This window comes from Vulpes lagopus, chromosome 4, assembly GCF_018345385.1.
Source record: "Vulpes lagopus strain Blue_001 chromosome 4, ASM1834538v1, whole genome shotgun sequence".
NCBI classification, from domain to species: domain Eukaryota; kingdom Metazoa; phylum Chordata; class Mammalia; order Carnivora; family Canidae; genus Vulpes; species Vulpes lagopus.
This window is the reverse complement of record NC_054827.1, coordinates 120,392,546-120,533,991: the sequence shown is the minus strand read 5'-3', so window position 1 is coordinate 120,533,991 and position 141,446 is coordinate 120,392,546. Positions and strand designations below refer to the sequence as shown.

General features: G+C 53.0%; 3 protein-coding genes across 11 annotated transcripts; 1 reads left to right on the top strand and 2 right to left on the bottom strand.

Annotated features, from left to right (window-relative positions):
* Window positions 1-39,693: 39,693 nt before the first annotated feature.
* On the bottom strand, window positions 39,694-64,006 carry TRMT44 (tRNA methyltransferase 44 homolog). The gene is made up of 11 exons (XM_041753106.1): window positions 63,372-64,006; window positions 61,604-61,718; window positions 58,831-59,050; window positions 57,049-57,117; window positions 56,194-56,301; window positions 54,859-54,930; window positions 52,094-52,200; window positions 51,041-51,224; window positions 48,508-48,919; window positions 46,150-46,266; window positions 39,694-40,668 (listed from the first exon to the last, which is right to left on the bottom strand). Exons 1-11 carry the CDS (start codon window positions 63,979-63,981, stop codon window positions 40,436-40,438), a joined length of 2,247 nt encoding a protein of 748 aa, XP_041609040.1. The 5' UTR covers window positions 63,982-64,006; the 3' UTR covers window positions 39,694-40,435.
* Window positions 64,007-65,118: 1,112 nt separating this feature from the next.
* ACOX3 (acyl-CoA oxidase 3, pristanoyl) lies at window positions 65,119-121,584 on the top strand. 9 transcript variants are annotated; one of them, XM_041751687.1, is made up of 18 exons: window positions 65,119-65,258; window positions 83,731-83,888; window positions 84,202-84,435; window positions 85,317-85,391; window positions 85,750-85,839; window positions 88,693-88,836; window positions 92,877-92,965; window positions 96,407-96,503; window positions 98,229-98,411; window positions 100,263-100,385; window positions 101,924-102,044; window positions 104,328-104,450; window positions 104,608-104,721; window positions 110,212-110,327; window positions 114,589-114,763; window positions 116,430-116,497; window positions 118,438-118,524; window positions 121,314-121,584. In XM_041751687.1, exons 2-18 carry the CDS (start codon window positions 83,745-83,747, stop codon window positions 121,431-121,433), a joined length of 2,103 nt encoding a protein of 700 aa, XP_041607621.1. In that variant the 5' UTR covers window positions 65,119-65,258; window positions 83,731-83,744; the 3' UTR covers window positions 121,434-121,584. The 9 variants fall into 9 exon arrangements, with proteins under 9 accessions (XP_041607621.1, XP_041607613.1, XP_041607620.1 ...); XM_041751679.1 differs by lacking the exon at window positions 65,119-65,258 and adding an exon at window positions 70,183-70,528; XM_041751686.1 differs by lacking the exon at window positions 65,119-65,258 and adding an exon at window positions 70,183-70,528 and having other exon boundaries at window positions 83,713-83,888.
* LOC121489133 (probable ATP-dependent RNA helicase DDX6) lies at window positions 79,998-82,343 on the bottom strand. The gene is given in 1 exon segment (XM_041751688.1): window positions 79,998-82,343. A coding segment is annotated over 1 exon segment (1,452 nt). The 5' UTR covers window positions 81,712-82,343; the 3' UTR covers window positions 79,998-80,259.
* Window positions 121,585-141,446: the final 19,862 nt, after the last annotated feature.

Here is a 141,446-nt window from a genome sequence, read left to right as displayed (position 1 = left end):
GCTGAGGTGGCAGCCTGGCCTGGCTCCGGGAGCTGGGGCTCAGCCCTGGCCCTGCAGCCCGGGACCTGGGCTGGGACCTGGGCCGGGCCCCGGCTCTGCAATCCTGGGATGCCACAGCGTGCCCTGGGCCACGATGGAGCCTGCCCCTCCTTCTCCGGAGAAGAGCCTGGGGCCCTGAGGGTTCTAACCTTCCTGTGCATTTCTCACATGGTCCTCACGTTCACCCTGGCAGAGAAGGGGTGTCATCCACTTTCAAGCATGAAGAAGCCGAGCCTCCACTAGAGGAGCAAGCTGCCGAGGTCACAGGCAAGTTAGGACGATGTACTCATTCAGCAAGTGTGTGCTGGGCACTGGCTCTGGGCTGGCTGTAGCTGGGCCTGGGAGCGGGGATGCATATGCACCACAGTCCCTGACCCTGGCTGCCCACGCAGCGATGCAGGCACAGCAGAGAGAGGCTGGGGGGACGGGGGAGCCTCTCAACCAGCTGCGGCTATGCCTAGAGGTCGGAATTTGCTGGCCACTGGGGAATCTTTCCACACACCAGGCAGGAGGTGAGGAGGCCCCTCAGCCACACAGATCTTACCCCCGCAGGCCACACAGAGACCAGGCCTTGGGAACCTCCTGGGACCCCCAGGGATCCCCCTCTTCTCACACCCCAGCTGGCATGGACCTGCCAGGTGTCTCTTTGGTTCGGGGCTTGAGTCTGACCGGTTGCACTGCCCAGTCGCTGGATGGGCTTCTGTTTTCCAGATTGACAGTGGCATGGGATGAAATCGGGTTGTAGTAGAAAGAAATCGGGGGAGCAGGCAATGAATGGACAGCTAAAGTCTCTGCCAGCCCGGCTCAAGACCAAACCCGTGCTGGGGAGACAATGACCCCAGTGCCATCCCCCTGAAGCCCCCATTCCAATTCACTCTCTTACTAGAACGGAAGGCTGCACCTGTGCACTAAGTTTGCTCAATTTATGGCTGAACCTAAAACCTGCAATTTCCCTACCATCCCCATCTCATGTATTCTGGGCCCTCACAGAATGTCAGGTTACTGCCCCTCACCATGAAAAGTGAGACTAGAAAAAGAAACGCTTTTCCCATGCTAATCAGCAGAGACAGTGGTTCGGGCTTGGGAACATTGTCCCTGGAGTGAGCTGACCAAGAATAGAGGGGTTAATATCTTCGTCATGTCACCCTCCACCTTCAAAAAATGCCAGCTCTCGGTAATCATGCTCTGGCTTACAAATAGATTTTGAATGTGTCATAAGAAAACTCTACTTTCCTAGAAGATCTCCGATTGCCTGCAGACCCTTGGAAACTCAGTGGCCATCCCAGCTCGATGGGGAACTGCATTATTGCTTGGATGCTCCCAGGAGTAACCCCTGCCCTCCCATCTGTCAGGCTGCACCAAAGCTCTCCGTCTCATTGCCCATCGAGGGACGGGCCTCCGGCCTTGGTAAGCATACTTCTAGGTTCTCCTCCCACCTCCAGGGGCCAAAAACCAGCCACTCGGTCACTGAATCCACAACATGTTGGACTCAGATGGCACCCTGCTGGACCCGAGGGAGACTTGGGACACAGTTGACTGGGGCCCCCGTCCCAATAGGACAAACATTCCCTTGGGTAAGTGTGACCTAGCAGACAAGCAAGGATCAGGGTGCAGAATGAGCAGGCCACCAGTCACACCTGCAGCCCGCATGACCTGGAACCTCTGTGTCTACACTTCCTCATCCGTGAAGCGGGTGTGATGGCAGCGGCACCTGCAAGCACAGCCAGCATGCTGCTCCCAGGAGAGCACGGCTTGGCGGCCGCTGCGACCTCCCAAGCTTAACCACAGTGGACTTGCTAATGCTGAAGGTGTCTCCGAGACAGCTCAGGCCCGAAGCTGAAACCGCCGACCAGGGTCTGCAGTGGAGGCAGCTGGCAGAGAGACTGTGCAGGAGTGTGGGCGGGGTGCCGGCCAGACTCAGCCCCAGGAGAGGGCACACAGAGCCCAGCCAAGACCGAGTCCTCCCCTCCTGGCTCTCACTCCCTGCAGGGCACCTCATCGTGGTCTCCTGTTGGGACAGGTCCTGCCCAGGCGGGTTCCCAGGTTCTCTGGCTACGTGGGCCCCTCGAGGAATCTGGGACATTTTGTGGTTTGGAAAAGCCTTCTGGAGAGGGTAGGAGCCTGGCTGCTGAGGACACAATAGGGCTGCGTGTCACAGAGCTGGGATAGTCTGAACAAATGCTGGGGTGGGTCTGCGGGTCCAGGGCCTTCATCTCCTGAAGAGCAGACTGCTAAGGACTCAGGAACACGGAGAGCAGCTGTTAAATGGTCCATGGCTCGGAATCCGCCACGATAGGCATGTTTGCACCTTGGAAACTGGCAAGTGCTGCAGAGTAGGGCTCTTCATTCTTGCCCTTCCTGGGAGCAGGTTTGCCAGCACACCACACAGGGAGGGGAGTCCGGTGTCTCCCCATGCCCCAGGACCTGTCTTCCAGCCAGGCCTCATACCACACCCTGCCCCTGGCTTCCACCTCAGACCACCTGCAGGGCCACCTACTCATCTCAGACTTGGCTCCATCCTGCAGGCGTGATGAGCACAGCTGACATGCAAGCCCAGGCGGTCAGCACACCCCTCAGGAATGTGCCCTCAGAACTGGGAGCGCTCTGTCCTCAAGTGCCAGGAAGAGAAGCTGGGGACCTTTTCTGGAAGGTACCCATCAGCTCTTTACCCTGCCACTCAACACCCTTTGCTGGTCCCCGGCGGGGAGGCAGGGTACAGAAAGGGCATGGACTTGGTGGTCCCCTGTCCAGTGATGGAACTCGGGCACTTTGCCTTAAGTTATTTATCCAGAGAAGGTCCTATTATTTCTAAATGAGGAACCCTCCTTCCTCAGGAATAGAGGGCTTTGTCATTCTGTCCATAAATGAACCCCTCGATGGCCCTGCAGGACAGGTGCCCGAGCTCCGTCACTGGACAGGGGACCACCAAGTCCGTGCCCTTTCTGCACCCTGCCTCCCCTCTGGGGACCAGCACAGGGTGTTGAGTGGCAGGGTAAATAGCTGATGGGTACCTTCCAGAAAGGGTCCCCAGCTGCTCTTCCTGGCACTTGAGGACAGAGCGCTCCCAGTTCTGAAGGCAGCATGACCCCAAACCCATTGTTGGCAAGCAATTCTGCAAGTGGCATGCTGCGCCTCCGGAAGCAGGAGGCCAGGGCCACACCACAGGTGAGGTGCAGACCCGGGGTGTGGGCAGACACCTGGAATTTTCAGATTCAGCTCTCATGAGCAGCCATTCCCTAATTCTCCAGCAATTCCCTCCTACTTGGCCTCTCTGTCTTCCTGTCCCACCTAGCAGGAGGAGGTGGCACGGTGATCATGATGAGGTGCCTGGCTACTGCTGGATCCCCTTTCAGGCCTCACTTCTGGGCCCCCAAATCCATGGGAGCCCTGTCACAGCCGACCCCATGGTGCACTTCTTCCTCCCTCCGGCCTCTGCCCACGTGCTTGAGCTAGTGGCTGGACTATTTGCAAGGGCAGGTTTACTGCAGTCTTCACTGTAAGTGGTGTTTCAGGGGGGCAGGGCCATGTCTGCTTCCCTAGCACCAGGAACGGGGACACATTGCCCTAGGGCTGCAGTCACTGACTTCAAACCATGGGAACTGCCTACTGCTTCTGTGCAGAAAGGGACAGAAGGTCACCTTGAAGCATTTCTATTTGGTCTATCAAGAGTCACCTGAACAGTTTTCCTACGCTTTTTTAATTCCAACATAATTAGTGAAGAGTGTTATGTTCATTTCGGGTGGACAATATGGTGACTCGAGTCTATACATCACCCCATGCTCATCACAAGTGTGCTACCTCATCCCCATCACCTCTTTCAGCTACCACCCTACCCACCACCCTCTGGTGACCGTCTGTTTGTTCTCTTTAGTCAAGAGTCTGTTTCTTGGTTTGTCTCATTGTTTCTTGTCTGTTTTGTTTCTTAAATTTCACATATGAGTGAAATAATATGGTATTTGTCTTCCTCTGACTGACTTTCCTTAGCATAAAACCCTCTGGTTCCATCCATGTAGTTGCAAATGGCAAGATTTCATTCTTTTTGTTGGCTGAGTAATATTCCATTGTATATATATACCACATCTTCTTTAGCCATTCATTTGTCGAGGGACACTTGGGCTGCTTTCATACCTTGGCTATTGTAGATAATGCTGCCATAAACATAGGGGTGCACGTGTCTTTTCAAATTAGTATTTTTATGTTCTTTGCCTAAATACCCAGTAGTAGAATTGCTGGATCAGAGGATAGTTGTATTTTTAACTTCTTGAGGAACCTTCACACTGTTTCCCAGAGTGGCTGCACCAGCTTGCATTCCCACCAACAGTGCACGAAGGTTCCCCTTTCTCCACATCCTCTCCAACATCTGTTGTTTCCTGTGTTGTTGATTTTAGCCATTCTGACTGGTGTGAAGTAGTATCTCATTGTGTTTTTCATTTGAATTTCCAATGATGAGTGATATTGAGCATCTTTATGTGTCTGTTGGCCATCTGGATAACTTCTTTAGAGAAATGTTTGTTCATGTCTTTGGCCCCCCTTTTTTTACTTTGTTAAAAAATGATTATTTGTTTTGGGGATGTTTTGAGTTGTATCAATTCTTTATATATTTCAGATATTATTTTCTTCCGGATATGTCTTTTGCAAATATCTTCTCCCATTCAGTAGGTTGCCTTTTGGTTTTGTTAACTGTTTCCTTCCCTGTGAAGTGGCTTTTATTTTGATGTAATCTCAATAGTGTAATGAATAGAGACAAAGGTCATGTACCTTGTCAATGGACTCACACCACAAGCAGTACCACAGTGGGGTTGGAACCATCCATATGGCGAGAGCACATAGCCACTCTGTGGAGCCAGTCCTCTTGTCTGGCCCTCCTCCTCTTTCCCCTCCTCCTCCTCCTCCTCCTCGTATCCACCTGAAACAGTCCCCAAACATCTGGTTTGCATCAAGCATTGTCCTTGATTCCTCCAATAGCCCATTGGGACAGGAATGCTCTGAGCCATCTCTTGAGCTGGTTCTTGGTGCTACCTGGCCACAAGCTCCCTGTGTCCCTGAGTGAGTCGCTCACCTCTGGGTGGGGATGCAAGCTGGGCTGGATGCCCCTGTCCTGCTTGCCCAGCATCTGGCCCACAGTTTGGGCCATATTTCACCCTGGGGACTCATCCTCACCATTGGCCACTACCTGGGTGAGATATGGGTCAGGGACCTCTCCTTCCCTGCCTGGCAGAAGGCGCACACAAGACCCAAGCCAGGTTACCCACTGTTCTCTCTCAGGACGGTACTCCTGGGTCTACTGAGCACAATACACTCATGGGGAAACTGCCCTAGAAGTCTCACTGTGTCACTCTCCCCCCCTTGGGCCCTACTCCAGCCCCACCCACCCTCTTCAAAGTCTGGATCCTTAGCCTTTCCCTGGATTCTGTTAATGGCTTGGTTTGCTTCTAGCACATTCTTCTTTGGCTTAAGTTATTTATCCAGAGCAGGTCTTAGTATTTCTAAATGAGGAAACCTGATGGATCCATGGGGACAAGAGTCCTCTTTAGATCTCAATTCCAGGTAATTTTCCTGCTCAAGAATGTCCAAGGGCTCCCCCTTGCCTACAGATAAGACCCCATCCCTCAACTCCTCAGCCTGGAATTCCAGGCCCCCACCTGACTGTTCAAGCCTTATCTCCCATGATGCATCTCCACACACCTGACTGCACAGACTCGCCTCCTTCCTGTTCTCAGCTCAACAACTTCTTATTCAGGACCTTCTAAATTCAGTCCACCTCCAGAGATGGTGCTGCCTCAACCAGCACCCAGGGAGGGTAAGACCAGGGGTAAGTGGCTGGTGAGACTGAACAAATCAGAAGAGCTAGGACTTGGTCCCAGGCAGTCAGGTTCTAAAACCTGTGCCTTAACCACTAACTTTAACTGACTTTTGTGGATAAAAATGCTGTGGGAACCAGGAAGCAGCAGAGCCAGTCCAGGAGGGGAACAAAGGGAGCTGCAGAAACTTGCAGTGCAGTGGACCTGAGGGGCAACCTAGCCAGGCTGGAGCTGTAAGTGGAAGGCCCCAGCAAAGAGGCTTAAGAAAGGACCCACCTGATGTACTTGGCCACAATGAAGGGAGTTTGGGGATAAGTTAATGATAAGTACATGAAAATCCAAGTAAATGAAAACACAAGGCAAGTACCAACTCAGGCAAGCAAGAAGGCTGGTGAAAATGATATAATCATGGTCCATTGTGTGTCTGTCAGTCAGGGGCACTTACTGGGTCATCACAACAACAACACTGAATACTGACTAAATGAAAACTGTGCTGCAACTTCTCGGAGAGGATGTAGAGGATCCCCCTCTTCCATAGGAGGGAGTCAGGAGTAGCATCTACAATTAGGAAACTGAGAAATAGCAGCACTTTTCAAGTAAGGAGGGAAGATGACAGAGCAGACACACAGAGCCAATTTTGCCAATACCCAGCAAGGCTGAGCATTTTGTGAGATTTTTACCTAGCAAAGTATTGATATTTTCCATAAACATGGTGTTTGGTCTTCCCTGTTTGGATTCCATGGAGCCCCAGGAGAGAAGATGTGTCCTGAGGTTTTCCAGACTAAAGACAATAAAGAACTGGACAGTCTGAGCCATGAGAATGCCTTTTCTGGGGCCTCTGGAACATCCTTCCTAGCATCCAGAGAGCCATGGCCAAGGGTGTAGGCACCTGGTAACCATGGCAGGGCATGGCCCTGGGAAGTTGGGTCTGGACCTGCTCCCTGATGACCCCAGTTTCAGGAGCAGACCTGAGAACTGGCCCCTCCCACAACCAAGACCCTGCCTCATCCCACTTGTCCAGGTTGCCCCTAGTGGTAGAAGACAGGTGGCAAGCTTATAAGAGGTTCCGAGCTCCTGGACCCCACTCTGGGCAGAGAACATGGGTGATACAGCGGAAGAGTTTTGCAGGTGAGTAGATCTGGGTCCATCCCTGGCCTTGCTGGGTTCTACACTTGGACCTCAGGCAGCATCACTTCCTTTTGAGCATCTGCTTTCCTTTCTGTATAAGGGGTAACCCCCCAGGAAGCCACAGAGAACTGAAGCGGCTCACATGAGTAAAGCCCAAGCCCATCACATGATGAGCACACAACCTTCACATCTCTGCATCTTGGGTCCATCATGTCTCTGAGGTTGGCACCAAAGGAATTTGGCAAATGTCTGATACGTGAATGAATTAATGAATAGACATGTGAGTGAATGAATGCAGGGCTGGAACCAGACAGCCAGGTTTCTGGTCCAGAAGTCTCAGTGGTGTCTTGGCTATTGACCTCCCAAAGACCCTCTAAGTGGCTTTCACTTCTTTGACTATGAGTCAGCCTATAATTGAAACATGCGCCACCCTTCAGAAATCATTGGAAGGAAGACGGTGCTCCCTGGCCCTCAGCATTTCCCCTTGTCCTATACAGCCAATTGTGCCTCGCACAGCTGACCCCAGTCTGAGCAAGTGTGGGAAGACAGTGAATTGTCAATGTTCTGGATGCTCCATCCTGCCTCTCAGGGTGGGGAAGAGTGGAGGCAGATACACCTGCAAACCAGGGCTCCAGGCCCACACCCATGTCCCACTGGCCCATAGGACTTCCCTCCAAGGCACAGATTCAAAGGTAATGTTGCTAATAATTTCAGGACCCCAACTGCGGAGCATTAAACCCCAAGAGTGGGGTCCTTTTGGGCACCACGTCATGTCCTGCTGTGGTGGTCCCCACCCTCCTCTCTGCTCAAGGCCAGGAGCTGGCTGAGGACGTAACCCTGTGCTGTGGGTTTCCCAACCAGCTGTGAGGACAGAGCGAGCTTCTGCTGCCAGCTTCTGCTTCCCCGGACCCTGCACCACCCGCCTCTGTGGAGGGGTCTCCACTTGGTGCTGGTGCCTACAGTCTCACTCTGCTTGGCCACCAAACTCCCTGCTTCTCTTCGGTGTCTGTATTTTCTATAACTAGATCTTTCGCTGAACTCTTCAGCAAATATAGAGCTTTGGGGGCTGGCTGGGTGCTTGTTCTTTCTCCTTCGGGCCCATGACCATGCTGTCCACATGGAACTCACTGTGGATTTTCACACTTGCTGTGTTCTTGCTCTTGCTCTTTTAACCTTCTTACAACCTACCAGTTTTAACACTTATCCAATTTCTTTTCAAACTCATGTTGTCACATTGCAGTAGTTTAATGACTGCACAGAGAATCTTTCATCCTGGTACATTGGTGTCAGTCCATTGTTGAGAAATTCCTTGAGAGGTTAACTAAGGCTTATTTTACCTTCCCTTCTTTCCTTTTTACAATTTATTTTTTCTTTAGAAGCTGCTTTTACAGTGCTTGGCCTCTGGAAGGCCAATGACTTGGCCTATGACTGGAAGTGCCCTCCAGTGACTTTCTAAGAGTAGCATTAACAATCAAACCCCTGAACTTTGTCTCATCAGAGCACACATTGGGTCTCACTTTCCTGGGAACCTGGCTGAGGGACTGGGCAGGGGGAGGGGTCTGCCCCACACAGTCACTTGGGGCCCTGGGCTTGGGAACATGCCTGTCAACATCCAGCTGGAGGAGGGAGAGAGAGAGGGGGGGATAAAGCACACCTCTTCTTGGCTGCCCAAGCTCTCTGGTGCAAAGAGCAAGGAAGGCAAAGTCTGGCGAGTGTGGCTTGTAGATCCAGCTCTGCCATTGTGAATCACTCCCTTAGCTCCTCTGAGCCTTGGGTCTCTGAGTGTTCTTCAGTGAAGACTGCAGACTCTAAGGAGTGATGGGTGCAGGGTGTGAGGTGTAGTTAGATGTGGGCATGGAGGGAGGAGGGAGGTGGGAGAAGTGGAGAGGAGAGGCTGGAGAGGAGGAGGGGAAGGAGGAGTCTTGAAGGGTGGGGACAGCAGGGACTTTCTATCTCCCTCTGGAAACAGCCAGAAGCTCGGCCTGTCTCAGAAGCCACCGCAGGCTGTCTGGGGAAGGAGAGGGAGCTGACAGGCAGGGAGTTTTCAGTAAGGAAGCAACTCCTGGGGTTGGGTGGTGAAGAGAGAAGGGGCACTGCACAGGGATGAGCGCTGGGCCTCCATCTGTCCTGGCTGGGTGGACTGTTTCCCTCTGTCTCCCAGGTGACAGCAGCTATAGCACTAACAGCTGGGCAGCGAGAGCCCACAGGTGCCCAAACCTCCCTCCCCAGTGAAGGAGCCTAAGTCCCCCAGAGCAAGGGACAAAGCCAATTGCTTTGTGTCCTATCCTCCCACAGCCTGGCCTTGGACTCAGCATAGCACCAGGAGATGTGCAGCAAGTCAGGCTAACCAAGACTGAAGAAGGGACCCCTGAGAACCGGAAAGCTCCCAGAGACGTCCTAATGAGGAAGCAGCTTGGAATCTGACACCAGCCTGACATCATAGGCTGTTCCTGAACCCCCAGGCTCACTCCCGAGCTGCACATGCATGGATCTGATGTAAATAGCGTGCTAGGACTGATAATTCAGCTACGTGGAGACCACCTCTCCAGACCCAGACTGGCCACTGGGTGGTGCACACAGGACAAATCACCACCAAGACTGGAAATGGGGCTGATGGAGGCTGGCAGAAACTGTGGGCTGGACCCAGCTGGATCCAACCCCTGTTACCACAAAAATATGGACATTCTCCACAGTATTTAAACAAGACCCAGAGCCATATAACATAATATTCTAAATGTCCAGGATACAATCCAGAAGTACTTGGCATACAAAGAACCAGGAAAACTTCAACTTGCGTGGGAAAAGACCACCAACAGAGAGGAATGCCAAGATGATTCAGACATCAGACCTGTCTGATGAAGACCTGAAAGCAAGGATCATAAAAGTAACCCAGCAAGAAAGTGTGCAGACTACTGAAATTAAAGAAAATATTAAAAAAAAAAAACCTCTCAGCAAAGAAACACAAGATGTAAAGAAGAACCAAATGAAAAACATAAGGCTGAAAAAACACAGGAATCAAAATTTAAAACTCATTGTAGGGGTTCCTTGGCCAGATATACACGACAGAAGAAGAGGCCAGTGAATCTGAAGATAGAGCAACAGAAACTATCTAGCATGAACAAAAGAGAACAAATGAGGTTAGAACATGATCACAAACTCCAACACCCAACCAACTGGGAATAGGAGGGAAATTCTTCCACCTGATAAAGGATGTGCACAGAACACCTATGGCTTCCAACATGCTCAGTGGTACAAGGCTGGGTGCTTCCCCGAAGATCAGGAGCAAGGCCACTTCTGTTCAATGTTGTACAGGGGCTCTAGCCAGAGCAATCAGGAGAGGAAAGGAAATTACAGGCTCCAGATTGCAAAGGAAGAAATAAAAGTCTCACTTAACATATGACATGAATTTATATAGAGAAAACCCCAAGAAAGAAATTAAAGCAGAACTAAATAAATAGGAATACATTGTGTGTGCATGGGCTGGAAAGCATGCTATTTTGTTGGGATGGCAATACTTCCCAGACTGAGCTACCGCTTCTGTGCAATTCCTATAAAAATTCCAATGGCCTGTCTTGCAGAAATGGATACTCTGGTTCTAAAATTCATCTGGAATTTAAAGGGAGCCCAGATAGCCAAACAAAACCTTGGGAAAAAGAGAACAAAGCTGGAGGATGCACACCCCTGATTTCAAAACCTACTATGGAGCTGGGGTCCTCAGGACAGTGTAGTGCTGGCATTAGGATAAACACAGATGTGGCCCTGGAATTGAGAGTCTGGAAATATGCCCATACAGCTATGGCTGACTGATCTTCTACAGGGCTGGCGAGACCACTCAATGGGGAGCGAACAATCTTTTTAATAAATGGTGGCAGTACAATTGGATATCTACATGAAAAAAATCACAAACTTGGACCCCTACCTCACTCCATATATAAAAACTAACTCTTGGACCTCTACCTCACTCCATATATAAAAACTAACTCAAAATTAATTCAAAGACTGTAATGTAAAAGCTAAAACCATAAAACCCTTAGGAGGAAACACAGGTGTAAGAGTTTGTGACCTCAGATTTGACAAGTTTTTTAGATATGGAACTAAAAGTACAAGCAATTAAAGAAAGAATAGATCAATTGGGCTTCATCAAAATTAAAGACTTCTGCTGCCAAAGGACATTCCCAAGAAAGTGGAAAAAAACACACAGAATGGGACAAACTATTTGCAAATCATATATCCAGTAAGAGTTCTGGTGCCTAGATTATAACAATAAAAAGGCCAATAATCCAATTTTAACACAAGCAAAGGATCTGAATGGATGCTTCTCCAAAGAAGACATATGATGGCCAGTAGGCACATGAGAGGGTGTCCCACACCCCTTGTCAGTGGGGACATGTGGATCCAAACCACAGTGACCCACCACCTGACAACCACCAGCACGGCTCCCACTGGAAGCAGAAAGCAGCAACTGCTGGTGAGGACATGGGGAAATTGGAAGCCCCGTCTGTTGCAGGTGGGCATGTAAAATGGTGCAACTGCTGCAGGAAACAGTTCGCTGTCCCTCAAAACGTCACAAATAGAGTCCCCAGGTGACCAACAAATGACACGGCTACATATATGATTTAGTTCAAACAGACTTGAAAACACGGGTTCGCACAGACATTTGCACACAGATGCTTATCACAGCATTGGTCACAGGAGCCGGGCAGGGGAAGCAGCATGAGTGTTCACCAACCCACAAATGGAGTTTTGAAGAATGATGAGTCCATATGATGGAATGCTCCTCAGCCACTGGGAGGACACGGACCACAGCCTTGAGGACGTGGTGCTCCTCAGAAGAAGCCAGCCACTATCGGCCACATGTCCCCGGTTTTGTCCATATGCTATGTCCACACCAGGCGGGTCTGCAGAGACAGAAGGCAGACAAGGGGGCTAGAGGTGACGGCTCATGGGTATGGGGTGGTAGGAATGTTCTGGAAGCAGACTGGTGATGGCTGCCCAACATTGGGAATATACCAAAAACCATTACACAGCACAGTTTAAAATGGTTTAAATGGTAACTTACATTATAAATTAAAAGTACACTTAAAAAAAGAAAGAAGCAGGGGCGCCTGGGTAGCTCAGTGGATTAAGCATCTGACTCTTGATTTTGGCTCAGGTCATGATCTCAGAGTCATGAGATCAAGCTCCACACCCAGCTCCACACTAGGTGGAGAATCTGCTTAAGATTCTCTCTCTCCCTTTTCGCCCGCCCCTCTCTCACTCGCCTGTGCTTGCACTCTCTCTTTCTCTCTAAAATAAATAAACGAATCTTTAAGAAAATAGACAAAGAAAGAAGTGAACAAAGCTTTGGAGACCTGGGGAGTAGCAGGAGGTCTACGGTTTGTGTCACCAGTGTCCTGAGAGAGGGGATGGCGGCTGTGTGGAGGAACAGTGGCTGATGACTGGCCACATTTGGCAAAGGACACCCACGTGAAACAATGCACGTGTCCTCCACTGGGTGAATGGCAAACAAACGAGGCCACATCCCACGACCACACCACCCAGTGATGAATGGGAACAGTCCCCAAAGCCTCACGCTGCAGAAGGAAGCCATCCTCTTTCTTCTTGGGCGACCTTTATTCAAGCTGCTCTGAAGTCTTTGTCACATCTTATTGTTCTCAAGGGGCACCCCGGAGAGGACAGAACCATGGTCCAGGAGAGCACCCCCGGTGGCGGGCATTAGGGCCCGGGACAGGGGCCCTGTGTGGCCCGAGGGGTTCCTGGAGGGCTGGCTGGCGCGCTCATACAGATCTGCACACGTGTTAAAACCCACAACACCATACGCCCCAAAAGGCAAGTGGCCTGTGTGAGAATTTAAAAAATAAAATGTATGAACTTAAAAACAAAACTTTTGTAACAACCTGAACCCAGAGGAAAGGTTTTCTGGGGACCCTGGGTTAAGAAAAGGTGGAGGATCATCCCTGTTAATATGTTGTTCTAGTTAAAATCACTTGCACATGCACAGGACTGCACGGATCAGTAAGCCCGGCCTCTGCACCTCCTGGGTCAGGTGGGTGCACATCGGCTCCCAGAGCTCGGAGTCCCTGACCTGTGACCACAGGTGCACACACGTGCATGCACACGTGCACACACGCATACACTCACACATAGCCATCACCACAGGCCTGGTTTCCTGCCTCCCAAGCTCACGTTTGCCTGCACGGTCTCATTTACAGGGACGAGTGGTACATTGGTTGCTGAGGGCTTTGCCCGGGCACAGGGGGCGAGGGGGTGCTGCACAGGAGCACTCAGGCCCCCCATCCCAAGAGAGTGGGGGAAGTGGCATCCGGTCCCTCTCGTGTGAAGCCAGCCCTGACCCCCATGACCACAGGCTCCCCAGGTGCCCGTTTCCTCAGCTCCCAAACTGGGAACAGAAAGAGGAGGTGTCCAGACTGCAGCACCCAGAGGATGAGCACCACCAGGCCTGTGCCTGTCCCCACCCAGCCCACCCCATCACGCTCCCAGAGGCAGCTGGACACGCTTGCAGCAGAGCCGGGTCACTGCCCCTTAGCGTGCGTGTCTGCAGAAAGCTGTGCTTCCGGCGGACGTGAGAGCTGCATCTGGTCCCCCCGCAGTGGATTCTCTCCTAGCAGTGAGCACATCAGGAAGCATCTTGCAGAAGACCGTGGCTAAGAGTCAGTGGGCTGTGGGGCCTCCTGGATGCCTCCCACTGCGCCCCCTGGGAGTCCCTGAGAAATGAAGTCACTCCTTAGGGCAGCAATGCAGGCAGAGCAGGAGCAGGGGTGAGTGGCAGGCAGGTGGAGGCCGCCCTGAACGTTTTCCACACTGAGGGCTGAGGCTGGTGCAGCCCTGGCCCCCGGCGTGCACTGCCCCCAGCACGCCTTCCCCAGCACTGATGCAGCCCCTCCCCGGAGCCCTTGGCCTCACCCGGGAAAGGAGAGCTGAGACAGGCCGCCATCCCGGGAACAGAAACCTTCCTTCCTCTTCAACTTGGAATATTTGAGATTCCACAAGACGCCCCATTGAACTTTTCCAGAAATATTTCCTGAGCAGCAAATTCTTGACCCTCTTTTGAAATGCATCTTCCTTCTGCCCTGCTTTTCTGCTGCCCTTTGCCAATTCCATGGCCCAGAAACCTCTCTGGTTCACAGGGAGGCCTGTGTGCTTTGAAGCTGGGTTCCCTGGAGGGCCTTCGATGAAAGGCTGTGAGTTTTCAACCTCTGTCTGTCCCAAGGCCTCTAGATGGATTCTAGATGGATCCTCTTCAGATGGATTCTGAAGGTGTCACTCGAGGAAACACCTCCCCCCAGAAGCCCTCATGACTACCACCCAACCACCCAAACCTGGGGCAGGGATCTGGCTAGAGACCTGAATTGCCCTCTCTCAGCTCCTCCTCTTGGCCAACTCCTATTCATTCCTCAATACCCAGCTGTGTTCTCACTGCTCCCAGGCTGACTTCTCTGCTGCCAGGCCTGTCTTTGGTGTCTGCTCTGGCCTCCCACAGCCCCTCTGCTCCCCTCTGTAGCAGCAGAAAACACATGGAAACACAATCCAACAAACTGCAGTCAACACTGTTCAAGACCCAGCGCTCCGGAGGGCAGGAACCAAGTCTGATCTCGGGGGTGGGTGCTGCATTTGCTGAACAGACTGCAGCCCCGCAGCCCCGGGAAGCTGGATGCTGGGACACCGCTTTGGCCTCAGGACGGGGAGGATCACTGGAAGGAAGAGAAGCCTGGGCTTGGCTGGGAGACGGGGCTCCAGTCCACGTGGCCACTCTATTCCTTCTAGAGCATTTCTTTTCACAGTGGAAAATCAGCCCTGGCAATCTCCCGCTGCCGCAGGCGGAGGCAGAAATACTGGCGGGCTCTGGAGAGGACTCCTCCAGATGGCCCGGGAGCATCTCAGCTGCGTTCCGGCCAGTGTGCTCTGCAGCCTGCTGTGGCCGCCCTGACCCCTGGCCCCCGAGGGTGAGACTGCTCATCAGGGACACAGCAGTGCAGGCTCCAGCTAGGGACCCAGGCCGTACACTTTCTCTCCTGAAAGTCAAAACGAGAAGGTTGAAATGTTGAAAACTCACCAATTGTTTTAACAAGACTTCCTGGGCCCTCTGTGTATCCAGCCCTCGATAAGAGGGGAGGTAGGAAAGGCCGGAGAGGCTGTCGACCTGGCTCCTGCCCTCCAGCTGGGACACCACCCATGTCTTGCCTGCCATCCCATCGCTAAGAGAGGGGCTGACGGATGCTGGGGACCGTGTCCAGCCAGTCACAGTGATGGGGGCACAGGGTGGCCCTGAGAGGGTCCTTCCTCCTCACGCCACATGCCAGGGGCTGGCCCACCCACCTCCTGCTGCCAACCTGGCCCTCATGTCAAGGACTGGGTAGTCCGTGGCAAGGAGCCCACATCTTGGCAGCACATCGTCCTTCCGTCCACTCATCTCTCTGGACCTCAATTTCCTCATCTGTGAAATGAGGACAGTAACAGTCCCCACCTGGCAGGGATGGGATGTGGATTATCTCTGGGAGCGAAGAAGTCTTAATCACACGCTTTTGCCCCATCCGAGATTTGTTGGAGCCAACTGGGAAATAAAGCCATCAGGCAGGCAGGAGTAGAAATACAATATTAGCTGTAAAAACAGAGCTCAAATGTGCGGCAACAATTGCTTCCTAACGGCAGGCTCTGGGCTGGGGCCGCCGCCTGGCCACCAGCAGCGGGGACCCCACAAGCCTCTCTAAGGGGCTGCCCCCAAACCCTGAGGCTGGAAGGAGCCACCCCACTGTGCTCCTGGAGTGGCCAGAGGATGCAGAAGCTGTGCGTGGATGCCTGGCATGCTGCAGCAGGAAGGATGCTCCTCCAGGAAGGGGCCAAGCGAGGCTGGAGACCAGAGCCCAGGAGGGTTCCGTAAAGTCCCTTCTTAGGACACTAGGTGTGGGAAGGTGCGTTCTACTATCCCTGTCCCATCCAAACGGGGTTGATACATGTATTCATACACACATGCAGCGTGTAGACAGAGCCGGGCATGGATCGAGTGCTCAGGGACTACGGCTACCACCACTCTCACCACTGGTAACAGTGCACGACATGCCAGGCCTGGTGCTGGGAGCTGAAGACGCCGTGGTCCGCGGAGTGGGCGCCGTCCTGCATCTGAGCCTCTGGGCCCGGGCTCCCAGTATCGGGTGAGCCAGCAGCTTCCTATACCCCAGTGTCCCCATGGGGTCGGTGAAAGGATGCCAGGAGATAATGTGCGCCGTGCCACCTGCCTATGTCAGACGGTGCGCTAATACCGCAGCTTTGTTCTATTTCCCATACCTCATCCGTCCCTGCTCCCGGGACGCACAGTCTGCTCGCCACGTAGGACACAAATGCTGGGTGTCTGCAGGTGTCTTCGATCCCGAGGAAGTTCCCTTCCACTCCTAGTCTGCTGAGAGTTTTTACCAAAAATAGGTGTTGGATTTTGTAAAAAGGCTTTTTAGCTTCTATTGAGATGATCCTGTGATTTTTTTCACGTTTTGCTTGTTGATGGGGTAAATTACTCTGTTGCTCTTTAAATGTTGAGCCAGCCTTGCATTCCTGGCACACATCTGCCTCGGCTGTGACATATTATCCTGTTTACATATTATTGGATTCACAGAATTTTTGTTTAAAAACTTTACACTTACATTCATAACAGAGATTAGCTTATAGCCATTTTTCCTTATGACATATTTGGTCTGGGTGTCAGGGTGATGCTGGCCCCTTGGAAGGAGTTGAAAATACGACTTCCTCTTCTAGTCTCCAGGAGAATTTGGGTGGAATTTAGGTTATTTCTCCCTTAGATTTTTGGTAGAATTTTCCAGTGAAACCACTGGGGCTGAGTTTTCTTTTCGGGGGGAAGATTTTAACTACTAATTCAATTTTTCTTATGGAGATGTGGGGCTATTCATGTTACCTTTTTCTTTTTGAACAAGCTTTGGCATTTTGTGTCTTTCAAGGAACTTGCCTGCAGCTACCTTGTTGAGTTTATTGGTGTGAAGTTGTTCATTCTGTTCTGTATCTCCCATCCCCGATATTGGCAGCGTTGCCAGGCTTTGCCCAGACGGGATCCCCTAGAGTGTAGTCACAAGCTCTCACCCAGTCACGCTGACTCGGCTCTTCCAGTAGCTACTTCACACTCTTCCTGGCATCCCCTGACATTTCCCACCTCCTTCCCCGCCCCAGCAGCATCAGGCCTGCTGCTAGTCAGGTGCTTGGGATGGCAGAGCGAGGTGAGGTCAGGCGTGACTGCATATGACAGGAAACAGAATAAAGGGGTTTACGTAGATCGGCCATTTACTCTGTCAGGTGAAAAATGTCAGGAGGTGGGCAGCCAGGAAGTGTGAGGTTGGCAGAGACCCCAGATCCTCCTGTTTCTACTTCAACAGACTCCATGGGTGGTGTCTTCAGAGTCACAATGTGGCTGCTGCAGCTCCAACTAGCGGATCTGCATTCCAGCCAGAGGAAGGGAAGAGTGAGAGTTAAAAGAGGTGAGCACCTCCTGTCTGTTCCCCCTTTAAAGGACATTCCTAGAGAACCACTCGGGCATTTCCCCTCAAACCTCACTGGCCTGTGCCTACAGCTCCAACTGCATCTGCTCTGCCCTTCAGCCTGACTGCCAGGGTCTCACCAAGCCCACCCCTTCCTCAGCTCAGCTCCACACCTGACCTCTGCATCCTTGGCTCTTTCCCTAACTGGGGCTCATTCCCCATCCCTCTACAGATGGGGACACCAAGGCCCACAAAGACCGGGGCCCAGCCAGGGGCACTCACAAAGTCAGTAGACCAGCAGGGCGACCAGGCGGGCCAGAGCCCTTCCTTGCAGGCACACTCTGTCTGGCTCTCTGAAGATGACAGTGGAGGGGATGATGGATGGATCCAGGGCCACCCAGTGAGCTGCCTCACGGCCGGTGTGCCAGGTGCCCCGAGCCCTCCGGAAATGTGGCTGGTGTCCTACTTATTGCGAACACTCTCTCATTCCCTCCCCACTCATTCCTCTGCCCTGACACAGACCAGATGTGGTGCTGAGCTGGGGCTTCAGGGAAGGTTCCTTTTGTCTTCCTGGAAAGCACTGCCCCCCCCCCCGCCATCTCCCAGGGAGAGGGCACTGCTGGGCCCTGGGAGGGCAGCTGGGCCACCCATCTCCTCCTCGGCTGGGGGACACCAGGACAGAAAACGGGGCCTCAGGGCAAATGACACGAGCACATGGGCAGGACCCAACCATGCCCCTTGTCAGGGTTGCAAAGAACTGAAGAAAGTCTTCGATGAATCTAGAGCCGCCCTGTCTCCTGCCACCTCCTGCCCATCTGACAGGTGGGCGGCCTGGGGTTCCCAGCACTGCCTCGTCCAGGCTGCCTTGGCCACAGGGGTCAGGGCCTGGCTATGACGCCGGCTGTGAGGAGAGCAACCCTGCCCTGCAAGGGCCCTTTCCTGGGTCTGGCTGTGCGCCCCGGGGCCCCTGCTCCCCATCCTTGTTTCCCCTCCTGGGTCAGCCCTTCCCGCCCTACAGACCCCCTGGACCCTGCTGCCCTTACGGGCAACTGAAGCTTTTTGCAAGCGCCAGCCGGCACAGAGAAAGGGTCCTTTCAAGGCATTCAAGGTTTCTGAATGCGACTCAGTTCTTGGAAGTCACTTTTTCCTTCTCTGTCTGAGGAGAGGAAAGCAGCTCCCTGGGCACCTGGCCTCCCCCGCATCCTGCCAGAAGCCTGTGCTTCGTGGAAACCCAGAGAACACGGGCCGCGTCCCAGGCCAGGCCTGCTGCTGACGTGGCCTTGAGCCTGGGCCACCACGGAGAACGCGGGTTCTTCCGAAGAGCCCAGCCCTTCCCGGCCTCCAAAGGGCTTCCTGGGCTCTCTCTCTCTTATTGGGCCTTCAGCCCTCAGACCCTGCAGGGTCTCCACCCCAGGGTCCCCAACAGCACTGCCACCCCCTCCTTCCTTCCCTGCAAAGCCCGGAGGTGTTGCCTCGGGCACCCGCTTTATGCAGGTCAGGGTGGAAGAGTCTGACCCGGTTACCCAGGAGCACATGGCTCACCCCACAGCCTGTGCTCCCATGAGGGCCGCTCCTTCCTGGCCATGGCCTCCTGCAGCTGAAGACAGGTTCAGCCAAGGGGCACGGCCACAGCAGACCGTCCGTGTCGGGGCCTCGGGGCACCTGAGCCAGAAGGACCCGAGAGCCACCCAGCCCATGCACCGCTCTCAGAGGAGGAAGACTCGGAGGCCCAAGCTCTACACAGCAGGTGGGTGACAAGGCTGGCACATGCTTCCCACTGCCTCCTAAACCCAGGAGACCTTGCACTTCCCTTCCACATGAGCTGGTGCTGGAGGAGGGAGAAAGCCTCACCAGGGTCTGGTTCCAACACTTAATGATCACCACTGGATAGAAATGAGTTTTGAAAGAAATTTCTGGATGAATCACTGCACCAGGAAACCTCTGAAACTGCCTGTGTCTGCTGGAAGCTTCTGTCCTGTCTCACCTGTCAGAGGGCTTCCTGCTATCTCCATCCTGAAAACTTGTAAATAACTCAGTGGCTGAAGATTTGGCACCAAGGCTGTGCCTGCTGCGACGGTGGCCCCCAGGCCCCTTGGCACCCCACTGAAGGCTGCCTGGCAGTCATGACCCATGGCTGAGGATGCGGCACTTTGTGCGGTTGCTTCTCCTTTCAACTTTGTTCTCTTCCCAGACAGTGGTGATGTGAAAGCAGCACCACCATCACGAAGGGGCTCCATCTGCACACCAACCCCGGCTCCGTGTTTAAAATCAGCCAGGGGAGAAGCAGGCGTTTCAAGAAATGGTGCCGGTGGTGCAGGCTACATTGTTACAAGGTCACATCAGGACTCCCAGGCAGGATCACACAGTACCTGGTACCTTGCACAGGGGACGTCCATGGTTCAACAAACCTCTTGTAGGAAGAAAGGATGGATAGATGGGCGGGTGGAGGGATGGGTAGTTGGATGGAAGGAGGGAGAAATGAGGGAAGAAGGAAGGATGAGCGAGTCAATGATGGATGGGTGGATGGGATCTTTCCAGAGCTCACAGCCTGGGGCTGGGAGGGAAACCAAGCCCAGGCTCCACTGCATGGCAGGAATGCAGAAGTCACTTGGCCCACTTGCATGAGCTGGTGCAATCCAACCCTGCTGAACATGTGAGCATCTGCACCATGGACTCCGTTGTGATAAAAGCAGGTGGTACATTAGAGGAAGCCTGTGCTCTGGAGTCTGAGGGACCAGGTTCAAGTAACGTTTTGTGATCACGTGCTGTGTAACTGGCAGGTCAGCTGCCTCCCGTGGTCTCAGTATCTTCATTTGTCCAATGGAAAGAAATGTCCTGGTTGCAGTGCTATCCTGAGCGTTGAGTGAGAGAATGAGTGGGAGCGGCTATGAATATGCCTCAGGTGTCAGCTTTATTCTCCCTCTTGAGAATTTTGAAGACGGAGGAAGTTTGCATTGGCTCTGTCCTCCCCTTGAACCTCTGCTTTCCTCTGGAGGTGTCTGTCTCCCGGCCCCCCATGCCCCTGTGCATCTCTCCAGGCAACCCATAGACATTCCATTCCAGGCACCCCCAAGTGGCCACCCAACCCCCCTCTCATCCTGCTGGTGGTGCCAGGCTGTCCTGGGCCTGCAAAGAGGCAAGGAGCAAACCCCACTCCCCTTCCTCTCCACCTCCATTTCTCTCTCTGACCCTCTTACCAAAGTAGAAAGAATCATAAAAGCTCCCCTGGAAGGTTAAGAAACAAAAGACGCTACGGTGTAAATAGGAAGGAATTTAAAACTGTGGGTCTGATTTTCCCCACGGGCCTTCTTAACTCAGGGTCCTTAACTCAGAAACCACCCCCCAATTCCCACCACATTCCTTGTCTTCAGAGGCAGCATGTCCACTTGCAAGCGTCTGCCCATTACCCCCATCATCTCTCAGGGGGCACACTGGCGTCCCTGATGACTACCCAGCATGCACCATCTGAGTGGCTGGAGCTGGACCCTCGGTCCCCGGGGCCCTCAGGCTCTCTAAGCTCCAGGAAATCACCTTCCTCAGCCAAGGACAAACCACCTTCCTGAGGCTGACCCCACCAGGCCAGCGTGACCCCAAGGGTGCCATGACCCAGAGCCGTTTGCAAACCATTGTTACTGGTCAAGGAAAAACAGATGCAGAGCACACGGAAACCTGTAGTGCATTTTGATGAAGTGATTTTATGTCTGTTGCTAAACCTGATGACAATAATAATTTTTAAGTGAGCCTTGTCTTTTGAATACCTACCTTTTTATTTGGTTTTCTAGCAGCTTATTTTTATCATATTTCACAAAAGCATGGGCCTGAGGCAGAGTGGAACCTCTAAAAAAGAGTCCTTCCCCCTGGATCGTTGGAGCCGGGCTGCTCTGGATGAAGGGGGAAGAGGGCCGTTAGTCCTGAGGGTCTCATTATCACAGGTCTCCCCCACATGGGGGCTCGGGGTCTCTCATTCTCAAATAGAACAAGGTTCTTTTCACTCAGCCCTCCCCTCCTTTCCCCTCCCCTCCCCTCCCAGCTCAGGGACCTACTGGGAAGAAAACCAAGCTCATTCAAGAGTCCCTCTTAGCACTGCTCCCCCAGCCTGGGCCCCCCCAGCAAACCTCCCTGCAAGCAACCCCCGCCCCCCAGTCAGGGCAGAGGCCAGGAGGAGGGGTCTGTCCGTCCACAGGGAGCAGAGTGCACTGAACACCACCAAGAAAGTTTCTCTCTGGTCTCCTGCCAGCAGAGGAAGAGCAGACTGTTTACAGATAGGAGACAATGTTGGTACAGCTGGTGGCCTCCTGTGGAGCAAGGGGGCGGGTTCCTGGTCACACGCGGGTCACACGCCTTGCACAACCCCACGCCCTTTGCTGTACCTCCTGAGCACCTCTTCCGTGCCGTTTTCTGATTACAGCAGGGCTATCTCCCCTGATACGTGAGGGGGGCTGGGGATCCGAGACAGACGTGTTGTGAGCAAGGTCACAGGGTGTGCCGAGACGGGGACCGAGGAAGGCCAGGCTAAATCTCGGGTGAGTGTAGCTGAAAAGCTGATCTCTCGTGGTGTGGGGGTCCCGGGCGCCGTGCCAGCTAGCTGCTCGAAGGTCGCAGGACAACTATTTCTTGAGCTGCCAGGGTGAACCAGGCTCTGGGCTGGACTCCAGGGCTCCTGTCAGACAGAACACAAGCCTCTGCTCCCAGAAGCAATAGTGAGCATGGCCCACGTCATCCCACACTGGGGAGAGGTATTTGAGGCTGAGGGAGCAGGGAGCATGATTTGGGGAAATAATATTGCAGGAAGAGTGATACCCTGCTCCCCGAGCTGCAGGCCTCCTACCTGGCCTGCAGGCTCTTCCCAAAGGCCACCTCCCCCTGGAAGCCTCCCTGATTCACTCCTCTCTGGGGTTGAGTCTGGCACTCCCCTGGGGCTCCCATACCCCGGCTCTGTGACCCCAGCAGTCCAGGCTGTGTCTGCAGCACCCCCACCCGGAGCAGGCACCGGAAATGCTGTGTGTGCCCATCACACCCACCATTTTAGAGGTCTGGGGCCAAGTGAGAAGCCAGGACATGAGTTACCGGCCGCCCTTCATAGGTGGCGAGCTCCCAGCACCCACTTGGCTCCACGTGCATTGTTCCCCATCACACCCTCCGGGCCAAGGGCAGGACCTGCCCACACGAGGTGTTCTGTGAGTACCTGTGACACGAAGGAGCTGAGAGTCACCAGTGCCCGTGGACGGGGCATCATGCTGAGTTTCTATCTCATCTCACACCCCTGTCCCCACAAACCTGCCCCCTGGGGCTGCTTTGTCTTCTTTGTTTCCTTGCTGTGCAGGCCCGAGAGTGGGGACATTTTCTGGGACATCTGTTCAGTATAACATACAGAGGGAAAGCACCAAACTCGAACAGCTGGATTTTCATGATTTTCATGAAGTGGACACGTCCATGCGGCCCCCACCTACGCCTTGCCCTCCTGAAAGTTCAAGCCTTCATCCTTTGACCCCATGGATGATCTTGCCCGCTCAGAGCTCTACGTAAAGTGGGCACGCAGGACCGAGATGCTGGCCTCTCCCGTCCTGTCCAAGCCCACGACATCCACGCGACCCCTGTGCAGTGCAGGTCACCCACGCCATCACAGGATTCTCCTGCATGTCCTTGACCACGCGGTGTCCACCCACTAGCTGCTGATGGGTTCCCCCTGGGGTTGGTTCTGTACTTGGGTGCACACCCAGGAGGGTGTCCCTGGTAGGTGCCCCCTGGGGACAGAACTACTGAGTCACAGGGGAGCACAGGCTGCCTGACCCCATGCTTCCTGCCAGCACCGCCCTCTGGGGGTCTGGGGGCCATAGGCACTCTGGCCCAGGGCAGTGAGGTCACCTGCAGGTGAATCCTGCATCCTGGAGTGTGTGTGGGGAGAAGCTCTTCCCACCCACCCCGGCCCCCCATGGAGCTCTGCTGTTTCAAGATGCTCTACTTTCTGTGTTGCGTTTCCACCTGCGTCAGAGACCAGACTGCCAGTTTTCCCCAAGAAAGAACCACGGGGTGGGGATGGGGGTGGGGTCCCCAGTAGCCGTCTTCCCTTTTCTCCTGGTCTCCGTCGCACCTGTCACTTGGGGACGCTGCCTTCACCTGCCTTCACGGGGTCACCCACAGGTTGTGCTGCTCAGACGCCGTGGAACCAACTCACACCCAGCAGCAAGGTGGGGGGCCCCCATGTGCAAGCTCTTGCTTCCCCGCCAGGCAGGCCCCCACCCCCCAGGAGAGAGCTCAAGGCCTGGGCATCACCCCCAGGTGCACAGACGGCCAGCATCTCCCCTGTAGGGAAGCCAGGCTGCATGACAGCCGGTCACACCCTTAACCCAGCACCACTGTGCACGGCTGACCCCAGTAACCTGTCCCTGTAGAAACAGACACGTAGGTACATGTGTGTGACAATGTAGATAGTCCTGCACTCAAGTGTGTGTGTGTGTGTGTGTGTGTGTGTGTACATACGTTCATCTATAAAGGAGTGTAGAAATATATACATATTTGCGATACTAGACATAAGCCTGTGTATAAATGTATAAACGTAAATATGTGTATACATATATTTATGTAAACGTATTAATTTAATAAAATTATCTTTAATTTTATAATAATATAAATTGTACTTAAAATATAAATATATTCATTACTGTGTATAAAGGAATATAACACAAGCTTTTATATAAATCTATAAATTTACAGATGGACATATATGTATGTCTATACACACACGCAGGAGATGCAGCAATCCTGCCTCTGATTGAACCCTGACAATGGGCCACTGTATCAATAAGTGTTTTTCAATTCCTTATCTATAAAGTAAAAAAATGAAAGTCAATGGACTCCAGAGCCCCCTAGAATTCCAGCGATGCGTAGCACAAAATGGAGTTAAAAATGGCTTCATTCATCTCATTGTTTCCAATAAAACATAAGTTTATGTGTAATAATTGTCATCAGAATTAATTTCCCATGTACTTCCATTATTTTGATCAATTGTGTTTTATTTTTTTTTCAATAGTGTTTTAATAACGACTGTAGGAATAACTAAATCTAGAAGAAAACCTTAAGTCTTGGAATATAAATGAGGATCACACAAATTTTCTTTTTTAATCTGTTTCAATTTAAATAATCGTGTTCGTGACAGAGTGGCTTTGAAGACTGAGGCGGTACGGGGTCGGACACCACAGGATCCCGTGGAAACCATCCTAGGATGCAGAGGTTCCTGCTTTTGTTTAAGTGCCAACATTACAAAATAAACCTATATTATCATTTGTCACTGTTTAACCTTGGGGTAGCATTTAGGGGCACAGTTGTTCAACACTCCCTTAGGGGACAGGCAAGAAGAAATGGGGGAGCCTTGCCCCGGCTGCCCCTGCAGGGGCTCCCACCTCGCTGCGGGGGTCCAGTGCAGGGCGGCCTTATTCAGGGAGGGTTTGTGGAGCTGGAAAGGGGAGTCAGGCCCCATCTGGTCTGGGGGGACCCACCCTCCGCCCTAGGGGACATGCAGACACCTACCCGCTAGCTCCAGGCATATGGGGAGGCATTCTGCATTCCGAGGATTTGGGGCATCTCAAGCTCTAAGGCTCTACTTTCGGAGTTGAAAGAGCCCAGATTCCCATCTACTTTCGCCTCTGCCTGGAGATGACCTTCTGAGTGTTGGGAGGTCCCCGGCCACAGGACACACAGGGGTCAGTTAACCGTGGGCTCTTGGGTGGCCCACCCACATGCCAGCAGGCCCCCAGCCTGAGGCACAGTCACTGTTAACTACTCTCCTCACCACCCTGAGCCCCAGGCCGTTTTCCTGGAGCTTCTGTCCCACTAAGAGGGTCCCTTCTTCTGTCTAATCATTGATGGTTTGGTCTTCTCCCTTACAGGGGCCACCCCAGGCCTGCAGGAGTAGAGGCAGGTACCCCTATATGTGTTTGCACATGTGCTCACGTGTGCATGTACCTACCTACCTGGGCCCAGCTCCAAGCATTCCAGGCATTCTGAGAGGGGCCTTAGCTTCAGAGCCTCCTGACGGGCCCGTGAGGCAGTCACTCATCCCCAAATGCAAAAATGCTTCTAGGGACAGTTTCCTCCGTGTTCGCCGATGTTGACTCCTGACCACAAAGTATTCAGTCCACTCAAGTTAATTGTGATCCCTCCAGAGGCAGACAGACAGTCTGCTGAGCAGACTCCTCCGAGTACCAGGGCTGCACCTGCACCCATCCCCACCCTAAGGAGACAGCCTGAGACTGGCCGCCCACCTGGATGCACTCACTGGCCCACGCTTTCCGTAAGCACACATCCCAGGAAGGACTCACACACGCGCACGCACACACGCACACGCACACGCATGCAGCAGAGGCAGCAGGGCGGGGTCCATTCCTACTGCCCTGGCCAGGTCCTCCTTACCCTTGTCCAAGACTAGATCTCCACGCCGTGAGCCTAAGCTGTGGCCCACACCCCAGTGCCTTTGTATAGTCAACTGCTAGTTGCTCTTCTACATGATGGTCAACCCTGACCTGCCCAGGCCTCTTCAAAAGGAAGCGTTGCTCCCTGTCCCCTGCCCACCCCAGGAATACCTTGGCATTCCACTAATGCATCTTTCCAACAGAGTTAGCCACATCCATGGAAAATGTCGGATGGACTTAGCCGGTGCCAGGTACATGACCTCAGCAAACATGAATTCCATCATTGTTATTGGTCCCTTCCTGCTCGAACATGTGAGATTCTTAAGAACAAAGAACCATATTTTGCCACATTCCTTTGTATTTCTTCCTCATCTGATATGACATGAGGGTCAGAGTGGATGTTCAGCAAATGCTGGGCGGACAGTTAAATGGAGGGTCGGATGAATACATGGATGGGTGAGTGGGCAGATGTAGGGTACATGGGTAGATGGGTGGGTGGGTAGATGCAGGGTACATGGGTAGATGCATGGGTGCAGGAATGGAGGGAAGAAAAGATGGAGGGTTGGACAGGTAGCAGCTGAACCAGCCAGCTGTAGGGTTGAGCGCACCGTGGGTAAGATAAAGGAGAAGCAAGAGCAGGAGGATGAATGCAGGAGTGCACGCATCCTCTTCACAAGAAATAAATCAATTTCATTTATAATTGATGGGAGATAACAGTAGATTTAGCGTGGACTCCTTGGGTGCAGCCCACCAGACATAAAAAGTCCCTGGGGGGCGTGTGTCTGGTGTGGGCCCCTCCAGACCCCAGGATCTGCAGGGGCCTGAATGTGGGTCGTTATGGAGACCGCGGGAGTCCACGCAGCATCATATACCATGGCCATTGGTCCTGGGGGATTGGGTTCTGCGCTCCCCCACTCCAAGGGGACACCCTCCATCCTTCCAGGCCCAGCCTGTCCTGCTCCCCTATTCTGATTGCCATCCACGAGGGTCTTTGAACACCCCACGTGATGCTCTCTGAAGCTCTCACCTGCATGGCCGGTGAGGGCCCCCCGCGTCCCGCCTTGACCCGGCCTGGGCAGTCTCCATTCCCTCCCAGGCTCCCCCGAGTCTCTGTGGGGCCCCAGATGGAAAACTTGCAGGGGCCTGGGAGTCTCCCCATCCACACGACCACCGCAGACCCGGCACAGGACCATGGACATCCCTGGAGGTCTGGGTGGCTGCACCGCTGAGCTCCTATGCTCCGCGCGGGGCTCTGTCCCTTCTGCAGGATGGGGGTGTCGGTGCTACGTCAGGGGTTGCTGTGGCAGCCAGATGTGGTGGCACGTCAGGGCTTCGACATAGGCAGGACAAAGGAGGAGTGCTCACCAGAGCCACAGCAATCCTTCTAGAAGATCAGAGTCCATCCCAGCGTGTGTGCCTCCCTCCCCCAGGGGCCTGACTTCCAGAACAGGCCTGCCCCGGTCCCCTGTTCTGTCCGGCTAACAGGGCAGCCCTTCCCGAGGCCTCAAGGCCTTACTGGCCAAGACCCACCCAGTGCCCAGAGCTGTGGCTGACCCATCTGAGAGAGGCAGGGGCCCCTGGGCAGAGCCAGTGCCCTCAAGGGGGGCTCAGCCCGTCCCCAGCCCGTGGAAGGACTCGGTGCCCCTCCCTGACAGCCCATGTCAGCTGATACCGAGACCGCGTTATCTGGGTTATCTGGGTCCGGGGACTGACTTCCAGCGTCATCTCAGGGTAACTGGGGCCAACTGTGGCTGTTCTTCCAATTAGAGCAACTCCCTGAATTAAAGTCAGCTTAAAGCCTTCGTGAGTCCAGATCATGTGGAGGGAGGGCTGTCGTGTCCTGGCCTCCCCATGGAGCATGTTGCCTCCCTGTCGGGAGCTTCGGTGTTGTGCCATCGCACACCCCAAATGCACCCAGAATGCCCACATTTAGCAAGCAGGCACTGGGATCCCACCCTCCTCCCATCTAGCCTTCTGAAATCCCATGGGGGATGGGCCAGGGCCATTCTGCAGGTAGGTGCAGAACCTCTCCTCAGGCCCTCGAGCACACCACGCAAACTCACGCTCAGCCAGTGGCCAGGCTGAGATCCCAGGGGACCCCGCAGTGAGGCCCCCACACCCCACCCAGGTCCCACAGCGGTCTTCCGGGCAGGAGTCGGAGCCAAGGGGCAGTGCAGACACCCAGGCCCAGCTGGAGACTCTGAGCCTCCGCAGCCCGGCCTGTTGTGGGAGGAACCTGACAGCACCCCCGGAGGGTCTGTCCCTGGGAAGGCACCCCGCACAGGCAGCCCCACATCCCAACTCGGGGACGGTGGAGCCCTCGAGGCCCAGATGGAGGCTCTGCGTGAGGCGGGAGCAGCAGGTGGGGGTGTGCACAGAGCCTCAGTGGTCCTTCCTGTCGGGAAAGGCCTAGGGCAGGGGCCGTCTCATACGCAGTGGGGAAAACCCAGCTCCAACGGGGACAGAGGGACTCATGATCCCACTGTGATTACTCGAGAGTGGCGATTACAAAATCTCAGATTTATCTGCATTGTTTTCCAATTTCCATGGAAACGCTGAGGGTCTCTGTCATCAGCTCTGGAGAAGAGCGGCTGGCTGGGTGTCCCCAGGCCCCACCCCTGCCAGCCCTGAGGGCACATGCACCGGGGACAGGCTGGCCAGGGCAAGGGGCCCAGAGCAGAGGTCAGCGTAAGGACACAGAAGTCACTCAGAGGGGCTCCCCTCGTTTTACAGGTGAACACACCGAGGCTTGGGGAAGGGGAGTGGAGACTTGCTCCCGAGCCCACCAGACAGGTATCAGAACCCTGTGGGCATGTCAGCCGCTGTCTATGTCGCTGCAGTCACGTGGCCAGTCGGGGCAGGCTGGGCCCTCATGCCCGTGGGCGCTTAAGGGACAGGTTTCCACTCCATCCACTTGCACCAGGGCTCCCAGAGCGGCAGCCTGCACATGGAGGGGACTCAGAGCGGCCCCCACGTTGGTCAGAGGCCTCCCCTCCGGCTGGGGAGTTGGGTGGGAGGCATCCAGGGGCTCCTGTCCATTCCCTAACCCCAACAAGGACCTACAGCACGGGCAGGGCCAGCGGCCCCCAGCTGGCTAGCAACGGCATAGCTGTTGGGACTGTCCCCTTCCTGCCTCTCACAGCCCCAGACACTGGCTCCTCGCAGACAGAGCAGGTGCCCCCACTTCCGAGAGCCCTGGGGCCAGGCATTTCCAGGGCCGGGGCTTCGCCTCCTGCTAGATCTCTAACTGGGGGACTGCAGTGCAGGGTGGAGGGGCCGTGCAAATTGTGGACACTTGGGCTTGTTCTGAGAACAACAGGCCCTCAGAGCCTGGATGCTTCTGTGCACTGAGAGACAGCCCTGCTCCAGGCCCCCAGGTCTCCAGGCCGTGGGCACCTTGCACACCCCAAGTGAACTCTTCCTGGATGCAAGTAACAGAAACCAACTATAACTTCTGCCAAAAAATAGAAGAGGAGGAGGGAGGGAGAAGGTGTCCTAGGACCCACAGCCACGGATGGCTTGGGAGCTCAGAAACTTTCTAGAACCAGGCACTCTAAGAGGCTATGGGACTCTGTTTATCACTTATGTTCCTCTCAGGGTTTGGCCTGGTTCTTTCTAGAGAGAATCTCAGGGCAGAATAAATTGCTGCCACATGACCCCGGGTTTCTGACTGGCCAGTCTGCCCTCAGCAGGAATGCACATGGCCTGATTGGGGCTCATAGTGCATAAAGATGGTCACTCTCCTGTGGACATGTGGGCGAGGCATGGGGTGCAGAGAGCAGGTGGTGGGGGTTCCCAAGCACAGCTCTGTGGGAGGGGGGAGATCAGTGTTGTGGGAGGCCCCACCTGCAGGCCCAGGCCAGGCTGGGGGACCTGGGGAGGGCACAGATGCCCGTTGCCAGGTGGGTTCTGGTGGTGAAGCTCCCTTGGCCAGTCCCATGGGAAGGCCAGCCACGCTGTCTTGGGGGGCTCCATGGATGATGGCCCCCGGCCATCGGTGAGCCTAGATGGAAGGCAGGCTGCCTGGCTGACCAAGCAGCATTCTTCATCTGGAGCAAGAGGGAGTTTGAGTTGTGGTTTTTATTCCTGCCAAGAAATGGCTCCCAGCCCTCCACGCTGGGCCTCTGCTGAGCCTCTGTGGGGCAGGCGCCAAGGAGGCGAGAATCCACAGAGGAAGTGCACACACAGCACTTGGCTGGAACCCGAGCAGAATCCTGGCTTCCCGGCCCACGGGGACCCCCAGGCCGAGGGAGGGACCCGCCGGCTCACGCAGGGACCCCAGTACGGAGTGGAGCCAGATCCCAAGGTTAAATCGGGTGAGTCGGCGTGGAGTATGGAGCCGTGCCCTGGCCTAGCCCCGGCTGGCTGCGAAGAACCGTCCTCACTCCCTTCCAGCCTGGGCAGCAGGGCTGCAGGCTCTGCGCGAGCGTCAAGGTCTGGTGATTAAACAGGCTGTTGAAGGAGGGACTCCAGGCAGCGTTCTCTGGGCCCCTGACGGTTTAGAAGTTCCTTTCTCTTCACTCCTCTGTCGGAAGTACCTCTTCTCCCTGAGCTCTCGTGGCTGGATCCACCACCAGGGGCGGCCCATCTGGAGTTGAGGGGCTCCGGGTCCCGGGGCAGCCTTAGGACATCACTGGGGCTCCATCTCTTTGACCAGGACCCACAGGAGCCGCGGGAGCCCTGTCTCCTTCCTTGTCCCGTGTGCGCTTGAGCCAGGCAGCCTGGGTTCCAGCTCTGGTGCTGCCATCCACTGTGTGGCCTTGGGCAAGCATCTCAACCTGTGTCTAATTCCTCATCAGTATAAAGAGTGCCAATGAGGACAATGAGGACCTTCCTCTGGGGGTTAAGGATAAAAGGCAACACAGAGCAAGGAGAGGGGAGGAGTTCCCTGCATCTCTGACCCTGTGACCTCAGCCCACCTCCCTCTGTCCTGCCCTCCACTCCCTCCCCTGGGCCACAAAGAAAACCTTGATGGGGGGAGGGTGTCTCCATCCACCCCTAATTTTAGACATGAGAACGCTAAGGCTGCAGAAGCACCAGGCAATCCTCCACCCGGGAGACCAGCCCACGATCTACAGGGCAGATGACTGCAGGCAGCAGAGGTCACTTCCGGGCTACAGTCTCTGCTCCTTGCCGGTGGCCCTGCACGTCCCTTCTGCTCAGGGACATCCACCTGACCACAAACTCTGCACCTCTTGGCTCAGATCCCCACCTGAGTGAGTCTGGTGCTTTGGGCTGGCTCCCGGGTCAGATCCTCAGGCCTGGTCCCATCTGCCGTGGTCAGGGCAGGAGGGCCACCTGTCCAGAGGCTGTGGGCAGGCAGGTCTGATACTGTGATTTATAATATGAAATATAATTTGGTCTTCGTCGATCCTGGCACAGAGCTCCCAAAACTCCTGGGATTTCTTAAGTGATGACAGTGACAAAAGTGTCTTGTGTGAATGACGTGACCTTTGGAAAGCCCCCATGGCTGGGGGCTGGTTGCCAGGGGAATCAACCATGTGATTGGAGGGGGTGTCCAACGTTCAGCCCCACCTCAGCCTCTGAGGGACCAGCGGCTGGAGACTGAGACCCCTGAGCAAGGCCAGCCATCTGATTGGTCCAGCCAGTATAGTGAAGCCTCCAGAAAACTCCAAGAGGGGGCATCAGAGAGCTTCCAGGTTGGTGACCCTAGGCAGAGGTGCAGATGGGATGCGGGAAGGTGACAGGCCAGAGAGCCTCTCCCCCATCTGGCTGTTCCCAGTGACATCCTTTGTTTCAGTGCACAGCATGCTTGCCCGGGCTCCATGAGTCGCTCTAGCAAACGGTCAAACCCGAGATGGGCTGTGGGACCCTTGGATCCAAGGACCTGCGGCCAGAAGCACAGGGGACTGTGGAGTCTGGGTGGAGGGGCAGCCTTGTGGGACTGAGCCCTTCCCTGAGGGGTCTGACACCATCTCCAGGAGGAGAGTGTGAGGGCTGAGTTAGATTTGGGGGACACTCAGCCCAGGGTCCATGGAGAATTGAATTAATTGGTTAGTGTGGGAAACAAAACCTCCACTGGTCACCCTGGGAGGTGGGTAGAGTGAATGCTCATGCCAACTTACCAAAGGGGTCTGTGGGGGACAGCCTGCAGCCTGGGGCAGGGGGATACAACTGTAGCATCCCAGGTCAAGCTCCACTGCTGCGGATGGATGATGGTTGAGGAAGCAGAGACCCAGCAGGGGGTGGCCTGCCAAGGGTCACAGTTAAAGCAAAGCCAGCACTCCTGGCCCTTGTATGCAGGAGGTGAAGGGCGTCAGGGCCACTCTGCCTCATCCTGACCAATAGAGGCTTGGGTGCGTGCATCAGCCAGGATGACCACAAGACGGCTTGGGCCAGTCCAGACAGGGGTGCACAGACCAGCAGCCCCAAGGCCCACATCCTTCCCTGAGTGTGGGCAGGACCTGCTCCTGACTTATCTCCAGCAGGACCCAGCAGGGGCGATGGACTGCTGCTTCCACGGTAACACGGCATGGGATCGTGCACGGTCAAGCTGGCTCTCCCCTGGCTGGCTCTCAAGAAGCAAGTGGCCCTATCTGGAACTGGCGTGGGCAGGGGCAACAGGGCAGCAAGCCAAGGGCAGCCTCTGGCCGAGAGTCAGTGAGGAACTGGATGTTGCCAACAGCCTCATGCTCAGACCAGTAGGCTCTTCCCCAGCTGAGCCTGAGCGGAGACCCCAGCCCCGGCCAACTCCTCGCTGCAGCCTGGTGTGGCCCCTTGTGGGGGACTCCATGGAGGACTCTGCCCTGCTGCTGACCCGGGGCTACCAGGAGGTGACACGGAAGTGCTGCTCTAGGCCATCTGGTTCATCACTAGGTGTGACGCAACCACTGATAACAGATCCACCAAGGGTCCCTCACCACGCCCTCTCTGCTCCGTGGGAAACATGCGGGTGTGGTCAACCAGCGCCAGAGAAGTCGGATGGTGTCCCTATGTCAGGGCCTGTCCATCACGAGGCCTGCTCCATGCACACGCTCAGGACTCATGGACTGTTCTAAAAACACGCCCGTTAGCCTTCCTTGCCAGGATGCTGGATGGAAGAGGCAGGACTCCTGGCCATCCAGCGTGGGGGCTGTCCCACTTGGTGCCCAGCACCAGTGCCTGCAGGAGCCACCCGTGAGGCCTTCTGGAGCCCAAGACGGGTGAGGGGTCCGCCTGAGATCACACAGCACATTGGAAGTATGACAGAGAGGAGATTCCGGGTCTCCACAGCCAGGCTCCACAAGGCCTGTGGTTCCAAGACACTTCCATTCCCAGACACAGACTACCTAAAGTAGGAGGCACCCTGGAAACGATGGGAGTCCATGCCCCCAAAACGTATCAGCATCCCTGCCAGATAACCCCGCAGCTTCCACTTACACACCCCTGGTGATGGGGTGCTCACTACTGAAAGGTGGCATGTTCTAAGTCTTGTCAGCTGTGCTGGCCTGAAGGTGTTTTGTGAACTGAGCAGAAATCTGCCCCTAGTCTGTTTCCTGCATTTCCTATCATCTCACCATGGAGGGTGGCACAGAACCAGCTATTTTGTCCTCCACCTGAAGTCTCTAGGACTGCCTCTTCTCCCCTAGTGGATTTCCTCCACTCAGCCCCAGCCACCCCTCCCAGCAAGGCTGTCTCCCCAGCCCCTCCCCAACCCTCAGAGGGCCTCCCAGAGCTACCATAAACTGTCAGCAAGGGAGCCCCAGGGGGAGGAGCTTCCCAGAGGGCTGGCTTCATCTGAGATTTGAAGAGCAGAGGGAGGAGCTTTTCCAAGCAGAAGGAACAAGCAGCATGTGAAAAGGCACAGAAGTACAGTGTTTCCCACACACTCACCATCCAGAGAACAAGTAAATCGCAGCCATTGAGCTCACTGGCTACGCCGCAGGGGTCCTGTTGGCAGGTCTGCAGCAGCCCCATAATTCTGCATTTTCAAAAAACTCCCAGGCCAGGCCCATCCTGTGTGTCAGATCACATTTGGAGCAGCGAAGACAGGTCTGTGCTCTCTGTCCAGTGTATTAGCCACTACTCACATGCATCTATATACATTTGAATAACAATTGCATAAAGCTAGAAGTTCTGTTCCTCAGTCCTAATGGCCACATTTCAAATAGCCAGTGACCAGCAGCCAGCACCCTGGACAGTACAGATTGGGGGTATCCCTGCTGCTGCAGAAGGTCCCGCTGGGCAGCACAGTCCAGAGAGCTCCAGGGAGAGTAAGGAGTGGTCTTGGCTGGAGTCCTAGGGGGCGAGACCTAGTAGGGAGGGGGTGAGCTTGAGAGTTGGCCTGGTGTGGAGGGCACTCCACAGGCCAGACAGAGGAAGGAGCATGGACTTCATTCGTGGGCCCACGGATGACTTTTAGGTTTCCACCTGTGGAAGCTGGCCATCAGGTTGGGAGGACAGATGTGCACAGGGTTCTGACTGTGCAGACTCCACTGACTGTGCAGTAGTCACGCAGGGCCAGCTCTTTTGTTAACAACTACGAACCCAGATGCAAACAAGTATCTGAAGGCACTGGAAAATGATCAGAATCAGGTGTAATCTGGGGGAAGGGTCTATCCCTAGTAGAAGGGGTCCACACAGCATGATGTACATCAAGGGCACTGCCTGGACTACACAGTACATGGGGGCAGAGGTCAGATAGAAAGCTGTGGTCTCACCACCCCAAGGAGTGCATGCATGGGGTTTAGGGCTGATAAAACAACTAGATATTGAAGGGCAATCTTGGAGGAGGGACCACAGAGGAAGGCACCCCACTGTATATGAGCTCTCTCAAAACCCTGGCCACCTCCTAAATTGCACAGAAGCAGGCTGAGAGGCCAAATGGTCTGGACAGGAGCTGGAAGTGCAGCTGAGTAGGGCACGTGGCCACTGCATGCCAGAGGAGAGACTGTGTGGGATTCAAGTCCTGCCAGTTCTACCATGAAACCCCAGAAAGGCCCATCTTAGCAGTAAGACCCGTCCCAGGATCGCAGGGACGTGGAAGACTGGCAAACCAGAAATAAACCTGCCTTAACCTGATGCCAAGCCTCCACTGAGTCAAAGTGGTTCACTGATAAACACGTGCTAAAACAAAACTCTATACTCTTCATAGGAAGACAACAGGATTTAGAATCTCTGCAACATATCATCCACAGTATCCATTATACAACAACAGTAAAAAAATCTAGTCATAGGAGAAACAGGAAAATGTGACTCATGGTCAAGAGAAAAAATAAAAACAGACCCACAGATGGCCCAAATGTTGAGACTGGCAAAAAAGGACTTTAAACCTGACAGATAGGGATCCCTGGGTGGCGCAGCGGTTTGGCGCCTGCCTTTGGCCCAGGGCGCGATCCTGGAGATCCGGGATCGAATCCCATGTCGGGCTCCCGGTGCATGGAGCCTGCTTCTCCCTCTGCCTGTGTCTCTGCCTCTCCCTCTCACTGTGTTCCTATCATAAATAAATAAAAATTAAAAAAAAAAAAAACCTGACAGATAAAGGCTGAAGACATGGGAAATTTCACAAGTTACTTATAACAAAAAAACAAAACAAAAAACAAAAAACCAGACTATAATATCTGAAATTTTGAAAAAAAATATCCATCCTTGAATGGGATTAACAGTATATTGGATGCAAGAGAAGAAAGGACCAATGACTTAGAGACTAGTTAAGACAGAAATCACCCAAACTAAGGCACATGTTAGAAAAAGGTTAAAAAATAAACAGACTCCGTGATGGGGAGGAGGGGTCAAGTGACTGAAAATACACACACACACTGGAGATCTAGTATGAGACAGAGAAAGGAGCAAGAAAAATTGAATGGAATAATGGCTGGTTATTTCCTCAAATTTGATCAAAAACAGCAATCTAGGGATTTACAAAGTTTAGCAAACCCTAGCAAGATAAATAAAAGAAAATTACACCTTATGTAGGGTGCACCTTATGCACATTATACTGAACTGTTAAAAACCACAGATGGAAAAAAACTCTTAAAATTAGCCACAGATACAGCACCTATGGCATAGAGGGTACAAGAATGAAAACCATGGTTAACCTCTTATCAGGAACACAGGCCAGAAAAAAATGGAATGACATTTTTAAAGAGCTAAAAGAAAAGTAATGTCAAGCTAGAATGTTATGTATAACTAAAATATCTTTCAAAAAACAAGGACAAAATAAACACATTTTCAGCAAACAAAAGATGATCAGATCACCCACAGACTTGTACTGCAAGAAATGCTGAAGGAGGATCTTCAGGCTGCAAGAAAGTGATACCAGACTGAAATTCATATGGATAAGAAGGAACGGAAGGTACAGGGAACAAAAACATGCAGGTAAACATGATTTTTTTTTCCTTTTAACGTTTAAAAGTCAATGGACCATTCCAGGCAACAGCGACACTGTGTGCTCTTGGGTTCATACCATTAGAAATATACCGCATGACAACCAATGGGAGGTGTGTCAATGGAATGACATCACTGTGAGGCTCCGGCCTTCTCTAGAAGTGGTTTTAGTATGGACCTAAGGTAGATACTGACATATGAAGGACATATACTGTGACTCCTGAGCAAGCACTAGAAAAGCAATACGAGGAAGAACAGTACAGAACATGCCATTCTTCCCTTCCTCCCCACAGCTCAGCCACCCAGGAATCCAGCCAGCACCACCAGGACATGGGGTCCCACTCCAGCACGACTGCACCCCTACATCCACATGGCCAGTGCCAGCCCACTAGAGGTGCTTTGTAAGCATTTGCTGAATGCATGGACCAGGCCATGTTCTCAGCTCCAGGCAGGGGTGCAGTTCTGTCTCCCCACCAGCAGTCAGCCCCAGCCCCACTCCCCGCCATCCTGGCCTGCAAACCTCTCATTCCCTGCACCGTACAGATGGCTTTGGGGTCAGATGGCAGAAAAGTGCAAGTGGGCAAATGCTTCACCGCCCCTCACCTGGATAAATTATCAGACACAACGGAGCTGGAGCCCAGCCACAAAGGCCGCTGCAGCCTCTTTGGATTAAAAGTCCCTAGACTGCTAATTACCCAAGGAGCCCTGGAGGCCACAGCCCCTGGGAGCAACAAAGGCCAGATAGATTACTGTGCGGTTTCAACTAACCTCCCAGCTCTGTGGTCCTGAGTGATTCACCTCCGCTCCTCATTAGAGGAGCCGCCAGGATGAACTGCCCCTAGGTCTGGGGTTTGAAGCGCTGCCATGATTGACACCATGGGAGCTGCACAGCCAAGCTCCTGCCCAGGGCCCAGCTGGCTGAGCCCTGAACACCTGCTCCTGTTTCTTCTGCTGCATCCTTGAGGTCTTGCAGACAAGGATGCCGAGACAACCACCACCATGGCTCAGGGCAGGATGAGAACAAGGAGGTCAGTGTTTTCTGTGTGCGAAACAGTGTTGCTGCCTGGCTACAATTCTGGAGAGAGTTACCGGGCAGAGATCTCCTAACTGGGACCACTCAAGGATCACCTCTGTGCCATTGGCCCCATCCAGGCACCAAACCACCGCCTACTTAATATTCTGTATTACACTGACTTGCTCTTGACAGAAATGGATTTTGAAAGGATGCTTCAGCACCGACAAGGAGAGTCTGGTACCATGTGCCCTAATTGGCAGGTGAGAAGCCAATGCCTGGCCAGTTAGGCCCCAGGTGTCCCCTCCAGTCAAGGACCTTGCCAGGGAAGAGCCTCCTGGAAGAGGCAGAGCCAGGTTTGAACCCCAACTCTGGCAGCTGCAAATTGTGACTTTGGGTAAGTCACCAGCCTGTCTGAGGGAGAGCTTGCTCCATGCAGCACCAGTCACTGACTCGCCACAGGGTGGTGGGGCTTCTTCAGTACAACGGATATGCCCTGTCGTCAAGCACAAGAGGACTTGAGAGACCAAGGGGGCAGCCTCTGTGGCCAGCCCAGCCTCTCCCGACCTGTGCCTTGCCAACGTTGTCTCCCCCACTGGACCCAGGGCTGCGGGAAGGGTGCACCAGGTCTTCCAAAGTGCCATGGAAACGGCTTCTTGAGTTAGAGCCCCACCGACAAGAAGTCAGCCAGGAGCTGGGTCAGCCCACCATTCACCCGATTCTAATGTGCTTCCCTATGAGCTGCCTCTTCCTGACAACAGCACCTACTGGAAATTCTCCCCAGGGAGGTGCCGGCCAGACCTGAGCTGGAGGCAAGACACACTCTCAGCCTCCGCATGCTGGACTGGCCCCCCAACATAGAGTTCTCCCTGGGTTTGCTGTGGCAGCTGTGCCCCTGTGAGGCGACTCTCAGTGGGCAGTCACCCAGGAGCAGAGCTGAGAGGGAAGGGACAGGAGTGTCACCTTCTAATCCCCTGGGGGGAGGGGGGGTGACAGCTCTTTATGGGGAGAAGTGGATGGGGGTCACCTCAGAGGTAGGAGCAGACCCCTGCTGGCCAGGGACACAGAGCAGGTGGAGGAAGAGAGGCTGGAGGGCTCGTGGAAGATGTGCCACCTGAGTGGCCACTCCCCTGCCCACCCTCCAAGCCCCCTCCTCTGGGAGTCTTACCCCCCCAGCCCCACATACTCTGGCCTCAGCCAGGCCGCCCTAGTTAGCAGTCCTCTGGCCACACCCTCCCGTGGACACATGCACACTGTGATGTCGCAGCAAGGGTAAGGCTGCACGTGACCGTGGACTCTAGGCAGGGGTGCAGTGGTACTGGTAGCCGTTAAGAAGTACCTGGAAAAAAAAAGAAAAAAAAAAAAGAAGTACCTGGAAGCAAGAGGTTGGATCTGGGTGACATGGCCCACTCAGGCCATTTCTGCTATCCTGAGTGGTATGTGGGGAGTCAACAGTATGTCAAGTCTCCTCTCAGTATAGCGCCCAGCCTGGTAGGACCCACAGTTACTCACCTGAGGAAAGGTGGCATCAAGGCACCTGAGGAGAGCCGATGTCACCCAACACCCCTGCTGACCCCAAACAAGACCTGTGACTGAGGATGGGTCCTTGGGGCTTTTCAGGGCAAACCGTCCGTCTCAAGACTTAGCAGCACAGCTCATTTCCCTGTCCACCAGAGCCCAGGACAGGGTCCAGGTGCACAGACAGCAGATCCAGGCTGCCATGGCTGCCACAGTCTCTCTCTCGCTCGCTCTCTTTTGAAAGCTAAAGCAGATGCTAGGCTGGCCACCTGGAGCTGCGTGCCCTGGAAGGGCAGTCCCGGGGCTCACACCTCACCCCTTAGGAGGAACTTCTCCTTCAAGACAAGGGGAAGGGAGTCTGATCCCAAGGCAGAGAGGCCAGGGGGCTTGTCTTGATGGGTATCATCCCAGCCACGCCATGGAAACCTCAGCTCACTGGTGTCGTACTGATGAAGACACCTGATCTCTGTAGCTGAGGTCAGAGGCGAGGAGACTACAGGCCCAGCACGGGCTAACCCAGCTCAGGGCCACCACAGGACCCAGGCCTTTCTCTTTCTGCTCAGCCAGCCACAGACTCCTACACCAGGCATCCCCCGCAGGGCTCCGCAGCAGGCCCCTCACACCTTGCTGGCCAGAGCTACTCCATCTGCACAGGCCAATCGTGGCCCAAGTGGCACACTGCAGCCACTTGCCCCAGCTGGGACTTCGTCCCCAGAGCCTCCTGTGAGGGAGAGGTTCGGGGGTGGGAAAAACCATGTCCAGCACATGGGGCTAGGCAGGCAGGCACACTCCCCAGACCCCACTTCACCAGCTCAGCCGGCCCTGGAGGATGGGCAGAAACCAGGTGCTATGCCAAGCTGCAATGCCTCTCAGGAAAAGGAATGAGTTCATTCTTGGTGCCCCAAAAGAAGACTGCACCACAGAAAGGTCACCAGGGTAAGCGGCAAATGAAGGGCATGACAATGTACATTGACGGGACCTTTTAGTAAAACTGTAAAAATAATTTTAAACAGAAACACATAGGATATTTTTTCCAGAATCAAAAGAACTGCTAACAGTACTTCTGGGGAGATGATCTAGTAGGGAGGGGCGGGGGACGGGGAGTGCTTTCTGTATCATTTAGATTTTCTGGCTTTGTTGTGTATCACTTAGGATTCTTTTCCACCTCACCTAAAGTGACCTAGGTAAAGAGATTATGGGTGTTTTGTTCTCTGAACTAAAAATAACCTGCACACAAAAGTGTGACAGCTTTTACAAAATACCAGTCTAGTGATTAGCACCCAGAGCAGCTGGGTTTCCAGTACAGCCAGGATTTGGTGGCACCAGCTGCGCTCCTGCAGGCAGGGTAAGTCAGCTATCACACACTGAGGCAAGCAGGACAGAGGCAGGCCCCCTACAGGGGCCAGGTGGTCCAGGCACTTTTGCCACCTTCATCACAATGAGATGCTACCAAGAACTCCTGTACTCTTCCTGGAATAAAGATCCCGAATGCAAGTGTGACCTCATTTACAACACAGACCCTACACTCTGACGGGGCTGGGGGCGGGAGGAATTTCAGCTTCCGTCCTGTCTGGTGTTCATATAATGAACGAGTCACGTCATGGGAGCAATCTGGAGGAAGTTACCCCAACCAGCGGTGTCTGCACTTGTCAGAGGAGCTGAGCGCTGGGCCCCCACACCAGGCTCTGCTTACAGGGTGGGAGCAGCTCACAGAATCTGCTTCTTCTTCTTGGGGGCCCGGGGTGGCCGAAGCTCCGCAGGCCCATGGGCAAACGGGCAGCTGTCTGAAGGCAGAACACAACCGTCAGGGTGGTGACTGAAAAACCAGCAGATGCGGGTTTTGAAAGCTTCTGAGAACAGTCTCCGCTTTGCTTCCGGGTGCTGCTGCCTCTGTAGCTGCTCTTCTCTCCAGTCACGAATGTGAACTCGTCCATTCAGAACTGTGGTTCGGAACAAAGAGAAGACATGGCTCAGGCGTTATTCTCCAAGTCCACCCACTCATAGAGCTGGGGAAGCCTCGACTCTGGGGCAGCAGCACCCAGCAGGATGGAGACAAGGGCAGAGACCTCAATCACGACTGCACTGCCCTGACAACCCGACACCTCAGTCCCTTCATGCCAGAAGGGTGGGCTCTGGGGGAGGCAGAGTCAGAGCCTCAGCCTGGTGGGAGGGAGGCCGGCGGGGCAGGCAGGGAGCAGGGTGGAGGTGTGCCAGGGCCAGGAGCCCTGAAGGGCCAGCGTCAGGGGCCGTAAGGAGGCACACGTTGGACCCCAGGACGGAGGTCAAGAACCAAAGGTCTTGCTGACAAGACCGTGGACAAGTGGCTGCAGCCGTACCATGATGGGCCTGTGGGAAACAACGCTGAGAGCCTGGGAGACCCCGGCATTAAGACCTGCATGGACTTGGGTACAGCTGTAGAAGCTGCAGTGGCGCCTGTCCTGGGGAACCTCACCTTGGCATCGAAGAGAAACAAGCACAGGTCCTTTCTGGGCAGGCCAAGAGGAGGGTTTACTGTCCCTCGACCCCCAGCCAGAGCCCCAAACACAAGCAGTGGGCAGGGAGTACAGCAGCCCCGTCAGCCCTGGGGATGCTGCAGGACATGGGGACTAGGGAGTAGGGCCCCAGCAGCAGACTGGGCCCTCCACCAAGCTGCCTCCTGAGACGGTAGACCCTACTGGGGCTGAGACGCCCCCCAGGCTTTCACCTGGCCATTTGATCCCCAGAAGCCAGCAACTCCTCGGATATGTGGCCAAAGCAGCCAAATCCATCCTGGTTTTCCCTGGAAGCTGTAAAACCACCCGGAGACAGACCGGCTCGGGGAGAAATAAAGGAAGCTTATTGAAGAAATCTGGCTCTCTAACTTCTGACGAGAACTTGAAAGCAATGAATTAAAGCTTGGATTTGTTTTCAAATGGGCTCGTGTCATGGCAATAACGAGATTGTTTGTCTCTGGAGACTGCCGCCTAGTAAACATTTCCCTTTCAATCAGAGGAGCTGCAGAGAGGCGCCTGATGCACGGAGGGCCACAATGGAGGGATTCATCATCACAGGAGGTCAGGAGGCACCTACTAACGGCCTGGCACAACTGTCACCCTCCTCGGAGCCGGCCTCCTGCACTGCTCCCCACAAGGCTGACGCCAAGCTTCCTCAGTCTGATAGCTCAGGTCAGGGAAATGTCACTGGGCTCCACTGGACGTTCCTGCGGCAGGATGACATGGCCTTGAAGTGTGTCTCAGAAGAGTCCCGAGGAGAGACACCCACCAGATGACCAGGGTGTGCTCTTCAAAAAGGCAGGGAACCCTTGCCCCGCCCAAAGGCCTGGACATGTTCAAGAGAAACCCAGGGGAGAGGGAGCCTCCCACAAAAGCCTCCAAGAGGCCCCCCTCCTGGAGGGCAGGCTGGCTGGCAGCAGGCCCTCCACAGTGGTCTCGAGTTAAGAGGGCACCTCACCACATGTCTGGAGCAGTTAACTACAGGGTCAGGGGAAAGGGGGCCTGGGCACCAATGACACAGGATTGGCCGTGGCAGGGGGCGGTGACACGCTCCCACACACCTCCAGGTTCCAGGGCAGCTCCCATCCTGGGTAGGCCCGTGCTGGGACCTGAGGACACAACACTCCAGCTCTACACACTCCAGCCCACTCATGGGTCAGGCCACCCAGTGGACTCTCCCCAGTGGGAATATGCTCCTGATTCTAAAATGGAATCACAGGAACCAAATATATTCTACCAAAGTTCACTTATCTGGTATTTCTCCTTCCTCACTCCCGCAGACTTGCTCAACATAGCACACAAAACCTGCTGGTCTGTTCCCCTCCCAATTCTGACAGCATATGAAACCTTGACCAAAGCACTCTGAGGAACAGCCTGTAAACTGTTCCAGGAAATCATGAGGGATAATTCACCAGAACAGTGCCCCGTGCTCAGGTTCTGGTCAGATGTGACTTGGGCTGCCAGTCCAGCCTCTCCATCTAGAGACTCTGGGCAAGTCCCCATCCCTCAGCTGTGGCCACATGTTCCCCATGGCTGGCATAGGCAATGAAGGCACTGCGGGTACAGACCCTGGGCCAGGCACCCCCACCGGAACCTCCCAGCCCCTGACCACAGCTTGCACAGGACCTTGCACTGGCCCGGAGAAGGGACTCAGTGCTGGCGGAACTGAGGGTATCCAAAATCGATTTTCCCTCCTCCGCCCTATAAACATGAGCAGAGACTAGCTGCTCTAGAGTAAAACACACTCAGAGGTAGGAGCAGCCTCAGAGCATAGTTTTTGCATGACTACAGCAGAATGTTTACTCAGAGCTCAGGCCCCAAGCCGCCTACTCAGAAGTTTCCAAAAATAAATGTGCCCCCCCCCCCATGTGAACTGCACAGAAAAGCAATCACATACATGCATATTTATAATGGAAAAAAAAAAAGATACAATTTTGTGAAGTCAACCAAAAAAACATGCTGGGGAAAAAAGAGCAGCCCTTCTGGACTGCAATGAGTATTTGAACTGACCGAGGCCTTGTGAACCGAAGAGCAGATCCCAGGCAGCCGTGCTGGAGCTCAACGGGAACAGGAACTGCCAATTCAGGAAGGCTGCCCACCTCCCAGCTTCACACCCCAGTGGAGGGCCTGCCTGCCTAGGCCCCGGCTCCTGCAACCGCCCCAAACCTGGAGATGCCAGTTCTGCTCACAGGGCTCAGGGCCATTCCAGGCACTTACCCAGCAAAACCAGGTTTAAATGAAAACAAAATCTAACTCCACAAGGGCCACTGGGCCGCCCAAAGCCACTGCCAGTGTGCATATTCAAGCTCTCCCATGCACATGCAGGGCTGTGCACACCCAAGCTCTCCTGTCTCACATGCACACAGGGTCAGGGAAGAAGTGACAGCACCCAACTCTCTTTGCTTTATAGGCTGGGAGTGGACAGATACACTTCCAGACACTGTGGCCACCTGCCCTGAGGCACTGTCCAACCACTCTCCTCAGGAGCTGCACAAGGGTAGGGGTGGGGGGACGGGCCCAAGTCCTGGGGCTCAGATAACTGCCAGCATCCCTAGACAAGGCCTGTGGGCTCCCCGTCCTCCTGCGTTGGGTTTTGCTCACAGGTGGCATCTCAGGGGTTGGGGACTCTGGGATGCAATGGTCTCCCTGTGAGGAGGGGTCTGGGAAGTGCGCCCTCCTCACTGGGCTGCTCCTCTGTCTTATCCTGTGACACAGGCTAAGCAACAAAGCAGTGGGCTCTGGGCTGCCAAGCAAGGCCTGGCCCCACCCGCAGGGAGCTCAGGGTCTCGTGGAGGCAGCAATGTGACCAAATGCAGGCAGCCGAGAGACAGCAGCACATGCAGACCCTGGGGACCCAGAGAGGCAGATGGAATGCTGTTTATGAAAGGTGTGCAGGCTGTGTTCTAGCACTATGGCTACACTACCAGCAGGGCTGGGGCACTGGGATGGGGGCAGGAGCCAGCAGGTAGCCTTGCAGGACAGGAAAGAGCATCAGGAGTGGAACATAAGCCAAAGGGCCATGTGGGGGAGCTGGGGGGCTGGGGGGCGGGCTGCAAGGCAGACAGACAGCAGGCAATGGGCTCCAAGTGTGGCTCCTGAGGCAAGCCAGCGAGCAGCACGACCTCACAGGAGCCCGACTCAGCAGGTGAAGGGTGGGTCCAGGGGCAGGTCTGCAGCCCCTGCCAGCCTGGTCTCCTCGAGACCCCACGTTCTTAGCACATCTTTATGCACCACCAGCCAGAACCACCATGGTGCACACTGAAATACAATCTGCACCCTTACACTCGCCCTGCCTCTGCCTCCCAGAAAGAAGAGGTGCTCGGCACTGGTCCACAGCTGGCCTTCATCGGACACCTCCCAGTGGAAACAGAATAAAATGTGTTCCCACATGCTAAGTCCTAAGGAGTCAGATGCTGCGCTGTGGGGGGATTTGACAGGGCCCTGCACTTGACCCTGGAGGCCCCCGACACAGCAGAGAACAGGCATACAGTGACCCCCGCAGCTGGACTGGAAGTCAGTCACATGGGTGCCACCACTCCCCTGCCATCACACAGACCCAAACCTCCTCACAGCCACAGGGGGACTGCAGGCCAGCCACCTGCCTCCCCCTCCCCTCACTCCTCATGCCCCAATCCCAGTCCTCCCCAATTCAGACCCATCACGAATGCTGTTCCTCTTCCTCTTTACCAAGTCCCAGCCCAGATGTCATTTCCCAAGTCTGGCCGTCCCAACCCCTTCCTGGGATGAGGGCAGATCTCCCTGCACATCATGACTTGGGTGGGAACATGCCTATGGCACTACAGTGATGCCAGATGCCACCATCTTTAAAGCCATTTGCTGAAGTCTTAGGGGTGAAAAAGCTGGTGGGCTGGGATGTGCTCTAAAACACTTCCACAAAGAAAAGGAGGAAAAAGCTTCATCTTGAAGCAAATATGACAAATTACCAACCATCTGGACGACAGGTGTGTGCTTAAAAACTCTAAATAAAGGAACTTCTTTAACCCCAGGTACCCCTGTAAACACTGGTTCTGTGTCTCCCTCCCTATAAGCCCCAGGAGGGCAGGGACGGACGAAGGGAATGAGCACAGGTTCCTGGGCCGCTCTACCTCCTGGCAGTCCTGGAAGCCCGAGCGTCAGTGCAGGAAGGGCATGAGAGTTGCGCTCCCAAGGGCCCAGTGCACGCATGCAGGGGAGGGGAGTGGACAGGCATCGGGGCTCCCTCCTCTAACTGCCCAGGGCCCAGATGTGAGCTCACGTTGCTTCCAGTCTGCAGACAGCCAAGAGCCCAAGCAAATAACAAACCCCCACCAAGAAAGTCCTCCAGCAACACCCAGCCAGCAGGCTTTCAGACTTGCTCTTCCTTCCATGTGAGGCATAAGCATATCCAGGACAGGGGTAAGGCCAGGCCCAGGGGTACCAGGCCTGATGGGACTAGAAAGGACCGGAGAAGAGGTGTGGGCAATGTTCCCTCCTGGTAGAAGATGCTCACAAGGCAGAAGCAGGATAGGGGGCACTCTATCCTCTCCCCCCCCCCCCCCCCCCCACTTTTTGAAAAGTGTAAATCTCCTTGAAAGCAAACTTCACTTAGGGACACCTGGGTGGTCAGTTGGTTAAGTGACTTGTGGTTTCAGCTCAGGTTAGGATCTCAGGATCCTGGGATCGAGCCCAGAGTCAGGCTCTGTGCTCGGCAGGAAGCCTGCTGGAGAGTCTCCCTCTCCCTCTGCCCTCACCCCTGCTCTCTTGCTCATGTTCTCGCTCTAAAATAAATAAATTTTTTAAAAAAATTAAAAATAAAGCAAACTTCACTTGACAGAGAAAGCAGGGAGCAGTGATTCCAGAATCTGTGGGGAAGAACATTCTGACATGGGAAGGTGGAACGTGTCACCCAGCTCTAAAGGAGGAGCACATTTCAAGGCCCGATCCCCTTACCTTCAAACACCTGATGGTTGTTTCTGAGCAGTGTCTGTAGGCCTCCACACTCCCGCTTCAACCTCTGCAGTGTCTCTGGGCCCAGCTCACTGGCCACTTCTGTCAAGGAGAGGCTTCCTGAAACCCGGGTTTCCCCAACAACAACAATGTAAAGGCCGTTAAGAGACTGTCCAACAAGCCCGCCCACTGCTTGGCCCAGGGACCAGTTCTCGTCCAGCCAACCCCAGTCTCTCACGCACGTCAGCAGGGCAGGCCGTGAGATTTACCTGCACTCTGAGCGAGCCCATACCACACAGCACCTAGCTGGAACCGCAGGGGCCAAGCCAGCACCATCTGGGATGCCAGGGACTTTGCATCTGCCAGGCCCCACGCCTGGGGGCTCACTTATGCCCACCCAGCGACTCTGTAGGCCAGCTGAGACGCCCCTGCCTCCCAGACACAGACTCTAGAGGCCCAGCCCCAGACCCCCAGGGAGCAGCCACCCTGTGGCTGGGATTCCATCTACCAAGCCTAGCTGACCTTCAGGATATACCTCTCAGCTGCCTCCACCATGTTCCAAGAGCAAGCAGCACATCTAAGGAAAAGGCTAAAACCGGCCCAGACAGCCGTCCTTGCCCCTCCCGGTCTGGCCCCACACAAGTCCCTGGACGCTGGTGCTCACACACACAGCTCTGCACTGCGACTTCCCAGGTGCTCATCCTCTGTCGTGTGTGTGTTGACTCAGTCGTGAGGGCAGGGACCACCTCCTCCTGCCCTGTGCTCCCTCACCCATGCCTTGCAGAGGGAAGACCCCTGGACTGAGATCATTGAGGTCCTGGGGACAGACCCACCCATACATTATATAAGGGCAGGTTTCAGACGGGTCACTAAATTCCAGCAACCAAAAGGTAGGAAGACCACCTGAGGGCAGGAGCCTGTGGGCACATGTCCACCACACGAGAGCACCTCCGGCCAGCTCCGGGGCAACAAGACCCATGTGGGGAGGATGGCACCCCCGCTCTGCAGATGTTTCTCATGGGTGAGCAGGCCTGACACCTGAGACCTAATGATCAGAGCCACTCACATCTACATCTGAGCCTAGAAGACCTGGTCTACCCCACTGCAAGAAAGTTCTGTCCCAGGCACAGGCAAGCCCCTCCTGAGCTCAATCATTCCTGTGGTCTGAAGGTCAAACTCCACATTCTCAGACGCCCTCAAACGACTCTGAGGCGCCTGCTCACCTGCTGCGGGCTCCTTGGCACTCGAGGCCCCATTGGAAATCCCCCTCAGCTTGCCTTCCTCTCTACTTGGGCCCCACCTCAGCAGGAAGTGGGGTGCCAACCCACAGGGCAGCCCATGGTGCCTCAGGGTTGGTGCCCAGTTACACGGATGGTCAGGCACCTGGAGTTGGGGGCTCTGGCCAGCGCTGCCCCTACATCCCTGGAGAGCCCCCACCTCCATCAGATACCACCAGCATCGGGTAATTCGCAGAGAAGGGGAGATGCTCCACAGCACTCCCGCGTGGCAAGTGCACAAGGCTATGGAGGCTCAGGGCAGGACAGTATCATGGGTGGGGGAGGCCAGGCTTGCCGCCTCCTCCTTGGCCCCCCACTCACAGGGCCAGCCATGCAGCAGCCTTTGACAGGCTGAGAGAGGGCTCCCCTAGACCCCCCAATGACCCCAAAACCCCAGGCAAGTCTCTGGCACTGCCCAGCACAGCCAGCTCCACAGCGCCCTCTGGTGTCGCCAGTCAACATCTCAGCCGGGAGTGGAGGCAGGGAAGAAACCAGCTGGGGCCCAGCAAGCCGCCTGAGACTGGACACTGTACAGAAGCAGGAACAGTCCACACTTTGGCCCCCATCTCTCTTGAACACCACTGATTTCAGCACATTACTCATTCTATGAGAACAATCAGATATAATGTTCTTCTGTTTATCATGGCTGAGTTTCGCGCTTTGGCGATTCCACAGGATCAGACCACATCTCCGTGTTGCCTTACATTCAAGGGGACAGAGCACCTTTCTGACTTTCAGGACCCTGTTTCCAGTTTGAATAATTCAATCCTACTATGAAATGAAAACAAGTGTCTCCACACCCTGAAGCCTGAACATTTCTGTAAAGGCTAATTAAATGTGTGAACACTACCCCTCTGCCCTCAGTGCCTTCCTCTAAGAGAAATGGAGTCCTGCATACTAATGGGAACCACAAGGAAAATTTTAAACAATTAGCATATAAGTGGCCTATTCATCACTGACGTCGCTTTAAAATATACATAATTAGAACCACAACACAATTTTTAGTCAGTCCTAAGGGAGCACCAAGCCACTGCCTGAAAGCCAGCAGGCATGCAGGCGGCCGCAGCTGGGGTCGGGGGCCTACCTCCTCGGTTCCAGGCCTTCGAGCTGCCGCTGGAAGCATCTCCTATGCTTATCTGCTCCTCTCTGTCCAACAGCATATGTGCCACTTGCAAGACCACTTGGTCAATAAAATCTCGAGGGAGGGTGGCACAGTTCCTCAGGCGCTCAACTTTTTCTCTAGGTTGAAATCCAGACAGCCAGAGTTCATCAGCCGGGGCCTCTGCCCCTCCCTCGGCAGCCCCAAAGTCCAGGGCCCGGTGCCCGTTGGGGTGACCCTCATGTCCCACAGCAGCCCGGGGTGGAAGAGAGGCAGGCGTCTCGCTGGGTGGGCTGGCAAGGTGGCCCCGCCTGCTGTTAATATACTGGGTTCTCTGCTTATCCATGGAAACTTCTCTAGCAGGTGAGTATGTTCTGGATTTCCCAATGAGACAAACCTGCTTGTGAAAAAAAAAGCAAGAGTATTTTACCAGGTTCCTATAGCATTTCAATGTTTGCCATTTAATTCTCTTCTTCTGCAGCACACATTAAAGTTTTAGGCATTTATGGGATGGGATGCCTGGGTGGCTCAGTGGTTGTGCATCTGCCTCCGGCCCAGGGTGTGATCCTGGAGACCCGGGATCGAGTCCCATTGGGCTCCCTGCATGGAGCCTGCTTCTCCCTCTGCCTGTGTCTCTGCCTCTCTCTCTCTCTCTCTCTCTCATGAATAAATAAAATCTTTTAAAATAAATAAATAAAGTTTTAGGCATTTATCACAAAAGAAAAGCTTATTTTAAAAACCAATAAAAACATCCAAAATAAACCAAGAGCAAAAGCCCACAAAGAAACTCCTGGCTCAGACTTTCAAAGCCCTAACACACATATACAAATCACAAGTCCATAGTTACTGAGCTTACGGCCATGCCTGTTCTGAACATTCTACATGTGAGAGGCTCCATTTGACCCTCACGTGCAGACACTGACAGTAACACTGAGCTCTCAAAATGAGATGTCCTCCTATCAACCTTGCCAGAGCGAGGGAGGCAGGAGTACCTAGCAAAGCACTCAGTACAGCATGGATGCTCATTCCATGCTCTTTTCTTCTTTGTACATCCAGCTGAAAGCTGCCGCACAGGAGTCCCCAGGGCAAGTGAGGCCAGTCCAGCGACACTGCTCCAGGCACAGCATCTCTGGACTTCCTACAAGAGGAGGAGCTACAAAGCCAGGTTAGAGACAACAAAAGAAAGCAACTCTAATTATATCAGAGCCACTCTTACTAGTCTCCAGCCCTGCCACCTGATGCATGCATGATCCTCGGCAGGTAACTCAACCTCTCTGTGTGCGAACAAGCATGCCAGGTGTCATCAGCCCTCACTGGATAGCTGCTATGTGTGCACATCTGCTCTTACATTTGTACTCCAAACCACCGAGTTACAAGAAAGCTGAGGCTCAGAGTGATTAAGGACTGGTACATGCTCTCTAACAAGACAACAGAAAGACAAGTGCGAAAAACCCAAACTGCGAGATCCTTGAACCTACTCACATGACCCAAAGCCTAGCAGTTCCCAGACTCAATTCCAACTTTAGTAGAATGACTTGCCAACGTGAGCGCACTTAGGGAGAATGACATCATGGCTCTGAAGCAGAGTCCTAAAGGAAGCTTTCAAAGTGACTTGAGCAGTGACCACACGGGCAGCAATGACATACTGGAGGCCACGTGGGCCCCACTCACCACCACTAAGCACCTACAATGAAGGTGCCATTTTTTATCTTTTCCTCGCTGGACAGACAAGGACACAGGTGTGGCTCACAATGTGCCCAAGAATTCACTGCCAGCAGGTGGCAGAGCTGAGAGTTCACCTCACACCTTAGACCCTTTTTGCCATGTCAAGCAATGAAGTTAATAATTTGGATACGATGGGTTTTTTTTTTTGTTTTGCTGTTCAAAGCAGTGGCTCACTGACAGCCACTGAGTCTGAGAAGAGGAAGCTATCAGAAACTATCATAAATCGACGGCAGTACTTCTCATGGCTCAGAGGGTGAGTGGGAATGCCACCAAGCCTGCCCTGACCACCTGGCAGGGTCACACAGGGTACTCCTGCTGTTTTCACAGACTGTGTAAGGGCCAAGATCTGCCTGGGCCAGGTACATTTTAGGTCAATCTGAATTAATGAAGCATGTGACGAGAAAACAGGAATCATTCTGAACCAAACTTCAATTCCAACCAATCACTGAGGAACCCAAGTAGTCAGAACGGAGGGCAGGCAGAGCCACAGACAGCCCTCAGGCCACCACTACACAAGTCAGGCTGACACCTGGTTTGGGCAGGTCCTCGAGGGCCATGTGCACTTTCTGGGAAGGAAATGAAGACTCCCTGAGGGTCCTGCAAAGCTGCTATGGGTGTGGAGAAGGCAGTGCCAGGGGCTGTGGAGGCTGAACGAGCCCTCTGCACCCCACCAGGGGCCGGGATGCCGAGATCCACACAGGCTCCTTCTGGATCCCACACACTTTCCAACAGCACAGCATCACCTGTGGTTCTGAGACACTGGCCCTGAGCCAGCAACTCACTGAGGACGCACCCTTTTGGTGGAGGGAATGCGAAGGCAGTCCTCCTCAACGTGAAACCCGCAGGCCAGCCCCACTTCTGTGATGAAATCAAGGTACTCCCGGTACTGAGTCTTCCTGCTCTGCCTCCGGGAGTATTTTCCAATGAAGTCAAAGAAGCAGCAGGGGAGGACAAAGAAGCGGCAGCCGTAGGAAGACCTTCAAAAGCAATCCACAAAAACCAAAAGGAAATTTAGCAGAAAGCTGTATGGCTAACATGTATCTGGGTAAAATACATGTGTATTGCTGGCTGACAATGTCTTCTAGGTGACAAAATAGTCGGAGCTCTCCCTAATTCAATTTCTAGAAACAGTGCAGCATGGCATACTTTCCCCATGAAATACGAAGTGAATTACTTCTATAAAACACTTGCTCCACTGCAGTTGCTCTTGTCAACTATAACCCACTTCCTGAAATGCCTGAGATTTCGGCTGTGAGTGAGGCACCTGGGAGGCGGGCCCAGCCAGGATGAACACCTGCTCCCTGACCCACATCATTCTCCAAGAGCTAAGACAGCTCAAAAGACCATGGATGAAGAGCCATAGCCACGAAATATTTGGGGGCAGCAACGTAACCTGAATCTCTGTGACATCTCCTCCTGACCTAGAAGCGCTGCCACATGTCTAGCCCCTGGGCTGAGAAATAAATACTGCTGCAAGTATCTCTATGTTGAGAGATTTTTCCTTTGAAGACCAACCCTCCTGTTGCCAGAAAAAAGCTTTCAAAATATGACAGGTCTCTCAATACCGGATATAAATATATTGCAGAAGTGATCAGTTTTCATCAGCACATTCAATAGAAGAATAACGTGAATCACATTTGTGATCTTTTCAGCCACGTTTTATATAAAACAGGCAGAATTTAACCCTGACCCGATATACTCTGCAGATTATCATTTCAGCAATCTGAACTAGCTATGTCCCCAGTGTTCAACAGCCACAGCAGCTAGTTTTGGACAGTGAGATTTAGGCACCAAAACATTCTGCTCCCCCCTACCAGCCGCCCTGCCGGCTGGGCTATCTGCTCACCTGGCTGCAATGACAGGTATCCATGGTGTCAATTCATCGGAATGGTTACCAATTAACCAATCAACGTCAGGGAACAAGGTCTTATCATTTGGTGTGATTGCATCTTCCTAAAAGAAAAGCATGCAACGAGACCACATGTTGGTTCAGTAAAGCAGCACACAGCTATGAGGCTAGGCCCTGCAGAATCCCAGCTTGCTGGGGTGGTCGTCTCAGCCCCTCGGGTCGTCGTGGGTTCTGGGCAGGCCCCTGAATGTATGGTCTGCGTCTGCCCCAGAGGGTGTGAAATACAGCAGCTTTTAGTGTCATCACTAAAGACACTAACAATGCTCTGAGTGCTAATCTCTTGTTGATCCTTACAAACGTGCTTCTCTACACAAACACACAAAGAAGCTACAGGAGTAGGACAGAGCAAGTTTCCACACTGGCAGGACATCAGAGCCAGACAGGGCCTCAGGAGCAAGTGAGTGGAACACAAGTGGGTCTGAGGTTAAGTGTGCCACGTAATGCATCACATAACCTCACGTCTGTCAACCTATGTGATGAAGCACACCTGTGAAGGGACGAGGTAGGCTGAGGCAGGAGCAGTTTACATATAGAAGGAGAAATCTTTGCTATTGCACAATCTTTTGTAAACAGACACCAAGTAAAAACCCACTCCACAGGCAGGTTAGCCATTCTGACAATTTCTGTAATTAAGCCGCAGATAGCTGGATTTTACAATTTAGAACTTTACATCGACCCTACTCCTACATGACACCCTACTCTTCCTGCTAAGCAGCAGGCCATCACACATGATTGCAGTCAGACCCCAACACTGTCAGTGAGAACTGGGAAGACAGAGAAAAGATACTATACAGCCGCTCGAGACCCTCCAAACTTTAAAGCTGAAGAGCCAACACCCAAGGGAAGCGAGCACAGCTGCTTTCCTAGCTCAAAACACACCAGGAAGACAGTCTGACAACACTCACTTTCAAGGCCCTTCCTTAGAACAACAAAACTATGAGTCTTTCACAGACATGATATATACAAAGTGGAATTTGAACTCTACCATCTTTCCGTTTTTGTTTTTTGTTTTTTGTTTTTTTAATCTTTCCGGTTCTTAAATAAGCATCTGGGCTTCTACTTACAGTGAAAACAGTACTGCTCAACTGGTATGGATAGAATTTAACAGCAGGAAAAAACAGACCTTATTGTTCTCTATCTCCACCCAGTCTAGATTTAAAGTTGCCTATTTTCCTTTACATGGCCTGCATGAATAGAAATGTAATTTACAGCTGCTGTAATTTAGCAGTCTTATAATCAAATGACGATTTTGAAAGAAGCTGTAAACTTGTCCTCGGCTTTTGACCGTGTGGATAAAGAAAACGAGCCCATAGTTTGCCACTCCCTTCCACTAATCTTTTTTATTTTTTACAATGTCATTCTCTACCTTCAAAAAAAATGAGGCAGAAAATATGCAAATGGTCTCAAAGTTCTATTTAAAGATGAAATGGCACAGCTGAGCATTATTTCACAGGAGCGGCAGGCCAAGCGCGGGGCAAAAGAGCAAGTGTGGACAGCTGCGAGCTTCTGGGCACATCATGCTCTTCTGATTTCTGTGCACCCTCCACAGTGACGAGTGAATGCGTGAGAAGTCTCATCAGCTCTCTGGCCACTGGGGATGAGAATCTGTGTCCCAGTCACATCCTGCATTTAACTCCAGGACTAAGGTCTTGAGGTAACCAGGGCGGTGGAGCACAGCTGGGCAGTGGGAGGGACCTAGTGTGGAGACCCTCCTATGGAGCCCTCTGCTGGCCAGCTCAGAGGCCTCGACCAGACACCGACACAGCAACACTGGACACGGGACCTGATGGGGAATGCTGCTCAGGTGGCCGGTCACCTTCTCCCTTAGGGAGACACTCCTCTCTGACTGGGACCAGGACAAGTGAGCTCCTTCTGAGCAAGACTGTAGGGACCTGGGTTCACTGTGGCTCCACAGTCATAGGCTCCAGAGACAAATGTGCAGTCTAGCTCCACAGGGCATCGGCACACCTGAGACCCAGCCCCAGCCCAGGTGCATTTTACCTTCCTTCCCTGGACTCTTCAGCACCTGCCTTCTTGCTAGGAGGCCCTCCTGGCTACTCTACATACATAGCAAGACCTGGTGCCCCAGCGGCCCCCTCACCCTCCCCTGCCCTGCTCAGGTGTTCATCCCTCTCAGCAAGTACCACACCTGACACCCCGCACCCACTCTTTCTGGGGGTGTCCCCCACCCCCATGAAGGCAGGAGCCTTTCATTACTGTTGAACTGCCAGCACCTGAAAACACCTGACAAATTGAAGGCACTCAAAAATTTGGTAAATATGTAAATCTCTACTTTTTCTCCTGTATTTTGGATGCATCTCTTAAAGCATTCAAAACTCTTCCTGAAAGTGTATTTGAAGTAAAACCTTTCTGAAAACCATTATGACAATATCATCAAAAACTTCTAAAGTTTGGCCTATGACAGATTTTTTTTAAGTGGACTAAGACTGACACACAAAGATTTATGTAATGAACTTGTCATCTGAACACAGTCAAGAACATGAGGCGAGCCAAGAGGATAACCTCACTGTCATCATGTGCTGTATGTGTGTGCCCTGCCCTCTTAGGGGCCATGGGCGTGACAGGATACCAACCTGGCACTGTGTCAGGACCAGTGAATACACGAGGCACCTGTCACACTCGTTAGAACTGCCACTATGAGACAACCATGCTGAGATCAAACAAAAAAACAAGGCCAGTACCTCTAAGCAAGTCTGTGGTCCATACATGTCCCAGATTTTTCTTCTTCGTACATCAATCCCCCTGCCTGGATGCTAAAATAATTTCAGAAACCGAAGGTTAACGCTGGTACATATAATAAATTAGCAAGAACAAATTAACTACAGAGATTGCCACCAGTGTGAAGTGCAAGAGACCTTTTACACTCACGGATGGCACTCATGGTATCTCAGCGCTGGAAACATTCATGCTCCTGCAAGGCATGGGTAAGAACCTGCAGTCCGCAAAGGTCACCCACCAGGAGCCTTCACGATGGGAAAATGGAGTCAAGGTATGAGAACATGTCCGAGGACAGTGGCCCAGGAGACGCATATGGAAACAGAGCCTGTCTCATGGCCCGGAGTCCAGTCCAGACCCCAGCACATCTGCCCCTCCAACTTGAAACAGACAAGGCCCATCCGCTGTGGCTGCATCTCAGCCAGTACGCTGTGCCCGTATCTGAGGGCTCTCACAGGGCAGCCAGGCTCATTTCCAAGTTGGGAGGAGGGGAGGGGTGGACAAGGTACCCGGTCCTCCTTACCTACCAGCCTACAGGCCACCACCTGATGTGCTGATGCCCCAGAGACAACTTGTTTACAGGTATTACTGTCATAAACTCATTTTTTAATAAAGCAATTCAAAAGTACATTCTGATGATCCCATTTCAAGTTCCTATAGCTGTGGACAGGACATCTCTCCCACAGGGCAGAATGCTACAGGAAGAAATCAGCCGGGGTCACCATGATGGAGCACGAAGCTACTAAGCTCCAGCTAGCTCAGCCAGGTGACAATGACAGCATCCTCCACGGGAAGGCTGGACACTGGCCCAAAGCATCGGCCCAGGGAGCTTGGAGCTCATGCTTACACTAAACTGCCCTGAGCAGCAGTGGCTATTCTCAGCACATCCTGCCTTGACTTCACAGATCGAAAAATGGTGCACAAACCAGTGTCATAAGCTTATATCATAGTGTAAGTATCCTCCGAGCTGGGCGTCCAGCTTCTGGAGGGCAGAACCTACTGCCTCTTATTCCCCTTCCAGTGCCCTGACATGCCACATTCCCCAGAGAAGCACCTGACAGCAACCACGGCTGTACTGGGTAAAGTCTGTCATCCACAGGCGCAGCCCCTGCAAGCCCAAAAGCCCTGTTCTATCTCCTCTCTCCCAGCCACATGGGCTGCCTGTGCTCCTTGGTCACCAGTCCAACACCCAGGCAGACTCTGGATCCAGCTCATATCAGAAAACCACCTCAAGGGCCCTTGTGCTGGACTGGAAGACACTCTGGAAAAGGAATTAGAAATGGCCACAGATGTACATTTACCCCTTCAGTGCTCAGGATGTGGACCAGGAGACCGTTACCACATCCTAAGTCAACAAAGGACTGTTTGGCTGTCAAGCCCCGCTCCTCTCGCTCCTCTTCCCATAAAACCTAGGTTTAAAAAAAAAAAAAAAATCAGTCCTGATCACTCCTTCCAAGAATAATTCAGATACAAATTCTACACGGGTTACAAATAACATTTCCAGAAAGGGTAGGACAGGCTTCATCTGTGGCCCTGGTTCTACAGAGCCAACCTACAGGTGAGCAGAGGGAGCTGCCCTTGCCTGCTACTGCAGGGGCATCGAAGCTTCCTCCTCCCATTGACAGTCTACATGAAAGTGATCCCCTCTGGGCAAGAGCTCTACAGATGACTGCTGGTTTCCTCATGGCTTCTCTCTGTTCTTCAAGGACATATACTTTAATAGTCAAAGCAAAGTATGCTATTTCTAAAAAGGCTATGAGAATTACAGATGAAAAGAAATTAGAAATTATCTGGTCTAAACATTTTTTTAGATAAGAAAGTCACGACTATTAAGTCAAGGCACACCCAAATTTCGAGGCTGGCAAACTAGCTAAGGAAGGACCCAGGACTAGAGGGGTCCCATCAGCAGCGTGAGCCACCCAGCGCCTCCGTGGTTACGATGAGGCAGGGAAGCCCCAGCTAAGCTGGAGCTTCATGACACAGGTTTATTCCTCACTCACACCAAGCCCAACTACTATACATGTTACCAAACTAGCAACAGAACCAGAAACACGCTAAGTGATGGACTTGGTAAATGTTGTTCCCCACTGGTAGCAGCTGAGGGTAGCAACCTTCCCCCACTGCAGAGGAGCTTAAATGACCAGACATACTCTTACCAGCAGGTAGGCAGCAAGAGCCACATCTTCGTACACAAACTTTTCTGGATCAGTTACTTCAGGCCATACCTAGAAAGTGTTCCAGAGTGCATGTAATTATAACTCCATCACTCTGCCTAATGTCACTATCCCCGGTAGCCATACAGCACAGGAGACTTCTCAGGCGGGAAAATTTTAAAAACAAGCTCATTCCAAAGGCAGACATTTATGATCACTTTCATACAATAGACAAGTGGCATAAAGACACACAAAACTTTTACCATCTATGCCTATAGATGGCATAGGACACATCAAAAACAATGCTGTCCAAAGCAAGATTTTGCAACAAAAATGACATGTAAGACATTTAGATGAAGCAACTGTACCATCATAGGAAAATGCTCAGCTCTCCTGTCCCCATCACTTATTCAGATGAGGGAAACGAACAAGAAAACCTGGACGAGGAGAGCAAATGGGTCACAAGGCCAGTGCACCAGACCTCTGGTCTGCTGGTGCCTGGCTGTCACCTGTCAGGAGCAGCACTCAGCAGGTGGTCCTCATCTCCCTATGTGTAAAGGGAGAAAGCCTTAGCTGCCACACAGGACAACAGCAGGTATCCTGAAAGCTGCCAAGCGTGACAGCTCACTATCTACATCACTGACATGCACGACGGAATCTAGCAACAGAGGACAAACCCATGACAAGGTGACACGTTCAGATTTCCATTTCTAGTCACAAGGGAATAGACAGGTCAGATGGTCTCACTAGGCCAATTTCAAAGGCTGAAATAATAGATGAAGTCCCTTCCTGAAGGAACTGAATAGTTAATAAGATAATGAAGGCCTCTCAGGCCAGGATCTGGAAGGGAAGGGGCCCCCAGCTTAGGTCAGCCAGGCCTAGGAGCCACACACTTCAGCAAGAGTGAAAGGTCACTGTCTCCAGCCTATGAACTTTGAGGTGCTCTGTTACATAATGATAGGTAAGTGATTTAAAAAACAAACAAACAAACAACACATATGGGTACCTTGGGATCTCAGTCAATTGAGCGTCTGACTCTTGATTTTGGCTCAGGTCATGATCTCAGGATCCTAGGATCAAGCCCTGCATTGGGCTCCATGCGAAGCATAGAGCCTGCTTAAGATTCTCTCCCTCCCTCCAAAAACAAACAAAACACACACACACACACACACACACACACACACACACACACACACGAAGAAATGACAAATCATAGTTCCCTCCAGAAAGAGGGCTATACACTTGGAAGAGTACAAAAGAAGTTCAGCCACATTAGGAAAGCTTTATTTCTTACTCTGGTTGTGAGCATAGAGGTTTGCTGTTACTGTCTCTACATCCTAAACATAGTTAAGGACATATGAAATGTATCTTCTTTCTGGAAGTACACACTTTTGTATTTAATTTTTCATATATTTTCTTTAAGCGTCCTTAAGTTTATATAAGGAAATGTGACAATTTTGTAACTAATATCCAACTACTTTCAATAAAATATTTCCCTTTATTTGCTTGGAAAAAAATTAGCAATGTGCAAAAAAAAAATTCCTTTTCTGTAACACATCTGTTGACATTTTTGCTGTCTGCATCTCTATGTTGAAATACAACCTACAAAAAAAAAAAAAAAGAAATACAACCTACAACACAGGCCCTCAGTAGCTATACGTTAACTTGTTGTCTGTGTCTGCAGAAACCAGGATGTTTACTGAAAAAATGATTTCACCTGGCATAGTTTGGCCAATGTCACCTCATCTAAATGAGGGGAATTACAAATGTCTTCCCCAGGGTTACCTTGACCATGTCTTTATACTTCTCCTTGAGCATCTGGTAAGTCTTGCTGTATTTGATGATGGAAATGAGGGACAGGGTGCTTTTAAATCCGCTCTTCTTGCTGTCCACAGACCACCTGGCCAGCCTGGCCAGCAGCTCTTCTCCCAGCCAGCTGGGTCTGGGATAAACAATGCCATCTGAATGCCATCTTTCTGGACAGAAAATTAAAATAGATATAAACCTTTAAAAATAAGAGAAATATGAATAAGCAGAGCTAGTTTCAATTCTTATTTTAACATTTACCAAGAGAAGAGAGCACATGTTAAGACAGCTATAATTACAAAATATTTGACCTGAAGCCCAACAACTAGCTGTAGAACTTTCATCAAATAGAGAAAAACACATTTTTTAAAAGCAGAAAGAATTCCCTTACAAACACTGTTAAAAACACACTTACCCATCCTATGAAGCCCATTAGGAGGATGGACAAATAACAAAGCTCCTCTTACTGTCTGCTTCACGCACTGACTAGCCAGCTTCTGAACATCTAAGGATTTCTCTAAATTCTGTTTTCATATATTTTCACACGTGCAACTCAAATGTGACTATACCGGCTCACCAAATACTCCCCAGGCAGAAAGTGGAGCACTTGGCCTCAAAGCTAAGGACACGCAAAATCCCTGTGCAGCTCACAGGTTCAGTTCTGTGTGTATCTCCTGCCCCCACAGCTCCTGTCCGCTGTCACCTGCTCAGCACCAGATGCACAGCAGGCCCTCACAGTCTGTGTGATGAACATGCAAATAAAACCTCACCCCACAGGCCCAGATCACAACACACTATCTGAGGACACAATTCAGGTGGCACAATAAGCGGAGAGGATCCAGACTGTCAGGTGGAGAAAAGAGGCTACAAAAAAGGTGGCATTCATCATCGGCCCTAAGAGCAAGTGGAAGCACAGCAGCTGGGTGAGGGGGCAGAGTAAGTGGTCATGCACTCTGGCAAGAGCTAGGACAGTCAGGCTTTTTGTCTCCATGTACATCAGAGGCACATAGCTCCCCCTGAGTAACAGGCACTGACTCTCCTCTGAGAGGCGCACCCAGGCGGGTCATGATGTGGGAAGAGTCCAGGAAGGACTCGGACTGCTCCCCTTCCCAGTCCCTTCACCTGGGAAGCTCTCCAGCCAGGGCTGGCATCCCTGTCAAGCCCTTCCTGTGCTCTCCCCAGGCCTTGTGCCCTTCCCCCAGGTGTTCCCAGAGTCCCCACAGCCTCCTTCCTCATCCACTCTGGGCTCATCCAGGATGCCCCCTCCTCAGAGGCATTTCCCAGCCACTCTGCATATACCTGACACAACACTGCCTTAGCTAACAAAGAGACGTGGGAACACAGACACACATCTTACCTGTTGTACTTTGTACCACCTGGTGGTAGAGTATATACTTATGTATCATGCCACTCTGCCCAGTGCCAAGAACATGGTAGGGTGGGCGCACACCACCACTGCCGCAGACGACAGGAGCCAACCAGGAGCACTATGCACTACAGCAGTGGCCTGGCCAACCCCATTAAACTTGTGCTTAGCATCTGGCCCAAGTGCCCAAAGGGACAGCTGCCTGGTCAGCAAAGACAGGAAACACCAACCTGGAAAGATGGGGAGCCGGCAGCTGAGTCCAAGCCCTCAGGAAATCAGCAAAGAATGTGACCACCACGCGTGGAATGTACTGCACCCTGCTACGGCCGTGCCACACTGGGAGCTCTCACAGCGGACCCAACAGATGCCTTCAGTGCCCACTTACCAGCTCTGTGATCAGCACCCCCAGGTGACCACCACAGGAGACACACTTTCCCCAAGGTGCCTGCTCCCAGTCCCCAGTTTCCAACAACACACCAAGGAAAGAGTCTGGGGCTGGATCTCTTGGGCAGTCTCTTGACAATTCTAAGAGGATTCACCCAGGCCCTAAGTATTCCCATCAAGCTTCTATGCCTGCAACAGGTCCCTACAAAGCCTAGGCTCCTCCTCAGAGGTTCAAGAATTATTAAACCCATCGCAGGGATGGGGAGACTGAGGGTCACAAAGATGACATACCCAAGGTCACAGTGTTAGTGGGCAAATCAGGCTCTTTCCACTGTACTCCTCTGCTTTATACAAACCCATGTGCCAATAAGCCCAGCCTGCTTACACAGACACAATCCCCAAGCCTGTTCTGGAAAGTACAGACCAGATATGGCTCTCAGAAAAACATCAGCAGCAAAGTGATAAGCGATTTTACCCCTCCTCTGACTTTTCCATTTAAAAAATACCAAATGGAAGTAAACCAAATTTCACACTTGCTGTACAGGCCCAAAAGCCACATGAACTAGGGGGCCTACTGATCTGCCACTTTCATGATAAGCACCACTGAATACCCACATTATCTGAAACCACATGAGCCTCAACAGGAAATAAAAAAGGAAGCTATTCCTGCTCCCCATTCCCAAGCTGTAAGAAAGAATATAATAAAAAGATTTGCAATTACTTAAATTCAGCTACACCTAGGTGCTATTCATCATCCTAGCTACGTGGAATGTAAAGAATACAGACTCCGGCCAGGCTGGGATCACCCACACACAAGCCGGGTGCCCACAGGAACAAAGACACGTCATGGAGACACCAACTAGAAACAGGAAACACATTCTCACACACCTCAGCTGCCGAAGGGCACCTTTGGTTCTTCAACAACCCTGATTCTTGCAGCTACCTAGATGAGCGACTGATACCACACAGCACTGGAGGAGGAGTCCAGTTTTTAGCTCTTACCATTCTTCTCTGCTCTGACTGAGCCGGATTTGATACACGTTGCTTGTCTCAACCTTTAAATTCCCTCTGTCGTCTTCTTCCAAAGGTAAAAATGTTACTGTTCCATTGAGGACATCTGGGGAACAAAGAGGGATAATCAATGAAAACTGCTTACTTAGTTCAGCATTTTATCAGACCCAATGTTACAGATAGTAAAGACTCAGCCTGACTTTGCTCTCCCAAGGCTTTCCCCGTTCTCTTTACCACGGCATCCAGGAAGATAAATATGCTTTTACATCCTATCCACTGCTTCAAACCGAGCTCACAGGGTGCCAGGCACGCGGCAGACACGTTCAGCAGGAGCCAGCAGGAGCCGAGAGGAGAGAGCAGTCCTAAAACCAGCACTCCTTATAGAGGGAGGAGCACTGTCTCTCCTCGCCAGAGAAGCCAATCTGGGAATGCAGATGTCTACATCTGAAGGCCTCGGGGAACCTGACTCACCAACCTCTGTCTGGCAGAGGGGAGATGTAAAAGGTGACCAAACCCAGACAAAAGCTGGAGGAGCTCCTAAAGTAGTCTGGACGACGACAGGATCAGAGAGGGCCTCCCGGCAGAGGGGACACCTGGGAAGAGTCTTGCAGGGGACACAGAGGCAGACAGTACTGGGAAGTGGGGGTGGGAGGGAACACACCTACCAGTGACTTGACATTGCCGCATGTGCTGCAGCAGCCTCCCCAAGGTGTTCATGCCCTAATACTCACAACCCAAGAGTATGCTGTGTGACAAGGCAAAAATGGACTTTGCAGATGTGAGGGGGCCACAGGCCTCAGGAAAGAGTGCTCTGGATTAGGCAGGTGGGCTCAGGCCAGTCACAGGGGCCCTGAACAGCTGACAACTTGCTCCAGCTGGAGACAGCAGAGGAAGCTGCAAGTGTGAGAAGGACTGGACATCACAGCTGGCTCTGGGACTCAAGAGCCCGAGGGAGCCTTCCACCAGGTCCTCCAGGAGCGGGCCTTCCACTAGCCTCTTCATCTGCTAAACTCTTATCCATCATTCGACATCTGGTGCTCCTTCACCTCCTCCCTCAGGCATTCCAGACACTCTCCCCCAACGATGACCCCATTCTCTGTACTAGAAATGCACATTTCTACATGTCCCCTCAAAAACCAGCAAAAACCAAACCAAAACAAAACAAAAAAACAACTAAACCTCCCTAGGACTTTACAAAGGTATTGACATAGTGAGTATGGTTAGTGCCTTTTCACTGCCCTGAGGTTCAAAGGACAGTTTTTAATCAAACTGCATCTTGTGCAGAAGATTCTCTCCCTCACCAAACTGGGGCCAGGCTCTCTGGGCCCTGTCTCAACCGAGCTTCAACTTGGCTGGTGTTTGAGTAAAGACTCAAACACCGACAGTCTCTAAGAGCTCAGGCTGCATCCCTAGAACGACCGGGGCCCTCAAGGCTGCGGGGACAGTCCCAGCCCTGCCCTAACCCTAGGGTGGGCCCCTGTGGGGCGGGGGGCGGGGGGGGGCAGCCCGACTTCCAGGAGCGCGAGCAGGAAGCCGCAAGGGGTCACCAGGGCCGCACACCCCCGTTTGGTAGATTCTGGCCTCCCCCACTCTACCGAGCCCGCCCCACTTCTCTCCCCTCCCTCTGCCTTTCGCCCGCCCCGGCTCCTCTGCACAAATCCAAGCGGAGACTCTTCTCCCTATCGCAATAACGTATTTGTACTTAAAACCCTCTCCTCGCGGCTGTCCCCGACGCCCGTGACCGTCAGATCGCTCCTACCTCGCACGACCATTTCCCTCCTGGGAACGGCAAGCGGGCAGCGCGGGCCCGTCTTCGGGAGGACGGTTCTGAGAACGAGGTCCAGCTCGCGGGGCGCCCCTGGCTGCGATCCCACCGGGGACCCGGCGAGGAAGGCCAGCACCTCCGGGCCGCCGCCGGCGAGGCTTCGAGAGCAAGCGTCCCAGGCGGACTCCAGATCCCAGGCCGGGAAATCCGCGTCCCCGGCCCCCGGCTCGCGGGGCTGCCCGGGGCCCCCTGCGAGCCGAGGCGCGGCGGCGGCGTCCCCGCGCTCCTCCCCTCGCCGGCGCCGGGCCTCCTCGGGGCCGCGCCCCGCCGCGCCCGAGCTCGGCCCGGGACCCAGGCCCCCATCCGGGGGTCGCGGACCCGGGGCGGCCGCGGCCCGCTCCTCCTGCTCCCGGCCGGCGTTGGGCCGCTGGCCGCAGCCCTCCGCCCGCGGCTCAGCAACACTCCGCCGGGCCTCCAGGCGGACGCCACACAGCCGCTTGTTGGCCACCTGCGGCCTCTCCAGCCACACGGCCACCGCCGCCCAGAAGCCCCCGGGGAGCAGCGCACCCGGGTCGCGCACAGCCGCCCGGCCCACCTCCGCCATGGCCCGCCAGCCCCCCGCGCTCCGCGGCTACGGGGCGCGGTGATGACGCACGGGGCGGCGCGGCTCGTGACGTAGGGGGCGGGGCGAGGGCGGGGCGAGGGCGGGGCGAGGGCGGGGCGAGGGCGGGGCGAGGGCGGGGCGAGGGCGGGGCGGGGCGGGGCGGACGGGGAGCTCGCGTGCTCTCCGGGCCGTCCCGCGGCGGTGCTGCCCGCCGGGGCGAGTTCCCGCTGCGCTCGGAGGACAGCGCTGGCGGCGGCCTGTGCACGCTGCGTTGGGCTCCCCCGGCCCCGGGGTCCTGTGGCGGGTGCGGGTGCGGGTGGCCGGCGGAGGTCTGGCTCCTCCCCGCTGCCCGTGGGCCTGCTGTCCGAGCGCTCCGGGCCCCTGCGCGTCCCCTCCAGGTGGGGGCCCCGCCTGCAGCACAGCCCGCAGAGTCTGTGCTAGGCCGAAAACCCCGGGGACTCATCCTCTCGGTGCCCGGGTCGCTCCGCGGGGGGCTTTAGTCGCTCGCTGGAGGGTCTGTGCGGAGTCGAGAGGAAGCGAGCCCCAGCTCGAGGCTAGGCTCGGCAGAGCGATCTGTCGGAGAGAAGGCACGCGCCGGCCTCCACGTGGGGAGACCTCACCGGGTGATGTTCACGCCCTCCCTCGGCCTTGGACCTCGAGGGTCTATGCTGTCTGCGCTGTCAAACATGAACAGTAAAGAGCCAGTGATTTTACTGGCAAATTGAGTTTATTCGGGGATGACGGAGAAATAGCAGTTCGGAGGTGCAAGCTACAGTGTAAGGCAAGTTGGAGGGAGGAAGGAAAGGTCAGCTTATATTAGGTTTTTAGGAGGAAATTGGAGAGGGGTGTTTTGACTTAAACAGAAGTTCGGGGGAGAAGAATAGAAGTTTGAGGTTAGCCAGTTTCTCATTGGCTGCAAGCCCCCTTAGGGCACTGTTGCTGGGGTGGGGAGAGAGGGATCATCCTTCTGTTTCTTAAAAGTAAGAGATGGAATTACTATGTGAAAAAATGTCCTCTCTTGTCCCTAATAATTCTTTCTTTTTTTTTTTTTTTTTAAGATTTTACTTTTTTTTTTTTTTTCAATTTATGATAGTCACACACAGAGAGAGAGAGAGAGAGAGGCAGAGACACAGGCAGAGGGAGAAGCAGGCTCCATGCACCGGGAGCCCGACGTGGGATTCGATCCCGGGTCTCCAGGATCGCGCCCTGGGCCAAAGGCAGGCACCAAACCGCTGCGCCACCCAGGGATCCCCCTAATAATTCTTTCTACTGGTGATGTAAGTACTCTCCCTTCAGGGCTTCCCAAGGGAAGCCTGTGCTTTTTTTTTTAATTTAAATTTATTTATTAATTATTTAATAAATGATTTATTTATTTATTATTTAAATTTATTTATCCATGACAGACACACAGAGATGCAGAGAGAGAGGCAGAGACACAGACAGAGGGAGAAGCAGGCTCCATGCAGGGAGCGCGACCTGGGACTCAGTCCCGGGTCTCCAGGATCACGCCCTGGGCTGAAGGTGGCACTAAACCGCTGAGCCACCCGGGCTGCCCCCAACTCTTATTTATGTATTTGACAGACAGAGATGGAGGGGCAGAGGGAGACAATCCCAGGGAACTGGTTCCGGGGATCAATCTCACAACCTGAGCTGAAATCAAGAGTCGTATGCTCCATGGACTGAGCCACCCAGGCACTCTGCTCCTCCCGAATCCATTTTCACTGAGGCTTGCTTTCTTCCTTTCTTTCCTGGGGGCTGCTATAACAGATCACCACAAACTGGGAGGCTTAAAACAACACGAATTCAATCTCTCACACTTCTGGAGGCTCTGAAAGAGAACACTTCTTGCCTCTCCCGCAATTTCTGCTGGTTGCCAGCAATTGCTAGAATTCCTGGACTGCAGCCACCTAACTCTGCCTCCGTGGTCACACAGCCTGCTCCTCCGCTTTCTCCATGTCTCTTCTCCAAAGACCCTATTTCCAAATAAGGCCACAGGTACAGTGGGTTAGGATTTTGACCTGCTTTCTGGGGGGAGAGGGGGCAGAATTCAACCCCCAGCTCTGTCCACGGGGGCATAGTTTAGTTGGAACAGCCAAAAGATGAGTCATTACAAATCTCACCAATTGCTAACATGGGGGGTGGGGCTGAGCCAAGCATGTAGAATAAAGAGCTGAATACGATCCTGCACTTGAGCAAGCTTCAGGCCATAATGATGGTTATGAAACATGAAAGTACAGCACTTAACACAGGCACAGGGTTCAAAGGCTATGGAGAGAGGGGAGTTTTGGGGCCACCTGGCTGGCTCGGTCAGAAGAGCATATGACTCTTGGTCTCAGGGTTTTAAGTTCAAGCCCCATGTGGGACATGGAATCTACTTTAAAAAAAAAAAAAAAAGAAAAGAAAGAAGAAAGTTTTCTGTGCTCCAAGGCTCCTCCTGTCTTGGGGGTAGGATTCTGTGAAAGGAAGGCTCCACTGGAAAAAAAATAAAGAAAGAAAAAAGAAAAATTCTACAAGGGAGCTCTCACTTCAAAAGACTTGGCTGTCCAAATAAAGGGCACAGAGCAAAACAGAGCAGTTCCCAAGGGTATAATCCTTTGTTCACTGTAGGAAAAACAAAAACAAAAAAATTTTTCTTCCAAGAAGCTCATCTCACATGTGTACAGTGGTAGATTATTAGCACAGCCAAGGGCAATTTTCTTACCGGGCAGCTTGGGGGTCCTAGGAAAGGCTTTGCTAACTCAGGGACTGGTAATAGAGGGGTGTGCTTGTTGATTCAAGTTGATCTCAGGATTCAAAGTGCTGTTGGCTCTTTGTTCAGCTTGGTATGTGAAGTCCTTCAGGCAGAAGCGAGGCAAGGTGTCCACTTAGGTTTTGTAAGTACATCTAGCGTGTTATTTCATTTAAATGCAGCCCAATTCCTCAACCTCTCTTGCCTTTCAGGCTGTGTGCTCCTATGTGTCCAGACCCTTCTTGGTCTCTGAGGCTTTACCATGTCCTGGCACTGACTGACCTGTCCCTGCTGCCCTGCTGGGTGTCACAGGAGTGCAGCAGAGAGAGGTCATAAATCCAGAAGCCCATATTTAGTGGGAAGGAATCCCTGTATAAGACCATGCCAGCTCTTTGCTGGAACGAAGAACAAGGTTTACCAGCCTCTTGGCTCCTACCTGCAGAGTTCCACATAAGCCCACTTGCTGCTTCTTCCAGGCTGTAACCCCCCGCCCCTCCACTCCTCCCACTAAGCTCCTGCCAAGGGGTCTGCTCATTCTCCTCATTCCCAGGCTAGTCTTTTCTCTGGGTGTTCCCTCTGCCAAGAGAGCCTTTGCCTCTTCTCCCAATTAAGAAATGAGGTTAGGGGCACCTGAGTGGCTATGTCGGTGAAGCATCTGCCATCAGCTCGGGCCATGACCTTGGGGTCCTGGAATCACGCCCCACGTTGGGCTCCCTGCTCAGTGAGGGGCCTGCTTCTCCATCTTCCTCTGTCCCGTCCCTGCTCATGCTCTTTCTCTCTCATATAAATAAATAAATGAAGTCTTTAAAAAGAAAAGGAAAGAAAAGAATGAGATTATATGTCCTCTCCTTAGACAGGACTTCCCTGACCTCCCAACCAAATGGCCCCCACAAATTTGTGTCTCATTGCCAACTGTTGTGTGTTGTCTCCTCCCTTGAGGACACAAGTGTCCTTAGATCAGAAATCTCTCTTATTTATCACCAGAGTCCTGGCTTAGTTTTTGGCACACAGGAGCTACCCAGTTATTCATTACTGAGGGTAAAGGTCTGTGAGAGAAGGGAATGGGGTGGAGGTACTTTGTAGCTGGCCCTGCTCTTCTGTAGGTCCTGAAGAAGCGAGGCAGATGGTGGCAGGTGAGAAAGGAGGACGTAGATAGAGAGAGACAAAGGGCCAGAGTCTGGGAGGAAACTTTAGTATTCATGACATGTTCAAATCATTGCACTTACCAATGATGCCCAGTAAAGCAAATGGCTGAAGATGAGAAAGGAATGGGTGCGCCAAATGGGGTGGGGTGGGCAGATGTCAAAATGATCAAGAGTGGGTGGGTGGGGACCCGGCAGAGGACGGCCAGCTCATCATCAGCTGCGTCACTGCAAGAGGTCTTTGCTCCCCTACTGTTTGTACCAGCTCCATGGCCACTCCTGGCAGTTTTACCGCAAGTAGCTAACAAAACCTGTTCAAAACCAGGATTCCTTTCTTTTCCTGAAGGCTCTTCCCCCTAGGTTGGCCTCAAAGGTGTCTCCATCCACCCAGGTCCTGTCCTGGCAGGACAACCAGACTTGAGTGTGATCCCTTCCTCTCTCCCTACCTCACCACCATCCAAGATGTTTCAGGGTCCACCTGGTCCAGAGATGTTCAAAGCACACTCCCTGTCAGACACAGGTCAAGCAGTGTCCTAAGGCTGGGGTGCAGATCCAATATGGGGTACTGGAGGGCTGGCAAGCAGAGACCAGAAGATGGGGTATAAAGAAAAGCCAGGGTCAGAGTTGGGAATGGTACCGCTGAACCCAGCAACCCCTGCAGGAATCTAAGTGGAGAGATGAAGTAATGAGACCAAAGCTGGCTATGAGTCAGCCCTGAGCAGCTGGTGGCGGCCGGGGCGGGGGAGGGGTACAGGTGCAGTGATTTGAGAAAGCATAGGAAGAGAGAGGGAGGGAGGGAAAGGAGGGAGAGAGGCCTGGGAGTCTCTGCTTTGTGTGCTCTCGCCACCCCATGAGATAGAGAATCAATAGTTCAAAGTCATCCCCCCATCCTTTCGCCAGCTGCCCTGCCCTTCCCGCCTCTCCCCTGTACCAGTCCACCTGTTCCTCCGGCTTCACTGCAAGCCTGCCTGCCAGTTCTTGCTCCCTCTGTCACTTGGCACTAGGCTCAAATGATTCCCAAGTGGAAAGATGTTTATCTGATATCAATAAAACATGTGAACCTAACTTACTTTGTAGTAGTTGTTAATTTTGGAAAGAACTGATCTAAAGGTGTGACTTACTGTTCTATATTTTTTTTCTTACTCTCAAAAGTATATCCATTAGAAAAACGGTGGCATCTGTTTTGATTAGACCATTTGTTTAGTTTTTTTTAAAGATTGTATTTATTTATTTATTCATGAAAGGCACAGAGAGAGAGAGAGAGAGAGAGAGAGAGGCAGAGACATAGGCAGAGGGAGAAGCAGGCTCCATGCAGGGAGCCCGATGTGGGACCAGATCCCCGGACTCTGGGATCACACCCTGGGCCAAAGGCAGATGCTTATTCGCTGAGCCACCCAGGCGTCCCAGACCATTAGTTTTTATAAAGATGCATTTATTGAGAGAGGAAGATAGAGCATCAGCATGAGGATAGAGAGAGAGAAAAATCTCAAGCAGACTCTGCACTGAGCTTAAAGCCAGATGTGGGGCTCAATCTCATGACCCTGAGATGACAACCTGAGCCAAATCCGAGAGTCAGTTGCTCAACCAACTGCACCACCCAGGCGCCCCTTTATTAGACCATTATTAGATTTGCAGGCACTCTTGGGGCCCCTTGTAATGATGTCACAGACCCATGGCTGGAAACATTGCCTGGATGGAGAATTAATTTGCATGGCTCAGCATTCAGATTCTTCCTTCTGCTTTTGTAACGGGAAGGTTCTCCTGATGTGGGCAGACTGAGTCCGAGAACACAGGGGAAGTTCCTACAGAACCAGCCAAGAGGGTCCTTGGCTTCATGCAGGACAGAAATCAAATACAAGCCAGAGAAAGTGAAAACCGTTTATTGAATAATGTGGGTGACAATGAATAGCAGAGTGTCTGGGAGACTCAGAGGGGAAATGAAAATGAGTCTCTTCCTCGCTTTGAGTTAGGGGCTTATTTGGCAAAGGGTCTAGGGTACTTGTTCCTCCAGGATCCAGGGAAGAGTCCAAAGGTGTCAGGTGAACAACAGGTGTTATTTTGTAAATTATCAAAGGTTGGAGTATTGATGCCAGCATCAGTAGACATTTGCTTGAAGCTAACATCCTGCAACATGTTTGGGATCCAGCTCTTAAATGTTATCAGGTATTTGGGGACCTAGGACAAAACTCAGAGAATGATTAACCGCATATTTCAACTTTGGTGGAAAAAAAACACGGCGTCTGCTCCTCTGTCCGAGCTCAGGACGTTTAGATTTTTTTTTTTTTTTTTTATGATAGTCACAGAGAGAGAGAGGCAGAGACACAGGCTGAGGAAGAAGCAGGCTCCATGCACCGGGAGCCTGATGTGGGATTCAATAGCGGGTCTCCAGGATTGCGCCCTGGGCCAAAGGCAGGCGCCAAACCGTTGCGCCACCCAGGGATCCCGCTCAGGACGTTTAGAATGAGGATCCTTTCTGTCTCACCTCTTCTGCACCTCCCCCCCCCCATACTCCTCCTGTTGCTCCACCACCTTGGGTGTGGCCTGCATAACTGATTCCTATACCAAGTGAGTACCTCCAGCACCTTTGGCTCCTCCTCATTCCCTCACCAGCAAGGAGTGAAGAGTAACACCTTGGATTTAACACTGTCTGCTTCAGATTTCTTCATTGGTGCCTCAGGTAAAAAGTGACAATGGGGGAAAAATTGACCTTTAAGCGGTCCCAGGTGGAACATAATTCAGTATTTAAACTGATTTAAGTTTTTGCTGGTTTAATTAGGATAGACATATCTTCAGAGTCATCGGCTTTAAATAGGAAACTTTCATCCTACCAAAATTTACTAAAGGTCAAATAAACTCATGCGATCTCCGTTGCAATTTGTTAGCAAAAAGAGGACTAAAAATGGTGCTTAATTTTGTCTCAAAAGTTTCATGGGTAATTGCCAAGATAGCTTTCAAAGTCTTTGTTAACTGGAAACTAAAGTTTTGCTTGGATGATAAATGAGATTGAGTCTGTCGGACATCTAGGTCTTTTCCAAATAGGATGGAGCATTATTAATTACTGGATGTAGGTTTGTGCCTTTGGCTTCTTATTGCAGAGAAGCTGAGGGTACTTGAGTCCGTTAGTAAATATGCTTTGTGCTTTAAAGATTGTATTATGAAAACACATGTTTTTAAATCATAAAATATATTTATATTCATACATTCTAAGAATTATGGTGTAACAGTTCACAATTGCTTACTACTTAGTTTTCACGGGGGAATAAGGCATCTAAGAGTCAAAATTCTGATAAATGTAATTAAGACTGAGTTTTAAAAAAAAGACTGTCGCTCAAAATCTGAATAAATAAAAGAGTCGCAGAAGGCTTATGAAGGGACATTTTGGGAATGGAGTTTTACGTGTGGTCAACTAAGATCAAAATGGATGGATTTTAACACCCTACACTGGTGTTAAGACTGAAATTCTACTTTTCTCTCTGTTAAAAAGACAAAGTTTTCTTGGATTGTTGGTCGGCTCTGATTAGAACATGTAAGCAAAGTTGTTTTTTTTATTCTCTGCTGTCTGCCCAGAAAGCCAAGGTTTTTATGTCTCGTCTTTATCAGGTCTTTGGTTACTTGACTAAAACTCCTGGATATCAGAGAAGCTAAGTTTGCTAACAACCATCTAATGCAGTATATTTGCCTGCGAAGTCTCTTATTGCCCTGTTGGTCAAATAAATATCCAAATTTTAAGTTCTACAATAATCTGTGATCCTTATGTAGCCATGTGCTTCGTGTTTTCTGGGGGTTTAAACACACTTACCCCTTTGCTGCTCTAACAGATGATCCTTTGTGCTCAAGGAGACTCCCGTTTGTTATTAACCCTGAATTCTCAACTGACCAACCTGAACTCGCAGGAAGGGAGAGAGCTGCCCCGAGGAGGCGGGCAGGCCTGGGCGGTGAACCGAGGAACCGAGGGGCAGCGGCTGGACACAGCTGGACGGCGGTGGGGGTGGGGGGGGGCTGCCGGGGGTCTGGGGTCTGGACGGGGGTGTGGAGGGGCGGGGTCTGGACGGGGGTCTGGGGTCTGGACGGGGGTCGGGGGTCTTGACGGGGGTGTGGGGGGCCGGGGTCTGGAGGGGGGTCTGAGGGGTCTGGGGGCCGGGGTCTGGAGGGGGGTCTGGGGTCGGGGTGTGGGGGACCCGGGGTCTGGAGGGGGGTCTGAGGGGTCTGGGGGCCGGGGTCTGGACGGGGGTGTGGGGGGGCGGGGGTCTGGACGGGAGCGGCGGAGCCCGCGGTGCAGCCCCTCAGCGGGTGCTGGCCATGCTCTGACCCAGGGGCGGCGCCCGGGCCTGCAGGGGCCGCGGAACCCGCGTGTTCTCCACCTCCCGGAATGCGGACACGCACGCGCGCGCGCCCCACCCCCGGAGCGCCCCCGGCCGTCTCCCCGGCGACTGGCGGGCGGCGCGGAGTGATGACGTCAGGGGCGGACGGAGGCCGGGAGGTGGTGCGGGGCTGCCAGCCCGGCTCTAGGCTTTCCGGACGCGCCGCGCTCGCCTTGGGACGGAGGACATTTGCTGGGCGCCATCTGTATGCGCCGGGCGGTGTGGGGACCCGGCGACCAGGAAGGCCTGGCGGGATCCAAGGTCGGGGCCGTGGGGCTGGGAGCGCGGGCGGCGCGGGGACCAAGTGCCTGGCCGGGGTGGAGGGAGCGGTTGTGCAAAGGCCCGGGGGCACACCTGCCCTCAGTGATTGCTCAATGGTTGCGCAGTATTGTGATTGGTTTAATAGTTGCCGGGGGCAAGAGTGCGGGTGCCAGGGACAGGAGAGACCGTTTGAGGATTTCAGACACTGTCCCATGAGGCCGCCACTCAGCTGTCACCTAAAGGGAGAACGATCAGTCTGCATTTAGAGTCAGGGCTGTTGCTACTGTAACGATGTCCTGCGGGGGGCAGCTCCAAGGCCCCCGTGAATTGCAGCAGCCTAGACAGCAGGCAGTAGGCTAGCATTACCATGTGGTCACCCTGACACCCAAGAGGTGAAGAGACAGCTAAGTTCACCCAGCTCGTCAGTGCTCACGTCAGGCCCCTTGGTGGCAGCAGCTGCACCATCTGCAGTAATGTGGGTGCCGCCAGGCAGCATGGGGCCCTGGGGATCTTCCTGGCTGCTTAGGATCATGGGGTTTGAGGTTGGTGTGCTGACAGCTGTAGATCTCCGGCAACTTACTTCACTCTAACAAGCTTCCAGTTTGCTCACCTGGAACATAAGAGTGCTGATAACGCCTGGGGCTGCAAGCACCATTGACATGGTGTAGCTGCTTAGCGGCCACCTACCCTCAGCGATTGCTCGAGGGTTGCACAGTATTGTGACCGATTTAATAGTTGCAGAGTTAAGAAAGGATTCCATAGGTGTTAATGAGGTGCACTGGGGGAGGGGGGTTGGTGACCATCCAGGTTTGGAGTCAGAGAAGAGAATTCCAGCTTGGCACTCGGGAACCATGGGAACTGGCAGTATGGACCTGGGTCTGCAGGAGGAAAGGCTGGGCCAAGGAGCCCGGGGTTTGAACATTCAGAGCTTGAGGACCTCTAGATCATGAGAACAGAGGAGTGTCAAGAAAACTGCCGGATGAGCATGCGGCTCTGCAGAGTCAAGTCTGGGAGCCCTCCATCCATCAGGACAGTTTCAGCAGGTGATGAAGAGTGAGAGTGGCCGGGGCTGAGAGTCTGCAAGCAGCTGGAGGGGAGCAGGAAGGGACTCACAGGGTGGTGCCCTGGCCTGCAGGGAGGGGGTGTGAGGAGTGACAGGACTGCAGTCAGGGCATGGAAATCCAGAAAGCCAAGAGCTGCCCTATAGCTTGCACTTTGAAGCACTTGGACTCTGCCAAGAGCTGTGGCTTACCTTAAAAAAAAAAAAAATTCTTGTTTTGTTGAGATGTAACTCCCCATACGATTCATCCATCTGAAGTGCACCACTTAGGGCATCTGGATGGCTCAGGCCACGATCCGGGGGTCCTGGATGGAGGCCTCAAATTGGGCTCCCTACACAGTGAGGAGTCTGGTTCTCCCTCCCTCTGCCCCAACCCCCTGCTCGTGCGCTTGCCCTCTCTCTCATCTCTCTCTGTCTCTCCCCCGTCAAATAAATAAATAAAATCTTTTTAAAAAAATGAAGTGCACAGTCCAGAGTGGGGCAATCGGCAGTGCTATTTATTCCCAGAATGTTTTCATCACTCCAGAAGAAATCTTGGCCCTGTTAGGAATCATTCTCCAGCTGCTGGCAGCCACTAGTCCACTTTAACCTCTACATATTTGCCCATGCTGAACATTACATGTAGGTAGGATCACACAACATGTAATCTTTTGTGTCTGACTTCTCTCGATGCAACACTTTTGAGGTTCATCCAATACTATTTCATTGTATGGATAGCCTACATCTTGTTTACGCATTCATCAGTTGATGGATATGTGGATTGTTTCCATTTTGGGGTGTTAAAAGTAATGCCACTGTGAATATTCATGCACATTGTTTCCATTTTGGGGTGTTAAAAATAATGCCACTGTGAATATTCATGCACAAATTTTTGCATACATATTTGTTTCCATTTCTCTTGGGTGTGTACCTAGGAGTGGAATTGTCAGGTCCGGTGGTGACTATTTACACTTCTGAAGATCCGTTAGACTTTCCCCGAATGACTGCCAACAAGGCAATGATATTCCCACCAACAAGGCATGAGGACTCCACTCTGTGCACATTCTCATCAATACGTGTCACTGCCGGCCGATTTGATGTGGACCATGGGGTGGTGTCTCATGTGGTTTGGATTCGCACTCCCTGATGGCTGTTATTGTGGCACATCTCTTCACATGCTCGTTGGCCACCTGCATATCTTTGCAGAAGTACCTATTTGAGGCCTTTAGATCAGGTTATTTGGCTTTATTATTGAGATTCTTCATATAGTCCAGGTCCAAGTCCTTTATCAATATGTGATTTGCAGATATCTTCCATTCTCTGGTTTGCCTTTTCACTCACCCATTGGCGTTCTTTGGAGCAAAAGTTTTTTATTTCGATGATGTTTGATTTACTTTTATTGCATGTGTTTGTGATGCCGTGCCCAGGAAGGATTGGCCTCACCTAAGGTTGTGAAGGTCACTTCTACCTTTTCTTTGTGAAGCTTTAGTGTTAACACTTATATCTGGTAAGTGTCATGTGTGTGTGGGAAGAGTGGACCCTCATTACTTTGCACATGGACATCCGGGTGCCCAGCCCCACTTGGGAAGACAGTTTCTTCCCCATGACCTTGTCTGGACAGCCTGTCCAAAGGCAGTTGACCTTCCATATTAGCGTTTACTGCTGGACTCTCGGCCCTGTGCTGTCAATCTACACACCTGTCTTCATGTGGCACCATATGTCTTCATTACCGTCCCTTTGTGGCAAGTTTTGAAATCAAGCAGTATGGATTCTCCAGCTTTGTTCTTTTTCAAGCTGGTTTTGTCTCTTCTGGGTTCCTTAAATTTGCATATGAATTTTAGGATCAGCTTTTTAATTCCTGTCCAAAAAAAAGGGGGGGGGCAGCTGAGCTTTTGATGAAACCACATTGGCTCTGTAGATGAGTTGGTGAATATTGATATTTTCACAATACTGGGTCCTTCTAACTCAGGAACGAGGGATATTTCTCCATTTATTGAGGTCTCAGGTTTCTTTCAAAAACACTTTGTAGTTTTCAGAGTATAAGTTCTACACTTCTGCTGAATTTATTTCTCAGTATTTTGTTATTTTTGATGCTGTTGTAAATTGATTTTTTTTCTTCATTTCATTTTTGAGTTGTTTGTTGCTAGTGTATAGATATTCAGTAGAGGGGACCTGGGTGGCTCAGTGGTTGAGTGTCTGCCTTCGGCTCAGGGTGTGATCCCAGGGTCCTGGGATTGAGTCCTACATTGGACTCCCTGCAGGGAGCCTGCTTCTCCCTCTGCCTGTGTCTTTGCCTCTCTCTCTGTGTCTCTCATGAATAAATAAATAAAATCTTTTTTAAATTTTTTAAATTTTTTTATTTTTTATTTTTTGGAGTTCCAGTGGGCTTTTAAATCATAAATTAACGAAAACCAAGATTTTATCAACCATTTTTTCCCTGAACCTTATAAACTCAGCAGACTCTGGTCCGTATATATGTGTACCTACAACATAACACATCCCAACAAAAACAGAGTCCCACTGGAACATTTGCCAATTAACAGAAAGCCAATTTTCCCTTTCCCCAAATGTTTTCAAAATTTTGAGTCCCCACTGTTCATTTCTCAGTGGAACTGGTCGCTTGTGGCTAGGGACATTGGGATTCTACCCCATTTTTACTAAACAAAAATATTTTTTTCCAAGTTTTAGTTTTGTTTCAAAAAAGGGAAGTGACTTTGTTTTCTCCAGGTACCCCTCCCCCACAACCATTGGTTAAAATACAGAAGCCTGTATCTTAATAACCCAGCCCTACTCCCTCCCTTGCCCTGCCCAGTACTGTCTACTGGAGAATTTAAACACACTTATGCTGGAATCTGTCAGCTGTGGAGGGGCAGAGTCCAGGTGCCAGGCTAGCTCCCTCTAACCTCATGAACTGTTGTAACCTTTGGACACTTAACTCTTTACCCCAAAGATGAGTTTTTAGACCAGAGATTTTTTGGGGGAGTTTTAAAAAACATAATTTTAAGGATATAAAGTAGAACTATAAGCTCACCAATGTCCACTTAATTTCACCAAAACATTGACGGACTTCAGCTCCCATGAAGCCAAAATTTTGCTTGACAAAAGTATTTTGTCAGAAAATGATTCCACAGTAACAATTTTTAAGATACACAGAACACTGAAAAAAGTAGCAAATTAAAATAAATGGCTTAATTCCCAAAGATCATTTCATCTTTTTGTACTCATCTAGAAGGTCAGGAGTGTGGCTAAAGGCCATTTCTGATGAGGTTATGAGTTTCCAAAGTGTTTCTAAATCAGTGCAGACACCCTCCCTTTTGGGGCATAGTAACCTCCCTCCTACCCCTATTTAAAAAAAAAAGAAAAGAAAAGAAAAGAAAAAAAAAAAAACCAAATGAAACCAAGTGATCAGAATGAGATGTTTTGATTCCAACAAATTTACACTCAAGGCTTTGTGTTGAGTTGTCTGGTTCTAACTCAAGCATGATGGTATCAAACACAAAGCACACAGCAAAGGAAAGATGCTCCCATCTCATTCTGAAAACAAATACTGATAACCAATTCCTCCCCCCGCCCCCTAGCCATTGGGGCCCACCCATATTATGATGCTGGGGCCAACGTGAAAATAATTGAGAAATATATTTAGATTTGCTTCTCCCTTAGATTATTCTGTTCCCAAGGGAAAGACAAGAAAGTTTCTCCGTTGGAATGTATGGGAAGAGAAAAACAAAACACAGGCTCAGAGGCAGCAAGGTGTGTAACAGTCCATAACCCATTACACAACTACAACCACAGGCAAAACCGCGAGTTGGACATAATTTAAATATTAAAAATAGGGAACAGTTTCATCCAAATGAATCACCGGAAAAAATATTACCATTACTGAAAACAGACACCCAATGGTGGAAAGAACACAAAAACAATTTCTAATAACAATGCTTCTTATAGTGAGGGGGGACTTAAAGAAAAAAAAAGACTAGGCCTTGACCTAGTCCTTAGAGCATCTTTCCATTTAATAATTCCTATTCAAGAGTCCAGCACCAAAACTGGACAGCTGCCTCTACAGAACTGTGTCCAATAGTGGTGTCCCAGATAGTTTAAGTGCCACTCCTCATCAGAGGCTATACTTCAGTAATACTTTCAGTTAAGTCTGTGCTTTAAGAGGGACCCACAAGCATGTGGCACCGGGCACAGTCTGAGGATAGCAGACGAGACTGCGCTGTTTTTGTGACCTACACTCTCTCTAGCGAGATATCAAATTGCATTTACAAGCCTTTCTTGCTTTTCTTCTATAATGAATGATCCCTCTTATCTCGCCAGAGGTGGGGAAGAAAGAGAGAGCTGCATCAGTACAAGGGCAAGATATTTTTGGTCAAAAGTTGATGCCTTCTAAATTCCCTCCCCCCCACCCCTCCCTGGAAAAGAGTTATTTTCTTAATTAGGGCTTGTATTTAGTAACCAACATTGGCTGGATAGAACATAGCTTGGATACCAAATAAATGAGCTTATTCTTTTTGGGTTTGTACTGTGCAGCTCTTGCTACAGATTTTTTAAGGAGTTAGGGCTATGTCTGATCAGGAGGCATCTGTAGGATTTTGATCCTAAGGAGTTTTGGGTGAGTTACAAAATAGTTTTGCTTAGAACTACGCAAGAGTCAAAAAAAAAAGCAACTTTGAATAATTGATTTTTTTTAGCCATGAGTTAAGCACGAAAGCATATGCAGGACTTCTCTTGTAATATTTTAGGGTTTCGAAAAAACGGAATATGGAAAACAAATTTTTTTCATTTTATTTTTTGCTTTTTTTTTTTTTTAAACCCTAGATGCCTCCTGATTGACCTAGTACACTGGGTTAAAAGGGAATTAAAAACATTTTTTAAAAAAAGTTCACTGGTTTTGATTCATCTCACTCCTTTTGCCTGGAGATCAGGCCAAACATCAAGCATGTTGGAAGGGGCACAATTTAAAGCAACACTATTGACTGTAAAGCATTTGCCAGCAATTTACAATGCAAAATGACAGATAATTCTTGTCACAAAGCAAGAGGATGGCAAGCAGCTTTCTTTAGCATGAAAGTTAACAGTTCTCAGGAGTTGCCCATTCCTGCAAGTTTATGTATCAAGGTGGGCAGAGGGCAACACACTTACACAGTACAGGAAGTGATCCACAGAAAGTAAGCTCCAGAACTGCTAACATTCCCAAAGCTGGTACTGGCTAATATTCTGAAATGCAAAATCCATGCTTTGTACATATACTGCTCAGACACTGCCAGCAACTGAATTTCCACACTGCAAGGGAGATTAATCTTTGTCCCCTTTTGCTGAGCTTGAAAAGTTCCTCAAACTTTCTTTAAAAGGGGAGGAAGAAGCAAAATCAGAGAGAGCTTCTCAAAAATAACATCTTGAGTTACAGGTTTCTGAAGTTTCTTTGCTCTCTCTGGCAGGTGTTCTCCAAAGGTATTAGATGATACAGTGTGGCAGCAAACAATAAATCCCAGACTTCTGGGTCCCTCTTCCAACACAGGGTCACCACAGAGGTCTGCTCTCTCTACTAAAGAGGCCAAAGTACTTTTTAGAATTTAGTGTTGCGGAAAAGTGAGCCCCTCTCATCTTTAGCTGCTCCCATAATCATTCTAATCCCCTTAATCCCAGCAACCTTCATCCAAAAAAAAAATATGTATATATATATATATATGAATCCAGAAAAAAACTTATTTACAAAGTTTATACAAGTATACACACCCAGTTTTCTATGGGACACGCTTTGCCACAGAGGAAAGAGGGTCAAGGCTCTGACATGTCTACACATCAAGTGCCATAACTGCTAATGGAAGCGTATGTAAACCAGTCTTTAGTGTTCTGCTATAGAGCACAAAGGCTTGTCATATGGCTCCTGCAATGATAGACTGCTCTTTCCTTTGGGAGCGATGATGTTGTAATCTACTCAGCCCAGAAGAAATTTTTACTTGGGATTGTTGTTTTTTTTTTTTTTTAAATACATATATTTACAGTGCAGATGAACTGCAGTTGCATATCAACTCCTCCACATAAAGAAAAAGAGAATGGTGTTTAACATTACTAATACGCGTCATCTTCCAGCCCTGGGCTTGAGTATCGGGTATAAAGGGAAGAGAGAGACTCCAACTTGAAATCAAAATGAAAAGACAAAAATTTTAAAAAGATAGGAAGGAAAAAAAATTAAAAAAGGAAAGAACTACTATTGTTGATTTCTTGGGCTGCGTCTAAAAGATGATATTCTGAATGGTCTCATAGCATAAGGCACTTTGCACAAATAAGTAATAAGCTCTTCAGGCTTAAAAAACGGATGAGTAATTAGGGAGAAGTTGAAATGCACTCAAGAGTCAGCTGTTGGAGAATTTTGAAATTGTAGACAAGCTTGTGTGTTCATCAAGATTCTTCTCTTTTTAGGGTTTCTCCCCTTCTCTTCTTTCTCCTCCTTCCTTGTCCCCCTTCCCCAGAAAACATTTTTTAAAAACCAGCAGTTAGTGCAACTAATGTTCAGTCAGCACACAGTGCAAACAAGTGGAACAAAAAAGGTAAATTCCTTCTTTTCAGCTTTTTCTCTTCATCAGTTAAAAAAAAAAGAAAAAAATGTCTGAGCTCTTTTAAGTCTTCATAGTTCCAAAATAAAAGAAGATGAAAAACCCACAAAGAGAAGAGCATCCCCCCCCCCCCCCAAACGATGTGTCACAGATCCAAACGAGCCTTCTGTAGTTTGTGAAAGCATGCTTGTTAGGGCTTCTCGTCCTCCACGGGCTCGCTGTGGTATTCCGCCACATACAGGCTCTTGTCAATGTTGCTTGGGATCGGTCTAATTTCTGTTCCCAGCTGCTCCTCAATACTTTTCAAGTTGAAGCGATCATCATATGTGATCAAGTTGATGGCTAAGCCAAGATGACCAAAGCGACCTGATCTTCCAATACGATGGAGATAGGTCTCTGCCAGCTTTGGGAAGTCAAAGTTTATTACCACATTCACAGCTTGTATATCAATACCTCGGGTAAACAAATCAGTGCAAACAAGATTGTGGCATAAGCCATATAGGAAATCATAAAATACACGATTTCGATGTTCCTGCCTCATTTTAGCATGGATATAGAAGCAAGAATAACCCAGTTGAGAAATCTTCTTGGCTAGCTATTCAACTCGCTGAGAGGAGTTACAGAAAATGATCGGCTGGTTTATCTGAAGCCTGGAAAAAAGTGTGTTGAGGCAGTGTACTTTTTGGCGCTCAGTTACATAGGCGTAGTACTGGGTTACTCCCTTCAAAGTTAGTTCCTCCATCAGGTTAATCTCATAGGGTTTCTGCAAATGGGAATTCATGAACTTCTGTACACTAAGAGGGAAAGTAGCAGAATATAATAAAATCTGTCTGTTTTTAGGTAGTGTGAGAATAATATCCTCCATTATCTGCACAAAATCCTGTGACAGCAACTTATCTGCCTCATCCAATACTATCGTCTGGACATGATCAACTTTTGCTACTCCTTTCTTCATAAGATCCAGGATTCTTCCAGGGGTAGCTATCACCACGTGCACTGTGTCATCAAGCCTCATTATGTCATCCCGTAAATTGGTTCCTCCTGTGGTTGCCATCACTTTGGCCCCTCCCATGTGCTTGCTGACCTGGATGCAAATTTGACTGGCCTGTAGAGCAAGTTCTCTAGTAGGAACAATCACCATTGCTTGTATATTGTCCTTCTTCAGGTCTAGCCATTCAAGTTAGGGAATGAGGTAGGCACCGCTCTTGCCTGTTCCATTTTTTGCTCTAGCTAAGATATCCCTACCAGATAAAGCAATGGGAATGCTCTCCTCCTGAATAGGAGATGGCTTTTCCCAGCCCATTTCAAAAATTCCCATCGGTAACTCCGGTTTCAAACAGTAATCTTCAAACTCGTTTCCTTTTGTGGAGGTCACATCCGAAGTTTTGATTCTTAGATCCTTTGGAGGGAGTTTTAAAGTCTTTTTCCAGTCATCACCAGGTTTTATAGTGGTGGTCATACTCTGTGCTTGCTGCTGAGTGCCATTATTGATTGTGTTGGTATTTTTCAGCTGGTTCATCTGTTGCTGTGTCTGTGTGCCCCCTTCTCCGGGGCCACCACTGGGCTTCACAGGGCCTCTCAGCTGACCATTTTGACTGAAAAGACCCATTATAACAGGGTTCTCTGTTCTGGCCGTGCTCATGCTGTATTAATTGTAAAGATGTCTCTTTCAAACTTCAAAACTTTTGAAAGTCAGTAGAGAAACTGTAACAACAGTTTATTAGGCTCTCCAAAACGAAGAGATAAATATAAGTCTTGCTCAATATATGAGTCCTTTATTGCAATGCAGGCAAGCACCTGTAAGTCTCTGAACGGTATGCAGAAGTAACTTGCTCTTATGCACCAAATCAACTTTTTATTTTTTAAAAAACCCTCTAACAAGGTTGAATTATATATCTGAATTCACTGACTTCAATCGCCGAGGCCACTCCCGCTCGGCACCCTCGGTCCTTTATTGTTGACTCCTAAAATCCTTTTTTTTTTAAAAAAAAGAAATTCGGTAGAGTTTTGCATATTGATTTTGTACCCAAAGAACTGGCCAAACTAACTTACTCTTTTAGTAAATTTAGTGAACTTATTTTTTTTAGTGAATTCCTTAGGATTTTCTATATACTTAATCATATCACCAGCAGATAAGGTTTCTAATCAGGATGCATTGATTTCATATTCTTGCATAACTGCATTGGCTGGAGCATCCAGGAGCATGTTGATGAGAGGAGGCCGAGTAGACACACTTGTCTTATTCCTGATGTTCAGGGGAAGGCACTGAGTCTTCCATATTAATGGACGAAGATAGCTGTGGACATCTCATAGACGCCCTTTATCAGGTGCAGGGTGTTCCCTCCTGCTCCCAGTTTGTTCAGAATTTCTTTCATGAAAGGGCATGGGATTTTGTTTTGGGTGCTTTTTCTGCATCCATTGACATGATCATGTATTTTTGTCTTTCATTCTGTTGGCATGGCATATTACATTGACTTTCTTTCTTTCTTTCTTTCTTTCTTTCTTTCTTTCTTTCTTTCTTCTCTATTTTTCTGGGGGGGGGGTAGAGAGAGGGGGGAGAAAGAGAGAGAAAGGTAGGGAGGAGTAGAGGGAGAGAATCCAAGCAGAATCTGTGCCCAGCCTGGAGCCCAACGTGGGGCTTAGTCCCACGACCCTGAGATCATGACCTGAGCTGAAATCAAGAGTCGCTCAACTGACGGCACCATGTAGGTGCCCCTAACTGACTTTTACATGTTGAGCTGCCCATAGTTTCCTGGGGCCCACGTCCCCTGTCATGGGGGGTGACTGGATTTGGTCTGCAGGACTCATTGAGGACTTGTGCACCTGTGTTCATATGGGATGCTGGTCTGTAGCCTCACTTTCTCAGGATGCCTTTGGTTCTAGAAGGGATGGGGTCAGAGGGCACAGTCCCTGCCATAACCATGTGGGTCCTCACACAGGCCCCTCTGCACCTCCCCCCCCCCCCCGCCCCGCACAGAAGCATAGAAGTTCTTTTGTCAAGAGATCAAGTCCCTATTACTTATTAGCAGTATTGAGCAACCGTACTCAGGTGCCCAGAGGCCTTGAAGACTCAGCTGGAGGTCCACGCCTGGGACCCTACTCTCCTTCTTGCCACTCCCCTAGGTCTAAGTTCACAGGCCCCTCCTATCCTGTGCCTTGAGAGCCAGGGCATTGTGGACAGGAACCAGTCCTTTCAGAAATTTCCAGAATCATTCTTTGGTCAAGAAGGCTGGGCCTCAGGAGGCCTGGCTTATTGGTGGGAAGCCAGATGTCTGTTTGTTAAGAGAGTTCAGGACAAAAGTCCGTGTTCAGAGGCTCCTGTCTGATGCCCAGGCAGGCTGGAAGGGGACTTTTGGTCCTGTCCTGTGTTGTCAGAGTGGACCGGCCAGCATTGACTGGACTCCAGAGGGAGGCTTCCTGGGCCATAAGGTTTGACTGGGCCTTGGGGAGTGGTCCGGTGGTCCAGAGAGGGTGAGGTGTTGTTGGGCCGGATGGAAGCATGGAGCCTCTGCTCTCAGCTGCCTCCTTATCTTGTCTTTAGGGAAGGTAGACGTGAGGTCTTGTATGACAATTCTCTTTGGCCGGCACTTTGGGAGTCTGCTTTCTCCTACTTGTCACACGGTGCACTCACTCGCTGGCTCAGGTCATCTGTGTCCTGCAGGCTGACACCCAGTGATGGCGTCCCCATTGGAAGGTGGTGCAGATGCCTTGCTGCTGGATCTCCCCAGGGGGCCCCTACAGGCCTACCGCGCCCGAGCCTCCTTCTGCTGGAAGGAGCTGGCGCTGTTCTTGGAAGGCGAAGACGTGCTCCGCTTGAAGGTGAGACGTGTGGGCAGTGGGCCGGGCTGACCCCTGAGGGTGTGCTGGGCATCCAGCTCACGGGCACAAGGTGGGCCATCTGGCCTCTGAAGACCCCAGCTAGTCCCCGGCACGGCCTGTGTCCCATGAGCCCGCCAAGCAAGCCTCATTGCAGCTCCAAGAAGGAGCATAGGAGGACTTTCATCTGCCCCTGGGTTCTGGGTCAGACCGTGTCCCACACAGCCAGCAGCCTTGAGAAAAGCCATAGTAAGAGCCTCGTGAGCATCTGTCACTGGCCTCTGAGTGGCCCACTCCCTGTCTCCTGCATTTCCAGAAAACCATCTTTTCGACTTTGGAGAATGACCCGCTCTTCGCTCGTTCCCACGAGGAAGATCTCTCCTTGGAGAGGTACCGGGAGCTGAGCTTCCTCCGCTGCAAGAGAATCATGGAGTACAACCTCCTCCCCTTGGAGGACATGGTAGCGAACCCTCTGTGGTTTCAGGTGTTCACCGACTGCCTGGGCATGTATGACTGGTCCCTGGCTATCAGGCTCTTGCTGAATATGGTGGTAAGTGGGTGGCGAGGAGGGGTGGGGGGTGGGGAGCATGCCTTTCCTGCCTCATGCAAAGCCGCCCCAGGCCCAAGCAGGAGGAAGAGCACTGAGAGAGCAGGTCCTCATGAGATGTAGATGGTGCCCACAGGGTGTGGTGGTTGCTGGCGTGCCAGCGTTTGCTGGCTTGTGGAGGTTCATGGGGACGCGAGCAATTGGGGAAATGTTTCTTTTAAGAGATTTCTAGCGCTCACTTTGGCAGCACGTATATTAAGAGATTTCTAAAAAATTGTGTGGGAAGCCAGAATGGAGATTAGAATGTGTGGGCAGATCCCATGATGCTTTAGGGAGATGTCCTGCGTTTCTTAGCTGTACATGCAAGTTTGTGCACATGAGGCCTTGATGAGAATACAGTGCAAGTTAAAGCCCTAGAAGAAGACGAGCTTAGGACTTCTTTATACCAGCCCCCATCCCCCCAATGCCCCCAAAAAACCTGACAAAAAAAGCAAAAACCAGCAAGGAAGGGAAAGCAGGTCAGAGGAGATGCCAGGGCTCCCATTGCTGGTACACGGGCAGAGGTGAGGACGTGTCTGCGGCCTTGGCACACCTGTGGCCCACCATGGGGCTCTGATGGAAAGCAGAGCTTGCCCCCTGTCCTGCACCCTCGTTCCCTCTGCTCCCCCTCTGCTCCCGTCTCTGCCCATCTGGCTGGTCGGGACTTCCCTGGGGCATCTTTAGTGGGAGGTGCTTGCCCTTGACTTACATGAGCTGCTTGAGCCCAGGGACCCGGGTCTCAGCCCCCTGTGGACATTAGAGTACTTGCCACTCCCACTCCCAGCGTGCAGAACAGCAGGACTCTTTTAACTCCACCTGTTTGCATGCTGATTTTGTATTTTCAGACTTTTGGATTAGCGATATACAACTTGGGTTCTGAAAGACATTTAAAGTACCTTCCAAAGATCTTCAACATGGAGGTGAGACGAGAGCTACAGTGATCTGTGTGCCTGCGCTCTCTCCCCGTGCACCTCGGGGAGCAGGAGGGGGCCCCTGGGGGCCGTGTATTCCCCAGCATGCTGTCCCGAATCCCCAACGCTTGGTGGGTTTAGCTTGTGGCTCTCAAAGCGAAGCCTTCAGTTTTCACTGTTCCCAGAGGCCAGGGCCGTGGCGTCCAGCATGGCCCCATGACCCCGTAAGACCCCAGCTGGTTGTGTGTGGGGGGAGTTGGTGCTTTGGCCTATAGTTTAGTCCTTCCAGAAGGATGGTGGTGGGGCCCCTCCAGGGCTGCGCAGAAAGAGCTTTCTTGCCTTACCCCATTTTGTGCTTCCATATTAGATTTTTGGATGTTTTGCCGTGACCGAACTCAGCCATGGGAGTAATGCCAAGGCCATCCGAACAACAGCCCACTATGACCCCACCACCCAGGTACTTGTTATGTTCCCATTGGCCTCTGGGCTTCAAGGATGTGTAAGGTGCTGTCCCTATGCTCAGAAACCTGTCCTTGTGCACATGTGCTTTTCACATGCACACTGAGATCATCACCCTGCAAAGTGGCAGCTTGGGACATAAAGGGTTTATTTCTTGGTTCACCAGGCAGCCTGTTGGTGTTGGGTTTGTAAACGGTTCAAGCTGCTCAGTGCGGGGCACCTAGGTGGCTCAGTGAGTTAAGCATCTGCTTTTGGCTCAGGTCATGATCTCAGGGTCCTGGGGTTGAGTCCCGTGTTGGGGAGTCTGCTTCCCCCTCTCCCTAGGCCCCTCCCCCTGCCCGTGCACACACGCATGCACTCTCGCTCTGTCGAAGATTCTCTCCTTGACCCTGGTCCCTTCTAGCTGCCTGGTCCCCATCTGAGGCCAGGCTCTGCCAGCCAGGGGCCTGCTCTGTCTTCTCCTGCCCTGACATCTGGCCCCTCAGAGTGCACCGCCTTGCTGCACCCCATGGCACACACTGGTGTGCACTGATGGCTGCTGCCTTGTGCCTTGTGCATTGCGCCAGCACATCTGTGGAGTGCTGCCCCATGAGGGTGATGGTCTTAGCCATGGGCGCTCAGGGCTGTGTCCTTGCTCCCGGGGAGCAGACATTCTAGGCTCCAGTAGGGGTACACAGATGTCAGCTAGTGGAGTCATGATTTATTGGGTGGTCAATGCTGCAGGGGAAGGCAGGGCCGGGAGAGGATGAGGTGCACAGGTCAGGGCAGCCCCCTCTCTCCATGCCCTCTGTGCCTGTGCCAGGCCACTCCACTTCTCTGAAGACCACACCCTCCACTGCTCTTTCTACTCCTGGTCTGGTGTCTTAGGAACCCTCTGCCTTCCTCTTGTTGGTAGCGTGTTTGGAAGAGTCTGTAACAGAAAGTATAAGCCTTGTGCTGTGTATTCACTCATAACTCATTCATTCTTCAGCAATGTGGGCTGAGTGTGCACCGTGTACGTCAGTGCTGTCTGCAGGTGCACAGAGCCATAGACCTAAGGGGAGCCCCTAGCAGGGCAGGGCAGGGCCAAGGGAGCAGTGGTCACGGCACAGTGCCAATAGCTCTCCACATCAGAATAGAGTGGAGAGATCGCCCATGGCCCTCTTGGGGTTTTATTTGGCTTTCCAGCCACCAGATGCCATTATCTGAACCCTGGTTTTTCTGGCCTGGCCTGGCCTTGTCTCTGCTCTGCACGCTGGCACTGTAGGCTCCCAGTGCTAAGTGGGGAGGCAGGGTGAAGTGTGGCATCCATGGAACAGCCTGGTTCTGATCCGCTGCTTGTTGGCATCTGCACCTCAGTGAAGATCAGAGTGTAATGTCAGAGCTGGAGGGATTGGCAGCCCAGAGCCCTTTGTGGGCCACAGTTTAGGCATCCATGTAGATGACAGCTATTGTTGAGCACCTCGTATGTGCCTGGCCCTGCTGTTGGAGACCGGGCACCTAGCAGTGAGTACAACAGAGAAATCTCTGTTCTAGGGGCTCACATGTGCTTGGGGAGGACATGAACGGACACTAGCAAGGAGAAATCAGGTGCACCGGGGACTGTGGAGATGTCAAGGGAGCGGGCTCAGTGTGCCACATGCAGGGAGGACATCTGCAGGTGTGACAGGCTGAGACCGCGTGAAGGCTGTGGGCAGACATGGGCACAGAGAGTGGCATTGCCATGGCTGTGAGGCAGCCTGCTGCTCAGCGACTCCTGCCGAGAACAGGTGTCTGGTGGAGGAGTTGCTGCCCTGTGCGGCAGCTGGGTGAGGGCTACGGTAGGCATCGGTGCCACAGGGTGGTGAGCAGGAGGCAGGACCGGTAGGCCTACCCTTGCCCCTACTTTTCTTTTGTGGGGTCTCAGCATCTGTTAGGTAGTCACCCAGGCACCTGGAGCTGGTAACCCTGTACACACCCCCAGGCTGCGTGAGGACGTTACCTCCTTCAGGGAGAAGGAAACCTGCACAGCATTTGCCCGCACTGGCCTGCAGTGTACGCAGCAGGTGACTCATGGTCAGACGGTGGCTCTGTCTGGTTACCAAGTGCCCCACCACCACCCCACCTTATCCCTAGGCCCTCCAAGGCCACTGGCCCACCCCCTCATTGCTCTTCTGCTCATCTCCAGCCTCACTGGACCAGCCTCCCGGCCCATCCCTTAATCCATCGGTTCGTTCACCCCAGCGTGTCAAGTGTCTGCATTATGCTCCTGGGCATGTGGCCCTTATGGAGGTTGTAGTTGGGGGGAGGCCATGGAAAGAGAAACAGTAGGAGCACAGAGGAGGGGCTCCACTCAAGGGCTGCGGCCAGGGATGGCACCCCGAGGAGGTGAGGCATCACAGTAAGCAGTACCTGGGCACTGGCCAGCTGCTAGAATAGTTGGCGATTTTTTTTTTTTTTTAGATTTTATTTATTTCAGAGAGAGAGAGCAAGCAAATGCAAGCATGAGCAGGGGCAGAGGGAGAGGGAGAGGGAGAGAAGCAGGCTCCCCACTGAGCAGGGCTTGATCCCAGGACCCCGAGATCACGATCTGAGCTGAAGGCAGATGCTGCGGCGACTGAGCCACCCAGGCACCCCAGGGTGTATATTTTATTGTCTGACATGAGTCCCAGTTTTCCATGGATGTGTCTTTGTTAAGGGACACAAAGCCCTGTGTTTAAAACCAGGGCTCCCTGCAACAGACAGGAGCTAGCCGTTCATCCACTTAGAGTCTTCCATGGGAATTTTCAACAGAAAATGTTGGATAGATCCAAAAGGGAAAGGAATTCTGTGTGTGTTTCAGTTGTTAATTATAACTTTGATTATAACTTTAATTTTTTTCTCTCTCGTGCAGGAATTCATCATACACTCCCCCGATTTCGAAGCTGCCAAATTCTGGGTGGGCAATATGGGCAAGACTGCTACCCACGCTGTGGTGTTCGCTCAGCTCTACACACCGGAGGGCCAGTGCCACGGCCTGCACCCCTTTGTGGTACAGGTGAGGTGCCTCTCGGCTGGGCAGCATCCTCTGAGCAAGGACACCCCACCCGCCCGCCCCCAAGAGGGCATCACCCAGCTCCAGGAGTCAGGGCTGCTGGGGTCAATCAACCCTGGTCTAGACCCACCATCACTCGAGGGATAGTCTTTCCATCTCTCTGGTGACCATGGCGCCAAGTTTTCAGACACTTGTCACAATCCTGGGCTTCCCAGCCACACCCTCCCATGGTTCTGAGCTGGCAGGTCTAAGACATGAAGTCCATCTTGGGGGCCTTGAGGTAGCCTGTTCCCCTGTCATGAGCAGGAAGCTACCACCAAGAGGATGCCTGGTACCAACGGCTGGGCCAGGGCTTCCTGCCTTCCTGCTGGGGCCCGTGTCCCGCCTGCCCAGGGCAGCTGTGGTGTTCCTGAAGCCCAAGCTTCCGGAAGTTTGTCTAAGGCCTTTCTGTCTTGGCGACTGGATACTGAAAGGGAGCCCCGCTTCCCCATACCCAGACCCTATTCTGGCATTTTTGTTAAGACCTTCCTGGTGAGAGGCTCTCAGGAGAGAAGGAAGTCAGCCACGTCTTTTTTTTTTTTTTTCCCCTGATTGAGGTGAAATCCATATAACATACAATTAACCACTTTGAAATGAACAATTCAGTGGCATCTGGTGTGTCCCCAGGGCTGTCCTGAGTTCCAGAACATTTTCCTGTTGAGGAGAACACCCCGTGCCCCCATTGGCTCCCTGTTCCCCCTCCCCAGCCCCTGGCTACAGGTTTGCCTGTTGACATTTCATGTGGAAGGGATCCAACAGCATGACCTCTCCCATCTGGCTTCTTTCTGTAGTGTGGGTTTGAGGTCCACTCGTACCAGAGCAGCTGCCAGAACTTCCTTGCTTTCCGAAGCCGAATAATCAATCCATTGCATGGATGGACCCCGATGTGCATATCCACTTGCCTGTCAGTGGATGTTCGGGTTGTTTTCATCTCTCGGCTGTGGTGAACAGTGCTGTGAACACTCACGAGCAGGTGTCTGCTGAAACACTGTTTCGGTCTTTGGGGCATCGGCCCAGGCCTGGACTTGTGGAGTCCTCTGGTCATGCTGTGCTTAACTTTTTGAGGAACCACTGTACCACTTCCCACAGTTCCTGCCACTCTGTATTCTCCGGGTTCTTCTGGACCCTCACCAATATGTATTTTCCTTTTTTTTTCTTTAAATAAGCACCCACATGGGCATGTGTTAGTATTTGTTCTGTCTTGATTTGCATTTTCGTAGAACCCAAATGGTGTTGAGCTCTTCTTGTGCCAGTTGGCCATGTGTGTATTTTCTTTGGAGAAACACCTGTTCAAGTCCCTTGCCCTGTGGAAATAGTCCTGCTCCCCCCCTCTAAGGGAAAGGCAAAGCCGTTTGCTCAGAGCTGGCCGCAGCAAAGGGACAGCCCCCGTCCCCGGGGAGGCTGGGGCAGTCACCGAGCCTGTTCAGGGGAGCGGGCTGGCTCTGAGAGGTTGGTCCTGGGCTGGCAGCAGGACACATGCGAGGGAAGCCGGCAGTTATAGATCAAGCCCTGGCCTGTGGTTCCGGGGTTCTTGCTTGGCTTCTTGCATTGCAGGGCGCGGTCACAGTCACAGTTCTCCCGTCATGTGGCTGGTCCACTGCCTCTCTGGATTGGGTGGCTCGTCTTCTGGTTGTTGAGTTCTGAGAGCTCTTTGTGCATCCTGGAGACTCACCCCTCGTCTGAGAGATGATTTTTCTCTCGTCCCAGAGATCTTCTTTGCATTTTCTCATTTGTGTCCTTTGAGACACAAAGGGTTTTTTTTTTAATATTTTTTTAAATTTTTTTTTATTTATTTATGATAGTCACAGAGAGAGAGAGAGGCAGAGACATAGGCAGAGGGAGAAGCAGGCTCCATGCACCGGGAGCCTGACGTGGGATTCAATCCCGGGTCTCCAGGATCACGCCCTGGGCCAAAGGCAGGCGCCAAACCGCTGTGCCACCCAGGGATCCCGACACAAAGGGTTTTAATTTCAGTGATGACCAGTGGGTCCCTTTCCCCTCATTGCTCATGTGCTTATTTTCGATTCACATTCGAGTCCCCGCATGCAGACCAGAAATCACTTGTCATTATGTCAGGCTTCCATGTGATGCTGCTCTGAGTACAGACTTGTACCTGGATGGGCCTCTTGTGGGGATTGGGCTAGGATTCAGTTTCATTCAGGCTTCCCGGCCCTCAATTCAGAGAGCCGTGCTGTTGCTGACTCTCCGGCGGGACCATGTCACCCCTCCATCCAGCTGGGCATTTCTGTGTGCCTCGTGTGCACCTAGCGAGGTCTTGTGGGTGCCGTGCTTCCCTGTCACCATCAAGGAAGAGGGCCTGAAACAGGGAATCACTAAGCTACTCAGAGTTATGATGCGTGCAACAGGGTGTGGCCATCTGGTGGAGGGGTGTGATTTTTCTCAGGTTTGTTTTCTCATGTCCTGTTGGCAGACCTCACAAACTGAATGTACACGGTCAAATTTGAGATCAGTATGACCTTAACTAATTCCATTCTGGGCATTAGTCTGCTCCCTTTCCTTGATGGGGAGGTTAGTGCGGAATTTGTGGTGACTGTGTGGCCATTGATTCCCATGTGAACTGGGCCTTGCCCCCGCGCTGTTTTTCTCTGCAGCTCCTCAAAAAGCACCAACTTCTTTTCTTTTTTTTTCTTTTCTTTTATATTTTTTAAAGATTTTATTTTTTTATTCATGAGAGACACACAGAGAGAGGCAGAGACATGGACGGAAGGAGAAGCAGGCTCCATGCAGGGAGCCTGATGTGGGACTTGATCCCAGACCCCGGGATCACAACCTGAGCCAAAGGTAGACGCTTAACGGCTGAGCCACCCAGGCGTCCCCAACTTGTTTTCTTTTAGTGTGTCTTCTCTCCGTGTGTACTTTCTTTCCAACTTTTTTCAATTTCAAACCATTATGAAAAGTTAGCATCTGAATCTTCACCAGGCCTTACTGAAATAGACAAGGAAGGGGAAAGAGCATTTACATGTGGACTTCAGCCTTTGTTTTATCTGAAATACTGTTATCATGGCATTCAATCGAATCAGATGGTTGTTCCACCAAAATCAACAAAAGCAAGTGATTCCACAGTTAACTAAACTCCGAATAGCATGAACTCAGTATTTCCTTAAAGCAGAGTTTCTTGCCGGGGCAGTGGACGTTTGGGCTGGGTCAGCCTCTTGTGATGGGGCCAAGCCCCATGTAGTGGGATGCGCTCCACCCACTCATGCCCAGGGTGCCCTCCAGCCAGGATAGCCGGATGCTCTCAGACATGACACCTGTCCCCAGCGGGAGGGGATGGTGCAGGCTCACACCCGGTTGGGAGTCACAACTCTACTGGTGTTCTCGGGTGCAGCCCTGTATCCCTGGCGTGGAGCTCCCACGGTGAGGAACCATTTGCTAGCCACGTCTAGTGTCTGAGTAAGTGCTCCTTCCCCACTTTGGGAGCAGAGATCTGTGAGGCTAATGTCAGGCCATGTCTCCTCCAGCATGCATGTGCACGGGTGTGTGGTCATGGCCCTGGTCCAGCAACAACCTGAAGGTGACCTTCCTGCTGGCCTCGAGGCTGCAGGACTCCTCGGCTCCCATGCTGGTCACCGGGCACTGCCACAATGAGACGGCACCACAGAGTGGGAGGCTGGATCTCTGACATCAGTGTGGCCAGCTCCCCACCCCCAGGCTCCAGGGGAAAGTCCACTCGTCCAGCCCTGGTGGCTGCCAGGTCCCTGGGCTGGGGCTACATCCTGTCTCTTAGAGGACACTTGTCATTGGATTTGGAGCCCACTGGGGTGATCTGGGAGGACCTTGTCTGCAGATCCTTGGCTTAATTATAGTTGCAAAAACCCTGGCTCTTTAAGGTCACGTTTTCGAGGGACACAGTTTACCCTCTTTCCCCTCACAGATATAGGAAGGGAGCCTGGGGCTCAGTCACGGGGGTTTTTTTGTGTGTTCTTTTTCATTTCTGTGAGGTGCTAATGGCTGCCACTCGTTGTCTTCCATGTTTTGTACAGATTCGGAACCCCAAGACCCTTCTTCCTATGCCGGGGGTGATGATTGGCGACATGGGGAAGAAGCTGGGACTGAATGGTGTAGACAACGGGTGAGTGTGCGCCCTGACCTCAACAGGTCCTGTGTTCTCTGTGGGGTTGCCACTCGGGGCCACTCACTCAGGTCCTGGGGCCCTGCTGATGCCAGCCCATGAGCCCTCCGAGTCCCTTAGTGCTGTCCCCTCCTAAACGCCTATGGGGCAGGGAACACGTGATGGGGACACACGCCTCATCTGCCACTTGAGAGCCGTGTCACATGCACACGCCCTGTCACACACACTCCATGTCACTCCCTGTGCACACACACCTGTCACACACTCCATGTCACACACACACCCTGTGTCTCATACGTTCCATGTGCACATACACCCTATGTCACACACACCCTGTCTCACATCCCCCATCTCACAAACCCCTTGTCATACACACACCCTGTGTCACACACACACCATTGTCATACATACCCCATGTCACACATACCGATGTCATATACACTCCATGTCATACCCTGTACATACACACCCCGCATCACACATACTCTGCATCACACATACCCTGCATCACACACCCTTATAACACATACCTGTGTCATACACCCCACACCACACACACACCCTGTGCCACTCACACCCACCATATACACCCTACCCTGTGTCACACATCTGTGTCATGCCCTGCATTACACATACCGTGTGTCACACACCCTCATAACACACACCTGTATCACACACCCCGCACCACACATACCCCGCACCACACACACCTCACACCACATACACCCTACCCTGTGTCACACCCTGCATCACATATACCCTGTCACACACCCATGTCACACACTCCACACCCCACACACCCGTGTCACACACATACCCTGTGTCACGCTGTCACACACCGTGTCACACCCCTGTGTCACACAAACCCCACTTCACACATACGTGTGTTATACACAGTTTCACATACATTGTTTCACACATACATGTCATGTATACACATCTTGTCACACACACCCCATGTTATGCCTCCATGTCTCTTTCTCTCTCTCTCTCTCTCTCTCACACACACACACACACACACACACACACACACACACTGGCCTCGCTGCCATCTGACTGTTTCTAGGATGGCATTTGTAGTTTGCATGTGCTCAAAAGAGAATATGTGGGGGTTTGCTCTCAGTTAAGCTTGGTGAATCCTTTCATGGGTATAAACCCCTTGAGACTTGTGCTGTCTCCATGCCGCAAGAACGAGGGAGGATTTTCCATTCCTTAAAAAAGGCACTTTGAGTTTGCTGAGTTGTGCTTGGAGAAGCATTCCTCAGCTTCCGAGTAATAGGCTCGAACACTCTGGGGGTACTGGCATCCAGTGTATTCTTGAAAAGTGGCTGTGTGGGCTCATGGCCTGGGGGGCCTCCACTGCGGCCAGTCAGAGCGGTCCCATGGAGGTTCAGGTGCTGCAGCCACTCCTGGGCAGTGTCTCAGCTGCTCCCAGCCAGACCTGTGGAGGAGCTGGTCTGCAGCCGACCCTGGCTTCATACTTGGGAGGGCGACCTGCAGAGGTTGGCCTCTCGCCTGGATGCTGGCAGGGGCCTGGTGGCCGGCTGTGCCTTCTTGCCCGGCAGATCCCCTAGATGTTCCCCAAGGAATGTGGGAGGGGGCTGTTGCCACCAGCCCTGCACCCAGCCCTGGGTCTCTGCTCTTCCCTGGGAGACCTGGACAGTGTGCTGCGTCTTTCCCCCAAGGCTGGCCTGCATGCAGGGGTGGTGGAGAGACCCGTGGTACCCAGAGCACGATGTCTTGCCTGCTGTCAACCCACTACATAGCTCTTAGCAAGCATCTTTCAAGTGTCAGACCCAATGGCTCTATGACAAAGGGTCAGTAAGGCCCTTAGAAACTGCCAACCAGAAGGAGGTGGCTCAGTGAGATTGTGGACAGTGAGCAGTCACCACAGAATGGGTTCACATGGTAGTGGTGCCAGGGGACCACCAGTTACCTGCTGCAGGGCAGAGTGAGAGGAGAATTGTGACAGGCCTCTGGAGGATGTAGTGGCACTTTGAGAGACATGCCTCAGATCATGGGACAGCCTGGCCCATTGGAGGGTCCTGGCAGATGCTATCTGGTTGGAGGCTGGGAGGCAGGGGCTGCTGGAGCAGTAAGCCAGGCCCCATCTGAGAGCTTCCCACATCTTTCTGGGGCTGGAGGGCGGATGGGTCAAAGGGATGTGCTCAGGGTGTCATCATTCTGATCAGCAGTTGGAAAGGCCTGTGCTTCTCTGCAAGGGATGTGGTCTGCACGAGCCCAGGGACGATTATTGCAGTGAACTGGACCAGAGGGAGTGGCGGCTGAGTGAACACAGGTGGAGCAGGGTGGGGGTCAGGACCCCGTTTGGGCAGAGCTGGTGCCCGGCTTTGATGGGGTGCTGGGCCCCATCTTGGGGGTGCCCACAGTTCTGGCTGGAGTTAGTGTGAGCAAAGAGGGATGGCTCCCCACTCAGGCTTGGTGACACTGTGCTCCCCACCATGGCCTCTTATGGGTCAAAAGAGCTTTCTGGATGACACTGAAAATGCACTTGGTAATCAGATAAGTTGCTGTGTGATCTGTTGAGATTTCTAAGGCGGTTTGGGGTTTTTGCTCAGTGTATGTAACATCCATTCCTTTGTATAACCTGGTCCCTTAGACTATTATGAAGTAGGTTTTCTCAACCTGACAGCTCTAAGGGATACCTTCTATTGCTAATGCATAAGTGTTCTATAATGATGTGTGTGGGCCTCTATTCTTCTTAGCTTTCTAAAAGAAATGAATTCACATGCCTTCTGAGCACGGGTACAATAACACGGTTCTGTTGCTTAACAGAGTTTTAAAATCTTAGTTTGCTGGTTTTTCATATCATATTGTGGATCCTGGTATAAGACTAAGGGTAAGAACTAAAGATTCTAATCTTTAAAAAAGTCATTTCCCTCTTCTGACTAACCAGCTTTGTCCCAGCAGCATGAGGGCACCTGGCCTCGTGATTACCAGTAGATGGCCATTTGCTTCCGCACAGAGCCCCACCACCGCATACAGATCACGGGTTTTTTTTTGTTTTATTTTTTTTACTACTTTTTTTTAAAAAAAGATTTTATTTATTTATTTGAGACAGCAAGATCGAGAGAGCACAAGTAAGGGAGGGCAGAGGGAGAGGGAGAAGCAGACTCCCCGCTGAGCAGGGAGCCCGACACCGGGACTTGATCCCAGGACCCTGAGACCATGACCTGAGCAGAAGGCAGACACTTAGCCCTCTGAGCCACCCAGTTACCCTCTGAATCTACTTTTTAAATAGAAAAATTTGTTGAAATTTCCTGCCCTTAGTGACTTTTCTTGTTTTCTCTTTTGGGAAGGGGGATTGTCACCCTTTTAGCTTTCCTTTGCTTTTTATCTGTCAGGTTTCTGCAGGGAGAGTAGATAAGCCCCAGGGCCAGAGCCCAGTTTAACCAGAAGTCCTGCTGTGTCTCTGCACAGATTTGCCATGTTCCACAAGGTTAGAATTCCTCGCCAAGACCTTCTGAACCGGACTGGAGAGGTCACCCTCGAGGGTACCTACGTCACCCCCTTTAAGGTACAGGTATCTTCAGATGGAGAAGTTTACAGGTGGAAGTGCTGCATAGGATACTCCCCAGGCTTGCAAGGAGTCCCACCACCCTTGCTGGGCTGGCTGGCAGCAAATTTCTTCTAGTTCAGGTTCCAGTACCCCCAACAAGGAAGGTGTTACTTAGGTCAGCTGCACCCTCTGGTGCCTGGGCATGATGACAGATGCTGGCCAACAGCTGCCCGTGGATGTCCACTCCTCTGCCCACCTCACCCCCCCACCCAGCTCTCCAGGGTTAGTTGGGGAGGCTGGCCCTATTGCTGCTGTTTCCCCTAAAGAGCTTGAGGGCATCGGTTGTGTGATGAAATATCCCAAATGGGGTGACAGTGTTGTCTGGTGTCCGGGGCTCATTACATCCCTAAATTCTTTGGAGGGTTGGACGCACGATGGCCATGGCCCATGTTGGAGCAGCTGGTCACCTCCTAGGTCCTGAGCTCACAGCTGAGGTGGCTGCATCCCCAGGAGCACATGAGCCTCAGAGGACTCTATCCCACAACATACACCCACCTGATCAGAGTTGGAACAGCTCAGTTGGAAGCAAGCATGATAGGGATGCTAGGGATGAGGAGAAAAGTCGGCAACATGGAGCCAGAGTCTCTTACCAATGAGAATAGTAGTGTCAGCCATCATCAGAAGCCAGTAGGAAAATGAAGGAGCAGAAGGCATACAACAGAGGGGATGAGCGTCACGGGGGACGGACTGGGGGCTGGAGGCTGGAAGGCCCGAGAGAGGGGTCCTCAGCACATAGGAGAGGCTGCAGCAGAGTGAGAGGAGGGGAAGGGAGCAGTAAGGAAGAGGAATGTCCATGTGAAGGAAGGGAAGAAGACCCAATGGACGGCCCGTGGAGCCCTGGGGAGAAGTCGGGTGAGTGCTCGCTGCAAACACACTATAGAGAAATGAAAACATTTCACAGAGAAACAGATGAGATCCTCCAGAGAGAGGGTGCGGGCTTGACTCCCACAGAGTGGAACTCTCTGAGCCTTCAGATCTCTCCAGCGATGATCCATCCAACTGTCATTTTTGTGTCAGGGTGTTGTAAATGTTCTCCGGCTCACTGGGGTTTGCAGGGTTGCCACACAAATACCACAGGGGATAGGACTTTGGAAGAGAAGTCCAAATAGTAAAAGAAATGAAGGCAGGAGAGGCAGTGGGAGGTGAGGGAGGCCGGGATGGCAAGATCAGTTCAGGCTGGCAGCTGGGTGCTCCCAGGGCACCACTGCTGCAGAAAATCGTGCGCAAGGCCCTGAGGTTGGCGACAGGAGATTAACACAGATGCATGTGAGGCTACCATCTATCATAAAAGAACACAGCCAGTGACCGTTACAGCCCTCAGGAAGGTTGTCTTCTGTGCGGAAGGAGGAATTCCAGAGGAATGGGGGTCATGGGAACAGAATGTTGGCACTAGCACAGCCAGACTGTGTCGGACTTGAGAGGCCAGGAGCCTGTGGTTCCCACACAGGGTGTGGATTCATGTGGCTCCGTCCCTCCTGCCTGCTGCCTTCATAGCAGAGCATCCCCTGAATGTCCCCTGCTATTGCCATCTACGACTCAGACACTGTAGCCCTGGCCTGGAAGTCTGGGTCGGGGGCGCCCTTAGGGGTGGGCCTGGCAGCCGGGCCCTGTGGTCATTGCAGGAGTGTCCCTGAGGTGGCCCAGCTGCCCTGCTCATGCTCACCATGTGCTTTTCTTCCACAGGATGACCGGCAGCGCTTCGGAGCATCCCTGGGCACCTTGTCCATGGGCCGGGTCGCCATTGTGGGCATGGCCACCGTGAACTTAAAGCTGGCTGTCTCTATAGCACTTCGTTTCTCGGCCACTCGGTGTCAGTTTGGGCCATCAGATGAGGAGGAAATCCCGGTGCTGGAGTATCAGATGCAGGTACTGGTTTGGCAAGTCCAGCCACCAGTCCCACCTGTGAGGATGTGCACACGCTCTGCTGGGTGCTGCCTTTTGCTTCCCGGGGGCAGATCAGACCTCAGGCTGCTCATGGACCAGCTGAAAGGGGAGCTTAGCAGCTGGGCAGCAGGCTTCTTGTCAGTGGGTCCTCCTGAAAAGGAGTGTGTACAGGAGCCAAAATAAGGGCCTTGGAGGAAGCACATTCTGGTGAGGGGCTCACTCCATTTGTATCTGAGGGCACTGCAGGCTCCGCATGTCCAGGGCCATGCTCTGACGGTTCACAACGTCCCTCAGACATGACCCCCTATGGGAATAATCAGCCACAGCAGCGGGGCATTCAAGCTATTCATTGTGACATCACCCAGTAGCAGGAGGGACACTCCTGCTGTTCCTTGGGAGAGAGGCACCCTGGTATGGCAAAAGGGGATCCCAGGTGGCAACACCAATAATAAGCTCCTTAGTTCCTGGCAAAGGGAGATAAATTTTATCCTGGAGAATACTCACGGTGCTTGTATGCTATCAGCCCTTCCTCACATGCCTGGACTTCATGACTTCCTGACACTCCTTCTTCACGTGCTTGGCCTTCCCACTTCCTCATTCCCTTCACCTTCCTGACTTCTTCACACACCTGGCCTCACCAGGGTCTTCCTCACACATGGAAGCTTCGGGACTTCCTCACACACCTGGCCTCACCGCTTCCTCACACACTTGTCTTTCACCTGGTGGGATAGGGTTGCAGTTCCCAGGTCACAGCGGGGGGCATCACGGGTCAAACAGGGGGCTCCTGTCTGAGTTCAATAGCAAGTCTGACCTGGTCTTGGCCCAAGCTCTGTGTAAGCACAGGCATGTCCAAGTGAGAGCTGGAAGGAACCATAACAGAATCCCAGTTTCTTTTAACATTTTTTATCGTGGCTGGGAGCCTGTTTTAATAACAAATAAATTAGAAGAAGCAGAATATCTGGTTTGTGACTGTGGCACATATTGTCCCCTCCACCATGAATTCCACGTCCTTCGTGAGGTCAGTGCACCTGACTGCCTGGACACAGCGCTTAGGCTCCTGCCCCAGCTCCACCGTGCTGTCTGTGTGCCCTTGGGCAAGGCACTTAACCTCTCTGTGTTCTGACTAGCTCGTTAATAAATTAGAGCTGATGATACTACCTCTTTGTGGGGCGGTTGTGAGGATTAAATACAGTCCATGGAAAGCAGTCGGCAGGGCATCTGGCACCTGGCACTCAGTAAGCGATGGATGGCAGTGGTGTTGATGGTGGTGGTGACAACTTCCTTTCCTGCTTTTTCCTCAACCCCCCCCCCCCTTCCATCCATACAGCAGTGGATGTGCAAGAGACCTCGTCCCTGCCTTGGGGGGACTTCTAGTTCCCCGTGAGCCTCATTTTCCCCATCTGGCTGAGGGGTGGTTGCTTGATCCTTGGTAGGCACACAGAGCACAAGCTATAAAGTGTCTAGCCCTGCGTGCCAGTGCAATCGGCTGGCTTCCTCAGTTGTAGGTGGCTGATCATCACTGTTCCAATAACGTGGTATACAGGAAGCAGCACCTGTGGCCAAGACTGTGGGGTGATGGGAGGGACCTCCTGGGTTGGAAGCGCATCAGGGCAGAGGGCCTCCTGGCTGTGGCAGCAAGATCCTGCTGTTGCTGACTTGTTGCCCCTGGACTCTGCCCTGGTCATCATTGCCGTTGGCCATCCAGAGGGGCTGGTTCTCTGTGGGGAGGGGGAGCATGTTCTCTGCAAGGCAGGTTGGGCTCCCCGCGGGGGAGGGGGTGGGCTCCCCAGGAGGATGTGTGGTGTGGTAATGTGAGGGTCTTCTTGATTGTAGCAATGGCGCTTGCTCCCCTATCTGGCGGCCGTCTATGCCTTAGACCACTTTTCTAAATCACTCTTCCTGGACTTGGTGGACCTTCAGCAGGGCCTCATGGGGAAAGACCGGAGTGCCAGGCAGGTGAGATGATGCCCTTATTGCTCCCCCCCCCCCCCCCCGCAGTGTTCATCATCATTGACTCTCACTGATGTTGATCGGCACAGACTCAGCCTGTCTTTCAAAATAACGCCCGTCGTCCGTGGTGGCTTTGTGGGGTTGCCGGGCCACTTCCTGAGCTGTGTCTGCCCACCCGGGCCTCGTGGAACCCTCACTGATCTGGACAGCGCGGGCATGTGTCCACGTTCCCAGCTCTCAGGGATGTGCTGACGTGACTCCGACTCCAGGCTGTGAGCTCAGCTGTCCTCCTCCTTTTGAGAACATGATGATTTGGCAGATTGCACATTACTGGCTCCTCAGTAGATTTCACGGTTCTGATCCTTTCGTAAACAACCCTCTAAAGGTCTGAATCCAGCTGACTGGATTTGAATTGACAGTCAAGGATTTATGCCAGAAACGAGTGTGCACTGAGCTCGGCAGCTATGTAGACTCATCCTTGGCTGATCCCTGTGTAAACGGCTTACAACCGCCTTTCCATGGCCCTGCATGTTGCCTCCTGGGCATGAGTAAAATGAATCACAAGGAATGTGTCTGAAAACAGATCAGAAATACTGCAGATCGGTGTTATGTACAACACCCTAAAAGGCCTGTATTGAATTAGCACGTTTTGGAATACTCAGCGCAAACATCCGGGGGTGGGGGTGGGTGGGTGGTGGGTGGTGTGGAGGCCGCCAGCAGGGTGCACTGCTCAGCAGCACACAGGTCCCTGGGAACGCGGGGATTAAACATGTTTTTCCCCAGCGTGAGTCACTGAGACTTTTGCCAGCTGACATTGGAATCGTTCTCCTATTAATAATGTAATAAAGTGAAGTAAGCATGCTATATTCTTTCTGAAACTCAGTGCTTTAACTGAGGCACAGTGGGACCTAGACGTGGTCCTTATTTCACATCGAAAACACTGGTAACAGGGATCATCTTATTCAGCAGGTGTGCATATCTCTTTTTCTTTATTGTACCTGTTAAATGTTAAGTAGAAGCAAAAGGATATCATGAGACATGTGAGGCCCGGGGCTGCTGGCCAGGGATAGCCTTGCAGCATCAACTAGAAATCGCATTACCTGCGCAGTCTCTTGGGACATGGTCCCCACCCTCACCTCTCCTCGGAGGGGAGCCCTGTCTCCACCTCCTGTCTGGTTTCTTGCTTTTCTTTCTCCCACTGCTTGGTTTCAGTTTCATGAGCTTCGCATAAACCATATAACATGTACTCTCTGCTTCCGTGCTCTGCGTTTGCGATCGTCGTTACGCCCTGGCGTTTGTTTGCTGCACAGAACTCTCTGGTCCATCCGTTTTTGTGGCTGTGAAACTGCTTATGGCACAATGTCTCCACTCTGAGATGAATCCTTGCTTTTTAAGTTAAAATTTTTTTATTTCCTCCTGCAGTTGTCAGGTGTCCTGGATAAGACTAGAGGGGACACAAGCCTTTGAGTTAGGGGTGAATTGACCTTTGACCTCTGGTGTCAGAGCCTCTTTTCACCTGTTTTTGTTGCACTTCCTCTCTTAAGGCAGAGCTCGGACGTGAGATCCATGCCTTGGTGTCGGCCAGCAAGTCCCTGGCCTCCTGGACTGCCCAGCAGGGAATTCAGGAATGCCGAGAGGCGTGTGGAGGACACGGCTATCTGGCTGGTAGGTTTTGAAGCATTTGTTGGGTTTTCTGTCTATAGCTCTACTTTTAACTCAAGGGGTCAGCAGACGACTGCCTGTGGGCCAAAGTCAGCCACCACTGGTTTTTGCAAATAAAGTTTTATTAGAATGTGGCTGCACCCGTTCGTTCTGAATCTTCTGTGGCCATGTTTGCATGACAACCAGGGTCGAGTCATCTCTATCAAGCCTAAAATGTTCACTGTCTGGGCTTTTCCCAAAGCAGGTTTGCCAGCCCACTGCCCTAGACAGATGCCCCCGCGTCTGGCTCACGTTCCTTGGCCTCCGTCTGGGGATAAGGAACAGTGGGGAGACTATGTGAAGGAGCCCCCCAGAAACCAGAGCAGACAGTAGATACTCTGTTCGTTTGAATTGTAACCGTTTGGTGAACAACTTGGCAGTAAACTGGCACCAGGTCTTATTTGGGTGAAAAAAAACTTAGAAAAAGAGAGTTAGTTTTTATTGGCATTGGCTCTTGTTTGGGCAGCTGGTTTGTGGTGAAGAGAGTGGGCCGCCAACAGCCGGGGACCAACTCCTGCTCTGCCACTCACTAGCTGCACCTGGGCCAGCTAACCTCGCTGTGCCTCCGTTTCCTTACCTGTAAAACGAGGACGATGGCAGTATACCACAACACAGGGTCCTGCCTCGGCCAGCACCGTGTAGGGCATGTGGCACGTGGCCAGTGGCCTCTCATTTGTGGTAATTGTCAGAGTGTTCAGTGTTCAGGACACGTCCCGTGTGCTGGTGTTCAGTAAGTGATTGGTAAAACGTAGTTATCCAGAGAAGGCTCCACACGCATTCCAAACAACAGAATCGGCAGCAACCTTGTTTCTAAGCTGATAACCTCTGCAAAAGCATTTTAGGCTCTTGCCTAAATCATTTCAGTGACGGTCTGTGGCTCATTACGTGCTTTCAGCGAGGATCTGCTCCAGTTACTTGTCACGCAGGCGGCCAGCAGTGGTTGCTGGGCTCCCGCCACGCTCTGCCTCCCCGTTACCCATTGACGAACGGATGACCATGGTGGCGCCCACGTCACTTACACATCTTGTCCTCTGGGCAGTGCTCTATAGTTTCTGTTTGTTGTCACAGCTCCTAGAGACACCATAAATAGTTTGCTTTGTTGGGCTTGAAATAGAATAATGAAAGGGAATCTGTAGCCCCTCAGACAACATAAACAACTGAGTCAGGTGTCAGGGTACAAATGCTGGGCTGAAACTAGCAAAACCCAGCTCAGTGGGGTACCTGTAACAGGGCTCTGCCTAGGTTTAATATCAATTGCGAATTGTTTCAAGTTGTTTCTTTGTGGTCATGCCCAGCTGTTTCTGTAGAGTGGTCTGTAGGGAGTCGGGGGGAAAACGATCAGGTGTTCCAGGGGACCACAAGCCCCATGTCTGCTGCAGAACATCTTACACCCTCTCAGGCTCTGTTCCCAGTAGCATGTGAGCATGGGAGTCCCAATCCTCTTCCCTCCACTCATCCTGTCCCACCAGCCTCACGTGTGGTGAGGATGGAGACCCAGACAACGGCGTCTAGAAAGCGTACCTTATAAAATATGTGAAGGAATCTGGTCCCTTAACAGACAGGAGAGACAGCAAAAGAAAACAGAGATGTCTTGGAATATCCAAAATTTCTTTTTTCTTTTTCAAGATTGATTTATTTATTTTGAGAGAGAGAGAGAGAAAGAATGAGAGAGCAAGTGTATGCACAAGTGAGAGAGGCAGAGGGAGAAGGAGAGAGGATCCCAAGCAGACTCTGTACTGAGTGTGGAGCCTGAGGCAGAACTTGATCTCATAACCCTGAGATCTTGACCTAAGCTGAAATCAAGGGTCTGACACTTAACTGATGGCACCCTGGGACATTTGAAATTTCTTTTGTAAAATGATGCCCGCCCCCCACGAGGTAGGCAGCTCCCCTGCAGCAGCCTGTGTCTGTCGTGACCCGCACGCTGGGGCCCTGCCAGCTGACCACTTGAGGCTCAGTGTCAGCTGGACAGAGGGAGAAGCCGGCGATGCTGGGCATTTCTCGAGCACTCCTGCTCACCTGCACTGCACTGGGGCATCAAAGTCAGTAGTCACACTGACTGTGTGGCTACTCATGTCTCCTTAAAGACGAGCATCTGGTTCGGAGGTTGGGAGGACACAGCCCAGGAAGAGGCGTGGTGGGGGCCTGGGTAGCCTGGGAGTGCTGTCTTGGTCAGGCCGGCCAGGATAGTCGGGTTCCTGGCTCTCGTGAGTACTTTAAGTGACAAAGTGTGTGGCTTCATTGCAGTGAACCGCCTGGGTGACCTGAGGAATGACAATGACCCAAACTGCACGTATGAAGGTGACAACAACATCCTCCTGCAGCAGACCAGCAGCTACCTCCTCAGCCTGTTGGCATCCCGCATTGAACGTAAGAGACGTCCCAGCCCCACCGAGCGAGCCCTCCCACCAAGGCACACCCTGCATCCCTAGGAAGGAAACGTGTTGCTCACCATGATCCTCCAGTTTCCAAGGTGCTCAGCGAGGTGGGGTGGGATGGTCACTCCAGATCCTGGGTGTGCTTGCAGGTGGTGTGCGCCTAGAGAGCCCTCTGAAGACTGTGGACTTTCTGGAAGCCTATCCTGAGATCCTTGGTCAGAGGTTTTCATGCCCCAGCATCAACAGCTGCTTGGACTCCTCAGGTGAGCACACCGTCTCCCTGTTTCCCTCCCTGGGTCATGTCGTGATCCCTGGGGGCATGTGTTCAGTAGGGGTAGGCTGTGGTTCCTGGATTCATCCAGCCCCTCTGTGGGCCTGACTCTGAGTCAGGTGCTCTCTCCCTAAGGGTGAAGAGGGAGAGGCCCTGGGTCTTGTTCCTGCCTTGCTGGGCGGCTGGGCTCCTGCTCACTGGCTGCCCCTGTGACTGAGCCATCTTCACAGGAAGCCGGAGTCTCCCTAGCTCAGGGCCTTTGCACATGCCACCCTTGCTGGCCTCACTTCTGTGGCCCCCATCCTGCAGTACACTCACTCTTTTCAGCCCTGAATAGGCTCAGCTGCCTTCGGCACTGGGCTCCCTGCTCTTCGTGCTTGGCTGTGATTGTTGAGTGCCTGACCCTAACCTGGGATACCGTATGCTGCTGTGCGCAGTGGGGAGCGGTGGAGGCCCCACTTCTCCCCCTACCCCAGGCTCTATCCTCAGAGAGAGGAATGAGCGCTGTGCTGTAGGCAGCAGCATAGCAAGCACACTCATATTTCAACACAGAACATATGCAACCTACAGACGGCATGTGCTCTTATGCTGGTCATTCCTTCAATCTCCAAGCATTTGCATACTGCTTGGCTGGAAGACAGAGCCGGCCGAGACCCAGGTGCCTGCCGTCACGCGGCTTTGCAGTCCATGGGGGACAGGCCTGGTCACAGGAGCAGGCGCTCTGTGTGGCAGGGGCCCATGCACTGGGGCTTGGCTGGCCAGGGCAGCCTGAGGTCTCAGTGACAGGGACGTGGTGGCCACAGGGGCACCGTGGGAAGGATGTGCTTGGTGGAGTGCACATGTCATTCTAGGGCTGTGGGAAACACTTGATTCTGAGCAAGAGAGCTGCTCACTGGCTTGGGTCTGGGTGTTCGTTGTGATGATTCACTCTAAAATGTTACTCTGGAGAAAAGTCCATTCTGGCCACTGTAGGAACAGAGGGACATGAGATAGGAGGGTGTCCTGGACAGGGCAGTGACCACGGCAGCAGTGGGTGTGAACCAGAGTGCCAGGGCTCAGGGGGAGCATCTCTGCTGGAGGGAGCTTGCTGAGACTCTGGTCCTGTCCTGGGGTCACCTCCCTCTGCTCCTGCTCCGGCCCCCGGGCTCTGGGAGGTCCAGCAGCACATCCCCAGTGCAAGCGAGGAGCCTGGGTCCGGCCGAGCCTGCTGTGCTCTGAAGCTCAGCGTCCCCCCAGCAGCTCCTGGAAGCCTCCTAATGAGTGTGGGATGAGACCTGCAGAAGGAACGGTGGTAGAACTCCTGCCCCGAGCCTGCGCCCCCGCCTCCCCCAAACGGAAATGTCACTGAAGGAAGGGAATGCCTCCCACGGGGTCCCACTCCTTTTTCTCTCACATCCCCTGCCAAACACAACACTTGAAGCCACAGCAGAAACGTCACGAACCTCACCTTCATCTGACCCATGAGCACCAAGGGCAAGTGCCTCATGCTGCTACCCGAAATACTGGTTTACATGCCCCTTGGAGACTGCTCCTGTGGGATGGTGATGAACTGTGGGGCTTGTGTCCTGGCCAGGCGGGAGCGGCCCTTCTGCTGAGCCCCCCGGGGACCTGGAAGTGCAGCCCCAGTGCCAGAAGAGCAAGGGGGCGACCCCTTCCCGCCTCAGGCCTGCTGGCCGCACCCTGGGAAGAGCTGTAACTGCTCCGTCAGGCTCTTGGGTCGTGGGAGCTGATTGCAGCGCTCAGTGCCGTGCTTGGTACCATGTACATGCTCAGGAACCACCGGTCACTGTTGTAAATACAACCACGTGTACTCTACTCTCCATCACAGAAGTCATCACGAAGACGCCCTTTGTTCCACCGAGCACTGTTAGCAGAGCACCTTTGCCATGGGAGGAGGGCACCTGGCCCTGTATCAGGAGACCCCAGAGTGAGCATCCCCCGGGCCTGGGGGCCACCACCCGCTTGCCTCAGAGGCTGAGAGCCTGTGGCTTCACAGCATCAGCAGCTGTGGGCACCGAGGACACCCACCTCACTCTCTACTCGGCCCCGCAGGGCTGCACGCACTGCGCCGGTCTTCCCGAGAGGAGACTGGGCCTCCCCAATCCAAGTCAGCGGCCGGAGCAAGAGTGTAATCCAGGCTGGGCTGATGTCCCAGCTGCTTCCTCCACCATCATCATCATCACTATCCTCTAGAAAGCTCCTGCTCATAAGTGTTTTCTTTCTTATTGGTTGCCACATTTTGTCATGGTTTTCCTGATGATAACCAACCTAACAGGTCTTCACCTGCCTTCGTAAAGTAACCGTAGGAAGCAGGACGCACTTAAAGATCTATTTCAGATGGTTACAGAGCTCCTCAGCCAAGTGTTGCTACAGAAAACACTAGAAAATGAGCTTATGCTTCTTATAACATCAACCCAACCAGCGTTATTTCCTCTAAAACCATCACCCGTTGTAAAACCCAATAGTAAACAAGTGGTCTGCCAGCTTCTGGATGTGCCCAGCGCTCAGTCCAGTCCCTCCCTCACAGACACGGTGCAACCAGGGGCCCCTCCTGCGTATCTACAGCAGGAAATGTGCCAGCCCGCGTCATCTGTTTTTCCTGTGAATGCCCTGGTTTTTGCAAGATCCAACAAAGTAAAAACATTTTCTAGAGGAAAAAAACGGAACTAAAATTCATTTGGTGAAAGTGACACTGAGTGCTGACGTCACTGTCCACGCAGAGGAGGGAGCGTGTGGCACGTGGCCGGCCCCTCATCTCTGGGACCCATGGTCAGCCCATCCCGCGTGTCGGCCCTGGCATGTGCTGGCTGGATCTGTGGTGAAGATTACGTGAAATCTTTATGAGCCTCGTGCTCTGTAGGACTGGAGACGTCAGACCCCTCTGTACAGAGCGTTGCCTGTCAGGAAGGTCTGAGAGATTTCCCTTCGGGGGATGAGTTGTTTATTTGGAGAGGGAGGGGCAGGCATGGCCTGTTGTCTCTGCTTCCTTCAGTTCACACACAGGCATGTGTGCTGGGGACCATCCTGTGCATCTGAGGATTTGCGCTGTCCCCTGACAATATGAGGCCCGTTTGTTCTGGTCAAATTGGCTAATTTGCAAAAATATTAAGTAATTGTGGTTCAGCATGTGTGCTTCTGACAGCCATGTGTACATACAGGGCAGTGGACTCACATTGCATCTGTTCACTGGGGTTCCATGGTGCAGTCATGGGACCTCAGGCTCTGACGTCAGCATGACCTAGGGCTGGATACTTAACCTCTCCGAGCCCCAGTGTCCCCTGTGGTACACTGGGGGGATGTGGTCATCCCCATGCTGAGCCTGGTAGGGCCGGGGCTGTGTGTTTCACTCTTGCTGGGGCTGCCTGCCACATGCTGGAGGCCACCATCTGAAAGCCCCCTTGGGCACACCAGATGTAGGGAGTGCGCTGTTGCCCCGGCAGCCAGCTCTGTGGTGGGTCTTGCACCTTGAGAGGAGGTTGTGTGGGAACGGCCAGCCATACAGGAGCTCAGGGTGTGGGAACATGGTCAGATGGCAGGCAACACCCAGACTGGGTCTGTGCCAGCCAGTGAGCTGGGGCCAGTCATCTATGCCTTGCCTTGTGGGCACATGGAGGTCAGAGCCCTGCTTCAGAAGGGGACATTGGCTAAGAAGTGGGGACCCAGACAAGGGCAGCATGGGGGAGGGATGGAAGCAGGGTGGGAGGGCAGGGAGGTGGTTGGCAGGTATCTGGCTGGCCTTGAGGGGCTCACTGGATAGATGGCTGGGTGAGAATGAAGCCCCCGGGAGTTGGGGAGAAGAGGTGTGATGCTGCTGCTAGCTCAGGTGTCACTCGAGGAGTTGAGTGCCCAGCAGACATGTGTAGGAGCCCTGGGGCTAGGAGAAGGGACAGCTGGAATGCAGTAGCAGTGACCATCGTGGGGAGTGCAGGAGGGCCAGGAAACAACAGACATTTTTCTCTCCGGCAGCTCTGGACAAAAGGCGTGGGCAGGGCTGCGCTCCCTCCAGAGGCTCAGGGCTGGGGGTGGTGGGGTCCTTCCTGCCTCCTCCAGCTTCCAGGACCCCAGCTGCTCCTGGGCTCGTGCCCACATGGCTCCATCGCTCCTCTACCCCGATGGCCTACCCCATGTGTGTATCTCCCCTCTGATCCCAATAGAACACTATTGTTGGGTTTCGGGCCCACCACTCCTGGGGAATCTCCTCTTGAGATCCTTAACTGATTCTGTCTATCTTTTCCCAAGAAAGACATTTGTGGGTTTTGGGATCAGGATGTGGGCATGTCCTTTGGAGGCTTCTGTTGGAGCGACCACACCTGGCAGGATGCTGGCACGGCCTGAAGATAGCTGTGCAGAGGAGGCCTCAGAGGCACTGGCTTGTTTGCAACGGGTCCCCAGTGAGGGTCGCCTGTCTTCTTCCTGGGACCGGTCTGTGTGATGCAGGAGGAATCCCGAGGACCACTTGCCCAGGTTTTGGGCCCAGACCCAGTGTGGCCTGGTCCCCATGGCCCCTCCTGGGGGTCTGAGTTCAGAACAGCTGCTGAGCAGAAGGGCTTCCCTGTGCCAGGGCTGGAGGGTAGGGGCTGGTGACGGTGTGGATCGGGGCCACATGACCAGGTCAGACAACTCATACCCACCCCCTCTGTACCCTGGGCACCTCCTCCTGCCCTGTGTCCTCATCGGGCAGGTAGCAGCTCTGTTTGGCTAGGTGTTCCAAGGAGATTGGAACCTGCCTGGTACATAGGATGTGCTGTGTCAGTGTCAGCGTCATCTCTGGCTGAGATGTGACGAGGAGGCGAGCCGTCCACAGATGTGGCACAGCACTGGGGGCAGGGAGAGGGCAGGGCAGGGATGCCCTGAGGTTTCTCCCATGGGTCTTTCTTCCACCCCATCCAGTGCGTGCCTGTCTATAGTCTAGGGCACTTCTCCTCCCTTAGTGCTCCTTGGGAGGGATGTGCCTGGGCTGGGGCCCCAGGAGGACCAATAGGAACTCCCAGCTCAGCTGCCCACCAGCCCCACAGAGGCCGACAGCCAGGCTGGCCAGTGAACGGGCACCCCTTCCTCCTGCTGCTCACCCGCCATCTGCCACAAAGTTGTCCTTGATGTCCATGCAAATCCCTAGTGACACAGGGGATGTGTCCTGTCCCGTCAGACTAAGCACATGAGCACCAGCCAGAATTTGCAGCTGTCCCAAACAATGCTCACCCCAAAGGTGGCTCTGGGGCTCCCTGGCCTCTGGTTGTCTAGTGTATAACCCGGGGTGGCCTCAGAGCCAGGGCATGCCCTCCCCTGGGCCTGTCCCAACCTAGGGCTGGGCCCTCCCTGTGCCTCAGTGTCCCTGTCTGGGAGATAGCCCGGCTCTCGCACTTGTCCTGAAGATCACTCCATCCGCCCGAGCTGCTCTCAGCAGCACCTTTCCCTGGTAAGTGCTCTGCAGACAGTAGATGCTTTATTGTCACTTTTTTTTTTTCTGTTTCTTGTTTTGAAGTCCCTCTGGCAGCATACGAGTGGTTGGTTTGTTACCTGCTCCTTGAGAGTTACCAAAAATTAAATGAAGAGAAAAGATCAGGAAGGAATGACTTTGAAGCAAGAAACAACAGTCAGGTACATATTTGTTTTAAAATTTGCTTTTTAAATTTGCCCTAAGTCCTGTGCTGCCGTGGCCTCGGGAAGCTGAATGTCCTGGGGGTGGCAGGCCAAGCCCTTCGGCCCCTGGGACCTCGGGTGCATGGGCAGGTCTCTGCACCTTGGTTTGCTACAGGGAACTCCCTGGACTGTGGGTGTTGTGTTCAATGTGCCCGGCAGCATCTGGCAGCACCCGGAACTGTCACTGTCACAGCGGGGACGCTGGGATGTAGGGCCAGACACCAGTCCTGGTCCCTCCTGGCTGGCCAGCAACAGCTTGGTGACTCATGTGAGGTCACACCGGGTTTCTCTCAGGTCATTGCTACCCTTCTCAGGGAGCCTTGGTGGGAATGGTCCAGGGTGGCTTTGGATTTTGTGCTTGGACGGGGCTGGCTCCCACATTCCGGAATCCATAGCGTCAAAGCAGCCCTCTCTAAAACGCCTGCTTGCATCAGGATCTGGCCTGTTGTGACCCATACAGCCAGTATATCTGGAGTGATCGGTGTCATTTGGGAGGCCACAGATAAAGGAAACATGAGAAGTTTCTAGAACTGGGGCCATTCCTTCTCCTTGGTCTCATTTCATGAGGCTCTTTTCATGTCCTTTGGGAACTCCGTGTCCACATCTGGCCCTCTCCTCCAAAGGCTCCTGACTCCTTCCGTTACATTGTGATGGGCAGCTTGAGCGCTTGGTCAGATGCAGCCAGGAGCACCCGCACCAGGTGCGGAGGTGAGGGAACAGGATGGCATCTTTCTTGCAAAGGCCTGGATTGATAAACGCAGCTCGAACGTAGGTTGTACAGTAAATAAGTTTCGTGGGTGGCCCCAGTCAGTAAACTTGACTTCAGTGCCACAAAAATAGGGGGCATGGAAATGATCCTTCTGGAATGGCTGGGGCCCCAGCAAGCTTAGTCTTTTGGACACTGACAGGAGTGCATTAGCTTGGCCCACATCACCCCTTTCCCTGCCTGTCAGGCTGTCACTATTGGAGTGAAAGTGGAAGTCCTCCCCCTGACTCACAAGCCAAGGCCTCAAAGATATGGCAGGCGCAAGAGGCCCTCATTCCCATGCCATCCGAATCTTGGAACACTGCCTAGAGGTGGCTGTCCCTCTGCACCCCTACCAGCCAGCCCATGTCTGGCTCCCTGACAATGGAACCCAAGCAGGGGCTCAGCCATTTGAGAAACAATTCACCTTTAAACCTTCATTAAGGACTTCGTAGCAGCGTTTCAGTGAGTCGCGCAGAGAAGAGAACAGGAGAGGGCGAGGCCAGCCTGGGCTCTGGGTCCCGGGGAGGGCTGCTGGGCTGATCGGCACTCATTGGCTGGAGTGCAGGTGCATGGAGCAGCATGAGGCCTGGAGGGAGGTAACGACCCAAGTGCAGTCTTGCATTTTCCACTGCTGGTCTGGATCACAGAGTGTGCTAAGAGCACTGGGTCAGCTCTCACAGCTTGGGCTGGACATTCATGGGTCCCAAGGGGGATGTAGCCCCTTCCCATACAGTGACCTGAGCAGCCACAGGGTGTGAGAGGAAAATTGCGGAGAACGTTTACATGGCCTTGGTATGGGACGTGCCTTCTTAAGACAGGAAACTAGAAACCATGAAAGAAAGTATTCAGATCTGACTATATAAATGCTCACCATTTCTGTAAATAAAGTCAGGAGACAGACTGCAGGCCAGGGAAGCTCATGTGGCATGACCGCAGAATGTCCTGGTGGGAAAGGGTTCCTGGCGGGGAACCAGCCGCTGGTACAAGGTAGCAGGCACAGGGGTTCCAGAGCACGAACCGGGGCTGTGCAGGTGAAGGACGGTGTCCCATGGGCGTGGCGAGGTGGGCTGCTGTGTTCTCTGGGCAGCTACTCCCTGCTTCCCTTAAAATCCAGAATGTGCTAGAACACTGGGTGGCTCAGTGGTTGAGTGTCTGCCTTCAGCTTGGGGCCTGATTCCGGGGTCCTGGGATCAAGTCCTACATCGGGCTCCCTACAGGGAGCTTCCTTCTCCCTCTGCCTGTGTCTCTGCTTCTCTGTGCGTCTCACGAATAAATATTTAAAATCTTTAAAGAAAAAAATCCAGAGTGTGCTGACTCAGACTTGGAGTGGGGGAGCGCATTCTTTTCTCGCCTCCCCTCAGAAACAGCTGCCCCTTGCTGTGCACCTACACAGATTAGCAGTGAAAAAAGATGCATTTATTGCCTTTTTTGGCCGAGTAATACCCTCCCATGTTCAAAGTGAGAAAATGTAAAAAAGTGGGTCGGGGGTTTCCCCAGTTCCTGGAGCCAGCCCCTGTCCAGAGCTGTCTGCCTCAGAAGGCAGCTGAGCACACCCCCTCCCCGCCGCTCCCTCCCCCGCCCAACCATCCCCAGCTGCACATGGGGCTCCTGACACATGTCATTTCCTGCTGTCTTCTCTCATGGATGAAGCAGTCGAGGCCAAGAGAGATGCCCTAGGTCATCCAGCTCAGCTGTGCGAGGGGCTGGCAGGGAATCCAGCGCCAAACCCAGGGCCTGGGTCTTTGCCCTGAACTGATGTCTGAACCTGGACAATTAGGAATTCATTTTTTGCCTGAATCGTCCATTATTTGCTAATGTGCAAATATTCTCAGTAATTAGAGCACAGCAGAAACAGATAGCTTGATCTGGCTGGTTTATGGCTTCATGGGGACAGGGGCTTGTGGGAGGGGCTGCCCTCGTGACAGGGCTGGGGCAGGGCTGCCCCTCCAGAGTCTTCACGGGTGACCGGCCCTGCCCTTGAGTGCTCCTCTCTGCGAGCACTAGCCCCAGGTTCGGGGCTGCAGAGCGACAGCTGACCCCCCGCCTCCTGGAGTCCAGGAAGAGTCTCGTCAGACTCCCAGAGGGGACACTTAAATAGCCCAGCACTGGAGGGTCAATGGATGGTGCAGGAGCCAAGGCAGAGCTGTGGCCTTACCACACATCCCCGCCTAGCGGAGCCTGGGGAGCAGAGGCTCCATCCAGTCCCATCCACGGACAGTTCTTGGGCCTGTCCTGTGCACTGTGCGATGCTCAGCAGCACCTCACCTCCCCCCACAATAATGTCAACAGCACCCCTGAGTTTTGACAACCGAGGATGCATCTGATGGTGGTAGATGTCCCTGGGGACAAACTTACCCGAGCAAAGAGCCCCTGGCGTCAAGTGTCGCAGGCCTTGTGGGGTCTGGAGCTAGAGCCAGCAGAAGCGGACCTGCTCTCTGGCTCATGGCGTCTCAGGGCCACTGGCCTTTGCTGCAGTGCCACGTCTCTCTCAGGCCTCCTGCATCCCCAGCCCAGTGTGGCTGTCACTGCGGGGCCCACGTAGCCATCTGGACCCAGCACACACAGCTCTCAAACCCTGGGCTCCACAGGTGTCATTTCAGATTCTCAGATGACATGCAGGGTGGGCTGACACCTGGTTGGTAGAGCCGTCATGCAGCCCTTCGGCCCAGCCAGCCAGGGTCCTGTGTAGACACGGCTCCTGTGCCTGCCACATGAAGGCAACATGTGCTCGTCGTGACCAGTGTTATTGTTCTAAATAGAACAAATCTGGTACGATGACACAGTGAAGAGGGGAAAAGAAAAGCTAATGAAGCTGATGATCAGCGGGTTCTGGGGCTGATAGGTGAAGACAAACACTGGGACCAGAGGATCTGCAGTGGCCTCCTGCTCACAGACACAGCGGGCATCAGAGCTCCTTCTGCAAATGCAACCCAGCTGGGAGCGGTCCCGCGTCTCAGCTGCAGTTGCACTGCTTGCTTCTGGACGGATTATGAGCGGGACGGGAGACGGTTTCCTCTGTGGGGCCAGAGCAGCTGGGGCGGCCCGCTGAGTGCCTTCTGTGCCGGGGAGGACCCATTGTGTGCCCTCACACCTCCCGGGGGTGCCCCTATGCTGCAGGGCCAGGCACACCTGCAGGGCCAGGCACAGGTTGTCCCTGTGCGTTCCAGGTGGGGCCAAGCAGAGAGCGGTCACTGGGCTTCCCCAGGTCGAGGAGCACATGAGCGCCGGCCTCAGCCCAGGCTGCCTCTGGGCGCTGGCCTTCCCATGCTGTTCGTATGTGGGTGATTCTCATGCTGTGCCCCCTTCCATGTGCAGCGTCACTTGGTGTCAGTGTCCCTCCAGGACATGCACTGGCACTCTGGTCTGGGTCTGTGTTCCTGAGGCTTTCTTCTTCTGCCCCCAACACACTGTAACTGGGGCCCCAGCTGCCTGCTCACAGGGGTCGACGGCTCTGTTGTGTTTTATTTTAAGGCATACTACTGCCGTCCCTTGGCTCTGGCGTTCCTGGAGCTCACGGTGGTGCGGAGGTTCCACGAGTACACACACCAGCCCAGCGTGCCACCCCAGCTGCGGGCCGTACTGGGGCGGCTCAGTGCCCTCTACGCCCTGTGGACCCTGAGCCAGCACATGGCCCTGCTCTACCAAGGTAAGGCCTGGGCAGTGGACACCTGTCCATCTGCCCTATCCCCACCCTGTCCTACCGGGAATCCAGCCTCATCCTGTCCAGGAACTTTGCCTCCCCCGTAAGATGTTACCTTCCACATGTATGTGCTGAGCATTCATCACAGGCTGGAGGAGACCGTGGGCAGGTGAGCCTGGATTCCATGTTAAAAAAAGCAACATCAGGACAGGACAATGTTTCCCTTTCGTTCAGGGTTTGAAGTCTGTTTCCAGTTCAGTTCAGAGAATATTCCCAGAAGACCCGTACTAGCTAGGCAGGGAGCTGGTCTATAGAGAGCTGAAGCCCACACCTCCAGGACCATGAGGCCCAGACAGACACAAGCCCAGGCTCCTGGGAGACACCCTCAGGAATGCCAGACTGTGGATCCAGGGGGGGCTTCCTGGGGGAGGTGGTATGTGGACTGATTCCCAGGAGATTGGTGAAAATAGTGTAAGCCTGAATTTCTCCATCTTTCTCCATTATTATCCTTCTAAGGAACATTTTCAGACCATTTTCCCTAATATCTCCTGGGACATGTTAATGCTACAGTCAGACTATATATCTGTTCATGTCTTGTGCATATATGTGGACTTCCTGAAGAGTAAGACTCTTTGTCCTACTCCCCTCACCAAGAACAAGGTCTTCCTGCTCAGGGCTGGTGTTGCTCTGAGGAGGTGGTGAGAGCATGTGGCTAAGTTTACAAAGGGGAGAGTGGGCTTTGAACCCAGGGAGTGGCAGGGTGTAGGGCAGGAGACATGCACTAAGACTCGACAACTCTGATGTATGGACAGTTTTCTTTACAAAAATCAAAGAGAAGATTGTGCACTCAGATGCACAGACTGTGGCCTTGAGCCCAATAGATGCCACCGCAAGCCCACTGTGGTGGTTGTAGAGGTGGAGGTGGTGCAGTTGATGGCACTGGGGACGATGATGATGGTGGTGATGGAGGTGATGGTGGTGGTGGAGGTGAGGGTGATGGAGGTAGGGTAATGATGATGGTGGCTGTAGAGGTGATGGTGGTGCTAGAGGTGGGGGTGATGGTGGTAGAGGTGATGGTAGTGGTGGTGGAAGTGGGGGTAATGGTGGTGGGGGTATGGGTGATAGAGGTGGGGGGGATAGTGGTAGTAGAGGTGATGGTAGTGGTAGAGGTGGAGGTAGGGGTGACGGGGGTGGGAGTGATGGTAGTGGAGGTGATGGTAGAGGTAGTGGGAGATGGGGTGATGGAGGTAGGGGTGATGGTGATGGAGGTGGGGGTGATGGTGGTGGAGGTGATGGTAGAGGTAGTAGGGGGTGGGGGTGATGGAGGTGGGGGTGATGGTGGTGGAGGTGATGGTAGAGGTAGTGGGGGATGGGGTGATGGACATAGGGGTGATGGTGGTGGAGGTGGGGGTGATGGTGGAGGTGATGGTGATAGAGGTGATGGTAGTGGTAGAGGTGGAGGTGGGAGTGATAGTGGTAATGGTCGAGGAGGTCTCCTGGCCTGGCTGTGACCTCCTGGCACTTGCATGGTGATGGGAAGGGGACATGGGAACCCTGGCCCCGGCCAGCGTATTCCTGCAGAGGGGAGACCTTCTCACACAAAGGGGGCACCTGGTGGGATAACGTGGGCTTCGGGTACCAGACCCTGGTGTAACCAGTCCTGTGCTTACAGGTGGCTACTTTTCTGGTGAGCAAGCAGGAAAAATGATCCAGAACGCCATCCTGACCCTGTGTTCACAGGTGAGCTGCAGTCACTCTTGGTCATCACAATTCCCATGTTACGTGTAACCACTGACATACACCTGCCTTTGCTTCCCACACATTCAAGCGTGTAAAACATCAAACAAGAGCAGGAAGATTTAAGAAAATATGGCTCTGTCAGAAATGTTAGGAAAGAGTAACTTTTAGGGAACGTCTTAGAATCCGTAGTCTGGAACGCACTTCGTACAGCCGCCTTGGGACTCAACCTCCGACTAAATTCATTTCAGGGTCGTTTTCTTGTGTATTGTATTCTTTGACCTTTGTCACCCAGAAGAGTCACGTGGACTGACCCCCACTTTATTTTGTAGTGGCGCTCGGTCCAGGGGGCCTTTCTGCAAGGGCGGACATGGCCTGGAGCTGTGCCGTCCCATCGCTCACTGCAGCCCCACGGCTGTTGGCCATGGACACATGCCTGTGTGACCGAGGCTGTTTATCTTTGATTTTGACTAACTTACAGTGAAAGGGCCACACATGCTGGTGCCGCCAGATTGGGTGACGGTAGCTAGCAGAGTCCTCTCTCCTCTTGATGGGACATAATTTTATTAGAAGTCTCAAAGGACTGGTGACCTGACACTTCATTTCTCCTTGGCACTCAGAGTCAGTGCGGTTCCAGGTGACACCTCTGCCACTGGTTTTCAGGCCCTCCCTGACTCAGTTCACCAGCGGCCAGCCCCCAATCTCTGGGGCTTCTGGTTCAGTGTGTGACTGTGACTGCACTGTACCGGGGTGTGGCCACGTGTAGGTTCCTTCCAGTAAAGCCAGTGACTGGAAGGGTTTCCTTTGTGTGTTCTGGGGTGGGGGTGGGGGGTGGCTGTTTACAAAAAATGCAGCAGATGTTCACCTTGCTCCCAAATAGCCATGTCCCCTGGAGCCCGCGTCTGGCAGCTGTGGCCCAGGCAGGCAGGCAGGCAGCTGATGCCTTGTCCCTATCCGCTACCAAGGAGGCCTGGGTCATGGGTCAGACAGGTGGAGGGGGTGCCAGCCCTGTCCGGCAGTTCACTTGTGCATCATCTGTGGGTGTGTTGCTGCGGCCTCGGCAGAGGTGGCCACTGAGCCAACCATTTCGGGCTGTTACATGGCATGTGTGCTGACCCCCATGTAGACAAGGGGCCTGGCTCTGCCAATGGTTCCATCTGAAGTGGGCAGGCTCATTCATCTGTGATGCGCGGGCAGAGGGCACATGGCCGTGGAGTGAGGGAGCGGGTGCACTAACGAGCAGCATCTGAACCATGAAGGTGTCCTGCTCACCTCTGTCGTGTGGACTTTGTTATTCCGAGATGGCCCGTTGCTCTCTGTCTGTGTCGCCGAAACTGTCCCATTCCAGGGCTCTGGTTGGTGCCACCAGGACACTTCACAATTATTTCAAGAAAAAAATGTTTCTGCATTTCAAGAATGTTCTTGGGAGTCTCATATAAATTCCATGTGTCATGTTGAAGAATCGCTTGCAGGAGGGGATGGGGAGTCCTAAAACCACTGCGCACCAGACAGCCTTCACGGGTCGACTTTCCCAGGTGCCCATAAACACCTTCTCTGGCACATTTTTTTCTGGACACATTTTCCCCTGCTGCAGTAGCAGCTGCCCAGATCAGGGAGGATTCAGACACAAATCTGAGGACGCTTGCCGGTGAGTGGGCTGCAGAGCCACTTTTACGAGCAGCTCCTACCTTATTGAAAAACGGTTAACGCATTGGAAGTCTTGAGTGATTAGCAACATGGTGAAAATATTCAGACACACACCGAGGGAATCTGTGTTGCAGGCCAACGAAAAGATAATGCGTTAGTAATCAAGCCACGCACGCGCCTGCTAGGGTTACCGTTGCTAGCGGGCTGTAGCAACAAACGGCCAGTGCTCTGTTTCTCAGTGGTCACCATGGAGATTTCTGGGGGTTGCCAAGCGAATGGACTTTGTTTTCCAACAGCTGAAAGACGATGCGGTTGCCCTGGTGGACGTGATCGCCCCTCCCGACTTTGTCCTGGACTCACCGATTGGCAGAGCCGACGGTGAGGTGAGTCCCCCGGTGGGAAATGCCGGGCATCTGAGCATACATGGGGGCTGCTCTGGGGGCTGCTGGTGATCATTGCAGCATCTGAGATGATGGCATGGGCCAGGAGGGCCCTGGCGCCTCCTGGGAAGTTGTCACGTTTGGGCAGCACTGGAGGGGTGGCCAGGAGAGGTCGGGGTGGCCTGGGGCAAGTTAGCCATACCCCAGCCTGCCTGCCTGCCTCCGAGATGTGTGGTGGCAGCAACACCCTAACCGGGCCGGGGTACCAGGGTCAGCCCAAGTCCTGCCCAGTGCCAGGCCCTAAGGCTGTTCCCTGTTCTCACACCCCCGGGAGCCCTTTCCAGAGCTGGGTCCTCCTGATGTCTCACAATGCTGGCTTTCCATCAATGACCACTCACCCCTGGAAGTTTCGCTTCCTGGCAGCCCCAGCTCAGCTTCCCGATCTCTCCTGCCCCGCCATGCTCCAGAAGGATTTCTTAGAGTGATCCTGTCAGGCTGCTCCTCTGCTGAGGCCTCCAGCAATAGCCCTCATACCCGTAACCGCATGCACATCACACCGATTCCTGCACCCCAAGCCCAGGCAGCCTGCCCTCTGGCTGTCTGGTTCTCCAAGGTCATTTTATGCTATGCCCCTCCTGCCCTCAGGACTCCACCCTCACCATCCCCATTCATTTCTATGATGCTAGGCTTTCCTGCTTCAGGGCCTTTGCACTTGCTCTCGCTGCTGCCTGGAGCACTTCCATTCATTATATCTAAGCAGAACACTGCCTCTCAGCTCTTTTCTGGCACTCCAGGCGGGTGCCCCTACTTTGTCCTGCTGTGTGACCCTTATGGTGCTCGGTACTGAGCCAGCTCATATCCCTGTGAGCTATGTGATGTTCAGTGTGATGAACACTGAGGTCTGCTCAGCATCTGCTAGAGTGTTGTCCCTGTGTTACCACTTGCCTGGGGTCTTACAACTATGAGCAGTGCAACAGGATTGACCCACCTGACCCCCCCACCCCCATGGCCATGTCCTTCATGCCGAGACACCTGCTGCCACTTTGCTGTGTCTCAGTGGAGACTAAATGTAAGGGAACAGAAGCCCTCCATGTGTGCTCAGGGGAACAGACTTATCCCGGCAGGGAGGCAGGCACCCTGACCTCAGCCCAGGCCACACCTGGGGTTGGGATGGTACTGGGCCCTGGGGTGGGCAGGATAGAAGTCCCCGGGCCGGCATGGAGACAGTAACATCCATGGAGGCCTGCAGTCCTCTGACTGCAGGCCTGAGCATCTGGCTCTCTCCCACACGGCCTATGAAAAAACCACTTTGCCAGGGAGAAACCCAACATGCAGAGAAGCCAGGTGGCCTGCCCACAGCTGCCCAGCCAGGAAGCAGCAGAGCCAGGATGTGGGTAGAGATCTACCGCCTGGAGAGAAGATAGGAGATCAGGCCTCGGCCCTCGGTGTGGCCAGGGCCCGAGTGGGCACAGGCAGGAGGATGTGCCAATGAGGCCACAGGAGAGGGGCTAGCCTATGCCTGTGGGGCGCTTATGAGGCACCAGGCTTGCTAGCACTTGAGGAAGAGACAGGCGAGTGGTGCCCATCACGGAGCGCCTGGACATGGCATCATAGGAGGCCCTGAGCACATGGGAGTGTTAGCTGGTGTGGAAGGAACCAGAGCGGCTGGCAGACTGGAGCCCTTTGCCTGCGTGCCTGCCCTGCAGAGGCGCAGCCTGGCTCACGGGCAGGAGGGCATCCCTGTGGTGCAGGCTCTTTGTGGCTCTGGATTCCATGGTGGAATCCCCAAACCTCACCTGACAGGAAGGTTTATATGGTGCACATTTAAACCAGGTGCTGCTAGGCGAGAAGATCGTTTTAAGTGAACAAATACGGCTGCCAGAGGTTATTTAAGATGATCATTAAATGGAGTATCGTGTTCCAAGCTGTGATATGTCACCTGTGCAGAGAAAGCAAGCCTGAGTCCGTGTCTCTGTGAGAGCAAGCAGAGCAGAGGGCTGGAGGGGACCAGCAAGTGCACTCAGCAGGTGCAGGGACAGTGGATTCTTCAAAGTAAGGGGCGCCCGGCTGGCTCAGTGGTGGAGCATACGACCCTTGATCTCAGGTTGTGAGTTCAAGCCCTACATTGGGTGTGGAGCCTTATACTTAAAAAAAAAAAAAAAAAAAGACGAAGAAGAAGAAGAAAAAGAAGTAAAATTTGTTGAAGCCAGCCAGGTACACAAGAGGCTCTGTCCGTGTCTCCGTTGCCTGGAGACCTGTCCTCCTGGGCACTGTGTCTGGCACAGATGAAGTACCAGTCACCTGCTTCTACAAGGCTCACAGCTTTCCTCTGGAATAAAAGCTGTTCTGCTTTTCCCAGGGGGCAGCCCGGCGGGAGGGGTTCAGTGTGAGTGTGCTGGAGGAGGCGGCCCGCTGGCCCAGAAGGGGCAGGTGGAGAGGGTCCGTGTGCGGGTACCCACCCAGCCGGCAGCCACCAGGGGAGAGGGCAAGTGTCAGAGCAGACAGCTGGCACCCACCTGCGGGAGCCGTGCGGGCCGCCCCCTACAGGAGTTCCCAGAGAAGAGGATGCATGTGAAGCTGTCACCATAAACATGTTTTAAAGTATTACACTTTCCCAGTTGTTTTCTGTTAGAAAAAAAAGATTATATAAATGAAACCATTTTAAACTTTTCTAAAAAGCGACATAGAATTTACTGTGTTTTCAACAAAAGCTTATGAGGGCATCTGCGTCTGTCTCCTTGGCTGTCTAAGGAATCTTGTTTATTATTGATGTATGTGCTTGTTTTTTGTAGCTCTATAAAAACCTCTGGACCGCTGTCCTTCAGGAGAGCCAAGTGCTGAAGAGGCCATCGTGGTGGTTGGAGTTTACTGTAAATAAGCCCCGTGTAGGAAGTTTGAAATCAAAGCTGTAAAGGTGTGGTCTATATATGCAACAGGATGTTACTCAGCCATTAGAAATAACGAATACCCACCATTTGCTTTGATGTGGATGGAACTGGAGGATATTATGCTGAAGGAAGTAAGTCAGTCAGAGAAGGACAAACATATGGTCTCATTCATTCGGGGAATATAAGAAATAGTAAAAGGGAATAAAGGGGAAAGGAGGGAAAATGAGTGGGAAATATCAGAGAGGGAGACAAAACATGAGAGACCTCTAACTCTGGGAAACAAACAAGGGGTGGTGGAAGGGGAGGTGAGCAGGGGGTGGGGGTGACTGGGTGACTGGCACTGAGGGGGGCACTTGATGGGATGAGAACTGGGTGTTATGCTATATGTTGGCAAATTGAACACCAATAAAAAAATAAAAACAAAAAATAAACCAGTGGGACTTGGAAAAACAAAAAAAAGAAATCAAAGCTGGTAATCACAGCACCATGACAGCTCAGTCTAAGTAAACTGATCAAGCTAATGAAGATGTTGACCTCTGGTTAAGACAATGCTGGATATTGCTGCTGCTTTCTGAACGCACTTCTGCTCGTCCTGCGCCAGCCTTTCCAACCAGATTTGCTGGGATCACTTCTTCCTGATGGACTGGGTTTTTTTTTGTTTTGATTTTGCTTTTTGTTTTGGATAATTAGGACCTTGCACGTGCTGTGTGTGCCAAAGAGGAGGCCAGCTGCTCATAATCGGAGGTTTTCTGGGCAGATGATCTTTTGCATTCTGGGATTTTATTATTATTATTTTTTTTACAAACCTCTGCTTCACTAAGTGCTTAATGATGCCAATCTGGTTCTTTGTCGACTAGTGTGACTTTATCATATAATTAAATCCTATTTTAAGCTTACCTGAATGATGTAGTTTAAGATTTTTAAGGAGAAGAAAACCCATTTTATATGGAAATAGAAGTTTCCATCAAGGAAATGTTTCCAAAGAAAATAAATGCATTAACATTGGTCTGGTCAGTTTATGGTCCTGACCTGCCGGCTGTGTCCACAGATTCCTTCATTCCAGTTTGCAGCTCAGATCCGGCTGTTCTGCTGTCAGCAGCGTGCCCCGTGCTGCTCGGCAGCTCCCTGCCCTGTGCACCAGTGAGCACGCCTGCCTTCTGGTGGAGGCCAGGTCGGAGGGACACACGGTTGCTCGTGTGTCCCCCACTCAGCACAACCACTCAGCAGCACAGTGGGCAGACGTGACCCGGGCACCCACAGAGCACAGGTGTTGCCAGGTGAACGAGGATGGCGTTCTGTTTCCAAATAGCCCCAAGTGCCTCTGAGCATGTGAAGGCCAGGGCAGGACCTGTTTCTCAAGACTGAATTTCCAGCTTTGGGAATTACCATAGTGGTTGACTTGAAAGGGAGAGCCCGACCCCACCCTGGACATCGTAGGACGGCCAGCAGCAATGAGTGGGTGAGAGGAGCTGCTTTTAATGAACACTTACTGCATGCAGGGCTTTGTCATCTCCATCTCCTGAACCATCAGACAGCCATGTGAGGGGAGTTATGAGCACATCCATCTTACAGGTGAGAAAACTGACCCTGAAAGCCTCAGTCACCACTGTGGGCCAAACGGCCAGGAAGTGGTCCAGCCCAGAGTACCTGTGCGACCATCCTGACGTGCTCGGTGCAGCACGGAGTGAGCAGTTGCTAGTGTCCATGTCATAGTTTAATTGGGGAGCAGTCCACCTGAATGTAGCCCACCTCTGAGTGGGCGGCTTCTACCAGCAGCTCCAAGAAGCAGTCCAGGGTCCAGCGTCCAAGGACGCAGCTCACTTGATTGAACCCACGTGTTGGTTTACGGGGTCTCATCCATCCTGCAAGAACAACAGCCGGCAGCTGGCACGCCCTAGAGCCTACAGAAACCAGTGGTGAAACCAACCTCAGGCACGATTTCAGGATGTAGAAAGTGTCAAGGAAGATCTGACTCACGACTCCACTTTCAGTAAGAACCACTGCTCATACATCATTTCCTTTGGGGCCAGAGGGCACAGCATTGGGTTCAGTGTTGTCCTGGGTTCGTGCCAGGTCTGCCTCATGCCACTCTGAGGCCTGAACATTGACCGTCTTGTCCGCACTGCCTGGGGCCCGGTGGACAGTCCGTCCCGCCTTCTGGTAGCATCGTGGTGCACCCCTTTCCTGAGGCCCTTCTGTGTGCTCATTACTCGTGTGTGTGCGTGTGATCTCCCTAACAGACATGGGGCCATCCTCTGGCTGGACTCTTTTTCCTGCTGAAGGGCATTTCTCAGGCATTTCTCCTGTCAAGCAGCATGAATGTTCAAGATTAACAAGCCTCCTGCGGAATGTAGAGAGTGTCTGCTCAGAGCAGCTCTGTGCCTGGGTCAGCTCCTGGAAGCTGGCTCTCTGGGACCAGCGAGTACTGGTAATACTACTGCCGCCGAGTCAGAGGTTGGAGAGCCAGGGAGGACAAGCACAGGGTGAGAGCCTGGCAGGGCCAGATGGCCTGGGCAGATCCCCGGGGCACCCCCACTCAAACAGCATGAACAACAGAATCAGCCTAGTCCCATGCTTGTCAGCATTGAAGTGGGCTAACATGTAAGAAACCACATCTGGCTCTTGAGAGCTCTCCCCATTATCACGCCATTCCCGGGAAGGCACCTGCCTTTCCTGCTCTGTCCCCCCTACCAGCCGTGTCCTCCTGGTTCCAGTCTGGGAGGTAAGGAATACTGGTGCCTCCTGGGCAGATGCTCCCTACGGAGGCTGGGGGTGTCTTCCCAGCTATTTCTAGGTTATCTTTACATGCTCTGCAATGATTGCCCCTTCTTGCTTTTTGTCTAAGGGAGCTTTCAGTTTTTACCGTATTTTGTTGACTTTAAAAATATCTTTTACATATTAAGAACAATAAACCTGGGACACACGTATTACCTATTACCTTTCCTCATTTATCATTTGCTTTTTGATTGTATTTTCTTCATTTTTATTTAACATGAAGTTTAAAATAAAATTTGGAATCTTACGTATATAAAACTAAGACTCTTTTCTGCGTCAGCCTTTGAGTTCATGTTTGGAACATTCTCTCCCACACTGAGATTGTTTCTACTTTCATCTGTTTTTCTCAGCATGCATCACGGTTCTTGGTTGACCAGGAATTTGCCTTGAGATATGGTGTGAGATAGGGATCCCAGATGGCTGGCCCCTCAGCACTGCCACTTGCGTCAAATGCCAGAATCATGGACGTTTCCAGGCCTATTTCTGCCCTTTTCTATCTTACTGTCTTTTCTTACATCAGCTCCTATGGTTTCCATTATTGTGGCTTTCATACTTTTCAGTATCCTTTGGAGCAGTCAAGGCCTCTCTCATCTTTTGAGAAAAATGTCTTAGGCGTGCAAACTTTGGTATTATTTTGTCAAATTTAGTGCTCTCCCTTTCCCAAATTAATGAAAGATTCTTTGGAATTTGGGGGTTTTGTTCCATCTATAGATTACTCTTAGGAGGATTTATATCTTTATGGTCACTAGTCTTCCCATCTAAGACCATTTATTCATATTGTTTTTAATAAAAAGCTATCTCGCTTTAGTATATTTGCTTTGTAACTTAGTCACTTTTTGAAAATCTTAGTTATGAGACTAACCCTGGGGGGCTCAGTCCATTAAGTGTTTGACTCTTGAAGGTGGTCTTGTCCCTGGAACCACTCCTCCCACAAGGTCAGTGTTTGCCCAGCACCCAGCCACACCTGGCACCATGCAAGGGTGTGCATCCTATTTACAAGATTCCCCTCTATGGGACATGGCTTATGCAGCTGTTTGGGCATACCCCAGACTCTACATGGAGCGTGTCCTACACGCCAGACGGCGGGCCTGTCAGAAGATGACGGGTGGCCACACAGCTTCAGGCAATGTCCTCCGGGTGCATGAGCCACTGGCTGCCTAACTGCTCATGACAGACGAGTGGGGCTGACGGACACTCCGCAGGGAGCCCCAGTGCCAGGCCGGCCCCCCAGGCACCTGCAGAACAGCTCAGCTGGGTGGCTCGGCCACACGTGCATGCGGGAGGTCCACTCTCCACAGGGAACAGAAAGATACCCTCTGCCTCCAGACTGGGGACTCAGCGATGCCACTAAGTCCCAGGTTTGCTTTCATACTTTCCTCACAGCCACTTGGTGTCACTGAAAATTCTATCCAGAGACTTTCACGGGCTGGGGGCATTGGTCCTGAGTCCAGGTCACTAAGGCTCTGGAGGACCCAGGGCTCCTGGCAGCTGCCAGGAGAGCTCCCCCGCCCCGTTTCCTTTCCAGCACAAGGACTGACCTCAGCTGGTTCCTGTCCCACCAGACTGTCCAGTGACCCAGGGAGGTGGCTCAGCTTTGTGATGCCCAGAGGAAGGCAGTGCTGGTCGTGTGCGATGGCATGTGAGCATGGTTACTCCCTTTACACACTTGCTCAGAGGTAGGCCTGCCAGTCTCTTGAGCAAGGAGGCCCACAAGAGAAAACTCGACTTTGGTCTTACAAAGGCCAGAGGCTTGGGGTGCAAAGACCAGATGTGAAAAAAGCTCCTGGGTGTCTGTTCCAGGTGCACAAATGTGGTTTGCAAACATTTCTGACATCTCTTGAAATTCTTCGTCGTCACTCCAGAGCAAGGCTTGTAAAAACAAAATACGTTTTTAGGAATGTTTTCTTAGGTCATCATCCTTAAAAACCCTGACCAGATGTTCCTTCTGGTGGCCTGGAGGGGTTGGTGGCAGCATCTGAAAAGGACCAGCTTTGGAGTTAGGTCCAGGTTCAAGTTGTATGGGATTGGTTACTATCTGAAGCCTTGAGCACATTTCTTAGCTTCCCCAAAGGTGTCTGCTCCTTCATAAGCCGAGATACCTGTTTGCAGAGCTGCAGGGGCTGACTGAGGTAATATATCCTGGAGTTCCAAGTGTGTGGAAGGGCCCACGGCTCACTGACCCTGACCCGTGTGGCTGGGCCTGGGAGTCTGCACTCCTTCCAGCACCATGGGCGTTGTGATGTGCAGAGTCTGAGGAACAGCACCCCTGTTAACGGGCCTGAACGGAAGTAGGTCCATTCGCACCCACGGGGAGAACGGAGGTGGGTCAGTGGCCCTGAGGACAGGGGAGGAGCCATCCCAGAGCCCTTACAAGGATGCCAAGGCAGGGAATGACCGTGTGTGGGCCCACCAGGCTTCCTGCCTCAATATAGAGTCTTTTCCAGGGACCAGGGAGGCCACAGCAAGAGCTTCATGTGGCTCTAGCCTGGCCCTCTGTGAATCCAGCCTGCACAGAGGGCCACCCCTTGGGGGAGCCCTGGTTACATGGTCTTTGTCTCTGTGTGGGTGCCCCTCAACACCCTGCCATCAAGGGCCAGGGGCCTGCTGGACAGTTCACTATATCCCTGGGTGCTGCCCGTTGCTGGCTGCCCACATAGCTTTCCAACCCCAGGATAGCCACTGGGCACCACACCCAAGTCTGGATCTCTCTGTGTCATTCCTTGGTGCTTTTGTGTGGACGTGGGTGTAGTGTTGGCAGGAGACACGCTTCCCACTTGGCGTCACAGCTACAGTGGCCCATCACTTTCCCTGCCCAACTATCACTCTTCTGCCAGAAGGAATTTCATGACATTCCTCCTTCATCACGTCATAGCCCACATTCCCTGGACAGCACTGACTGGTTTGTGGTCAGTCTTCCCACCAGTCTGGAACCTCATTGAAGTCAAGGATTGGGTCTGAATCCTCTGTTGTCTTCAGCACTCAGCACAAGGCCATTCACAGGAAGTGCTTGGCAAGCACTGGAGGGAGGTATGGAAGGATGGGTGGGTGGATTTATAGATGGATGGATGGATGGGTGAGTGAGTGGGTGGGGGGATGGATGGATGCATGGATGCATGGATGCATGGACAGATGAATGATTTAAATGAAAAAGATAAATGAGCAAATAAATGTGAAGGAATGAATTGATGAATGAGTAAAGAAAAGGTTTGGGTGGGTCTGATTATTGCATAGGGAAGAAGAACCACTTTGGCCCCAAGCTTCTTAGTGACAGCATTGAGAGCTGTGGTCTCATCACTCCATTAAGTGGGGCTGCTTACCATATGAGACATTATCTTTCCTGTCACCACCCTGGGCTTGTGCTAGTGCCTCAGCCCCCACACTGGGCCCCTCTCCACCCCTGCCACCTCTCCAGCTCCAGTGCCGGCTGCAGCTCCTGGCTAGCCCCCACCCTGGGGCGGCGGGAGTCGTGTTGAGCCCCCTGCCTATGCAGTGCTGGGTGGAGGGAGCGGTGAGCAGAGGGACAGACGCCTCCTTTCCTGGAGATGGATGGAGTCCCGTCTCCAGCAGGCACACCATGTGGACAGCCTCAAAATTAATGCAGAGCGGTAAGACTAGACCAAGCTCGAGAGCCAGTGGGAAATCCATTTTTCATCTTGCAATATCGTTGAAGTTGAAATTCTTTAAAAATCATCACAAGGAAAAAAAAGCATGAGCTGCTGTTCCCCTGCAGCCCTGTTACGTGAACAAATGTTTCCAGAGAGGCTCCCTTGCCAGTTGCAGTGACTGAGGTTGTTTGAAGGCATGTGTCTGCTCCCGTATAGAATATCACGTACACTATGACCAAACACGGGATAAAGGCTTCGTGAGCACAAACTCCAAAATTGCCCGGGAAGCTGCAGTGGCTCATGCTCGGCCTTTGTCCCTGGGCGCACAGGGTGCTGGCCTTCCGTGGTGACACGAGCAGCAGGGGACCGGCGGAAGTGCAGGTTGCCCCTCCTGGCTCATCCAGAAGAGAGATCTCTGTGGGAAGAGCGGCCCCAGGAAGGGGTGGAGGAGGGGAGCTCAGCAAGAAGCACCCCAAAAAGGCCCAGGTCTTCCCTTGTGGCTACAGTGCTTCTAATCTCTGCGTTTATGTCCTTCCCTGAAGTAGCAGCCACGTAAGATGCTATGGCTGCACCACGAACCCCCAAATCCACATGCGAAGCCCTCATCCCAGCACCTCAGAAGGTGACTGTATTTGGAGGTGGGGCCTTTATAGAGGCGATGACAGTAAAATGAGGTCCTTGCCAGCTGGGGGTGGGGCGTGGGGCAGAGGGGGTCCTGATCCAGAGTAACAGGTGTCCCTGTAAGAAGAGGTGGTTGGGACAGACATGCAGGGGGACGACCACAGGAGAGGACACCAGGAGAAGGCGGCTGTCCACACGCCAGGCAGAGAGGCCTCGGGGGGAAACCAACCTGCCCACGCCTGGAGCTCGGACTAACAGCTTCCAGAAGCATGAGGAAAGAAGTTTCTGCTGTTTGGGTTCTGTTCTGGGGGTATGGCAGCCCGAGCAAGCCAGGGCACGAGGATTCATTCCTTGTGTGATCTCTGTGGGCCCAGCCAAGGGCCAGACGATTCCGCCCATTTCAGATAAGGAAACTGAGGCAGTGAGTGGCTTGGTGGCTGGCCCAGTGTCCCTCTGACCTTGGGGCACATGCAGGTAGGGGGATTCTAGCTTCTGGTCCAGCTGCCCCTAGGGAAAAGGCGAGGGAAATAAAAGGGGATGTGTGTGCGGGGAAACCACGCAGCCTGTGGACACGGGACAGTGGGGATGTCCACGCGGAAGGGGCTGTTGGAGAATCAGCGCGCCCCTGGTGCCTGCCGTGCAGCGGGCTTCAGGGCGAGGGAGTGGGCCCTGCGGACCCGCAGCAGTCCTCGGCCAGGAGCGGGAAGCAACTCGGGGCCCCTGCTCTAGAGTGCACTGGCTACCGGCTGCTTACCATCCACACGTCACCCAATCCAGTGGATTGTCCCTATTCTCCAGGTGACCAGCCTGCAGCCCCAGGTTCCCCCACGGCCACCTTGGGAGGGCTCCTATGGGCCAGGGGCCCCTCAGGGCAGACGCTCTGCTAGTCCAGAGGTGGCACCGGGACCCCTGTGTGCCAAAAAGAGCAAAAGGAGCCTTGCTGCCTTCTGTTTGTCTGGGTGTTTGGAAGGAAGCTCTTCCTTCTAGAAACTTCCCTCAGGCCCTTCCAGCCACATTTCTGAAGTCCATGGAGATACTGGGACATACCAGGGGCCACAGAACATGAGTTGGTTCTTTCTGGAGTGTTTGGGGGTGGACAAGAGGTGGTAAAGATTTATAGAAGACTCTGTTACAGAATAGAAAGCATGAGTTTGGGATATTTGGTCCTCGTAGGACCCGGGAAGAACGTGGGCGTCCAGTTGGCAGCCCCCAGGTGTGCTCACCTGCAGTCAGGTGAGCTGCTGGGGGCAGGAGGAACTCAGTTTACAGCCAGGCAAACTGTCCTCCCAGAGAGGGCAGGCAGTCCTGGGACAGGGCACTTGGGGACAAGAGGCCACAGAGCCCTCACCTCTGCATCCCCTCCTACTTCCTGTCTGCAGCCACAGTGACGGTGATGATGGGGATGACAGCTCTGTGGATGGTGCCCGGTCCCCACCCCTGCCTGGCTGGCCCATGAGGCCAGGGCAGCTGAGACATCACTTTGCTCAGAAAGCTGTGACACCAACCCAGCCAGGGGGACACATAGCCCTTTGTGGGGACAGGAGGGAAGCAGGGCGGGCATCCTGCCCACCTGCTGGCATCAGACAGGCGTCTGGTCTGTGTTTGCTCCCAGTCTTCCCGCAGCCAGGCTGGAGAAGTGCCCCCTTCACCGGCTGCCAGGGAGGGATTATTTCCTTTCCCTCCTGTGCTCCAGGACCACAGTGGTTTCCACAGATGCCAGTCTCCCACCAGGTGCCAGGCTTCTTGAGACCGCTGTGAAAACTACCGATGGATGTGCGCTCCAGGAGGCCAGGGGCTGGGGCAGCCGACACCCATCAGTGCCCACACCCACTGCCCCTCCCGCATCCGCCAGCCCCTCCCGCATCCACCAGCCCCCCCACATCCGCCAGCCCCTCCCACACCCATCAGCTCCCTCCCTACACCAGCCCCTCACACACACACACACACCAGGCCCTCCCCAACTCCACCCCACCCCTCCCCCACCTTCATTCAGCCCCTCCCACACCCACCCTGCACCCTCTCATCCCATATATGTGCCCAGCACCCCCACATCCACCCAGCAAGGATGACTGTCTCCCCTGATGCCAGATGTGGGGGGAGGGGGGAGTCCTTCCTGCCTCCCTGCTGTCTCAGCTGCTCTCTTCCTATGGAGCCCTCTCTGTCCCAGCTCCCCACCTCAACTCCCCGCTGTCCCTCTGTTCGGAGCTCAGCCCTCCTCTGTCTCCCTGGGGCTCTGGTCCACACAACCTAAGCCCAGCCCCACCCTAGAGTCTTCCCTGGGTGCCCCCTGCCCTAGGGCAAGAGCCTGAACTTCCCGCTTCCCTCCGACTGTGGTCTGCAGCCTGCAGCCCCTCTGCAGACGGCCAGGCCTTGGCACAGCTGCTCCCTCACCTGGAACAGCCTTCCGGCCGTCCTCCCAGAGTGGATGATGTCCACTCATCATCCAGGATCCCCTGGAAAGCCACTGACCCTTGCTCCGTGAGCCAAGTACCTGTCGCCCTGCTGGGCACGCGGTGGGTGCTCAGTAAGCCTGGTGGAGTTCAGACGCTCCAGCTGGCTCAGGCCCCCTCCCTAGTGAGGGGAGACAGGGAATTTCAGGACCTTTGCACAGACTGTCCACCAGGGCAGAAGCAGACCAGTGTATTTTCCAGATGAGGTCACCACCATACTGCAGTGGACACCTGACCTCTGAGGCTAAACAGTAAGTAAGAAGAATCGGGAACAGTGGGCTCCTGCAGGTGCCGTTTGAACAGCCTCTGGCTGGCACACACACTCGTGTGTGTCTGCACCATGCAGTGGGCACCGAACTGGCTGCGGGTGGTCATGCACGATGGCTGAGTTGTGTACCCCCAGCCCCCAGGGGTATATGGAGGTGGGGTCTTTAAAGAGGTGACTAAGATAAAACAAGTCCCACCTGATCCAGTCCCACCAGCGTCCCTATAAAAGGGGAGATGAGGACACAGGCGCAGGGGGCGACCATGTGGAGACACGGGGAGAGGACAGCTACCTCCCAAGGAAGGAGGCCCCAGAACTGGCCCTGCGCACACCTGGATCTCACACCGTGTGGTGCCAGGAAACGCGTATGCCTACGCCTCCTAGGTCTGGGCAGTGGGTGTGAGCGGTGGGGGTGGGCTTTCCAGGAAGGCTTTAAGGAAGTGATAGATTCTGGGGGGGCCCTCTGCTGTCCCCTCCCTGCCTGCCTGGGAGACCGTGTGGATGCCCGGGAGGGTGATGAGAGGACCAGCAACAGCAAGGGGCCCGGAGTGGCTCTGAGTGGGAGTGCCAGGGCAGACCCCCAGGTGGAGCCACTACGTGGCGGGTTTTCTGTCCTGGCAGCATTCCACGCTGGCCAGCATAGACCCCGGCCTCTCCTGCCTCTCCGGCCTCCCTTGTAAGGGGTCGCTCCTTCTCCAGGCCCACACTCGAGCGTCCCTCCATCCGTGGCACATCCCTGCAGACCCAAGGGCACCACAGCAGCCAAATCCAGAGGACTCTCTTACTTCTTGCAGGTTGTCAGCAGTTGCTCCTGGCCAAACCAACCTGACCAGGTGTCTGGGCTGTGACGTTCATGCTGCCCGGTCCCTGCCCACCCCATTCTTGGCTGGGGGACACATGGCCTCAAACGCTTGCTATTGGAACCTCTGTAGTAGCAGAAGGACATTGGGCCCAGCTCCTTGCTGTGTGGTCCGACACAAGGTCCTGCCTCAGTGTCTCCCGTCTGCAAATGGCGGGAGATCCAGGAGGTTTTCCAAGGCCCGTTTCACATAGACACCCAGGGGAGGAGTGAGTGGTCGCAGTGGGTCCAGGGGCGGAAGGTTGATGTGTCCCTACTGTCATAGGCCTCGGAGAGCCTCCTGTGCCCAAGATGAGCACCAGGGGTGCATTCATGACCTTGACTTTCAGGTGTTGAGAATCATTCCAGGTTAACTGTTTAATCTCAAGCTGGCTTCCTTTTTTTAACATTATGTTAATGTAAATTGATTTTTTTAAAAAGATTTTATTTATTCATGAGAAACAGATAGAGAGAGAGAGAGAGAGGCAGAGACACAGGCAGAGGGAGAAGCAGGTTCCTTGCAGGGAGCCTAATGTGGGACTCGATTCCGGGACCAGATCATGCCCTGGGCCAAAGGCAGGCGCTAAACCACCCAGGGATCCCCTCAAGCTGGTTTCAAGCCTTGTCTCGTCCCCTGTGCCCCCATGAGGGGTGTCCAGCCATGTGTACATGGGCGCTGCTGGCACAGCTGCTCTGAAGCCACCCCAGGTCTCTGGGTGAACCCGGAGCGTGTGTGAGGTCCTCACGCGGAGTGGCTGATGGGGTTGCAGTGGCTGCGGGTGCTGAGTGGAACCTGCCCCGGGGGTCTCAGAGCGGCTGCACCAACTGCACCCCCATGACCACACGCACCTGCACCTTGGCCTCCTCCTGACACTTCATCCCCTCTGATGGACAGAGAAATGTCTCCCCAAGGTTTGGGGCTGTGTTCCCTGGTGGCAGCTTGCATGGTTACTCTCGGGAGGTGACCCCGTGGACCCATCACCCCACCCCACGACGCTTTTTCCTCCCACAGCTGACAACACCTCTGCGCCCATCTGTATTCCGCTTACCTAGCGATTTCCAAGCTTGCAGCCCTGGATGGGGGCCATGGAGGGTCTGGGCAGCACTGAGCCATCAGGAATCCAGTTCCTGGAGAATCATGCTGGGTTGAGCACTCCCCACCACTGAGCGCACCCCTGGGGGGCATGGGTACTCCCGTCCCTGCTGTGGGGTCCTGCCTGGGGTAGTGTTGTGCCCTTCTGGGAACTGCCCACCCCCCAGCTTCGGGGCCCCAGTCGGACTGTGCCCCGTGCGTTAGGAGGCCTCAGCCTTGCCTTCTGCCATGGAGCCTCTGGCTCCCATCCCAGTTAAGCCTCAGTTTCCCCTGCTCTCCAAACAAGCGGTTTGAGCACAAAGCTCCGTCATACGCTTTCCAGCTGAGAGCATTTCCCTTGGTGAAAACCATAAAAATAATAGAAAGAGATTCTACCCAATTCTAAAATCAGAGGTAGGAATCAGCACAGCCCCACCCACACGGCCCAGACAAGTGCCTGGGCCGGGGGTGTCCTGCTGCGGACCCCCTTCCTCGGCAAGTCCTCCGGACAGAGCTGCGCTCCAGGGCTTAGAGGATTATTCTCTTGTTTCTTTAGTTTCCATTCAGCTTTGGTGTTCCTGGCGACCCTGGGAGGGCTGCGGACTCTCCGGTTGCTTGCTCTTCCCTGCGGCCCCACGCAGAGCCAGCTCCCCGACTCCTGGCCAACAGCACAGCAAGGGTGCACGAGCGACTGTGTGCGTGGCCCTCCCTCCACGAAGTAGGGATTATTTCTTTAGGATATGCTCCCAGAAACAGAATTTCTGGGTTCCGGTCCATGAACATTTTTTTTGATGTTGTTTAATGGCTAATAGAAGTTTCCTTTTCAAACTCCTTATCCCAGTTTATCAAGCCCACAGCAAGGATCAGGCACACTGCTGCCAACTCACCCCCAGCGCCAGGCTCTGTTTTAATTTCATGGCTGGAAAGAGACCCCACCCCCGTGGGTTCAGATGCGTATGCGTGTGCACGTGTGTGTTTCCTGGCAGCGGGGACAGCTCTCCTCTCAGAGGAGCCCCGCTCAAAGGCGGGTTTATTCTCTGCTCCTCACGTCTGACCCTCAGAGGGAAGGGCCGCCCGCTGCACAAGAGCACTGGGCAGGTGCCAGGGGCCCTGGGTTCCCCTCTCACCCAGACCAGGTCCCGAAAACTGTAGCTCATCCTGGCCCCACCTCCCCAGGGAAGGGCACATCCTTGTGATCCCCAGCCGGACTCCCAGGGGGACTCTCGGCCCCCCTGATGCCTGGTCCTGTCGAGGCTCGGATACTCCCTCCACCTGGAGCCCTCCTCTCTGTGCCCTCGTTGCTCCCCTCCATGCTAGCATCCAGGCCAATGGCACCTGCTTCAGGACCTGCGCTCCCCACTGCTCTGGGGGCTAGTGGCAGCTCCTCAGACTGGCCTTTAGAGCTTGTCACCTGCCCATCTCCAGGAAACTCCCTGTGTTCCCTCCCGGTTCTAGTACCAGGCCTCTAGTACTGCCCGTGGCCGGCCTCAGGGGGAGCCCTCTCTGGGATTTGCCCCGCCTCTGCTACACCTTAGTCGGAAGCACTTGGGGATCCTAGACCCTGCCCGGGGGGAGCCCAGGTGGGGAACAGGGGACTGGCCTGTCCATCACAGGCCTCCCCAGGCTGCCCTGACTCAGAGCCCGGCCTGGAATTCCATCCTCAAGCCTCCAGTCCCTTGGCTCTTTGCCAAGCGAGACATAGGTACCGGGCATGAAAAGAACTCATGTGCTGGGGTACAGAGCTCCTGGTCCCCTGCTCTGGGGCTCAGGCCAGTGATGCAAGCTTGAGGCACCTCAGTTCTCTCATCTGTGAAGTGGATCAGCATCATCTACGTGGCAGGACTCCTTCAGGATTCGAGGAGATAGCAACGTGCTGGTGTTGGATATTCAGTGGATGCTGTCATGACTGCTGCTCTTGTTGGAGCTCACAGGAGGACGACAGTGCTGTCAGGGGCCTGGGAGCACCGAGGACAGCCCCATGCCTGGCACACACTCAGGTGGGACAGCTGTGGGCTGTGCCCTGCAGGCCCCAGGCTCAGGCCGGCCCTCGAGCAGGGTCCCAGAGTGTGTGGGGACACTGAGCGAGGCAGTCTGAGTACTCCATGTGCAGGGAGTGCTCCTGTCAGGAGGATGGAGGAGGGTAGATGCCGAGCTGGCCTGAATCTGGGGCCCCTAGGGCAGGGTTGCCATCCTGGTTGTGACCCCTGAGTGGGTCAGCTCAGTTCAGCCTGTGCGTGGGATTGCTGTAGCCAGCCCTGCCAGAAGGGGTTGTTTTGGGACCTGGTCCCAAGTTTCTAAGCTGAGCTTGTGGTATTAGAAGTTTCTCCAAAATACCCATTCTCTCTTGGCCTCACAGCTGTTTTTCCTTAAAAAGAAAAACAAATCAAAACCAAAACAAGGAGGTGGGATTTCAGTGGCACGCTTTTGCCAGGCTGCTGTCGGGTATGTGAACAACACGGACAGCTGTGCTGGCCGATTTCAGTTTAAAGGAGCCCTGGCCCATCTGGCTGGAGTCGTTGTGTGAGGGTTGAGCGCTATCTGCCCACGATCCCATTAGGCCCCTCAGAGAATCAGAGGGGCAGCTGGAGCCTCCTGCTCAGAGTCTTTGCACCTGCTGTTCCCCCTACCTCCAACACTGTTCCCTCATTGTCCTCCCTGCAGCTCCCCTTGTGGGGGCTGTTCCCAACCAACCCTCACTGCCTGCTTCTCACCCATTGATGCGGTTCACCTGCTTCTGTTCCACGGACGTGTTCTCCTGTGACATGGGCTGGGCCACGGCTCTGTGGTTCCCCTCTGGGTCTCCAAAGCCTTGCATGCACATGACAGGTATCCAGTTATTACCTGCTACATGACAGCCTTAATGCTCTGGGGACCTGCTGGTTCCTGGGGCACAGCAGTGGGTCGCCAGGGCCCTGCCCTCTGCTTCATCCCAATTAGCAGGGAGGTAAGACGTCCTTATGGAGCCCATGCAGATGCGAGTCATTGCAACATATGGTTAATGAATGTGCACCGCCATATCGACTCAACCCAGTCACCTTTTCGAGAGAGCCCTCTGGAGCCCCTATGTCAGCACCCCTGCTCCATGCTTCCCTCCATCAGAGCACCCCTAGGGCTGGCACCCTTGCCCTGTGTCTGTCCTCTCTCTGTTGGCTGTTCTGGGATGTCACTGCGTGGCTATGGTGCTGCACGGCACTGACATCCCAGTGGGGAGAGGTAGGTTCAAACAATAGGCAACAATGAGAAACAATTAAGAGTTCATACAGGAAATGCCAGACTGCTATAAGCACTGATGGTGAGAACGTTCCAGATGTGGTGGAGGTGGCATCTTTAGGACCTGCTGGTGGGTTGCACCACATGTCGGAGGAAAGAATATCAGCTGTGGCCCAGTCAAGTAGATGGGTGGGGGACAGTCCCCAGGATGGAGACCCCTGGGGCAGATTTGACTTTGAAGATGGTGGGAGGCACGGCCTAGCTGGGCCTTACCCGGAGTCCCACTCTGTCCTATGTAAACATCATGACCTGGGACAAGTGACAGGTCCCTGAATCCCACTTCCTAGCTGTGGAAGGCAGACACAGCCCCACTGGGCAGCCGTGGGAGGGCAGCCTGGGCTGCATGGAGGAAGCCTTCCACCAATGGGTCCAGTATGGCAGGCATGTCCATCCCTGTTCCTGGGCACCTGCTTCCTGGGGGTCATTTGGGGTTACAGCTCAGGCACCATCAGCTGCACCTGCTCCCGTGCATCCTCTCCATCTGTGGCTTCACAGGCAGCAGCAGCCCCAGCCCTTTGTCCTCGAATCTGGGGACATGTCTACATAGATGTCTGTAAGGGTGGGCCTGAGAGGGGCTGACCCCTGAGGATGGGGTACCCTGGAGAAGGAGCTGCTCTGTAAGGAGGGGTGCTCCCTACATGGAGGGCATGCTGGAAGAAGTGTTCTATGCCCGTGGCGGCCTGGGACCCTACCCATGAGCTGAGCCCGAGGATGCAGCCTTCAGTGGCCAAAAAGCCTGGCTTCCTTTCTCTGTAATGTTCTTCCCGTGGATCTTTCTAGAAGACAAAATAAGCTGGTTTGAAACATCTAAAGTTCTGGCATCATTTCAGACTTTGAGGAGCTGGCATCTCGTCCAGCAGGTGGGGCAGGCAGGGGTGGGGTAATCAGCAGGCCCTGCCTTCCTCATCCCCCCACCTACCCATTGGGGACCAGCCGTGAGCTGTGCTCCCATCCTGAAGGTCCCCCGGTCTCCTTTCTCCCTGCCAGAACCCCAGCCCGGCTCCTCCTTCCCCCGGTGGCCTCGGCCTGGAGTGTCCTCCAGGAAGCCTCCCCATGGCCCCCTGCCCCACCCCCTGCTCCTTCTCCCTCCAGCTGAACCCGGCCTGGCACTCTCTTTTCTCTGATGTCTGTTCAACAGACAAATCTAGAGAGCCCCCACTGTAGCGGGTTCCATTGTAGACCTCCAGCAGAGAGTGACGAACTTCATCCCCAGCTACTCTCTCAGTCCCGGAAGAGGAAACCCGAAGCACGGAGAGGACAGGTGGCTTGCCCAAGGTCACACAGCCAGCAGGGATGGAGTTAGGATTCAGCCGGGTGCCAGGCTCTGGCATCTGCACTGCCTTTTGCCCTCACCTGCCCACCACCTGTCTTCCCCTCTCTGGGCAGGGCTGGGTCTGACCCCCCCCCCAAGGCTCCAGCTCAGTCTGCCCACAACAGAGTGGGGGCTCCTCACACTGTGCAAAATTAGATATGATTCTTCCCACTTCCCAGGTGAGGAAACTGAAGCCCAGACGATTAGCGTGTCCCTTGTGTGTCCTTAGAGGCTGCATCCAGACTGGAGCTGTCAGCCTTCCTGAGCCCTAGCTGGCCCAGCCCCGGGTTTGAGGCCAGAGCATTTATTCCTGCCTGGGCTCACCTGCCCTGGGTCAGTCTCAACCTCGCTGAACCCCACCTTTCTCAATGGCAGTTGACATCCTAACCTTGTGTGATTGGGGTGGAAATTCAGTCCTTTAGTGCCCCATACTGTAGCTGCTGGATGTAGATCCCAGGTGATCCCAGTGAGACTCACCATACCAGCAGGTCTAGAGTGATACCGCAGCTGCCCACCTGCGGCCCACACTCTGAGCAGCAAGGACCAGCACAGGACAGAGTCCACGGGGCCACCTGAGCCAACCGCCCACCCATGTCACTGCCTGGGCACATGGGCACCACAGCTCAGGGAAGATTTAGAGATGAGCAAACTGAGCCCTTTGTGTGGCTCACAGGGAGGAAGCAAAGTGTGCATGGCTGCTGTCAGAACTGCAGAATTTTCCAGTGATTTGCAGAGAACTGGCCCAAAGTGCAAAGGGCAGATGAGGCCTGTGAGCATGGATCTGTATCCCCTCTCCCTCGAGTGAGGAGTTGCTTGTTCCCACACTGGGGGCAGAGGGACCAGACATTGTATTTTTCCTAGAATGTAAATGAGCCTTGGCCTCACTCCTCATCCCTCAAATGGGAAACAAATTCATCTTGGCTCTACATCTGGTGGCAGAAGCAGGAGGACAAACTCTAGCATGGCAAGAAGGCTGGCCACGTGGACTCACAGCATCGAGCACTAGCTAGTCCCCAGGCCTGGGTCCATGGCCTCTGCCCTCAAGGGATTCAGTTAAGATCTAAGAAGAGGGAAGAGTTAAGGTGCTAGAAGATGCTCCACATCCACATGGCCTCTGCTGCTGTGACTTTCCCATGCACCTCAGCACATGAGGCCAAGTGCCTTCCTCCTGTGCAACGTGCAACAACGGAAAGGTAGACACAGCCCCACACACTGGGGACCCCCAGACTCACCTGTTGGACTCTGGTCTGTGCCCTCTGCCAGGAGCCTGTGATCCTGAGATCTCATGCTTCCCCCTCCTCCCTGCCTCTCTGGCTGGGATGGGTCTCCATGCCCCTCCTGGAGCACACTCCCCTTGGGCCGCTGTCCGAGCTATCCTTTTTCCATGGCTCACAGGAAAACTTTCTTTCAGCCTCATTTTATTTATTTTTTATTTTTTTCAGCCTCATTTTAAATCAAAGTTGTATGCGCTTGTGATCTAAGGAATTAAATCATTCCCAAGCTTGTTATAAAAACCAGCAGTCCCCTGCCCTCCACCCACCCACTCCATTTGTTCTTCCCCAGAGGCAACTGCTTCCTTTCTTTCTTTAAAAACTAATTCTTTTGGTATTTATGCTGTATTCCTAAATAGTCTTCTTGTGTTGCTGATTCTAGCTTTTTCAGCTGAGTTCTTTATGGAAGAGGTGCTAGCTTTCTCTCATCCTTGCCCCCACCCCACATGTCTCCTTCCCATCCTCCTCCCCACCCCATCACAGAGAATGTAGTTTGAGTTAGAGTCACATGATCATGTAAATATAACTCACAGCAAAGCCAGATCATATACTATGATCAACTTTACCTGCCTTACCTTTTTTCCCTATAGTTATCATTCACTATGTTATTTTTTTAAAAATTAATGTGCTTATTTCTTTTTTTTTAATGTGCTTATTTCTAATTCAACACTAGACTTTGCCTCTTGTCTAAATCTCTAGGCCTTAGAACACACCAGGTTTGCTTATCTTGCTTGGTCTGAATTGACTCCCCTGTTTGGTGGAGCTCACACTCTGTTGGCTTTCTAATAAGGGTGCAGGGGAAGCGAACATATTGTGATCTCAACTGTCTGAAAATGCCCCATCCTATCCTCACACTTGATTAATAGTTTGGCTGACTATCTCATTCCCACAGAATGGGGGGCTTAGAGACAATAGAAAGTGATTTCTCATGGTTCTGAAGGCTGGAAATCCAGATCAAGGTGCTGGCAGATTCGGTGTCTAGTGAGGAGCAGCTTCCTGGTTCATAGATGGTGTCTTCTCCCTGTTTCTCATAAGGTAGAGGGAGTGAGGGAGCTCTCTGGGGTCTCTTTCATACGGGCACTAATCCCATTCATGGGGCTCCACCCTCATGACCTAAGCACCTCCCAGAGACCCCACCTCCTAATGCTGTCACATTGGGGGTTAGGGTTTCAACATGCAACTCTGAGTGTGGAGGCACAAACATGCACTCTAGCAGTGGGTAGAATTCTCATTTGGAAATCGTTTTCCTACAGAAAAATGTGGGCAGAAAGCCAACTGTGCAAGAATTGCTCTATTTTCTTGTCAGTATAGCCATTGTCAAGTCCAAAGCTATCCTAATTTCTAATTCTTTATTTTTATTGAAGAATAAAAATAAAGTTAATTGTTGAACAGTTTCATTTGGCCCTCATTCCTGTGTCTTTCAAATTGGAAAAAAAAAAAAAAAAGCCCATCTTCGTTTTTCTTATGGTCACGGAAGCTGGGCTGCAAATCCCAAAATAATCTAAAGGAGTAAATCATGGCTTTGTTTTCTCTTCAAACTCATCAAGTGTGGAGTCATGAGAACATGATGAAAAATACCATCAGCTTGTTGTTGTCACGAATCTTGCCTATTGTGTCTGTGTGCTGTGGGAACTGGCTGTGGAACAGCGGGGAATGTGTCTGACACCAGTGGGGCCTGGGATGGGGAGCTTCCAGCACCATCATCCCCACACAGGGCACCTGCAGCTTCCCATTGGGGCTGGGGCTCTTCCTAGCACACACTTGCCCTGGCTGTAGGCATCAGCCCCTCCCTGGTCTCCGTGGCCTTCCCTGCTGGTGAGAGCTGACTGTATGCTTCTTCCCAACTTGGGGTGGAGTGGGGACACTTAGGCCCCAGAGGCCCCTCGTGCTGTGGGTGATCCTTTCGGGGGAGCAGGCCACCCCCTCCTCCCACCTACCTTGGGTTGAAGTGGGATTATCTCGGCTATAAGCACAGGTTAGAAGGATAACATCACAGGGCTGCCTTCACAGTTGGGTAAACCGAGGTTGGGGGCTGGTCCTCTGGGGCTCAGTTTCCTCATCTGTAAAATGGGGAGAAGAGGGCTGCTTTGAAAATTAAAGCAATGACAACATGTGGTTTGACAAAAACCGAGCATGCAGTAGGTGCTCATATTTGCTGTAGAACTGTCTGCCAGGAAGCTGGGGGTCCTTGTTTGGCCCAAATGCTCCTGGCAGACAGACCCCCAGAGGCTCTGCCTGGAGAGGCCCCAGGCTTTTCTGATGCAAACTGCAGCCCCCTTGGCCGCGGCCCCGGAACTGCAGCATTCTGGGATTTGAGGGACTCCCGCCAGGAAGGGCTGGGCTGCCAGCCCCCTCTGGTTCTTGTTAGGACTTCTCGCCTCCCCCTCCCCTGCTGGGCAGCAACCCTCCTCACAGTCCCCTTGGGACCCTCACGACCCAAGTCCCATAAGCTTGCCAGGGCCAAGCCCGGAGACGTGAACCTTCCAGAAAGGAGGAAGAACAAAGCCAGACTGCAGGCTGCAGGCCCGTGAGCCAGGCCCAGGTGGGCAGTGGATGCT

Excerpts from the sequence above, each read along its gene's own strand:
- TRMT44 (XM_041753106.1), bottom strand. The coding sequence starts at position 63,981 with ATGGCGGAGGTGGGCCGGGCGGCTGTGCGCGACCCGGGTGCGCTGCTC. Across the intron at positions 51,225-52,093 it reads ATACCTGTCATTGCAGCCAG|GTCTTCCTACGGCTGCCGCT; the intron begins GTGAGCAGATAG and ends TTGCTTTTGAAG. Across the intron at positions 48,920-51,040 it reads GCATTCCCTCCACCAAAAGG|GTTTGTCTCATTGGGAAATC; the intron begins GTGCGTCCTCAG and ends TTTCACAAGCAG.
- ACOX3 (XM_041751687.1), top strand. The coding sequence starts at position 83,745 with ATGGCGTCCCCATTGGAAGGTGGTGCAGATGCCTTGCTGCTGGATCTC. Across the intron at positions 98,412-100,262 it reads TGCTGGAGTATCAGATGCAG|CAATGGCGCTTGCTCCCCTA; the intron begins GTACTGGTTTGG and ends TCTTGATTGTAG. Across the intron at positions 114,764-116,429 it reads CATGGCCCTGCTCTACCAAG|GTGGCTACTTTTCTGGTGAG; the intron begins GTAAGGCCTGGG and ends CTGTGCTTACAG.